The sequence below is a fragment of the Pagrus pagrus genome (genome assembly GCF_965226575.1).
Source record: "Pagrus pagrus genome assembly, chromosome: 19".
In the NCBI taxonomy this organism is placed as follows: Eukaryota; Metazoa; Chordata; class Actinopteri; order Spariformes; family Sparidae; genus Pagrus; species Pagrus pagrus.
The window spans coordinates 14613176-14756261 of NC_140203.1; the positions used below are offsets into that span (position 1 = coordinate 14613176).

Sequence of the window (143086 nt, forward strand, 5' to 3'; positions counted from 1 at the left end):
CGCTATGTTCCACACGGCAGCATGTCTTTGAATCGGCTTCTCATCTCCGTCCATTCAAGGTCATGGGTGTGAATGCGCACGTGCGCCGGCAGCAATAACATACTTCAGTGTGCATCTCCGAAAATGACTCCTCCGGTCGTCTTCCAGTCCAGGTCAGAGGCAGGAAGTGAGCTGGGAGAAAAGGAGGAAGCAGAAGCAGCTCTCTCTGGCTGCAGGTAGTGACCCTCAACCTTGACCTCCAACCTCAGCCTCCATCAGTCTGACAATACACACTCTGACAAAACACAGATGTGCAGACACGGCGGTGTGGCCAACAATTTGCACATATTGAAGGAGCTGCATCTGGCAACATAAAGCCTCTAAATGGCTGATCTTTCAAACATTTGGAAACATATGCTAAAACTTAAATAAAGACATTAAAATACAGAATTATAATTTATGTCTTTATTATTTGACAACAATAATAACAGCATGTTGCATTTGTTCACTCATTACATTTACAGAAGTAGTCAGAAAGGCTGTATGGATCCATGGACTTAGTTCACACGATCCATCCTACCTTTCTTTCTCAAACAATGCTGGAGGTACAACCGATGAAGAGACTGTTAGCACATGAGCCCTGTCCAAAACCAACCCTCCGTCCTCACACAGCACTAAAGAGATTTTAACCTATTAAAAGTACCACTGATGTGTCACAGGTAGTCTGGTTGTTTTTGGACAGAGCGCATGACTTTAGTAGGTGACTGACTTTCTGGAGCTGCCTCACCAGTTCCAGAAAAATAACTTGCTGCCAAGTTTGGAGGGCTCCAGTTTGCCCTCGATGACTGGGTTGGGCTCAGGACGTGGTCTAGAATGGTAGGGGTTGTCAGGGAGGGGCCGCGAGGTCGCCACTTTGGTCACCTATGGAAGAAAAAGGAACATAGCAGGTGTAAGCTGGTGGCTATGCTCAGTCTGATCAGATGTTTTAAATGGCTTGACTTTTCTTAAAAACTGTAAACAACTCAACTTAAACACAACAGATAGATCATGTTAGGGAATTGTACAACAGGTATATTGTGCCAATATCTGACTTGACAGTACAAATATTTTGCTTGAAGAGAGCAGGTTTAAAAACCAATAAAGGACCTAATCAATCAATCATCAATAATTTCTTGGATGAAACCCTGAAGACTATTGCCCCTTTCAGACAGCCTATTCAAGATGGGACTTTTGCGCCTTTATTTTGCCCAGCCGTTCTGTATCAAAGGTAACAACAAGGCAGCAGGATGGGACATGGGTGTGATGCTTTTGAAGACATGTTATGTGAGGGACCTAAAAGTGGGAGATTTAAGAAGCAGGAAGCAGCAGTTAGCAGCTAACTCAAAGAAGAAGAGGAGCAACTAAAAAAGACAAAGCAAACAGGGACGGTAAATAATTATTATTGCCATGATAATGCCATCGTCTAGAAAGTGTTGCCTGGGGCGTATGAAAAACTCTTGCTTGCAGCACACCAACATGATCTCTACAATTACACACAGGGTGTGGCATTGTACTCCCTTTGTTTTGTTCACAAAAACAAAGCTGGCGTAAGGGGTCCTTGTTGTGGTGATATTTTGCGATGATGTAAAACCATACACCAAAAAGATTTATGCACATGGGTTGAACTGCTGACACCTTGTCCGTTTCCTCCATTCTTCTCTACTTCTTGCAGCGCTTCCCTTACATCATGATTTGCATCCTCTCAGCCCTCACTTGCACTTTCATGACTTCTGTGTCAGGTCCGTCTTTCCTTCTCTCCCTCCGTTCCTCACATGCTCTTGTCTTTCTTCAAGACTGGAGTTTACCCACTCTGAATGGGTCACTCTTTCCTCTCAATCACTTTCCAAATTTAGTTTACACGCACCATCTCAAAGCACAACTTTTTATTCATTTTCATTCATTTCAAGTCTTTTCATTTGTTTTATGGCTAAGCAAGCAGAGAAACTGTCAGTGTGTGGACAGTCAACGTGGACTTTTTCATAGTAATCAGAAGTCAGATTTCAGTTTTGTTTCCCTGCTCGTGTTATTCGATTCCATGAACAGCTCTGCCTGGCAAGTGCAAAATGGCTGGAAAGTTGATTACAGCCATTCACAGATTCCCTGGTTTGCATAAATGTCTGCTCAAAGACAGCAGAAAAAAAAATGTTCCAAAATCTATTGTCAAGATCAGTTTTTGCTGGTTTTAATTGCTGCTACTGAATTCGTGCTCGCAGGCGAGTTATACACGCTCCTTAAAAATGGCAATTTTCTGAAAAGAAAAACATAAAATACATGATTTGCCAGTTCAAAACTGTAGCTAAGTGAGGCTACTACGCAGTCGCAATCAGAGCCTCTTGCACAGCCCACAATCAGCAAGAATGGAGCCCATCATCAACCCAGCTGCTCACACTGTGAATGCACAGCCAATCCCTCAAAAGTCTCACCTTAGACAGGTCTCCCAGCTCAGGTCTCTCCCACCCCAGCTTATCAAGGACGCAGCTGTCGAAGTTCTGCTGCTGCTTACGGCAACGGCGCAGTTCTGCCAAGTTCGAATAATCCAGACAGGTCCAGTACTCCGTGAAGGACTCGGCACAGTTTCCCTTGATTTGCCTGCAAGGAAACAGAGATTTGAATCAAAATCAAATATGCAAGAGTGCGAAAGAATAGTCCAGAGAACCGTTGTGATGCATGAACTGCAACTCTTTCCCTTAAAATAGATAAAAGACATATATCTTTAAAGAGATAAAGTGACTAAGGAGAGAGGGAAAAAATGATATTTAAGAGTAATATAATATAGGAGTTTCTAAATAAACACTGTCCAGATTCAAATTCACACTCCAAACCTGTGAAGAACTTCTATAACTTTTCTGCTCCCACTGTTAAAGACTCCTGAAGTTTCCTTTATAAGAACTATCTAAGCTGGTCATCTGAATAAAGTGCTCCTAAAGGTGGCTGGCAGTTGCCAGAAGCACCTAACAATCACACCAGGTCCTGATGCAATTACAACGTTTCTCAAAACTTTCCTCATTATAGTAATTAGAGGTATTGCTCTTTCACAGTAACTCTCAGTTTAACTTTGGGGTTAAAGTGCCGATTGTTTGTTTCAGCTTCAGAATTAGAGGTCATGAGTTTTTCCTTTTTTTAGAACCAGGAACACCAGCTGTTTGAGACAGACACAAACACACAAAAGCACCTTAGTTACTGCATGGACATCAGGGTATAATAACCATAGCTCAGGCCAAAACTTTCAGTAAACACAGACGTAGCAGTTAAGAGTGAAACACGCCAGACCACTTCCTCAAACAGCCCCCCAAGGACACTTTTATAGACACAATAAATCCTGCATTTTAGTTATTTGTGTTTTTAACAACCCTTTTTCCACTTGTCATTGTTTTGTTTTTTTAAAAAAAGGAAAAGGGCAGTGTTCACTACATTATATTTCGGTCACCACTTGTAGTGATTTGTTTCTTTTGATTTAAAACAACCAGAGCTTATTGAGAATTTGAAGAAGCGGTTGACCAAAGTACCCAAAACAATACTCATTTATATTTTTTATTAAATGAAAGTTAATAAAAAGGTAAAGTGAAGAAAAGTGAAACAATTTACTGGAATTAAAAAAACAAAAAAACAACGCGATTAGATATTGAAAATGACCATAAAAATACACACAGCTGTAAGATTATTTAGTACACTGACACAGTGGAAGATAACTTCTGAGATATCTGGCAACCTCCTGGTGAAATTTAAGTTAGTGAAACTCTCCAGTTCATGCACTGCATGAAGCATAAACTCGGCATAAAACGTGCAAAGAGATGTCCTTTGCTGGCTTATCCTAAAATTATAAACGTTTGTTTCTACCCAGAGGCTTACCCACTGTGCAGGATTTTTTTTCTTATGTGATGTATTGCATTCACCTTCATATTACTTGTCTGCAATTAATCTTTCATCTTTTATCGTATTAAGATACACTTTGGAATATTAACGTTGTCATCGAGACTTTCTAAAATGTCTTGTAAGACGATTAAAAAATTAGAAGATACTAAATTCTCACCACTTAGAGTTCAGTGCACTCAGCAGATATGGTGCATGGAAATTCATGGGGGACTAGCTGTATGTTCATGTGCTGTCAGAATTGTCAGAAAAACGTTTTCTGACTGGGAAAATTCATGTAAAAGCCCTCTCTGGTCGGAACAGCAACTTGGAAAGTCGGAGGAAATTTTGTTACACCAGTTGCCAAGTTGATGTTATATGACGCTGAAACATGGTGGATGAAAGGAAACATTGGGTTGATGGTAAGAAACTTGGAGCAGAGTCATAAACTGTATATATATATATATATATATATATATATATATATATATATATATATATATATACACATATATATATCTTCCTTGTCACTCAAATACTGGAAACAGCTGTCAACTTGTTTTAATGCTCTGAATGATGAAATGCAAAACAACTTGTTTTTGGCGTCCATGTTGTTCCCACATTCATGACTCTCATGAACACACCAGAGTCTGGATATACGACTTCCCAACTTGGGAAAAGGGACCATCCAAGGAGCATGTGAATGCAGCATTATGTATTGTAAGCATCTTTCTTTAATTTGGACCAGAATTACCACGTCATCTTGAACCCCACACTTCTTTTTCTCTAAAATCTAGCCGCTCACCTCCACCCCAGATGGTGCACTAGAACTTAATTATCAACAACTTTTTTCCTCCTACCCTTGCATGACTAGTGTTTAATTGCAAATGATTCTACATCCTACTTCAACCAAAAGTGGACAGAATGGAAAGCTTAATAGCAGGACAAGTTACAGAACAGGAACCCAGACATCCCAAATCTGAAACTGTAAGCCCTCAAAGAACAACTGTCCGACTGAAGTAATTGTGACCTCTGAGCACATTTTCTGCCCACATGTCCATCACAGAGGAAGAAATGCAAAAACACTGAGCCGCAAAACTCCTTTGACCAGGGTTTCACATGGACTCTCAAACTCAGCACTCTCCATCTGGCTCCAGAGTTCAGCCACATCTTCAATCACACACTGACCACAAGCACACTGTTAGTTTTAGAGAAAACACTACTGTGGCGGCCTTCATCTCCAAGAATGTATATATTGTGCCTAATAACTAGGTTTTTAGTCTCGATTAACTCTCTTTTGTACTGAATCTCTTGAAAAAACACAATGTGTAAAACCTCTTAGATGATTATTCAGACACTGGGCTCATTCAAGATAAGCCGAGTCTGTGCAGAATTGAAAAAAATGGAGGTTGAACAGTTCACAGATCACCAGTGTAGCATTTTAATAGGCTACCCTGTCATAACTGAAACAATTAGATACTACATACAAACTGATAAATAGGTCTGACAACCTTTTAATAAATCCAAATCAGATTTCAGCCCAATGCTGCTGCCGCCCGCTCTTGTCCGCTCTCCAGGCGAGATGCTGTTCATCTCAAACAAGCCTATTGTGTCTATGTATAACAGGGGTATTTTGCACCAAAGGCATTCAAAACCCCAGGTGAGTTACCTGAAGAAGTTGAGTGCACACTCGTTGACTTTCCTTCCTTCTTCTAGACACTTTCTGGGGTCCTTCTCCTCCCAGCGGCAGAGCATGAACTCTTTGTTGGGTTTGTCGCACTGGGAGCCATAATGGTGGGCAGCAGCCTTCAGCACTGCAGATGACACATTGATCTGGAAAGAAAGAGGGACAGACACATGGAAAACAATAAGGCTGGGTAGAAATTATTATTAATTGACAATTATTTGATACGCTACACCAAAATTTCATTTTAGTAGGCACACATTTATTTGTGTGTGTGTGACACTTGTTGATTTATGACCCTATTAAAAAGGAGCTGAAGCAAGAAGAGGATGTGTGAAAAGATGGGGAGCCTGACTGGGAGCAGCTGGAAAATGCCATTCTAGCTCCAATAACACAAAGTACCTATTTACCTACAAGTTGTACATTGTTTACCAAAGTTAAGTATTTTTAAAAAAAATCCAATGGAAAAAAAGACTTATGAAGCAGCCGAGTGATCTGGGTTATTTTGTGTAAGGCAACCATGTATTCTTCTGTCCAGCATCACTTCAAATTATCTCCAACAAAAGGGGTGTTGACAGGTATGTAGTGGTTTGTGTTGACCTCCAATGGTCCTTTTCTCACAGATATATCTTAGTGATTTCTCTTTCTAATAAAATACAAGTTGTGAGATCCTTAGCATTACAAAAAACAGGTGTAGTTTAAACATAAAATAGCACAACAGTATGAAGTTAGTAGTGGTGGGTGGGGGGGCTTGTGCATTACAGTGTGAATATGATATATTTAAACAAACTACAGAAGAAACCTGAAACCATATAGTTGATTAGATCCTTGACCGCTGATGTTTTATTGTTGGAAAGACACAAGCTGCTGCCAGCTAACACCTGACTTCCAAGGACAAGTTCAATGACCCAAATATCACTGCTGCTGTCATAAACTCCTAATAGATTTGTTTTGGGGGAGTCATTATAACGTTACTGTCTTCACAGGGGCAAATTACAAAGGTAATGCAGACTATGAAGAGTGCGATGCAACGTTAACGAGAGTTACCCTGTAAGTTGTGATTCCTGTAACACTATTTAGCGTAGCCAAGGTGGGTATCATAAAGAAGCATGAATATTCGCGTACAGAAAGTGACTGCTGGTGGATCTATTATCAATTTAGGTTATCAACTTCCACCTCTGTGAAGGCAGGCAACACCGGCGGCAAAAGTTATAAGCCACCGAACATATCTTGAATCATACAGCAGCTAGCATGAGCTAGCTATTAGTTAGCTAGCATGTTCTGTTTTATTTCCTTCAAGCTAAACAATAACGGCTGCTCACCTCATCCACGCTCAGCTCCTGCAACGAGGGCACGTCCAGCGTTGTTGGCATGGCTGTGCGTATGTACAACAGAACCAAAGCAGAAAGTCAAATATCCCAGCTGAAAAACATTCAAGGTCCTAGTCCGACTCCACGACGAGGCCGCGGAGAAGGTCAGTTTGGTTTACTGCGCCTGCTGCTGTCAGCTGGGAGGCGCGTTCTGATGACGTAACTGGGAGCGCGACCAAAACGGGAGCCGCTGCCGCATGCGCACTTCAAAGACGCTGAAAAAAATAGACGATTTTTACTAGAAGTTGGATGAACTTGTGATTTGTTGTGTCAGGTATCATTTTAGATTATTGGAACGATAGGACTGTGACAAAATATATTTTGTTTCTTCAAGCTTAACTGTTCGTTCCCCTCGTTCTGGCTCTCTGTTCCCACGTTGCCATGGTAACAGTACACTGGTTGTTGATCAGTCTTGCTAGTCGATAATCACATCTTTGTATGTTTTTTCCCCTGCATTTTTAAAGGAAAGGCTGCTAGCAAGTCAGTGTATTAATGGATCTCATCGGAAGCAGTTACAAAGGAGAAACTAAAAATGGCAGGTATATTTATGTGAAGAAAGCAGGATATACCAAACCAAACCACTAAAGCCACACTGTTGATTCAAGTTGGCATAACCTGCAAAAGCTGTGTGACTGTCTCTTCTCTCCCTCAGGATGGATGGAAAAGGAGAGCACACCTTCCCCACAGAGACCAAGTATGTGGGAGAGACGAAAGATGGGATGTTTCATGGCAGAGGAGTGCTGCACTTTCCAAATGGAAGTAAATATGAGGCCACCTGGGAGAACGGCATAGCTAAACAGGTAAGGAGTTGCATGTGTGTGTGTGTGACTGCATGCATGTCAGAATATATGCATCCGCATGCATGACTGTGTGTTTCACATTGGTTATAGTTGGTGTTACATCTGGTCCCCTTTAGCAATCACTCACCGCTATTGTCGCAGTTATTGGGTTTCTCTCCTTTTTCCCTGTGTGAAGCCTCAATCTCTCCTGCTCTGATGCAATCTTTCACGGGCTTCTGCCACAACAGCCCTCACTCCAATTATTATCGTCATTTCAGTTGCGGTTCATTGGAAATGATAGCAGCTCGAAACCATGACCAACCTTGGACCAGACTCCCTTGCACCTGCATCCATGCCAGCCCAAGAAAACCTACTCCCTAACCCTAATTCTAACCCTACTGCATTAGAAACAGACCTGAACCAACCAATACAACTCAGAAATTCTTATATCATGTACTCGCACCTCTCCCTCCAAACAATGATTGCAGCTGGGGGATTGAGAATCACAGATGTATGTTTTTTCCTATTTTATGAACCAAATTAATCAAGAATTTACATTTTTAAGGTTTGTGTTCGCAAAAGGTTGCGATGAAACTCTGATATTGCAGTTATATAAATGTTTATAAGGGAATCTTGTGGTTAAAGTGTAAATGTCACCGCAACTGCTTCATTTAAACTTTTTTACAACTACTGTGAATTAAAAGGGACAATAATAAACATAACATTTACAGTAACCTCTAATTATGTTGAATGCAGGTTAACACAACTTTTGTACTAGAGACATTTTGACATCTTAAAGCAGGAAAAGCACAGGTGGAATTAATTAATTGTCATATGTATTACTTAAAGGGGCACTATGTAGTTTTGGAGAGGAAATTCAAACTTAAATTTTAATATTTACAATATTAATGTGGTAATAATAGAAAAAAAATACAACACAACCATTTTTTTCCCCATAACTGGATAAACAAGCTGTTCTCAGAGGAAAATAAGGTCCCCAGAACACTGTGTGAAGCTAGAAAGATGGCAGGGTCCGCCAAATATAAACAAAGTAAAACAGTATGAAATTGTGTTGTCCTTTAATGTCAGTGTGTTTATTCAGTCTTGAAAACGGAGAGAGTTTGTTTATTAAGTTTCTTTTAGGCATAAAACAAATCAATGAAGATCTTTCTCTTCTGATAACAATGTCTTCCCCAAAAATACAAAATGCACCTTTAAACCTGTATTTCTCCTGCAATTATTAGTCTCTATATCAACTGTGAAAAAGGCCTATAGAGGAGACAACACTAAATCTTGCATGTATTATTACACCAGTCAAAATTCACCCTTTTAACTTGGCTCTTATGTTCTCCTCCTTCCTTCTTTTTAACTTTTTTTTTATTTGCATTTGATCTCCGACCAGAATCAATACAATTTTCATGATATTGTTGACATTGATTGAAAATGTTGTTGGGCATCCAACTTCTGAAAAATGACTTAATAATGTATGTTTATTTTTCATTCCCAGTAACCGTTGCATCTTTCCTAAGAAAAAAACATGTGCACCTAAGTTCACCCAAACTACAAAAGACATATTTTTCCACTTTCCCTTAGTGGTATATAGCTGCGCAGACAGTTTTGGTTTTATCTGCTGAGGTTTTGAGATATCCAGACTTTGCCTTAACCCAAAGACAATGGAAGACTATTAAAATTCTTTTGTGGTGCTTAAAGCATCGAAAAGTGACATTTGAAAACCTCAACAGCAACTTATCTTTCCAGCAAGCATGTCTGGGGTACAGAGTGTAGGATAACCCCCAGACCCTGCTTTCAACAGTTTTTACTGGATCTACTTTCTGCCAAAGAAATAGCCCCAAAGGAAACTGTCAACAGTGAGGTCTGTGGATAATCTTGTGTAACATCATTCCTGCTGTTGAGCTTTTCAAATGCATTTTTTTCTCTGCTTTGCAGAGCACAAATGAAACCTCATTGTATGGAGGTAATGTTAGATGCTGCAAAATAGTTTTTGTGTTGTTTTTTATTCAATTTCATAATTAGAATGATTAAAAATGTTTGGGTTTTTTTGTCATTTGGGTGGATTGACTCATTCAAATGCATGTCTAAAGAATGAGGATGGTTTCATCATTGTGCTTTCCCACCAGGGGTCATTTACCTTTGCTGATGGTCTGCAGTACCAGGAGACGGACTGGGACTACTGCCATGGTTACGACAGGCGCTTCTACAGCGAGAGGTGTAATGGACTCAGACCTGCAGGTTGGAATACATCTATCTGCTCATGCATTCATTCGGTCAGATGCGAGTGGTTTTTTGTCCAGCCCATTCCCAGACAGACACAGTCACATCATCATTACCTTGAAAATAAAATGAACTTTGCCTCGAATGAAAACACTGAATGCATGTCACACAAAGCTTGTGTTAGTAGTCTTAAACCAAACTAAGATGTCATTTAATACAGAACAGCTGTTTCCATCACACAGGAGAATCTCAGCTAACTGATCTGCACCCACCACACGTCATTCCTGCTGGATGTTACGACTGTGGAGATGGTTTCTATGACCCTAATACCAGAGTTGTCACTTCCTACACTGGCAGATTCCTGAGGAATGCAGGTGAGTCATAAAATATCCTGTTATTTCCACTGTGACACCACAGGCGACTAGCCTATTGGAGATGTGGCCCCCTTGCTTTTATTCATAATAATAATCCTTTGCCACCAAATAATGGACGCCGTGCAGCCTGGACATAGTTTGTGAACTATGTGAAGTGAACTAAAGTAGGTATTATTTGCTGCAGTCCACATTTTAGAGGGAAAGCGGGGATAACTGACATTTTTACAACATCTTTATCGCAGTCAAAATCTTGTCTCCTTTTTTCACTGCATATTTTACTGTAGTTTGTGCGCATTTTTTTCCACTAATTTGACGCCAAATTGGCTCCATCTGAACGTTGAGTAATATCCAGGCATCTTTGTGCTTGCTGTGCCAAGAAAAATTTGAAAGATTAAAGTCAAGAGCAAACAGAAATTTCCATTTCAAATTAAGTATACAGCGTTTTATGTCCAATGAAGCACCTTGTCAGCATACTTGCCAACCCTCCCAGTTTTCCCGGGAGACTTCCCAGGAGTTTCCTGGGGTCACAATTCTCCTGTATTTCTCCTGATTTGTGACAAATTTTCCCCCTGTTAGTTATCATAATAGCTTGTTTATGGCATGTAGTCTCTTGTTCTGTTGCACCTTGTCCTCCTCGCTGTGTGAGAGATGGACAGAGAATGGAGAAGAGAAAGAAATACTCAAGCAAATTTTACATGTCCTAAAGGAATAATTCCCATTTCTTACATGAAGTTTCAAAAGAAAGGGAAATGCATTTTGTAAAAACTATCGTTAAGATTTTGCTGTTTATCATAGTGGCAGCAACGATGTCAGTCACCATCAGGAGGTTGACAAATATTGGGCAGTGGTGTACAAAGACTCTCTATGGGCAGCAGGAGAAATAAATTATAACTAATAAATATTAGTTTACAGCAAAGATTCAGGCAAGTTCACGCTAATGGGGTGAATAATTCTGCATTCTTTCCTGAGAATTAAAGTGGAACTAAAAGTATTTAGCTTAAAAATGCTGTTGCAGTGTATTTATTAATTTGTTGAAGTCTTTAAAAGTAACCAGAATGTAGGACACAAAGTCTCTTAAACTCAAACTATTATGGGGCAGTAACCCCAGACACTGTCTTTGGTTTTTAAAGTCTCCTTATTTTTAAGGTCTCACAGTTGGCAAGTATGCTCGTCAGTGGTAGATTGCTGTTTTTTAAATATAATTGTATAATAACTTACTTAGTGACACTTTACAATAAGATACACAAAAATGTGAGTAGTTACTGAGGAGCAAGTAAGGAATAAATCAGGAACAACTTGATCGTTAATGAATAGTTACTGAGTAATTCCTGAATAAATGTGATTCGAGTTCATAAATATCTCTGAAACGACATACTGACCACTTTCATCATGAGTTATTTCCAATTAACTATCGACCACCTGCTGATTGGCACAAGCTAGTGATGACTCATTAAATACTAATTATTTAATCATTAGTTACTCTTTTTGTATACCTTCGAGTAAAGTGAAACATAATACTGAGTAGTTACCCACTAGAATCATTAAATACTAATTAACTATCAAGTCGTTCCTGATTTATTCTTTACTCGCTCCTCAGTAACTGCTCTCATTTTTGTGTACCTTATTGTAAACTGTTACCACTTGATTAAGCAGTGTTGCTTGTTTACATGATTGATCAAAATTCCTGCAATCACGTTGTTAATGATTTAACCTATGTTTGCAGTTATTTAAGTTGAGCTAGTCAGGGACAGAAATTCCCAATCAGGCCTATACATCAATAAGGTTCAAGAGATAAAAGCCAAACAATGGGCCAAATTTGTACTGAGGGAGTTAGTGTGGCTGCCTCGTCATACAAGATAGTAGCTCCATGTAAACTCATTACTACTTTTCAACAACTCTTCTGAGACCAGGCCACAGTACAAGCCTCACTGAAAATACTTTATAACAAACCAAAGCTCTTGTCTTGAATTTGTCTCAGGCGGGACCTCTTGTTTCTCCCCATTTGTTGATAACTGCGTCTCTTAAAGCATACACTGTGGCCATATGGGAAGGATTTGATAACAATGAACCTATGGAGTGATGTTAAATGGATTATCCCTGGATTCTCTGATGGAGGATTATTGCTACAAGTCATCTGATAAGCATGCTGCTAAAGGCTGTTGCGGTCATTTCAAAACGTTTTTTTTTTCCCCTTTTGTTATTTGTCAAAAGTGGAAAACTCAAGACACATTTTTCCACTGAACGAGTGCCCAGTTTTGGAACCCCTGACTTGAAGTGAATACGGTCTGTCAGGTGTCCAGATAGGAATTCCCAAATTCTGACATCCTCTGCATCATGTCTCCTGTGATTTGACATCACTAGACAATATTGTGAATTAGGCATCAGGTTATGATCGCAGTTTCTAAATACATAGCCTTTTGGCTTACTAAGGTTAAGTCCAGGTGTAGTTTTTGCCATTTTTATTGGACATGTGCTGTACATGCATGAGGATGTTCTACAGTCTGGAAAGACGTGTAACTTTGCTCACTTTAAAAAAAAAAAAAAGATTTTGCGTGTGGATCCGATTGTCTTTAACCTTACAAATGCAGACAAGTATCAATATATGATTCCTGGCAGGAGTTAAAGTATGACTCACAAGCTTCCTCGGGTAGGAAAAGAAATATTCTTGGGCAGATTATTTGTATTCAGATGAGCTATTTGCAACATAATACAGATTAGTTCCACAAGCATACACATCTCATTTACATATGTGTAGAGACAGAAGGAAACAGAGGAGGAGAGCCACATCCTTGCCAGATGTCAGCAGCATGTGTAACGCAAAATACAAAAGTATGGTTCTGCGATTCTTTCCTGGATGCGGGTTGTTCATCATCATTATAGCTCTGGTATTGATCAATGGAGCGACGAAGCGAGAGAGAGAGAGAGAGAGAGAGGTAGAGAGGAAGAGAAAAAGGAAAGATGTTTCTGGAGATGAAAAAGAAGAGGAACTGAACCCTTTCCAACAATACTCTGGCTCTGTTTTGATTTACAGGAACTATTTAATTAATGTGTGCCCTTCTATGGTAGTGTTTTTATGTGCAAGCGTGTGGAAAGATACATTGTGTATATACATATGCTATATATCACACACGCTACTTATGTGGGCTCCCCGTCTCGTCTTGGTATACAACTCTCGAGAAGAATGCTCCTGTATCCTGTATGGATTTATTTTCCAACCCTGGGAGGTGAAGGCACATTTGTCAGAGTGGGTGTGAAGACAGAATTTATTGCCTCATGGCTTCCGCCCAGGATGGGGACTGCGAGGAAGATGGGACACAGGGAAGGCCCACCCTCCCAGAAGGGACGTTGCTGCAGCGAGGAAAGAGGAAGGAGCAACTGGTGGACGTAGGAGAAGGAAGAACAGAGCCGGGGGAAGACAAAGCCTCATATCTCGGAAAAGATTCAAACGTGATGCGTATGGAACTGGTTTAAAATGCAGATGATTTACCCCCTTGAACTGATTGTCGTTGCTAGGAAATATCAGGCTAAACTTTACTCGACGGCCAAAACTGACCTATTGCAAAGTCCTGCCCCCCTTAGTTACTGTTGCTAACTTGGACAAATAGTCCTTCCTGGCTTAGTGCCAAGTTAGCAAAACAATAGGATCTGTTGCTAATATTCCCCAAGAGGCTTAAGATTATTTTTGGAGTTGAAACAATTTCTTGTCATCAAGGAGCTGCCTGCATGTATGGACATGCAGGCATATGGAGGGATATGTTTGGGAATGCTGAATGATCGAGGCAATGGAGGGTGGTGAGAGTTAGTGTGTCAGTTATTAAGTGGCTTTCTTCATCACAGATGTGTCCAGAAGGTTCAAAAGTAAGCTGGCTGTAGCCTAGATGGTCGTAGCCCAGCTGGTCGAATAAATTGTTGACAGTTAATGTTTCTGCAGTCCGCTGAGGCGTTAAAGTTTGCATGTGTCAACATACCATATTGACATTTCTACAATACGTGACACTTTCACATCAAATGTTTATCACCTGACTGTCGTTCTAGGAGGTGGAGGGGATGGTGGTGGAGCTTAGCTAGAAGACTGCCAAGCCAGTGACCACAGTTCAAGACTGAGCTGAACATTTGTGTGCGTGAACCAAAGCAGGTCTTTTCAGCCAAAACATGACTTATTCAGTATTTTAGGGCAAGAACCCCAAACTTCCCCAAGTCAGTTTGGATGACAGTGCTTGTCAAATAGATGTTATGACCTGCTCAGCACTTTAGAAACCAATGTACTGTACTTTAAAAGACTGAAACTGACCCAGATTAGAAATATGTCCTATCAGCAAGTTCTGCAAAAACACATCACGCACTTCATTTTACTCGCTGGTTTTGGATAAGGACCAGGAAACACTTGGGTTAGAGGAGTCATCACTGGGTGTTGACCAAAATGACTACAATAATACGGAGCAGTCTTGCTTTCATTTACAGACTCTGGGCTGAGGTAACGCTTAATATAAAGATCCTTGGGATGAGCTGTAATAAGGCCCTTAAAAGATGCTTATTCACATTAATAAGTCTATATGAACTAGTGAACCTAATGGGTGAGTGAATTAAACTCAATAAATGTATTTGTAATACTATAAATTATAAGAAACTTACAAAGCTTTAAATATTCTAAAGTGTCTATACACTGTTACATTTTAACAGTGCTTTAAGTGCTTTAAAATATCTGCTATGATTAACACTTATATAGTCTTATTATTGGTATTAATTGACCTTATAAGGGCCTAATTACCTATTGGATAACACTTATTACAAGACCTTGATATAAAGCATTTCCCTGGGTGGACACTGGTTGTTGCATCTCGTCTTCATGTTGAGCAGAAAATTGTTTTGAAAAGTAATTTTCTCTTAAGTCATATGTTAAGTTTCCTTTCTGATTAAATTTAAGAAAAACAATGCTATTCACTTACGAAATCATGCTTTATTTCATTTCTACAAATCCAACTTTAAGTCGTCGCTCATTAGAGTTTACAGCCTTTGAGGGGCAGGGAGTCACATCATCATCCAAACCAGTGTTTCAGCGAAGTGAGAAGATTTTATGCATCATCTATTGGAAAGTAGTCAGAGGAGGATTAAGACAAGTCACTTGGATACAAGATAACGTTCTGCAATACACAAAAGTGTGACTGTGTGCAGTACATGTGATGAGGGATGACAGACTCTGTTTTTGGCTGTTCTCCTTCACGAGCGCCCAACCTCTACTTTACTACCACGGCAGTAAGTCATTAGGTGTGTTACACTGCAGCTTCTCATCTGCTTCAGCTCATCTCTCACTAGGTGGGTAAACCAGGGAACCTGAAAAGAAGCACAAGACAACATTTCAATGTATTTTATGGTAAAACCTCAATGCTGCCAGACATCAGGTGTATTGAATACGGAAAAAACATTGGGAAGTCTTAGAGGTGAGAGGTCTGATATGTTTGTTTGTTTCTTCCTACATGAACACAAATAAACACACAAATAATAAACCCGCCTGTGTTTCACTTCCATACATTCTGGAAAACAGAACACTGATTTGAATTATTACTTGATTGCTTTAAATTTGCATTTTTGTTTGCGACGTGAGATCATTACAACAAACATGTGCTTCCACCTCACTGTGACACAGTTAACCAGCACGGCTTAAACAAAGCCGACAGACTGCAACACAATGAAATGATTACTGTTAAATCTGAAACAAAAATCACACAATCAACAAACAACTCTGGGCGGCTATTTTTATCCGCTTCCCCACAAACTTCCAGAGAAGCAATTGGACTTAATTTGTCACTGCTGATGAAGTTTGTTCCTTAAGTCTGGAGGTATGATGTCAAACATTTTCATTGCTTTTAAATCTGTAATTAAAAAAGGATGAAGGGAGAGATACATGGGCCACATCTGCTCAATCAGATCTCCACCACCGACTGATTGTTCCGTTATTAAAACAAACACACACGCGCACACGCGGTCAGTTGAGTGTATTCTCTCCTGGCAAGAGACAGCAACGCTCTGCAGCAGCAGGAGGCGGCTGCAGCTCCAGCAGGGGCCGTGTGCTGCCATATTGTTTGTGGCACTTTCCTGTTTCTGGAATAACCGCTTCCTTTTGAAACTCGGAGCAGAAAGAGCTCCACACCGAAAACATTCCACTGCCAAGGAAAACACCTCTGGTGACCGAGCCGCGGCCCCTCCCTTTGTCCCCGTCCAGTCGAGGTGTTTCACAGACAGATAAAATCAGCCGGGCGGGCCCCTGGGGAGTGGAACATATCCTCGTGCTGCCTTTCCTGAAACGCTCACTTTTCAGACGTCTTTGAGACAAAAATTCCCCATAAAACAGGATTCGCGTGTTAATCCTGTGAGCTGTGACAGATGGATTAATAATTTCTAAAGATCAGTATCTCGCCTTCAAAGCTAGAAGCCGGAAAAACCGCCGCAGTTTTCTGTGATGTCACCGAGACACAAAACCGAGCCGCTGCTCCGTTAGCAGCGAATTGGAGACAGATGACTTGTGCATGCACATTTGAATGTTTATTTGAGCTTTCACATTTAGGTAAGTCTGATTTCACTGTGGTGCCGCCACTTGGAAACCACAAAATGTGCTTATATTAGCACATATGACCCTGAATGAGTCCACCAAGTCGAGCCCCTCGTCACCGTCAGTGAACGCGCTTCAGTTAGTCTCTTGATGACAATACAGAGAGTCATATCTCCTGTTCCTGTGAGCGCCATCGCTTTATTTCACTGCAATCATCTCTTATGCAAATCACTACGGTAAAAGGAAGCTGCCTTTTACTTTGGCTAATTAAGCGTGTGTGTCTGCCTTTGTGTGTATGTGTGCTTACTTATGTATGTGTGTGTGTGTGTTAATTCACAGCCATTTGGCTGGAAGGAAACACTTTTCCCTCTGAGTGTATTTTAAGGATTAAGATAAACAGACTTTAACAAGCTGCCATTATCGCTTCCACACACTCTCTCTCCTGTGTACCCTGCAAAAAGGTCGTCCATGCGAGCAGGTTGACACAGTCGAGATGTTGTTGACCAAAAAGTCACTAAAGATGGTGACACACAGGGTTTTTCAAACCATTATAGGGCTCAGCACATCACCCAGTCGTGTTATCATGAATATGGAATATCTAACTGTGATGCAATACCTTGAAAAATATCTATATTCAATACCATGTTCATTACCTTGGACAAAAATGTTACATTGAGGGCATTCATTTTTAGATTTTCATTAAGACACTTGGCTTGTGTACTGAGTATTAAAAACAGCAGCATCTTAGTTCATTTGTCCGCCTGCTGTCAGAGATGAGAGTAAAAAAACGCTGACACTACTGGTCTGTCCATTCTGCTAACAATTAGTATTGAAACTGTTTGAAATATTCAGAATCTATGTATCAATATTTCAGTATTTTTGGGAACACTATCACCCAAGCCCACTGGTGTTTTGCCCTTCCAGTGGACAAAACAATGATGAAGGGCCCTCCCATCATGACTTTAGGCGTGCTGGTGCCCCACCTCACACTGGTGCCCTTTTTTATTTATTTTTTCGCCCCCTGCCCCTCAGACATCCTGAGTCCACCACTGCCCAAGCCATTTGGGAACCACCTAAACGTGGAGAGCATCAAAACTAACTAAACGACTTCTCCTGGATGAACAATTGTAGTTCTTTAGCAAAGTTGTGTGTTGTTTATTTATTTTATAGCGTTTCGATTGTTGTTGTACGCAGATGTGATAATAAATAGTACATTTTTTATTGAAAAAGCAAAAAGTCTTTGCACCGCAAACCTACGGGGGGGGGAAATGATACAAACCCACAGATTTAACTAATAACATGAGTTTATTTATTTATTTCTATGAGTCTAACTGCTGCGTCCCAGCCCACAGACAGGGTGAAAAGATTCATTAGCTAGGTCTTTAAGTTAAACGTACTGACTCAAAGAAATTGTCAAATCACAAAAATGTCCCGCTGTCCTCAGATTGCAGGAAATTGCCTTAACACAGCAGCCACCTGTACCAATTACAGGCGCCTTAAATCCTGAGATAAACGCTGCTATACAATCTGAAGAGGGTCGGGATTGCAGCGAATACGAACGCGTCCCAATCTAATTATCATTAAGGCAGGTTGTGGTTTGTGGCTAATTGAGGTCAGTCTAAACGTAAGGACGTATAGGCTTCGGCAATTACCACAAAAAGCGTGCTGGGAGTGTGTGCGTGGCAGCTGCCCGCGTGTCCGACGCGTTCAATTGACCTCCCGATCAGAACAGGTAGGAATAAGAGACACGGAGAGAGAAAGAGAGGAGGAGGAGGAGGAGGAGGAGGGTGTTTTATACTTGAAGTGGCTGTTAGTGTTGACGCCCATCGCTGGCAATTACGCACAATCAAGCCCGCGCGCTGCAGCAGACCTGCTCCCGCGCACAATGGAAGCCCCTCGCGCGCCGTGGAACCTGCGGGTGAGGCCCGCGAGCCGCTCAAGTGCGTGCAGCTGCGGGCGCTCCAGAGAAAGCTCACTTCCCCCGCAATTAGCTCCTCGTTTCAGTTTTGACAATGAAAAACTGGTTTATTATCAGCTCCTCTGGCGGTCGTTTCGGTGGCGTCCATTTTTCTTTCTTTTTCTTTTTTGTTTTTTTGGTGGGGGGGTATTATTTATCGGTGTCTGAAGTGGCTCAGAAGTTATTTTCTCCTAATTGTCAGGCTTATCTCGATTTGACAAATTTACACGGAGACCTGAATGGCACTCCACGGTCGAAGCCCCACTCGCCACAATGACCCGCGGTTTTAATTACGCAGGTTATTAGAGATTTGATTTGAACGCTTCAAGTGAATTCAACAGAACGAACACAGCTCCATGCTGTGCAGCCTTTTTTATATATATATATATATGTATATATTTTTTTTCTCTCAATCAATCAATCAAAGGTCAAACGTTCAGAGAAACAATTTACTTCACACTTTGTTTCCATTACAAAAATTCTCACTGCTTTCAAATGAAATCTTTCCCACAGATGACTCCGAGCACGAGTGGATTGTGCGGACTTGTCGGAAAGCTGCTGGGGATGAAGTTATTGTTGAAAAATCTGAAGGGACCAGCACTATCAAATGATTGATTTTTTAAAAACCCTTATTTTCAGCATTTTATTTACACATATAAGCTGTTAAACTATAGGAATTGTAATTGTTTTACTTTCTCTGTGTAAGACATATCATTAATAAAAAAGAAAACCGTTTTGCTTCATTTTTTTTTATGATTTGTATTCATTCTGTTGCATTTCACTGTATTCATCTCCATTACCCAAACATATTTATTTGAGCTCCATATGATGTCACCAGCATTTCTACCAATCAGAAGCATTTACTCTGTGACTGAATATCACTTTCCAATGTCTAATACAGGTTGTCCATTTAAAAAAAAAAAAAGCTTTTGGTTGTAAACTCATCATACAATAAATTAAACTGAATTTATTCAGAAAAACAATTATCAGCAACAAAAAAAATGATTTTCCTGTTTCCCTGTTTATTTAACATAAATGCACTGTTGGTGTCTCACAGAAGTGGGACAAGAAGGTTTTGGGGCTATATCTCTTCCATGCACATTCAAATCCTCTCAAAACGAGTTTTCCTCACACACAGATATGGATAATATTCTTCATGGAAGTAAATAAGATAATATATATTTAGGCTGCAGTGAAAAGCTAAATAATTAAAGTCACAGTTTACAACTAAATGTGTGAGAATTGTAGGATATGACCTCATGTTTCCAAAACAAAATATTCTCACTCATATCTTTTGCTAATATTATGCAGTGCGGAGGTCGACCAAACTACTGTTTAAAAAAGTCAGTATAATATGTGTCTGCAAGCAAATGATATGTTTGGGTATGGTAGGCCCTCAATCACCGACACATCCTGCATTAAAGTCAATCATAACATCAATAAATAACGAATAAAATATTAGGTAATCCAATGTACAAAGGTAATCCTTCCCAGGATGCATCCTCCCTTCTTCGTGGTAAATACACATTCACAAAAAATGCACAAACACACACACACACACACCAGGAGGTACACAACCACAAAAATAGGAGCACCTACGACCGAAGAACTAAACAGGTACCAAACCACAAAAAACACATAGAAGGTATATTACTTCATATTTATTTTATTTGTATGTTTTTATCCAATTGTGTGTTTTCCTCTGCCACACATGCCATTTGGGGAAATAAAAGTGTATTATTGCTTCGTTAATTTATCCTCAAAAATGATCCGAAACCACCAAAATATCACATTCTATTTTATTGCATTTTAGTACACAAAACATTTATGATGCACAGTCTATCAAATAAACTTTTTTGTTTTTCATTTTCATTTCGTGTTTTTTTAACAAAACAAAAAAATTTCAGAGGTGGGGGGTGGGGGGAGAAAAAAAGTGCTTTACAGGGATTTACCATCTCAATAAATACGAGGACATTGAGGTCTTGTCGGATCCTGTTCTTCACACAATGGCCATGGCACTAAAATACAGATGCATACTCTCTACCCCTGCCAACACACACGCACACACACACACAAAGACACACATGTACATCCCCGGTCTGTTTCATAATGTACCAGTACACCAACACTCCTTTTCCCCCCTTGTGTGAAAGACACACACAGAGGCTGAACAAGCAACCGTAGAAATTATAAATTAGTGACAACACACTTGTTTGGAATTATGAGAATACGTAACTTGTAACATGTCAGATTTTGTAGGAATGTGTTTTCGACTAGACTTCACTCTGTTTCTCTGTCACTTTAAAGGTGCATTATGCAGTTTTGGGGAGACATTTTTAATCAGAAGAGAAATCTGCATTGACTGATTTTTTTTTTATGCTGAAACAAACTAAATAAACAAACTCTTCTTTTTCATGACTGAATGAACTGAATAAACTGACCTTTAAGGACAACACAATGTCATTCTGTTTTACTTTGTTTATATGTGGCGGACCCTGCCATTCTCTAGCTTCAAACAGTGTTCTGGGACCTTATTTTCCTCTGAGAACAGCTTGTTTATTCAGTTATGGACACAACAAATATTTCTGAGTTTGTTTTATTACCTCATTAATATTGTCAATATTAAACATTTGAGTTGAATTTCTTCTCCAAAGCTGCACAGTGCCCCTTTAAAGAAATGCAACAGGATAGTGCAGCTTAAAATCTGCAGCCATAATAACATAATACACAAGCCCAGACATTGTGCTTTACGGTTTTCCTTCATGTTTAACAGTCAAGATGCCTTCAGTGGACGTATTTGAATTTTTTTTTTAAACCAATGAAACATTTTAAATCCTTGTAATTTGTTTTACATGATAAAATTAAAAAACACCCAAATTTTTGTTTTTGTAATAAATGAAAAGCTGGAATTTAAATGAGCTGAAAACAACAGGTTTCTGATAATAATGGAAAAGATAAGGCACACAATGTTTTTCATTCTTTCACAATAAATCTAATTCTACGCCTCATTTCAGTGGAAAATTGACCAGAAATGTAACAGGGAAGTTTCTGTTTTTTGTCACAACAGTCAACAGAGTGAATTTACATGTTGGTTTCCTTCAAGGTTGCTTAGAGAGAAAAGAGGGAGGTGTCTTACCTCTAATGTGGTCTACTGTGTGTGCCTGGCCCATGAGCCACAATGACAGTTCCCCCTTTAATTTTCCCTTCTTTGTTTATCTTCAGTAATCTGACATCACTCAAGAGGCTTCAGTCCTGCTTCCTTGGTCAGTTTCATCCCTTTAAAAACTCCCTCCACCTTCAAGTCAGAGGGCGGATGAGTCGAGTGGAGGATGCTGTACATGTGTAGCAAAACGGGTCCTTCAGGTGGTGTAATTACAGTCATCGAGTTCCTGCGTCACGCTCATTTTTGACAGATTGGCTGCAGGTGGGATATTCCTGTCCTCAGAGAGAAAACAACATAAGGACGAATGTGTCTCAGTTCTTCCTCTTCCTTCCATTTCTTTTTGTGTTTCCGAGTGTGCAGGGCTCCTGTAAGATGTGTCTTTTCTCCAAGCTGACTCCTGCATGACCTCCGGGTCAGGTCTGCAGACGTCAGCGATGGGAGATCAAGGGTTAGGATCCGGAGGTTGGGGGGGTCGTAAGGGTAATACTTGTGGAGCGCTAGCGGCTGAGGGGGAGCTGGGGCAGCGACATGGCCTGGTGAGGGAGACTCTGAGAGGTCAGCACGGAGAAGGGGTGACCTGGAGAGCACACAAAAAGCATACGAAAAGTGAGATAAAGAATAATCCACTTAGGAAAAAATTGACCCCGCAAAAGTAAACCTCAACTCACTGTCGATGTACCCGTGCAGGGCCACCATGCGCGCCCGCTCAGGACTGCCAAAGGGGGAGTAATGCAGCTCATCGGGCAGGGACGAGGGTATCCTGGACTGAGGGTGACCTTGGGGAGCCCCACTGTGCTGGGGCGTGTGCTTTTTGTGTCTTGCTCTGCAGTTTTGAAACCACACCTATGAAGACGCAATGTAACCAGACATCATGTAGTTCATTCTTGAAAAAGAATATGTTGATGTATTTCAGAAACAGACAAAACATATATTTAGAAATATGAGTGTGCACATCCCAGTGTTTTACTATCATGCACAACCTACTGCAACGGTACCATAACATAAGCAGATGAGTAGCAGAACAGACTGGATGTCTGTGTACCGACCTGTATAACTCTCCTGCTGAGGCCTGTCATGTCGGCTAGTTTCTGTAGCGTCTGGGCGTCTGGATTGTTGTCCTGGGCGAACTGAGCCTGCATGATCTGCATATTGAGACAAAACATTAGCATGAAATCACATGTTGCTGGAATCAGTTTATTACAGAGACCATGAAATACCGGATTGAGGGTTCAAATGTGGTGTGATGGCTGTGTTTTTGCAAGCAAAAAGCTGCAGATTGTATTAGAAACACATTTTTTTTGTTTCTTTTTTTCTTTTCTTCTGTTTTTTTTCACCTGTAGCTGTTCTGCAGTGAAGGATGTCCGCGCCCTTTTGGCTGGTTTGGGTTGACTGTCTTGTTCTGTTGGAACTGCTCCCTCTAACGTGATACCATTGCCTGAAACACATGACAGCAGACAAATGTGTTGAATATAACAATTTATAATGAGCAAGACAGTCCCGGGAAATGTATGTGATTTATAGCACAGTTTCATCAAGGGACTTTTTCCTCAACATGACCTACTTATCCACTCATTATGTCGGCATCCATCAGAACCGCAGAAATCAGAAAGGAGCTGGCTAGACGTAATAAAATCATCAATAATGTCAAAATAAATGAGAAAGAAATAGCAAAGTGTAAAAAGATAAATTATGCAGGGATTATTTTTGGAGGTTCAATGTGAAAAGCACAAATTCAAATAACCTCTGTTTTTGGGAGAACGCTTAAGCAAACATCTGGACCGCCACAGAGAACCATTGCCGTACATTTGCCAAAACCACTACTCACCACTCTCAGCCGCCCGTTTGAGGTTCTCCACCATGGTGTCGTAGTGGATCCTGCACAGGACCTTCTCCTCCACCAAGCCAAACTCCTCTCCCGTGGACAACTGCCTCTTACACGAGTAGCACGCAAAACATGCCAAGTGGTATGCGTTTCCCCTCGCACGGCGGACCCAGTCGCTGGCGTATATCTGCCGCCCACAGCGGGCACACTTAGTACCAAACCTACTGTGAGGGAGAGAAAAAGAGAGCAGAGGAGGAGAGGCAGGAGAGAGAAACAGAATGAGGAGTTAGCGAGACGTAGGTGGGGTAACAGAAATTGCATTTTAAATCTTATCTTAAGGCCGTTTCCAGATAGTTCACACATGGAATTAAACATGCACATACGTCCTTTTCTTTGAGAATATTTTGTAAGATCTGAAGATGAAAATAAGTATTTTCAAACTTAAATCTTTGGCAGAACTGAAAGCGTTTAAGGAAGAAACCCTGGAGGAGGATATGGCCTTCAGAAAAGAGTCCCGACTGCGGCTGCAAGCTGAGCCTCGAATGCAAACAAACCAACACCTGCAATTTCCTGGCTGATGCATGAAGGCCCTGACATGTACGCACACCCACACACACAAACGGAGACACGCACGCACGCACACAACAAGGGAACGCACATGTAAACCGGGGGGGTGGTTTTACACACAGCGGAGGATGAAGAAAGACTTGGATGACATCACTCGAGGTCGGTGCGCTGTAACTGATAGCAACAGTGAGGTCAGGCGGCATATAAACCTAAACCACCTGACTTACTGTTCTCAATGGGTGGGTGGTGTCAGTGGGGGCTGAGGGGCACAGAGGCAGACGACGAGAGATAAATGCACAGAAAGTTACGGAAAGAACGAAACGAGAGTCAGCAAGACAATTCCTCACAAGCTTAAAACAAGATAATATCTGATAAAACAATGCTCTCGTCATTTATAAGCTCTAATCCCATTTAATAGGAAAAATTATTCAGAAATATATAGTTTCAGTTTTTAAAAAATGCTGAGTAGTTTCCTAAAAACACTGGGCAGAGTAATTTTTCACAAAGAGTAAACAGTAGATTTGATGGGGGACTATTTTCCGCTGCGGATTAACACACATTTGATGTTTGGCAAGTGTTTTCAGCATCAGAGATTAAATAAACTACTTCATTGTAATGAAAAAATGTGTAACCTAGTACAACAGTTTGGCACATCGGTGTGTTTTAAATTGTAATAAGATATAAATAATAATAAGTAATAATCTAAATCAGGCTTTTACAATCCAAAATTTGAATATCACCACCCTTATCCTATAACTGAGCAGCTGACACCGTGGAGATTCAAAAAACCCTCCGCTTTATACAACTGAAATATTATACAAATTTCCTCTTTTACATCCGAATCAAAAGAGATTAAGCTCCTCGTTTAGGGAGCGCATTATGGGTTTAATGGGCATAAAACGCTTTAGGTTTGAGAAGGTTATGGGTAGGTTAAGAGCCATTGTTAGGGTCAGCAGCTGCCAATTCTGGTGAAGGAGGCAGGATTTGTAAGCCGCCTGTGAGAAAGTACTGGGGGCGAGAAGAATAACAGAACAAGTGTTCAGCCTGGTTTTAGCTCAAATCAGAAAGGCTTCCATATTGATTGTGGTTGATTGTTCTGTAAAACAGGCACTGACACATATTCCTGTTCCAGCAGAGAAAACAGAGATAAAGACTGACGCATACAAGCATCCCCAACATGAGCCAAATTCGAGGAGCAGTCAATAGTTGAAAGGTATGAAGGAGGCAAGAGCTGGTGAGGGCAGGATGAAAAGAGCAGACATGGAGAGAGGAAGTAAGTGGCTGAGGGAAATAGCAAAGTAAAGAGCGTCGATGGCAGAGAGAGGGAGAGAGGGAGCAGGGGGACGGAGAGCACGAGGGCTGCCAAGTGAGTGGGTTTGGCAGCGCATCAGTGCACTCAAATCCACTCTATCTGGGATGAAAGCATACTGTAGCCCTGACATCTCACAAACTCGTACCCCTCCTCATGTATATGAAGCCTGTTGGCCACAAGTTTCAGTTTCCTGCATGTAGTATGGTACAGAAAATGTATACATAATATTGAGGAACTCGTGGCTGTGTCTTATCCCGTCTTAGACCTCATATCTTAACTTGGGAAATCCTAACTAGAACTTGAGGTTCTTCGCTCGGCACTCGTCCTGTCACGCCTGTTTCAGTGTTGAAACTACCTGTATCCTGTATACCCATTAATACACGATGGGGTAAATTGAAAGCTAACATGCGAACATCAATGTTAGCTTCTCCAACAGTCTAACATCAATGTTAACCTACATTGATGTAACTTATTTTAAACATGGTCTGTGCCATCCTAACTTAAGAAATTCCTATCCTAAGATAATAAGGTTCTTCCTAAACAAAGTCAGGAAACATGTTTCTGTAATGGCCTATAGATCCTAAATGTCATCCTAAACTGAGTTGAGAGTTCAGATTTAGGAAGTTTAATGAGGGGTCTTGTCTGTCTCAATCTGCGTGTCTGTCTGTCTGTCTTCCTATTTTTTTTATTAGCACTGCCAAGTAAGTTCGGCTGTATTTCAATAACACAACAATGCCCAAATACAAAACAGAGCATCCACATTTTCCCAGGCCTGGCATGCCTCCTTACAAACAAATTCAGTTCAGCGTTAGAGCTGGGAAAAGTCTGTGTGCTGACCTTGAAATAAAATTAGCTGGCATAGCACTTACAGAGGGTTTAAATTGTCACAGATATGTGCAACCTAACCAAAAAACCTCTTACAACCCAATAGAGCCATTCCAGAGACAAATGGACTCCTAGGCTTACTGCGCTGTATGTACATATCATTTCAGATTGTTATGGAGAATTCCAGCCTGTTTCTACAGTAGAGAGGAAAACATTGTGGAACATTGCGGCTAATCTAGCATGACAGCTTGTCAGTTTCATGCTCCGAGACAGAACCCAGAAAAGCTGCAAATCATCCCTTGTTTTTAACCCTCTCCTCCTCCTCCTCCTCCTCCTTCTCCATCTTCATCTCCCTCTCGGACCCCTCCCTCCTCCTACCCCTTTTTTTCCCCTTGTATCTCATTTTTGTCTTTGTACCAAAAACCTGGTGTTTATTTTGGAGCGACGTCAATCCTCACGGCCCCCTATATCACTCACAAGAGGGAAAATCCTACACCGCAAAACTCCCTTTCCCCCGCAGACCTCTCCTATTTGTTCCCCTTCTTTCATCTAATCTTTACTCTTTTTTAACAGTAATTCACCTGCTGCTGAAAGAGGGGCTTGAGGAGGTACATGTTTTTTGGATTATTTCTGATGTGCTATGAGAGTACTCTAATCTCTATTAGATTTGTCCTGAGAGAATTCTTGCTTGACTGTGCGGTTTTTAAGACGCGAGGTTCGTGTTAAGGCTTTTGAATACAAATCTAATAGAGGATAAATACTTTAAGGACGACTTCTTTTAACAGATTTACCCCATTATAAGGCTTTAACATGTTAACCCAGCACAAAAGACATGAAATATGTATTATCTGTTCCTTAAGACCACTGATAACCAATTTGCTTTACAAACTGAGTAATCTATTTCTTGCTCTGACTGAGCAGTCTTTATTTAAACGTGTAGCACTGTGTGACAGATGTCTTATTATAATTTTAATTAATTCAGTTCTTAATAAAAACTCAAATCACTCTGTACCGCTTACTCGTCTTTGTTGCTATGGAGACTTAATCAGCTAACCAGAGGTGGGTTGATGAATAATTATTATTACAATACAGACTTGCACACATACGTGCTTGCACACATCTCACCCACAAAGTTCCCCACATACATGGACTCTGGTTACACACTGTCAGTATCCCAGGGTGCCCCTGATTAGTGCAGCAACTTCCTGTGTGGCCTGCAGCTCACGGACGAGGATGATGTTTCTACCGAGCGAGGCGAGGGAGGGGCACAAAGAGACGAGGGGGGTCAGGGGAGGAGGGTGATAGAGAAATGGTTTGCGTGTGTCTTGTGTGTGTGAGAGCAAGCCCCTGAGGCCTGACATGGGTTTAAGAGGCACAGCATGGGCTCTGTCCTGCGCCCCCTATGTCGATATACACACACCTCCCCCCATACACACACACACACACACTATATGGAGGGAAACCCAGTCTGATTTCCTGCTATTACGCCCCATTAAAGCAACTGTCAGTCCAAAGCCAGATGAGAGGCTGACACAGATGAGGAAATATCTCCAGAGGTTTGAAACCAGCCCCGAGGATCTGGACTCGCAGTGGTGTTTAGCCTAGTTCAGATCTGGCCTAAACCCAGATTACAGTTTATATTTACAGAGGTAACCATTGTACAGGGCCCAGTCCTGCAGCAAGGCTTCACTGTTTCTGGAAGAATTTCTAAAGAATTTCTCGCTTTCCAGTGTGACTTCCAAGGAAATGTGATCTAAACCTACAAATATAATTATGCAAATGAGATATTTTCTCCAGCGCTTGTAACCATATTGAGTAAAAATACACCTGTGGTTTGCAGAATGTCTTTCCTTCAGTTACCTTCAGTGTGTCCAGACCATCAAATCAAATTCATTATCACTTTGTCTGGTAGTCCTGTCTTTAGAGGCGCTCACAGGAGACAACATACAGTTACTATACTGACATATTCCATTCTGGTAGGAGTGAAACTGAAACTTTCTATAAATTACTAGTTTTATAACTTGTGAAAGTTGTTGTTCTGGTGTATGAAACATACGTGCATAAAAAAACAACAACTGTATCATTCATCAAAAAATATATATAGTTAGGACTAGCAATTAAGTACATGGCTTTCTTACAAATGCAGAAAGCAGTACTGTAACTACACAGCCCTGGAAGTTGAAAAAGTCTTGAATCTTCTTGGATCTATGGAATTAAAGATGTAATTTCGATTGTAGCTTAACTACGCTAAATCACACAAATTCCACTGGAGGCTCAGACTGCAATCACTGCTTTTCTGCTAAGCTCGGTTATAATTATATTTAGGAGGACTTAGCTATTTATCATGTGTTTACTCCTTTTTCTCCATAATATTTAGCCTGAGGTGCTGCCTTATTTGTGTGGTATAAATAATCCCATTATTAAGATGCTGGAGAGTCAAAGTCATTTTTTTTATTACAGGAAACAGGTAGGAAAGTGTGGTTAGGCTAGCTTTATCGAAGGCTAGCTCTGGCTTTGCAGCTAGCTTGAATTAGCCAGCGTTTTCTCGATGCGGTTTGGTTCTGTTCTGTTGTGTAGTCCATACACACTTTATATGTTTTTTTATGTAGAAAATGATACATTTCTATGCCATTATAATTTTTCATATTGTGAAACATTTGTCAAACAGTCTGGTCTTTACTCCGTTTCAACAAAATGTGTCCTTAAGCTTTGTTTGGCTAGGCTAAAGCAGAGACTGAAAAATGTAGCCGAACATTACAGCAATGAAAGTCACATCAGTTTGAATGTGTAGCTGGTAAGTTTGAAGTTTACCTTTATTTTCTTTATTAACAAGAAGTGAAATGGGACCGGTATAGTAAGAAACAAGGCTCTGTCTTATTCTAAATTTGAAAATCTATGTGCATTAGCCTATATAGCACTGCTGCACACTAGTTGGCATAAAACTGCTGTATGATTTGTTTAGCATGTCTTTTATAATCTTTTGGAAATTTATGGTAAAACTTCTAATCCTCACCCTGGTGGGTCAACGACTAGTGTGAACACATTTATCGCTTCCATATTCAGGCATGCTTTTTAATCACGGTTACTTCATTTGATTATAGTGTAGGATTTCTCTAATGAGCGTATAATACGTGACCCTCTGACAGCTACATCTGTACCAGTAATTATCATTTTCTAATGCTCTGACATATTTTGGGAGCAGTATTGAGGGCGAGAGGGGTGAACAGTGAGGGAGCGTTTAAATGGAGACGGGTCAGATAAAATATTATTATGATGTGGCAGAGCAAACACCGAAAATCTCCATTTTTTGAGAAAATAAAAAAATCAGCGAAATGATTGGCAGCTGCTGGACATGCATAAATAAACAGAGAATCACAGTGTATGTTTATGTGTGTGTGGCTGTGTCAGCGTGCAAGTGTGTGTCAGTGTGTGTGCGCTCTTTTGAGTTGTAAAAGGAGGCAATGTGTACAGTGGGTTCTTAATATGTGCATGTAAATGTTTCATATTCATGTTTTCATACACAAGTTTGCGTAAGTGTGCACCTACATATCTGTATCAGTGTGTGTGTGTGTGTGTGTGTGTTTGAGTTTGGATAGGAGTCACATTCAGATCAGAAACATGCTGACCAGGCACTCGGGGCGGTCTAATTGCTGGTCTGGAGGCCTGAGGGTCTGGGGTGGAGGACGACTAATTGCTGGTGATTATAAACCTCAGAGCAGTGACTTGGTGTCCGGTTTCGATCAGACAAACACCAAAGCTCACTCACAGGTCCAAGCACTCTCACACACACACACACACACATGCATGTGTGTCTATACAATGTAAACTACAGCTTCAGGCTACAGCACAGAATTTTGCTATATGGTGTTGATGGTGTGAACTCCATTTAACCTCAGATACCACACACACACACACACGATCAAAAAAAGTGAATAAATAAATCTGAGTAAAAACATCAGCCAACCAAGACTGATTCCTTCTCTGATACATGCAAACATAAATAAATGAACTGAATGAATGCAGCTGATGGTAAATTCAAGATTGAATTACCATAATTTAACATGTCTCTCTCTCTCTCTCTCTCTCTCTCTCTCTCTCACTCACTTTCTCTTTCCAACTACACACTGCATTTTGCACTAATTGTGTGTGTGTGTTTATGCATTACTATTTGTTTACTTTGTTTATTTACTGTATCACTATCTTTGGATCTTGCGTGAAAATAAGATTTCGACCAAGAAGAATAGAGGAGGGATAGATAGATAGATAGATAGATAGATAGATAGATAGATAGATAGATAGAAATAATATTGTTGGACTATTTATTGCACTTGACTCTGAAGACAATTAATTTTATTTATCTATTTTGTATACTTTTATTTTGAAAATTAATTTAAAAATAATGTGATATGTTGATATATAATTATTATTATTACGATTTTAATTTGAAGACAAATAGTTAAATGTTCCACATTTTATGGATGATGATGAGCACTAGGTCATTGAAATAAAACAAGAGTAGGATTTCCACTCTGTTATATGAGTTTTCGTTTCACTTGTTTTCCTGTGGGGACCGACTCAACTCACTAAACACACTCAAACGGGCATTTCCGGCGATTTCCCCTCGTTTCACGTGTCCCTCTGCTGATGATAAAACAGCCCCCGCGCGCTTCGTGGCACGTGGTGCGTTCACTGTCCGTCGATGAATTAAATAGTCTACTCTGTTAACTGCTGTGCGCGTTGAGAGGGGGAGAGCTCACCGCGTATTTAGCGCACAGGAAAGGAAAATGTATCATGTAGTGTCCAAATAAAAACAAGTCCGGGGCCCGTCTGATCTGACATGGTCCACCGGAAATGAATCACCAAAATAATCCAAACGTGCCACTTAAAATCTGATAGGATCTGAGTGGGTGACGCGTGGTGAAAAACATCCTCCCAAAATACACCGCGCGTAACAACCTCTAAACACTACAATACAAGCTTTTCAGCAAAGCGCAGACTTTTCAAAATTCGGCTAGGCCTCCACCAAATACCCTTTTTCTTTCTGTAGCTCGTGTGAATGTTGTGTTTTTGGCTAGCCATAACAATCTCAAGCATCGTTCAGCCGCGCACTGTACTTAACAGGCTTTTATTTTGTTACACACTTTGAGAGTTTTTGAAAAGGTCTTTCAGGAACACATGAGGCAGCCCGCATCCACCTCAAAGGAAGAGTGCGTGTGTGTGCGTATGCGTGCGTGTGTGTGTGTGTAAGAGAGAGAGAGTTGGCAGAGTAGACGTGGTATTTTGAAAACACGGTCATAAACTTACCCTACCTGAAATAATCCATTTTACAGAAGATCTCTTTGTTTTTGATGTAGCAGCTGCTGTGCTGACGTAGTGACGTCCTGCAGACGGAACACTCCAGACAGCGCACGTGCCAGATCAGGTTGTTCACCTGCGAGGAGACAACAGCCGTGTCACACACACACACACACACACACACACACACACACACACACACACACACACACACACACACCTGATAAATCACTACAGCAGGGACTTACAGTGCGATGTTCAATTATGAGCTTATAATGACGTAATTATATTTTGAGGTTTAATTAGGCAACGCAAATTATTTTTATATCATTTCTACATCTAACAGTGATGCTGACTAATAAACGTACAGTCATTTCAGCGTATTAGGCTATAATGTATCATTTTAAAATGTATATATGACGGTCTTTAGTGACTGTAACTGTGACTTCACAGAGATCCCTTTTCTTATTTATTTCTTATTTATTTATTTATTTATTTATAGTCCCTGGACAGAAGACAGATAACACGTCATGTTTTAAATAGACTCACATTCCTAAATTAAATCAGAATATACAGACTTAAATGGATTTTTTACATTTACATATTGAGAAATATCGATCACTAAATCATCCTACCTGGGCTCTATTTAATATATTTCAAATCAATATTTTCGTTTGATTTACCTTTTAGCAAAACGAGAAAAAAACAAACAAACACTGTTGTCAGATGTGAGCAAACGAGTGAGCAATCTGTAATAATAATGACTGATGGAATGATTTAAATCAGTTTAAAGATTTGAAGATAGCGAGGTCAACTCGGCGCTTTTATTTTCAAAATATTTAAATGACAATTAAAATCAGCCGAATTGTTTATGGCGAAAGATCGTGAAGGCTGTCACGTAAAATAAACAGTTATTCAAAAAAGATTCAGTTAGTCTAAACAAAAGCACGCTACACGTGTGTGCTCTGTACATTTATTTAATAGTTGATTTTACTTTATTTTATGATTTTGTTCAAAATGGAGATAAAGACCATTGCTGCTCAGTGAACTGCTTATAAAAACATGCACATGAGTCTAATATATTGTAACGGGCAGGAATAGATGTTGATTTATTTACATGCATTTATTTAAAGCACCGGCCAGTATGAAATATGTAGCCAGACATTTTACACAAGAAAAAGAGGAATAATATATTTTTTTAAGCAATGCAAGCGTAACATTCAAGGACACGAACAAACACTGCGAAAGATTTTAATGAATTATGTAAGAGCATGCATTGTCTGTTTTATTATCATTACGTAATAATGATGATCATTTAAAACTCGCTTAATAAAATAGGCCAATGTTAGCCATAAAAAAGCTCAGGTGTTTGTTTGAAAACATAAAAAAAAAAAGAAATCTGATAATCATCCTAGGCCTGGATTTCGACACAACAAAAAATAAATGTTTGCAGTCTTAATTTAATCTTAAAAATGAAATACTTAGGGCATTTTTTTAATTTCTATTTTGCCTCAAATAAAACAAAATAAAATAAAATAAAATGAAATAGCTGTCACTGTTTTTCTTTCCCGAACAGTGTTTCCCATTCTGCAGACCGGGATGAAAATAGAGTCAGATAATGGACTCATGATCCTCACACTTCCTGAGACACACACACCCATTTACGCGCGAGTTCGGCTGGGAGCACGCGAGCGCACGCGACAACGAGGCTGTAAACCAGTCCAAACTAAAACATCCCTGTTGTGTCTGCGGTCTGACGAGCACCGACTGATGCCTCACTTCTGTCACCTGAAATAATTTTAGGCTGCATTCAGAGACAATAAGCCTTCTGCTTCCAGTGGTTTGTGTATTTTATTTCGTTCATATAAATAAAGAATTATTCTAAAACAAGTTATAAATTAATTACCTGTAGGCTTGTTACATGTACGTGTATTCAATAGCTGCATATAGTTATGGCTGCCACATTTCTTCCCTATTTAGTTTTGTAGTTTTATCTCTGCCTGGGGTTTCTCTTCTTTTTTTTTCCCCTCACAGACTTTAAACGCAGCACGCCTGAAGTTCAGTCCAGGCCTTCAGCTCAGACCGGTCCAAACCAAACCAGGACCAGAGTAAACATGGCACCCTCCTTCTCTTCTCTCTGCTCAGACAAGCTGTTTATTGTATGTCTGTCTTTTTTTTAAAAAAAGAGCAAACAAATAAACAAGACGCCCCCCAGAGAGAATCAGAGGTGCGGTTTCAGTGTTCGGCCTCTCACCTTCAGCAGGTATCTGTCCAGGATCTCCTGCCCGCAGCTGGCGCACGTGTTCTTCCCGGTGGACGGCGCCGAGCTGGTGGTGGAGGTCGGCGAGCACACGGACGGGGTGGACGGGGTGCTGGGGGCCGAGCGAGTGTCCTCCCGCTCCATGTTGGACCGCTGGGATTCTCCGTCCGAGTGAGACTGCAAGAGGGCATCAAGCACAGCTCAGGAACACACAGAACAACCCTCCTCACCACCATCAGCATCCTCACGCTCACACTGTCGCCATTTTCATCATCACGCATGATAAACACACATCTGCATGAATCCTGACTATATCCCCGCATGCATGGGATGCGTTCAGGGCCAAGAGGTGATCCAGGCATGTTCTAAAGCACAAATATGCAGTAAAGCTCTCACCATTGGCGCGTGTTTAGAGTCCACACTGCAGCGCGAGGCTCCCGGTGTGCTCTGGTGCTCGGTACAGATCACCTACAAGACAACGTTCAAGTCTTCATCACTCTGCCTGCCTCATCTTCAGCCGACAAATCCTCGGGAGACATTTGCAGACGAGCTCTCGAAGGCTACTCCTATATAAGGTAGTCCTGACAATAAAACCTCGGTTTAAACTGTTAAAGGGGCCCCCGCAACAAAAGGCACATTTTAATGAAGCTATTTCAATTTGGATTGATTTTTCCCTTCCCCTTAACCCATGCCTCTCAGAATAATAGTATTTTCTCCGCAATCCAGGACACGAGAGTGGAGGGGGGGAGAGGAGGGGGAAAAAAAACTACCTGTAATTACAAAATAGCTTGAATCGCAGTGGATAAGAGGGACCCGGAGTGTCAATTTCAGCTGTCAATCACAGAAAGGCAACGGGTCACGCAAAGAATTGCAAATTTGATTTTTAATGGCTGTAATTAAAATCCAATTCTTCTCGGGCGAATTGGCAGCGCTCGAGAGGGCTCGCGGACCGCAAATCACGCTATTCATAACAGAGAGGCGCGTGCCTCTTCACGGCGGCTGGCGCGTGCAGCTGATCTCAGTACACAAGCGGCGATTCTCGTGACATCACAGGGAGACAAAAACAGCCACTCGCGCACGATGCTGCGGGCTGCGAGTGCACCGCGGCGCGTAGACGGATCGGCCGGGGCGTTCGAGAGAGAGGAGAGACAATTTGGTGAATCGAGAATTATTTCACGTGGATCCATCGTTACATTTTATCAGCTGCGCGTCATCGCGGCGTATAAAGGCGAATTCAGCGCGAGAAGGCCCGAACGGTGCATCTCCAACTTTACGCACAACGTCTAGAAGAAGCTCAGGCGTGTCCAAAGTGTTAGTACCTGTTTCGTGGGAATTCCTTCGGACAGAATCTTATTTCCCTCTGAGAGAGGGGACAAAACTTCATTTTTCCAGTACATGAACCCCTGCAGTCTCACAGTGTCCGCGTACAGTGTCTCCAAACTCGGCGCGTGGACTCAGCAGCGGCGGCGGCAGCAGCAGCAGCAGCAGCAGGCTCGGCGATGGGCGTCAGAGCTTGTATCATCCGTACCGTGCATGGACTCTGGTGTAACCGGAGCACAGATTTAGTTTTTTGTTTTTTGTTGTACCGCGAGCTGATTTCTGTGTCTTTCAAACACTGCTGCTGTGCCGCGACGATCTGACCGCCACTGTGCTCAAACTGCACAAGTTGTGAAGCTTGCAGAGGCGAGGAGGCGCTTGCTGCTCCGCGGAGAGCCTTATTTAGAACAAAAAATATTTCTTCCTAAGCCCGGTTCCCCCCCACCTCTCTCTCTCTCGCTCTCCCTCTCTCTCCCTCTCTCTCTCTCTCTCTCTCTCTCTCTCTCTCCACTTTTGGGGAAGGAGTCTGACTACAGGAAGTGAATCAAATTGAGGGGTTGGCAGCTTTTGCGCCGAGGCTTCATAGGTGCAGTGAGACCGAGTGAGTCGACGAGAGCGCAACAAGCAAGAAGCACTCCGTACGTGTGTGTGTGTGTGTGTGTGTGTGTGTGTGTGTGTGTGTGCGGAGCTGCAGTGAAAGTTTGCGCGGCTCTCCGGCCTCTCCTGTCTTGTACAGTTAAAGAAAGGAGGGGGGAGAAAAGAGTCTGATGTGCGTGAGAAGGGTGGACACACTTTGGAGCAGTCATGACAGAAACTCACTCAAACTCTGGCGGTGCGTGTTTGATATCACAGGCATTTTATATCAGCTGCCAGAGAAATGTAAATTATAGTTATTCATATAATTGCCATTTATTTGCTACCAGAAATACTGAGCTCCAGCTGACGTATAGGCTGAAAACGCAATAATTAACCCACATACTCGGGCTTATAAATAAACCCTTTTTTTATATACACAGGGTCCTTATACATGTGCTGGTTTATTCATCTACATTAAAACAGAAAAATACACGAGGAAATCATCCCAATGCGTTTCTTCAGACTGCACAGTGAATTGGATGATTTAATCTAAAATGTTTCCAATCCCACGCATGTTAGTACCCATCATCCTCGTGACTCCATGTGTCGTCTTTAATAACTACAAATTAAAATGCCCCCACGCATTTAAATGCCTATTATTCTAATTCTTTTTTAGACATATACTTTATAAAAATCGTGTATTTTGCTTTCGATAATTGCAATAATTCTAATTATTTAAAATTAGGCTACGTGTGTTGTCTAAGATTAAACCCTAACACAATAACTGTATGGATAACAAATGCATATTTGAGATTTGCACAGAAGATACACAACAACAACAAAAACACGCAGAGTATTTACAGCTTTTTAAAAATGAAGTTAAGGTCATATTTGAGTTGTTTAAGGTTAAATGACCCAAACAAAACAGTTATGAAAAAAGGTAAAGCAGCCGCTATAGGCCTCTGCTATTTATTTATTTATTAATGCAAACGGTAGAGGAGCTGATGCAGATGAAATTAAATGCTTTAAAAAATAATCACGGAATGATTTAAGGAAAAGGAAGCCGGATAATTACAGGATCTGTGTGAGCGCACACACACCGGCCTGGATCGACGCACCAATCAGACAGAGATCCCACAATTATCTGTAAATGTATAGTTCAGAAATGATCCAATCAGAGTAAACCGGGTCTAGAATAACAGCAACAATAAAACCCTCCGAATCCAAAGAGAAGATATTTAATTTAAATGATTTAATCAATTGGAAATATATATATTTTTTAACGAATAGTGCTTTTATTGAAAACAGATAAATACATTAAAACATTTCAAATGAGTCATTTATTTGATCTGAAGGAAAATCAGCATGAACTCTGCAGTCGGGTGAGCGATTTTACAATAAAGACATTTTTAAAAAAAGAAGAAGAAACAGAAGCTGCGTGATGTCAAGAGGTAGGATTTGATTTCTTCGGTGCGCACGTTCATCTCATCTCGTACAGTTAGTCTGCCGATCTCCAGCTCCACACGTGCGGGTTAAATACTCTGACTAGACTCTTAAAAACATTGGCTCTATAAAGGACCTTTGGTTGGTAAATTCACTTTTCACGCAGACAAATTCAGACGATGATTTCAGCAACATGCTGCCTCGGAAAGGGTTTTGTAAGAACCTCACCTGCAGGAAACGACTCACATCACATCAGAGCTGCTGTGCTCCACTGACCACACACATAAATCAATGACACACTTCACATTTTTTAGAATGGTTTCCACGTTAGGCCCCTTTATGCAAAAAGGTCTACAACATATTAAAATGACTTACAGCACAAAAAAGAAAACTCCAAAACATAATGGCTGCTGTAATAACCAGGATTATCATATTACAGAAAACATTGTGACATTAGGGTAGTAAGCACTGACAATTGTGGTAACCTCCCTGTTTTTTAAAAACTTCTGTGATATTTCAGAGCCGCATTTTTTCTGAAACCAGATAATAATGGAGATAATAACGGTGCTGGATAATGGTGGATTTGCTTCTAGTGAGTAGTCCTTTAAATCTTCCATTAATGAGATACAGATGGTTAACCAAACAACGCCATTGTATCAGCAGAGCCATGTGAACCGAGAGCATGTTTGAGTCGTGTAGTTCGAGAGCGATGTCGACAATCCACAACAACACACTGCACATGTGATATTGAATTGCCTTTAATTGAAAAATCAAAATAAAGAGACTGTGGCAAGGGAAAATACCAAAAACTCTACACAGCACAAAAAAGTCAGTAAAAAGATTTGGACTGCAGTCGTATAAAAATTGAATCCAAGGAGGGGGGGAAAAGGCAAACTGTTAGGAAAAGAGTCAGGAACACCACACAAAAATACTGCAGCTTACAGTACGCGTCGCTGAGTGGCTTGTGGCTTATCATTTTAATACAAACCTGGTACTAATCTGCATTTCTTCCTCTTCCAAGAATTCTTTAAAGGTGCACTATGTAGTTTTGGGGAAGAAACTTTTATCAGAAGAGAAAGATCTTCATTGTCTGATTGTTTTTTTATTCCAAACAAACTCTTCATTTTTCATGGCTGGACAAACTGAATAAACAAACTGACCTTAAAGGACAACACCATTTCATACCGTTTTACTTTGTTTATATGTGGCGGACCCTGCCACCTTTCTAGCTTCAAACAGTGTTCTGGGGACCTTTTTTTCTTAAACAGCTTGTTTATTCAGTTATGGAGAAAATAAAGATTTCTGAGTTTGCATTATTACCTCATTAATATTGCAAATATGAACATTCTGAGTTTGGATTTACTATCCAAATACTACACAGTGCCCCTTTAACAAAGACGCAAAAATTATATTTCACTTAAATAACACAGCCTGAAAGCAAAAAAACATGTCAAAAACAAGAAGAGAATCAGCATTTAGACTCTGTAATAATCTTTCTCTTTCCAAGCATCTGTGCGTCATGTGACTGATTGGGTTCACCTGCATTTAATCTCAAAAAAGTGAGAAAGCAGATTCGGGATCCAACCTGCACAACAGTCAGGTGTGGAGCACACGTTGAGACAAAAATAACTGAACCCAAATGAACTTAAATCCACCTTTTGTCCGTGATTGCTGTGATTGCTCTCAAAGAGTTCTCAAAGTATTATGAACAGCTTTCAAAACATTTATTCCCGGATAGGATGTGTATAGTCTTTATAGTATCTAGAGTAGAGTCTGTTTGTGGGTGGGTGGGGGCTCAGGTGGGGGGGAGGAGGAGGGTGAGGGCTCTCATTGTGGGAGGATAGGTCATCTCCTAAACTTGCGGAAGGGCCTGCTCTGGTTATTGTGGTGTGATTTAGAGTAGGGCTCCCAGCGTTTCCTCTCTGGCGGCTTGTTGTAAACGTAGGCGGACGGGCCCGAGTAGTCATCATCTGGATTCTCCTCCATCATCTGGAGCTTGGCCTCGATGGCGCGGATCTTAGCACTCGTGCTAGAGAGGAGAGGGGAGAGGAGTAAAATGAGAGAAGAGGAGATGTTAGCGGCAGGGCTGAGGGGGAAATACCAGTGTTGGTGAACTGAGTGATGGACAGATCTCGGCTCTGGCTGAGGGGAAAAGAAGAGCAGGCATTAGTGCTCTTAGAAACGAGGAGGAGAAGATGCAGGAGGAAAAAATGGAGCACAAGCGAGAGATAACCATTTGCAGAGGGAAACTTGCGTTTAAACGGTGAAACTGAATTTGAAGGAGTGAGTGACAGAAGTTTGCAGGAAAATTGCAATGCAGGTGGGAAGAAGGGCAACAAAAAGAGGAGGCATCAGGGGAAAAAGGGAGGGAAGTGTGTTTACATATCCTCTCGTGGGCTGTGTGGAGAGTGATTTTAAAGTTAGAGTGTTTCCTCTGAAGACCCCTGGCAGCTGATGACTTGCTCCATGCCCTGGATTGTCACAGTGAGAGCTGATACTGTGAGCACAAGAGGCCTTTTACCGACTTAACAGCTCTCTTTTTGACTGCTGCACTCTTACAGTGTGTATATGTGAATGTAGGCTGCCAAGTGTAGCCACAGCAATGGATCATGTTAGAACTTCAACACTTCCACGCAGGCATTTTTCTTAACCAAAGTCCAGTTGTACTCAGATGAACTCAACTTGAACTGCGGCTCGTGGTGACAGCAACAAGCCCACAAGTTCTCCTACAATACCTCCAGGACCGAGCTGGAGTTAAATGGAGGATTTGTGAAGGTAGCACTTGAAAAGCTCCTAAAGCGACTGTTCTAACTCAGCTGGCTGAGTTAGAACAGTCTTAGAACGTGCATCCACACCAGCATTTTTAGATTTTAGATTACATCTGCTGCTGCCACTCAGTAACCTGGTTTGTTACATAGAACCATTTGGGAAACATACTTGGCAGGTGATTGGACGAACCATCTGTCTATCACTGTCCATTATGGGCAACCTTCAACTCATCAGATCAACAGTAGGAGAGCGCTACCACCAGCAGAGCCCTTTGGTGAATCACACTAATCACTAAAGATGGGGATGACAGCACAGTCTTTTGGAAATTCTTTCCTTGACTGCATTCATATATGAAAGTCATACATATGAAAGGCTTAGTGTGGACACTTCAAAAATGTTGGAATAACAACCAGGGAAGATGTCACTGTGTGTGTTTGGTACCAACCTGAGGTGGTTGGTAGTTACGGCTCCTTCCTCTGCGGCGCCGCTCGATGACGGTTCCAGGCTCGGAGGCATCGTCTTGTCGTTACGGAAACCTTCAAACCTCTGTAGACGAGACACGTGGCCGAAACAACGTGATGCACACAAACAGTGATGGAAACATAAATGGACAGACAGATGGAGAGAGACGAAAGGGGTAAAATAACAGGTAGAAGCAAGAAAAGACCCTCGTACAGGGAAGAGACACACGATAGTCACAGAAAACGAAAGATATAGAGAAGCAGATAATGTCCGTCTTTTTCAGATTACGTTATGTCTAAATATGTGTAAGGATACCAAAGATACCATTTATCGGCACAATCACACTTGCAGTTAGAGAAATTTTAGCGCCAGGTTTGAATAGGACTACAGGACAAGAATAGGGAAATAAGAAGACAGAGAAGAGAAAAAACTCCCATCAACCAGACACTCAGAAACCATCTCTCTCCTAATAAACACTGAGAGCAGTTCTCTGGAGAGCCAACCCCAGCTTCCTCCCACAAACATCAACATTATTAAACTCAAGTATTGATTTTGTTTGTGTCTGGTCAAACAGACAGTAACCAAGCAAGACTATGTGTGCAGCTCATAATCACACCCTAAGGCACGAGGGAGGATAAAGAAGGAGCAGCTGGAGAGCAACAACGTCTGCACTCATTCCTTTCAAAACCACCTTCCAAACATCTCCACCAGCCCCAACACAGAACTCTTGAAACCTGCGAAGAAAAAAAAAAAGACAAAAACGAAACAACAGTCACGTACATGATGGCCACAAGAAACCCCAGCGCTTGGTGCTGCAGCAGCAGCCATTTGCAGGAATAGAGCCTAGAGAAGGATCAGTTGCTGCAAGTGGCACTGGATCAAGATAAGTTACGTAAATGCACGAAAGCACACACATGTTCTTACATACTGTCCCAAGAAATAAATAACATGTATAGCCAAGAATAGGTCTAAAACAATGACCATTCCACCAGCCAGGACCCTTCCCTTCCACCTATTCCTTAAGGCATGTAGCTGGAATGCATATAGATCGACATAGAGCCAAGGAGGCCATAGTGAATCTGTGCACAATCCAAAACTAACATTACGGGATTTGGGATGGAAGGCATTAAAGTTTTAACGTCTCTAGTTGTTTGGTTAAACCGCTACAGAGTTTTAATTATTTAAGTTACTGAAGCATTAAGAGCTTTGTAAAGGATTGAAATAAGTGTTCATGAGTTATAGATCTGAGGATTTGGGCCTGAATAGATAAAGTCACAGGAGTATTTTTTTTGAAAGAGGGTTAGTGACGATGATAGTTTCACGTACGAAGAAAGTCACAAGCATAACACAGAACCTGGCCGAACCGTGTATTGATAAATACAGAATGATACGGTAATTAATTAGGACACAATTGTTTAACTGACTAAAAAGTCAATTTGGACAGCGATGGAGGTTTGTGAAGAGTTTTGGGGAGGGGGGGGGGACCATTCAATAAACGTTCATCAAAGTCATTTCCTCTCTTTCAAAGCGATGTAATAAAGTCAAGATGTAAGCCTGGATGTGAGACAACAACTTCAACATCGACGCTCTCTGACTCATTTATCCCAGCACGTCACTTCTGGGTCGGAAATCAGCAAAGACATGCCCGTTGAAAAAAAAATCATTCTACGGGACCTGAGCTGAACCCATTGGTGGAAAATTGCTTAAATTTCACTTGTGTAATTAAGATTACACTGTTAAAAAATAGTGCTAGTATCAGGTTTACAGCACCAGCTTCAGTGAGATGTGGGTGTATTTAACCGAGCATACTATATGAGCCTGTGCGGACCGGGTATTAACATCCATCCTGGGTGGTACGATCACAATTGGACTGCTCTACGTACAGGTGCACCCAAGATGCATTGAGGACGCATTAAAATCTGATTGCTTGGACCGCCTTCGGAGGTGGTCTGGGAAGCATATGGCCACACACTCATTTTAATTTGGTTCACTGTAATACAAATGATGTGTTTGAGCTGTCTAACCTGCCAAGAGAAGCAGCAGATGTTTGTGAACACATTGAACAAATAACAGCAATAACACCAGACTCCATAACTTTGTGAATCGCTGTCTATGATAAATTCTTAACTATATAGAAAGATCTATGTGCTTATTTGCAGATAGAGTGATGAAGTGAGATCCGATCACTCGAGACGCATGTCAATACCAGGTGTTAACTGACAAACTTAGACGATGGATGTTAATACCAGGTATAGGTTTTTGGTGCCAATCATTTAAAAATCTCGAAGCTTTTCCCTCCCTGCTACTCAGCAGTGTGTCGGACAATGTGAGGATAATTCTGATTGCACGTCACGGGATGAAATTATGCATCTCACAATTTATCTTCTTCAGGCCAGAGAGGTTGGTGGTTGGTTCGCAGTGAGCGGCTTGACAGCATGCTGGTTGGAAGAAACCAATTCCTGCGGTGCAGCTTCGTTTGTACCTGGCTGATGTGGTTACAGCATCATATTAACCACGTGCATGCTTTAAAACTAAGGCTGAATCCAAACTGTAGCAGTGAATTTCACACGCAAACTGACTTGAGCTACTAGTTGGAGGGTACTACACAACTAGAATCAAATGCAGTGTTTCCTGCTACTGGCTTCCTCATTCAATGGCTACAAAAACCCACCTGGCACACAGAGAAACACTCACAGACAGAGTTCTCTATTTGCTGCCGTGTTAAAAATTTAAATCCTTGGGTGCCTACTTCCAGTATGTATTTGCAGAGACAGGAAGATATTAAAATACATTTTTAATATTAAAACACCTGAACCCTTAGACAGAAAATGCAAGATACACCAAACTTTGGCCTTGTATGTTTTTCTTGGAGAATGAAATTGTTGATCAGAGAAAATTCCATTTATAGTACAAATAGCAGAGGCTACAGGCAAGTGTAAGGGACGGGCATCCAAAAGGAGTTATATTATTAACTGATTAATATAATTAATGTCAATGGAATTGAACATTTGGGATATAAACAGCTACACATTTACGTTTATAATGGTATCAATAACAAAAGCTATTTCTGGTTGGAATAGTGGATTGAGCCTAGTTACAATGAATCTATCCTACAACATGTTGTCTTAGAGGCAGCAGCATTGACCCTGACCTCCCTCCACTATGCGTCTGTGTGTATGTGTGTGTGTAGGGCGTGATTCGTCTCTATACAGGATATCCCTTCACCCATTGCCAGTAGGCTGTCTATTGTTAAGAGACAGGCATAGGTTGTGCCGGGATCCCGCTGCTCTCAGCAAACTAAGCACTGCAGTAGTAAAAGGAAAATGAAGATCAACACATGATATAATCTTTTACCACAACACAGACTGAAACTGCCCTTCATCCTAAGAATTATTTATTATTTCTCTAATTTTTTTGGCCTGTTTCTGTCTTAAGCAATAGCGACACTTGACACTGATCTGTTTTTTTTTGTAATACACAGACGTAAATTTAATCTGTCAACCTTTCCAGAAACCACAAAATATTTTTTTGGTCCTATTCTGAAAAAAAAAACTATTTCTACCACCCTGTTTACTACCCAGCCACCTTCTTTCATTTGTTCATCCACCTTCTTGAAAAAGGTTCTTGCTGGGACCAAAAACCTTTTCAAATCCAAGTCTTTCATAATGTTTAAAAAGTAGTTGCATTTCTCCTTCTAACCAGAAATGTGGGCTTTTCTTTTGTGCATGCATCTCTATCCGAGCCTTACAAACTGTTGGCTGGGCAAAGTGCAGAGCTGATTGTAAACAGGCAAGAGGCTGTGTGTCAGAAACTGTGGCAAAAACCCCAACCGAGGCCAAAGAGTGTCTACAGAAAGTTTCTAAAACCTGGCTAATATCGGCATATCCCACATGTTTTATTCAGAAAATGCGACATTCAGAATGAGGCCTAATTCAGAATGTACCAGCAGAATCTGCTGTTCTAGTGTGCATGTAAAATAAGTCAAATATAAAAAAAGGTGCTTTTCATCTATTTTAAGTATTAATAAAAAAATTGAACCGAGTTTGACACTTACCCTCACCTGTGCGTGCGCCCAGCGCACCACCAGCTTCTTGGACAAAGCTAGCTTCCCATTTAAACACTGGATTGCCCTCTCTGCCTCCTGCAGACAGCCACGTACACACACACACACACACACACACACACACAGAAGAACAAAAAGAGCAAAAGATTTTTTACAGTTATGATTAAAAATCAGCTTTGATGATTGATGAACCAAGTCATTAAATAATTAGCCTTCACAATAGAGAGATGTCAGAAACAATAATAGATAATGATGTGCCACTCCAGATAGACCGTAAGTGACGTGTGTGTGTGTGTGTGGTGTATTTGAGAGGCAGTGTGAGATAATGCAGTTTTGTCTAATCAACCAAGTAAGTGGCTTTGATGTTAAATTATATTAATAAAGTACTTTTTCTGTGTGTGTATGTGAGTGTCTAAGTGTGTGTGAGTGTGTAAGATAAACACACACTTCCTCTGTATAATCCTTTTGGGAGGGCTTCATATCCCACTGATAGACACTAGCTGTGAAACTAGATGCTTATCATGATCCCCAGACTCACTCCAAAACAAATACTGCCTGCTGAACCTGTGAGGCGGAGCGGGTCCTTTTTTTTTTTTTTTTAGAAATACAGTCCACTTCAGTAAGACACACAGTCAGGTCCCAACTGCTCCAAGATGTCAAATAAAGTTTCTTAGTCCATTTGAATGTGGGGAACATTGTCAGTCACAATGAAGGGACTTAAAATGTATTTATCTGTAAGAGTGGATGACACAAACATCCTCAACAATACATTTTGCATTATATCGTCATTGACTTTATAGTCTTTGTGCAAATGCAAATGCAGTATCTGTATTGACCTAATATCAATTTTGCTGCAGGTGATTGACACATTGTGGAATTAGAATTGTGTCAATTAAAATGAGAAGTTTTGTGATCTTTGTTAAAAAGACTACATCACAAAATTATTTTGGCACACATACTGTGATGTTTTTTGTGAAAAAAGTGAAGATAAGCAGTACTGAAAAACTAAGCATTTTACACATCTGACTTTGCACCGTCAGTTCATGAAAATACAGGGATGCACGTCGCCAGTCAGTATCGGACGTTAATCGCTCAAAATAATGGCACGAATTGAACATTTCTGCTGATGTAACAGGCTGATAATATGATGCTTGCTTTTTCAAGTGAATGTGTAAATTTTGAAAAGGATTGCTCGTTTGCATCTGCCAGTGGGCCATCACGATAAGAGTAGGTATATTAATATGTTAATTCCAATAGGAGAGATTTTATGTTCTCTGCAATAAGGTGAGGAAAAAAATATGGGCATATATCGGTACTCGCATTATCAGTGAGTTAGAAAATGTTGGCAAATTGAATATGGTCAAAAATCCAATATTGGGCGTCCCTACAAAAACACATTATGTGGAGAAAGAAAATATAATCATATACATTTAAATATAAACATCATCTTGCATTTACCTCTCTGGTGTTGAAGTTGACAAAACAGTAGCCCCGGGGCTGTCCCTCCAAAGGCCCAGACTTATGAAACAGGAAGTCAAACTGTTTCACATTGCCAAACTTCTCCAACAGCTTCACCAGGTGATACCTGCCGATAAAGGGATCATGGGAAAGAGAGCAAAAAGGAGGAGAATAGAGGGTCAGATGAAGAGGAATATAGTATTTGTTATGTAAAGTATTCTCAAATAAGAATGGAGGGAACACATTTTTATTTAGTTAACTCATCAGACCTACTTTTAGCCAACATTTCCATGATGGTCAACAAAATGCACTATAAAAGTATATTGTAGGTCAAATCTATGACACATAGACCTTTCTCTACACTGTATTTGCCATTGTGCAGTCTGTGAATCTGTCATTCTGGGCTAATGAGAACGACAGCTTTCTCTCCGTGACACCTTTTTAGCAGCAGACCAGCTGGTGTGGCAGCCCAGAGACAGTAAATCTCTCATTGAGACAATGCTGAGGATACAGTAGCAGGACAATGAGGGAATAAAAAAGAGGAAGCCTCAAATCCCCCCTGAGCACCGAGCTGCGCACAAACAACATCCACTCACTGTGTGGGGCTGCCTGGGACTGTTGGACTACGAATGAACATAGATATGTGGTCATTGTAGAGCTATGCAGTGCTGTGAGGATTTGTAGGTTTGCGTGTAACTGACCAGCAGCAGCCATGGGAAAATGACTTCTGACAGTGTGGAAAAGAGCAATGAGTTCAGGGTCACCTGTAGACTATAGTCACTGTTGCATTTCTGTAAATGCTCAGGTGCTGATTGAGTGTTTCTAACACATGCTGAGTAGCAGGTGCTTTTCCACTTCATGAACTGTCAGAGCTCTTGATTTATAGGTGCGATATTATTTTTTCATGTGCAAAAAAAGGGATCGTCTTAGTTTTCACTGTTTACAAGAGCTGCAACAATTAGTGGATTAGTTGTCAACTATTAATTAATTGTCAGCTATTTTGATAATCGAGTTTTGAGAAATCTTTTAAAGAAAAAAAGTCTAAATTCTCTGATTCCAGCTTCTTAAATGTGAATGTTTTTTGCTTGCTTTACTTCTATATGACAGTTATCTGAATATCTTTGGGTTGTGGACAAAACAAGACATTTGAGGACGCCATCTTGAGATGATCGACGTTTGTCACCATTTTCTGACATTTTATAAATCAGACAACTAATTGATTAATCAAGAAAATAATCAAATGATTAATCAACAATGAAAACATGACGGTTAGTTGCAGCCCTATTATTGCCTAATGTCACGGTTATTTCAGATTAATTGTTTGGTCTGTAACCTGTCAAAAAAATTGTGAAAAATGACCATCATAATTACCCAAGAGCCAAAAGTTGACATATTCAAATGACTTGTTTGGTCTGATATTCAAACATTCACCTCAGATATTCATTTTGCTGTCATAGAATAGTGTGAGAAGCTGGAACCAGCAAACATTTGGCAGTTTTGCTCAAACAAATGACTGAATTGATAAATACATTTTCAAAATCTGCTTCGACAGAATTTGGTAAACAAGTTGCTCGTGTATTGCATTATGAATGTTCCTTAATTAATTCATATAACTAAAAGACATAATTTGTTTGACACATGTGGCAACAGGCTTTTTTCACAGCACACATTTTGAAATTCATCGTAAGAAAAGCACAGGTGTTTTTAATATCACTACCGATGACTCTGTTCTATTCAAGTGTCCCAGTGAGACGTGACAGTGAGCCAGCAGGCACAATAGTAATGGAAATCGGTAAACATTCATTTTATCATTTAAATCTGTGCTTTTTCTAGTGTGACATGTCAACACGCCCTCTATTAAAGTGTATTAAACCATAAACATCAACAACAAAATCAAAAACAAAAGAAACCAACAAACAGCTTCCTGTGTTTTTGTTTCGGCGACTGTACCTGCATGTGTGACGGTCCAGGCCTCACGGTGACCTCAGGTGTTTTGTACAATTGTTCAAGAGGACTCAATGCTTCATCCTTTTATTGTTTCGAGGTTTTTTATATCTTGAGGTCAGTCATGTGTGTTTGCGTGTGTCACCGCGAAGATGACTGTATGACGTTAATGTGCAAGCGCGCACTTATGAGTAATGAATAGACCTCGACATGGGCTGCGGAGGGTGAAGTGTTGGTTTAAGCTACAGGTTGTACTAATGTCTTCCACCCTTCTATGACTCCCTCGAGGGCTTAAGGCTAGAGAGAATTTCTGTTTTTCCCAGACAACACCCTGCAAGGCTCCCATGTGAAGGTGGCTCCTCTAGCATGTGGCTCCTTTACAAAGAAAGGCCTCCATTAAAAAATCATTACTTGTATTTACTTTTCTGCACTATTATACACAAATAGTTTGCCTTTACACTTCATGCACCTCCGAAACTGACCAGAATATGAGAAAAACAGTCATTTAAGTCAAATGCAAATACTGTAAAAAGCTGTCATACACTAAATATCACATTGCTATACGTTCACATAAATACGGTATATACTATGTTCATGCATATGTGTTTATGTGAGAGAGATTAAATGAATGAGACTCTAAGAACATTTCTGGATGCTAGCGAGCTGAACCACAATGGACCACTACTCCTGGGGGCTGTAAAAACCGCCGGAGGAAGAGGAGGAGAGGGGAGGGAGGAAAGGGAGGGAAAGGTGGGGGTAGAGGGAGAGCAAAGTTCAGAGAGGGGATGTTGATAGCAAGGTGAAAGGTAGAGGAAAGAGGAGAAGCCAAAAGAAGAGAGGAGGTGAGAAGCCAGGTAGGAAAGACACAAGAGCTATAGGAAGGAAAGACGAGGAAGGACGGAAGGAAGGAAGTGGGGGAGACGTGAGTCCACTCCAGAAAAAGATGAGACAAAAGGTTCGGGCCAGAAAAGTGCAGGCGAGAGGGGAAAAACTTTAGAGAGGAGGAGGAGGAGGGGGAAGATTTTGACTTTCTGGCAAGGCAGCTATCTGTAATATCATCATATTTTCTTTTCATATTAATCTGCATTAAAACGGTGATTATACTGTAAATTCTTTAATACAAAAAAACATGACAACTTCCAGGTACGCCACTTAAAATGTAAGAAGAGGGCCAGAGAGACATGAAAGACGGTGATGGATTACCACTAATGAGAAATTCCCTTCCCGAGCAGCCAAAAGCACAAAAAACATGAATATGTGTTGAAAGCTCCAGTTACACCTGCTGTGTGAGCAAGGTAATGGAAAGAAGAAAAATCTGACTGGATATGATGTAGGATGCTCATCTAAGCTCTGAGATCATTTCAGAGTCTGACTAATTCCTGGTCCTTTGACGGGAGGCTTAACATCTTTACTGACCATTTAAAGGGGCTCTAGCGAGAGGATTACAGTTTTCTCATAACAGAGTTTCTGAAATGGGAGAAAAAGATTTTGCAACAGAAGCTAGAAATAAAAGAGACCATTCATTGTTTGAAAATAAAATCACTTCAGAAAACTTGAGATCAGTCATAACCATAACCACACACACACACTGGTGCCAAAATTCATCTTTCTGACACATTACATAAAATGAAACAGCAGCCTTCTTACCTCATCACTTCCTAATTGATCTAATATTTCACCCTGACCAGCCAGAGCAGAACTGGATGACTCAAGCTTTCAGCAGAGGAGCAGTTATCTTCGGTCTAACATATTAATAATGCCACACTATAACCAACTGCCTTATCATGCTCATAATTTACAAATAAAACTCTCATCTGCAGTTAGCGTTGTATAAATTACCCTAACGATAGTTTGTAAAACGCCCTATCAACTTATAAATTCTAGTATAGATTTATTGACTAAGCAACCAACTTATATACGCAATTTGAAGTCTTAAATAAGCTTTAAAAAAAAGCACATTAAAAAACGTTTTAGTAAGTATGAATTTAGTGTCACATACTCATATTTAGCACCTTGCATTTCGGGTCTGCATTCCTCCTCTACACTGGGTTTTGGTTCGGCTTACCAGGACAAACAGAGGGAATACTGCGTTCATACGCTCGCAGGAGCTAATTAATCTTCCCAATCAGCACCAGGGGCCACGGGCCACGGGCATTTCTCTTGTTTTTCCTCCATGCTGTGAAGCAGTGGGCTATTTAAGGAGAAGTAGAGCAGAGCAGGGGAAGGGGAAGGAAATGCCTGTCTAGACGCCCACCAGAGCTGCAGCCCATACACTCTCCAGCAGCCCCCACACAAGGCACACCAACGCACCCCTCACCCCAAAAAACTACCTTCTCTCCATCACAATATATGCAGGGGTCACATTCAGAGTTTTAAGGATTGAAACACTCAACTGCACATACATCCCTACACACATATGCAACAATGGGATGATGCTTGCATGCACATATGAAGTTGTGTAAAGTGAGCAATTATGCACAGAGACACCTCAGTGTGTTGAAGCCTGCACCACTACCAGCTGCCACCAAAACATCAACTGTGTACTTAAACATCTGTACACACACACATACACTCAGACACACACACAGCTCCAGGTTGACACAGAGAGTAAACAGGGCAGGTGAGTGAGGAATGATGGCTGCTCCTTAGCAGAGCAGGTCTCCACGCCTCGCTGCCTCTCTTTCACACACCCAGCCCTGTCTGCTCAGTCTCAGCCTGCGACAAACACACACTACGCACACAGTTAATCAATCATTTATGCACACACAATGCATCGCCTCTATATGAGGCAGAGCCAGGCAAGTTTAGAAGCAATGCCTCAAATCCAACACTTGCTGCTGCTAAAATCAAATACTGATCTTGTTTTTCACTCAGCTGGCTGGAGATTTGTATCTCTGTGGTGAAATCTGTTTTTGTTTTTAATTCCAATAAGTATTAATCTCTAAAAATGTGACAACTAAATTGTAGGGCACAGTAATTATAATGTCTCACAGGTAGTTTCAGCTCTAATCTCATCTGAAACATATAATATATATATATATATATAAAGAAGCAACAAGCTTGCTTTGTTTAACCAACAAGCGCACACTCATTATGATGTCAAAGTCTGTAAAAATATAGACATTTTTGAGGGGAACATCTTTCAGAGATATTGGGGGAAAACCCAGTCGTGGATTTACTTACTCTGTAATTTTGGGATCGATGTTGCCTATCCACAAGCGGTTTCCGTCATGGGCCACACTCTCAGAAATGATGGAGGCATTTTCCACTGTCCCTGCTGCAGACGACATGTGTACTCTGTGGGAGGCAGGAATAGATGAGTTAACGTTTTAACATTCGTGTCAGCGTGTAACCCTGTTGGATTGTTTTGTGCTCAATGGCAGTGCCCTTATGAAAAGTGTGCCTCTCTGAACACTGTGACTAACACGACTGATCAAAAAGCATCTGGAACATTAATAAGATCTGATCCTCCATTTGACCTACTGTGTTTTTAACCACATAATGACATTCAATTCTCAGACCATGTGGGCACTCTTAATCTGTGCTTTATAATGGGTAAGTGCCCTGGATAGGTCAAACAGCAAAGCCTACATAAATATGTAGTCCAAACACCAATTGTCAGAAGTGACAGCAGTGATTCAACAATTTCTAATATGCTGAATTAAATCAATTTAAAAAAGAGTTATAATCATTTCTCAGTTCACTTTGACTGATTCCTTTCTCGCTTTTCAGTATTTACATCAAACAGATTGACATAAATGTTGTGCCATATTATAATTGTTATTATAGATATGATTTATGTGTACATGCATTTATAAAGCAGTGACGAGATGGTGGTCAAAACAGTTTGATAAGCAGTCACAATGTCAATATACATTTCATATATAAAATGTATAAATATTTTGAGCAGAAACAGAAAAATTTGGAGGGTAAGTTACATCTTTCATGGTGTTGGTTAAACACTGGATTCCTGTAAAAGCTCAAAAAATAAAAACTAGGGTTACTCTTAGATAAGGCTGACTTGCTACCAGTTAACGTTAGCTTAGCTAACCGCAGGTTGATCGATTGACTATCCTCTTGTCGTTACTGTTTGCTGGTTAAGATCGATTGCGTAAAGTTAAATTAACCTCGGCCATCCAGTTGGTGAGATGTTCAGCTGAGATTAGCCAAATCTTTCCACTAAACGGTTAATAGTCCGTTTTAGACGAGCAGTGGTTTGCTAGCAGTTAGCTAGCTGAGATAGTAGCATTATCACTTTTACCTCCTCGGTCTGTCAAACTTCCTCTTCGATAGCGACTGACGTCTTCGACTTTATTTGCGACGAATCCCACTTTCGGGACGATTCTGTTACGTCAAAACGTAATACTAATCATCTTCAGCAATTTTTATATTTTCTATCTATAAAACTGACCAGAATGGCTAGCTCGAAGGATAAACAGTCGCCTTGCTACCGCCTGACAACAAAGGCGCAGGGTGATGGTGTAGTATGTTTAACTGGCAGTGAAGTCGAGAGGAGGCACTCGTTTTGTTGTTTGGTCTCTCCCGCATCTCTCTCCTCGCTTCTGCGAGCCAGCTTCTTTTGAAGCTTCAGGCAGGAACCCCGGTCATTCGGGATACGCCGTATACAGTATCGAACACAACAACGGACGTCGCATATGTCCGCGCGTGTTGATGACGAAATATATGTCAAACGTCGCTTCTTTCTAGCTAACATGCTTCTGTGAGGACTGTAAACGTGAAAGTAGGTATTCTATTTGTGCTATTTACAGTTGAAGGCGTGTTTCGCAGGATCGTAGCTGAAATTTTCGGCAGTTTCATGTTTAGAAACTACGTTTTGGCGCTTTATATTAGCTTTTGCCCGTAGTATGTACAGAAGAGGGCGAAGAAGCGCTGTTTGCACGCCCCCATCACAGCGACCTTCACATAGCTTCACTTACATAAAGTGTTAACACCAGTCAGTTACAAATAATATGTCCTATTGTTGAGCTATAGTGTTAGTAGTGGCCTCGACAGCCTTGTCTTTCAGATTCTACCCGAGTTTCAATTACAAACTCCAACCTGAATCAACCTGGTGCCACTTGCAGGGCTGAATGGTACAGAACAATAAACAGTAATTATAACTTAAAAACATTCTGGTGTCGAAATATATCATAAATAATTGTTTAATATGGAATTTCAAATGTCAAGTTGCCCGGCTGATTTTCCTTGCAGCCCCTGCATGATGATAACAAGTCAAGCTAAACTGTTAATTTTATTTTTCAGGGTTGATTTTGATAGAAATCAGACTCATTAAGGATGCATTGGGATCAAGTTAGTAAAGCCTGATGATCACATATGAAGAGACTTATTACTTAAATTGTGTGCTCATAGTGAGTGAGCTAGTGCTAAAAAAAATTAAGTGATTGACAGATTAAATTATTGGCAACCAATATGATTTGGCTGCCAGTACATTTTTTAGTAAAAACAACTATTTGTCAGTTCAAGCTTCTGAAATGTGAGCATTCATAACATTGTTATTTTAATATCTTTGGGCTTTGGATAAAAAATAAAATATGTACATGCCACTTTGGGCAGTAGAAAGTTGAGACCATGATTTTCCACAATTTTCTGGCAGTTTATCGACCAAGCAGTTGATTCATTAAACAAAAAATAATTGAAAGGTTAATTGATACTCAAAATAATCAGTATGTGCAGCCTGAGCAGTTTGTTTATCGTGGCAGAGCTTCATCAGATACTCTGGTGTATTATTTTCTGCTCAAACTGTAAAGTGTGCCGATGAGTGAGAGATCATGCGGGCTCACCAGCTGGCTTCTGCCACTGGAAGAAGTAGAGGTGTGTCTGCAGCTGCCGCTGTGTGTGAAATCTACAGGATATGAGGCTACAGTATCCCACTGAACACCTGTGCCTCGCTTTTTCTGCTCGACTTCCACTCTAAAGAGATCCGTCACCGTCCCACATCTGAGCCTATCTGCTCTGCCACAGTGCACTGTATCATATCAGCTTGTCAGGAAACCTGCCAGCCACAGATGCCTGTCATGGGTTTGTGTTGTAGGTGGTGGTCCACACAGTCTAGCCAAAATATTGTCGTAAGGATATTTTTGGATTTAGGTTAGTATCTGGAGTCAGTGTTGGGTTAACACCATGGAGAGTATTTTATCAAGGACTTTGGTGCTTTGAGTTTACAATCTACAGTTACACAAAAAAGATACATGATGGATTATTTAATTATTATTCTGATTGTTTTTAAACAAAGACTCATTATTTTTTGTTTCTGGCAAAATGAACACATACATTTGAGTAAAATAAAGCTATTTAATATATTTCTGGCCGTCTTGAGATAATATATTTAATACAGCATTTAGAGCATGATATAAAGGGATAAAACTGGTAGAATCTAATTGAAAAAAATGGAAAAATCTTCTTTCACTCACTAGTCAAGAGAATTTCATTACATTTTGCTTGGAACTGGAAATACAAATTCTGTATTATATTACAGAAAAAAAAAAACATTTCAAAACATTTCATTTCCTCTCATTTGTAAAACGGCTGTCTTTAATGCAGCAGTATGATTTGTTTCTCCTCACAGCTTCCAGTTATAAATACACACCACACAATAGAGGATGTCAGTCAGGCTGCAGTACACAGCGAGCTGTTCACAGCCACTGACTGTGAAAGACCAACTTTAGCGTGTGTTTGTGTCTGTGGGCTTCCATATCTCAGAGTTTGTCTGTGCTTGTGTGTTCACCGAGGTTCACTGACACAGTTCACACTTGAGAGCCAGTGTGCGTGGTGGGAGGTGGTTAGACCGTTGAAAAGGAGTGGTTGGTCTCATATTGTTGTATGATTTGAATGGCTCCCCTTCAGGAATGCCCAAACAACTGTGCATGGGCCGAGTGTTAACTGTGTAATTGCATATACTGTAGCCTGTGGAGTTGAGTGCAGGAAGTTCTATAGCAGCAGTGATGTCTACGAGACCCTGTTTTCCTCCTCCGTACTTCTCATTAAAGGCACAGTCTGAGATCCAAGCGCTGAAACCGTTGACCACTTGATCAATTTAATATATAACTTGATTTTATGTATTTTATTTAATAGTTTTAGCAAAAATGCCATGGGTTTCCCAGTTTCACCTTCTCAATTGTGAGGTTTAGTCTTTTACGCTGTCTCCTGTGATGAAAAGAATATTTTTAAGTGCTGCAGAGTCAGTCGAACAAATCAAAACATTTCCTTTGCCTTTCAGAAAGTATGGCAGGCAGTTTTTGCCATTGTCTACCATGTTATAGACCAAATGATTCATGTATGAGTCAAGAAATTATTAGACCTTTTTCACGGTGGACATTTTGACTTGTCATGGCAGGAAAACCAAGGGCTAAGTAGTCATGTCTGTGAGCCGAAAAGCACAATACCAGGAATGAACTCAACAAGTTGGAATGTACTTGTTATTAATGTTATTAATTATAACCCTGAGGGTAGTCCACAGCTCCAGTAAGATCTGTTTGGCTCTATAGTTGTCTTCTTCCTCTTCTTGTTTAGTAACAAACTTTAAACCAATTTTAAAAGGTGCATATCACCACCTATTGTATTTGAGTGTGTAGATACTGTGCTTGTTAAGTCAATAAAAGTAATTTGCCTCAGGTTATTGGCTCTGTTTAATGTCATTATCAGCTGATGACCAATAACATAATTTCCCCAATATCCAGAAATATCTCATGCATGCCTACAGTTAATCAAGGAGTCAAACACCAGAAAATGATTCAACAGCAGTTTTGATGATAGATTAACTAGTTTAGTTGAACAGGGGTTGATGATATGACAGTATGTACCATGAGGCCATATACATTTGTCAGTCGTCACAGATTTGGCCATACCATCATTATTGTGGTGGATATTACTTTGACATCTCTGGGTGTTGGAAAGCTTTGTGGCAATATTGGACTTTTACAGGATTTTAGCATCCTTGTGGTGACATATCTTATCAGGTATACTATTCGCTGAATATCACAAAACTGTACATGCCATACACTGACTTTTCATCTTAATGTCAGTCTCTTGACTTATGTATTTGAATATACCATTATCATGTGGTCAAATAATGTTTCTACAGTCAGTTGCAAGTTTACAAGGAACACCTGCCTGAAACCTCCCTTCATAAAGGTTATTATGTTGAGTTTTTGTTGAAACTGTTTCAGAAAGGTGTTGATTCAACTTGATAATCGTCCTGTAGCCAACAGCTAAAGGTGCTGTTGAACTGTGTTGCATTTTACAGACAGGCATTTCTACTATTTTGTCCACCCCACTTACATCAATGAGGGTAGGCTTAACAACACCTTGTAGTATAATTTAATACAATTCAATGTAACAGACCTCAAAAATGATGATAAAGATGAATCAACACCTCTCTCAAACAGTCTCAAAGGCCTTCATGAAGGCTGGATTTGCTGTAGGACTGTTATATGAGACTGAATTAGTTTAGTCAGGTGAAACTAATAAACTAGGAAATGAGTGTTGGCTGCAGAGAAAAGATGGCGTTAAATGGTTTGGCTCTATTTTATTTCTTGTTTGGAACAAACTACTATAATCTAGTTGTCAAGAGAAAAAAAAACACATGGTCTGGCACTGTAGTGCATTAGAACAAGATGTAGGCCTACCTCCTACTGGCTGACATGAGCTATTACTTCATAATAATAGATATCACCAGAGGAGCCTTCAACCTATCTGTGAGCCAAATCAAGTTATATCAAATGTTGTCCTTCAAAACTCAACAAATACTTCAGCAACATTTTCATTCACTCTCTCCCACTTCCCTCTTCTGTTTTGACAGTTATGGCTTTGAACCTGCTGCGACCGCTGTTGTGTCAGTCCCTGGTGCGACAGGTCAGGTCTCCCCTCGTGGCCACCTCCAGAGTCCGTGCACCGCTTCTGTACCCAAACACCACCTCCCTCCCCGCTGCATGCACCAGGCTCTATGCCACCAAGAAGGCAAAAGGTCAGTGAGGAGACTGGAGTTCACATGAGTTCAGCGTCTGCAGTTCTGTTTGCATCAGTGTGGGTTACTTGATTAGATAATATTTGTCTTAGAGTCTCCACTCTCCCCTCACTGCTTTTCTTCTTTCCCCTCTTTTCGTCTTCCAAGCCAAGGCAAAGGGCCAGTCGGCTAAGGTGAATATTAATTCAGCGCTGGTGGAAGACATCATCAGTCTCGATGAAGTGCAGGCGGACATGAGAGCTGTTCTCGACGCACTCAAAGACGACTTTACACGCAACCTCAGCATCCGAACCTCGCCAGGTATTCAGTTTATCTCCCTCGCATGTTGTCTGTCTTTGTGACTTTGTATCACTCGCTGTCTTTTCTTTTTACACCCTTGTGTATGAAACTGAACAGTTACTATCAGGGCAAAAAAAAACACACGTACATTGGCTGTCAAGTTAAAAATGTCACCTTACAGAAAGCAAAAAGAACGTACTAAAATACACAACTGCTTATCACATACATGATACACATCTGTAGTGTGTGTACGCACTTTTGACATCAGATGTCCTTGTATGATCCTCGTCATTTAATCTTGATATAAACAACTCCAATAGATTATTAGGTGATAGTGTATTTTTGGCTTTACACATGACTAATAACATTTTTTAATCAACTCAATCTATGCTATCATTATTTTATTTATTATTTCTTTCAATATTATTACCACTCCCATTACCATTAATATCACTTTACACCTCCATGGGGATATGTCTCGAGGTTTCTGCCTGTTAAAAGGGAGTTTTCTCTCGTCCACAGTACGGTCTAGACCTGCTCAATTTAAAAGTTCCCCCAAGATAAATTCTGTTATCATTCGGAGCTTACGCAGTGTAAAGGGCATATAATCTCCACTACTATACGATCTACTCATGTACACGTAACGGAGTAAATATAACTCGTTACTACACACCTCTGCAGGTTTGATCTTCAAAGGTAGAGCTGTGATGTCATGGATTTCTGCAGTCCAACCAGGCTGACAAAATGTTTTATCCCTGGACTGAAACTAATGTGAATCCAATTTTTCCAAAGAATGTTCTTCGGTAACATCTCTACAAACATGGCTCACCACTTCCTCTGTCCAGAGTAAATATATTCATCATCATTCTGCATCTGGCTACAACCATGAGATACCTCAAAACATTACTATGTGCATGAATCACCAAGTGCTGATGTCACATGTTGGCTTCCTTATTTGTTGATTTTCTACTGAGTTTTAAAAAAGATTAATTCCAAAAACCACAAGATATACATACATGAATTATGCATTGACTGACTGCATTTTTCAACCACATCATATACTTTACACTCAAGGCCTCTCCTTCTTAACGGCAAACCACAGGCACATTTTAACTTTGGGATAAAAGTCAGTAAGTCTTCCTCTTTGTTTGCATCTACCTGACAAAGTGCCTAAGGGCTGAGAGTGAGCCTGCAGTGTGACCTTACCTTGACCCTGGTTTGACCTCAGTTTCCTGAACTATATCCAGGTCTTGACCCGTTGCCTCTGGGTTCTAACAAATGGGAGCTGGGCTCTAGGGAGTCAGAGGTGGGGTGTATAACGGAGGCTCCTGAGGGAGGAGGCAGCTGCTAGAATCAGACTTCAAACCTATGGTGTCTTTTTTTCTTCTTCAGATGAAAGTGCGCTTTCTCTGACATTTGATCTGCATCATGTGCAGGCTTTTTACTTTCACACACAACATCAACAACCTTGATTTTGATACTGAACACCTCATATTGTTCACTTCAGCTGTTTCCTTCCTCCGCTCATCATTTAGCAATTTCATGGTCTGAGTCATTTTCTATCTTCTGGACCTCCCTTTATCTCTCCATCATTTACTCTTTTCTTTTGTTTTCCCAACAGTTCCCAGCTTTGTATGTTGGCCTCCGCTCACACCATATTTTCAGTTTCTGTCTCACTTGTGAATATAAATGTCTTACTGACCTACAGGGAAACATTTGTTCACAGGTCAAGACGTTTCGAGAGGTCCCCTCTTCCCTTCTTCCAACTCTTCAGTCCTCCTCCTCTTTCTCTTGTCAGTGCCATCTTCTTTCCTTCCGTCTCTCTCTCCTACACTGCTCTCCTCCAGTCCCTCCATCCTCCTCTCTTCTTCTCTTCTGTCCAGCTGCACAGTAATCCAGGGAGGCAGCAGGACTTAGAGCTGACAGGAGAGATGAGATGGTGGAATGAAATGACGTCAGTTGTCTGAATGTGTGTGTGTTTGTTCCATGAACCACTCATCTGGCTCTCATTAAGCTTAAGTGTGTGTGTGTGTGTGTGTGTGTGTGTGTGTGTGTGTGTGTGTGTGTGTGTGTGTGTGTGTGTGTGTGTGTGTGTGTGTGTGTGTGTGTGTGTGTGTGTGTGTGTGTGGATATGACTGTATGTACAGTTTGTGTGCATGTGTTTGTTTCTGTGTCGCAAAACATACAGCAGACCGTCATAGATAGATGCACAGAGAAGGGATCAATGCTGTGACCACCACATTGTGGGTAGTCCCAGATGGGTAATGTGGCTCGAAAACTGTCTCTGTTTCCATGGAAACTTTGTCAAGACAGAGTCGAGTAGCACTACTAACATTAGTACCAGAAAAAAATTCCTTTGAATACCTCAAAATACGTTCAAAGACCACGTCTTCCAACTTGTAGATAAGAGTTTTGGAGAATAGTTTGACATTTTGGGAAAACAAATACATATTTGGTTTCGGTAAGAACATTTATATCGTTCTCATGTGCATCTGTTCAATGTAAGGGTTCAGCCAGGAGCTGATTAGCTTAGCCTAGCATAATGCCTGGAAGCAGCGGGAAACAGCTAGCCTGGCTCTTTCCAAAGGAAAGCAACCTACAGACAGGTCTAAAGATAACCAATCAACATGTCCTATCTTATTTGTTGAATCAATACAAGGAAATGACAAGTTGCCTGACTATCCCTTGGGCGGGCCGTTGTCTCCTTGGAGTCTGCACTAACAAAAAACCCAGTGAAACTGCAAATGAATGTTTTTACATTTACTGGAGACGGTATAGCACATCAAAGCTGCCATAATCAATATTTTTTATAATAAGAATGGAGCAAATTACTTCTTGTATGTGAAAGGGGCCACTTGTCGTGAGGAACCCACAGATAATTATCACCTGACTCTGCAGTTCTCCTCTCGTTTTAGCAACTTTTGGCTAATTGTTTTGGTTTTACAGCCTGCAGCTTTTTTTGTTTGGAATTACTCTCATGCACACCTTGTTCAAACACCTTAAAGCTCTAAAAAAAAAAACAGCCATGTGCTATCTGTCTAGCAACAAACAACAGATGGACAAAGTTAGTGACCATAGTGGAGTATTTAGCAACTAAAGAGCCAGACATTTCCTTTAGGAGATTGCGGAGACCAAAAACAGAGCCATAACTGTTCATCATATCAACTTAAAAGGTGATGATGACACGTGTTGTGTTTCCAGCTTGTTGCACTATCAGTCCTGCTCTGGCGCAGACCAAACAACTGCACAGAGACCACCTAGGTCTTCAGCACATTTCTAGCTAAAGTTGGCTAATTTGTGTTAAAAATATGACGTGGACTAACCATGTGATGATGACACATTTACTGTATGTATTCTAAAGCTAAACTAAACATGTTTATTCACATTTCTGTTGAACAGGTCGACTGTTTCACAGCAGGATGCATCTTTCCCTGTACCTTTTTCTCTCACTGTCTGATGTTGACAACAGAAAAAGTCCAGCTGCAGTATCAGCTTATGCTCCTAACCATCTATTTCCTTGTGAGCTCTTTGTGACCACGAGAGTATAAAGTCTCTAAAACCATCTTCGATTTAGGTGAAAAGCATAAAATGAGTAGTGTACATTTATATAATGTCTCTCATATTATCAGTGTTTGTAATATTTTGAAGTTTGGTCAATGCTTTCTCAGCCATCCTCTGCTCTACCTCCTGTTTCTCAACCCCGCTACCCCTCCACACCCTCCACCTTTGTAGTTAAAACTCCACCCACCACTAATCTGTCTTTCTGGCCTACTCAAGCACAAGCAGATGTGTAGGTGCTCGTTGTCAATGCACAGGTAACAAAGACAGACAGGCAGGAGGCCACAAATATGATCAGCATGTACACAGAGAGGCACTTTGAGATGGACAGCGGGGCGGGCAGGTTGCAGACTAATGGATGTTTGAAGTCAAACAGAGAGACAGAATAATTGGCAGGCAGGTTGACAGTAATTTAGTTGGGCTGCAGTCTTTTAATAAAAGGCATCAGTGTCATCACATCATATGAAACTTTTATTTTGACTAATTATGCTGCATCGAATCCCCTGTTTTTGTGCCTTTTTGAAATCATATGATTAATAGGTAATATAGAGAAAAATTACACCACTGCCTCACCTCCCCTTCACCCCCCCCCCTTTCCACACACACCACCAGCACAGCCCCCAGTGGGTGAGCACAGGGAGCGGGTGATGTAAGGCAGAGGTGGAGAAGAAGGAAACAACCGCGTCTGAGGTTAGCCAGATGGAGGAGAGGGAGAGGGGCGGATGGACAGAGTGAGGGAGTAAAAGGAGAGAGGAAGAGAAGGAGGGAGGGGACAGAATTCAACTCATGTGGGCAAACTTACCTTTGTTTCTTTTTCTAAGTGTTGGCAGTAAGGAGAGACATCATGGAGCAGCCTTAGAGTGGTCACAAATGCATTTATTTATTTTTACTTACTCATGCCATCTGTGCTTTGTGCTGCTGATTAATCTGTCTTTCTATTTATTTGTTAATCTGTGTGTCTGACTGAATGAACGACTCCATGTTTTCCTTTATAACCCTAACCATGGAAACAGAGTCATCAAACCAGAATGATGCATTAAAGCTACTCCGAAAAGTACAGTTTACTCAAAAAAGTTACTCAAGTACATGTAATTACTGTATTACTACCCACCTCTGGATGTAAGATAACTGTAAATTTCAAAACGGTAGATGTCATTGAAATTTAGATAACTTTAAATAATAATTATAAATGTAACTACAAAACTATGTTGTATAAACTTGAATTTCAACCATGTACAACATTTATTGCTGATTTAAGGATTAGCAATATGGCCTTAAAATAATATTGCAATGTTTTAAGGCCATATCATGATACTCAATATGTATCTTGATATTTTGACATCTCTTCAAAAGCACTTAATAAATGTTAGGACTGAGCAACAAAATCAGAAATCACAATATCTTTAAAAACCTCAATATTAATATTGCGACAATATTTCAGGGATGACTGTTGGTATTTTCACAAAATGTTAATACATTGAAATTTTTAATAAGTAATCATCAGTAATGTGGATATAACAACTATTAGAACAAGTAGAGCAGCCTAGAAAGATTAGAAAGATCCAAAAACCACATCACTTTACTAAAATACAGCCTTTAAAACCAGGAAAAGACAACACCTTTGCTATACAACGATATCCAAAATCTTAGAAGATATATAGTCTCATATCACAATAAAGATATGAGGCTATATATCTTCAGGGTGAGCGCAGTGCTCTTGGCAACAGTTAAGTGAGGCCAAAAAAAATCCATGTAGGTAAAAAGAAGTAAGTATATAAACAATCTGATTTATATGTATTTGTTTAGGAGCTCTGGATCACATTGTGGTGACGACTCAAGATGGGAAGTTTCCTCTCAACCAGCTGGGTCAGGTCTCCATGAAATCACCTCAGGTCATTATGGTCAACATGAGCAGCTTCCCAGAGGTAAGATGATCACACACACACACACACACAAAGCCAAACACAAGCACACACATACAGATTCTTCCTAGCACTATCTGTTTGTCTCACGCAGACAAGTAACCAAAAGCTTTATAAAAATAATCCACAGCACAGACAGATAGACGGTCCTCACAGAGGGCGAAGTGAGCCAAAACAGAGCTCTGAGCCCACATCTCTGTTTGAATGAAACCTGACCTGCCTCTCTCTCTCCAGCTCAGATGCTAATTGATTGATCACTCAGGGAGCCCTTTGTTCTGGGGTGAAAGATAGCAACAAGAGCCTACACTCTGTGTGTGCGTGCACTGAGATGTGGTGATGTCTGCGTGTGAGTTGTCACAGAATAGGAAATGACCTCATTATACCCCCAGGTTGAGAAGGAATGGATTATTTTTCTTTTTTTTCCTCCTTTTTCACTCCCTCCTTTCCTTTTTAGATGATACAACACTGTACTTATCAAAGCTCCAGGAAGAAATTTTGTCCATGAGAGCAGTTCTCGTTTTCCGTGTCCAGACGTCCTGGTGGTCCGGAAAATCTGATGAGCTTTTTTTAGCGTTCAACATGACATTATATAATCATATATCAATAGTCGTTATGACTGATGGTTTAGTTCTCTTTGATCTCATTACCCACATTGTGGTCCATCCAGTAGTGTAGAGATACTTCAGAGCCAAATTGCGAGCATGGCTAAAAATATAAATAAGTACATTAGTTTAGACACAGTTAAGAAAGTTGAAAAGGCAATTTAAAAGATAGAAAATACAACTGATATTCTTTAGAAATCTAAATTTGCCTTTTTAACTTGATAACCCGTTCTTGGTAACCCGTTCCAGATTCCAGAGACCTGCATGTCCACAATGTATTTTTTCAAGATCGTATTAGCCATTTTTTTTTAGCATGGATGACATTGAAAAGAAGAATGTTCTTTCAGAGAACCACCTGTTGTCGCACCTATCTTCCACCACCTTTTATTTTCCTCCCGGTCACCTTTTGTGAACCTGAGCGGTTTCACCTCTTTGTTCTCCTTTGTACCAATAACACAAAACAACATGCAAATCTAACTTTGTATCAGCATCTCAAATCTGGAAATCCAGTCCTGAACCTGAATCATGCTGAATGGTCTTTTAGTGAGTCTATTTCCTTCCCAGAAACTCAGACCGCAGACCACACACACTGACAGACACACTCATGCGCGCGCACACACATACCTTCTCGTGCCCTACGTTACCCATGTCCCACACAGAGGTGAGTCCTCAGTACCCAGAGCTAATAGGCTTATAATGATGCCTATCCATTACCAGGCACTCCAGAGGCCTTACCATTGTTTTCCATTCATTCATTAAGAGTAGCCTGGGACGGGCACAGTGGAACTAACAACAACTACCACCATGCTTAGATCACAAGGTAATTTGTGTGTTTAAGGATGAGTGTGCGTATGTGCATGTGAAGCATCCCACCACTTTGTTCATAAGTGTTTTCTTCAGGACTCTCGCCCACATTCCGCTCGCCTCTTTGCTTTGATCCGGTGCCGTCGAGCGTTTGATGTGAAACTCCGGTGTAATTTCTCTTCCTCTCCCAACATATTAACCAGAACCTTCCTGGCCTTTCCAGAGAAATTCTGCTCATTTTTTTCCCCCTCGTAACCACCGGAGTGGTCGTCAGAGAGAGGAAACGCTGATGAATTTGATGCTGAGAACAATCAAACATAGGTATGGGCTGAATCTATCACCCTACTCTCAAAGAGAGCAACCAGAGGCCCCGTGCGCCGGATGGCTTCAACAAAGGAAAAGAAACTTCATGAATTAATTTAATGCGCACAAATAAATCCCTTTAATCTCTCTGCCATTTCTTTCCCCCAGCGGAAAAGGCCAGAAGGAGCTGTTGAGAAAGGGGAGTAGGGTAGAAAGGAGTAAAAAAGAAAAAAAGGGAAATGTTATGTGCTTTTTTTTCTCCTTGCATTGCACATTTGCACACTTTGTAAAGCTCAGCTAAGGGAATTGTCATGCGGTTGCAGAATTGGTTCAAGGAGTGTGACTTTGTTTTCAGTAACTCAAAGGATTTGGCTTCCTCCCGCTTTATCTGTATGCACTATTTAACTGAAGCTCTCTGGTTCTAATGTAGTATGTGCTGCACTGATGGGTTGATGGATGTCTCACGTTAACATGCAAGCTTCTCCTTTTGCCTGCCCGCCAAACAAATACAACTCCAAAGAAGCCACTATATTAATTAACTGACATTATCAGATACTGTGCGAATGTAGACCAACACTCCTCAGAACCTCTCAACAGCATCTTTGTCATTTACAAGCACAGCTGCCTCTCCAGCCAGTGTCCACATTGACACTGGATCACTTGTTTCCTCACAAAAGACGTAATTCTCTTCTTTTCATTTCCCTCTGATTATCTTCGTCCTTTGAAAAAGATGACAGATGGTGTTTGGGAAATATTAGTTGCTTTTTTCAGCTTTCTCAATAAGCCATTTTAGACAACAGCCAAGGAGAAGGGAATTTTCTGCAGATGTTTTCATTTCGAGTCAATTTTGACAAATTTGCAGGAGGATTTTCTTGTTCCAAATCCTTGACTGTTCTCCCTATCTGTTTCTGTTGATGTAGTTTCTAAATGCAGATCAGAAACACAAGTTTTTACTTTTGATCTTAATGTGTCTAATTTATCAGATCTTGATTCAGTTGTACCATGTACAGTGTTATGCATGATGATTCCAGATTTGAATTGGAATCAATAAAATCACTGTATTTGCAGAAAGGGACACGGCAAGAGACATTTGACGTGTCATGGAAGGAAAAGCACAGGTCCTTATATAATGCTGAATGCGTTTATTTATCCAAAGAGAACTGGAGCAAGTGGATGTTTTATTACCTAAAAAGTAATAATAATGTGAGCAAGTGTTCACTCAGCAACATGCCGTTGTTTCAGTGCTCAACCCTGGACAGAAATAAAAAGAATAGACTCAGATGGGCTCAGTTGTTCTGAAAAATTGCCCCTCAACCGTGTCAAAATGTCACAAAAATAGCGCCTGCCAAAAGACCATGACATATTAATGTCTTTCAACATGTGTGACCTAAATGCTTCTAACCTCCAAATGTGTTGGACTTCTGCCCTCGACCAACTTGGTTAAAGCCAGCAGAGTTTAGACCTCCCCTTCTCCCCACATAGCTCCATTGAGCTGGTTAAATGACAGATCTGACCACAATACAAGAAAGGTGAACAACTCTGTGTTAAAGTGCATTAAATCATACACGTACATTTGTTCTGTCATTGAACCCAGCAACATCAGATAGTTAGAATTTCCCATCTTCAGAAACAAACAAAAAAACGCTGCTTTTATATTTGAAAATATATTAAAGCAGCTACAAGGAACTTTAATATTTGTCGATTCTGGGCAATCCCTGTGATCAAAAGTGGTACGAGCACCACCGTCTCCTGTAATAAAGCTCTTGTTCTGGCTAGCGTATGCAATTGTTTAGAAAGCGAGGGAAAGAAAGAAAAATACAGCTGTTTGCAGGATGCAGGGCGATGACGCAACCTATCTATTTTGTGGCTAAATAAGATTAGTGACTATAATGTGATGTAATGTAATGTGAAGTAAACTTTGTTTTCGTGCCATACCACCAAAACTACAGAGAAACTTCTTTCCTCAGGCTCCGAGACTACTGAATCCATCCTCAACACTCCACCATAAAAAGTAGTTTTAATTTTAATGACTTATCCGACCCTGATGAGTCAGACTCTGACCTGGTGACAGGCGTTAAGAATAACTATAATAACTATACAGAAACAGCCAATCTTCTCACTAATGCTCTTGTTTGCTTATGCAGGTCTTAAAGAGACATCAGTATCAAAAGGAGACTGTTTATATCCCGTTAGAAGTTCCTTGTTGTACGTCTAAATGAAAAATTAGATAAAAAAATGAACACATACCAACTCAAAAGTGTGTGCGTGCGTGCGTGCGTGCGTGTGTGTCCATGTATCATCCACAAGCACAAGCAGACTCTCCTGCGAGGTCACCGCGGGTCAACGCCCTGCCCTGCAACCTCTCAGTCCTGTCCCATAGGGCCGAGCGCTGACAGTGGCCCGAGGCACTTCCACACTGCATGGGCTTCCCCAGACACACACACCACAACCAAAGACACACATACACACAGTACATACACACCACAACACCTTAATGATTGCCAGCTGGAGCTGGGCCACTACCTGCAGTTGTAGCGCTGCTTTTCCATTTACACACTGAAGAAAGCACACTTTCATAGATCTATGTGTGTGTGTGTGTGTGTGTGTGTGTGTGTGTGTGTGTGTGTGTGTGTGTGTGTGTGTGTGTGTGTGTGTGTGTGTGTGTGTGTGTTTGTGCGCCCCCAGGCTACAGCGGCTGCTGCCCGTGCCCTGAGCGAGAGTAGCATGAACCTTAACCCAGAGGTGGACGGGACGATCATCAAGGTGCCCGTTCCCAAGTGAGTCGCTTTCTGACACACATACACACACACACACACATACACACACACCTCAAGGGCAGAAACACTTTCCTGCATTTAGCGTTTTCCTTCTTTTGATTTTTCCCTCACACTCTTACTTTCAGTTGTTTCTCCGTTTTACTACATTTTCCATGTTTTTTAACTCTAATAAGCCCTGAAATGGTTGAGTGATCTGATTAATCATCGACAAAATCTTTATCAATAGATTTTAGAACATTTTATCTATTTAAACAAAATAAGTCAGTTCAAACATCTTATTTATGCTCTCTTAACCAATTAAATCAATTAAATAATCAATACATTGTGTAAATGATCATTGCTAAAACTTACAGTAAGATTCATTCATGGTTTTGAGTTTCCCCCTGACAATAAATCCCCTCGCTTGAGTTGTAACTGACAGATTTATTGACTTTTGTATGTAGATGTATAGAGACCCCCGGTGTGTTGATGTGAGGGCCAGGTCACTCTCTCTCTCTGTTCTGAGTAGACCTCACTCGCTCCCTCTCTCTCCCTCTTTCTCTCTGCCAAGTCAAACAGTCTCATACAAAACTATCCGTCACTCACTCACCAAAGCACTCCGTCTGTATATACAGTATGTTTTTTTACATATACACACATGTGCATGTAAGTATACACGCACGAATGCCGGCTTGTATTTATGTGCGTGTGAGAGTGTGTGTGTGTGTGTGTGTGTGTGTGTGTGTGTGTGTGTGTGTGTGTGTGTGTGGAGCAGCAGGTGTTAGTCTGGCAGAGGAGGGAGACAAGAGTCAGACTGCTTTCCCCCTGCAATCAGTCTCGGCACGCTCCGAGCCTCCATTTGCATTTCCAAAGAGAAGGCGCTCCTTGATTGGCCCTGGAATCAGTAATTAGGCCGTATTGTTTGCGGTAAATAGACGCTGCACTTGGATTGTTTGCAAATAGTCCCAGAGGCAAAAAACAACGAAAAAAAAGCCAATTAGGGACAAAGAGGGAGAGTGAAATGGGAAGTAGGATTTTCTGAGTGATTAACAAATGCAAAGTGAATGCAAAGTTGTCGGGATGACGGATGTTTCAGCTCTGGTCTGAGACCTCGGGAAGTGATTGCCGTTAGAAGTCAGAACTAAAATGATTAGACTTGATGCCGACAAGCACTTAAGACTCTCATTTGCACAAGTGAGGACATTGTTTTGCCTCTGCACAGTTATATTTTTTCTGTTTTCCATACAGGACCATCAAAGAGTCAGGGTAACCCTTTCTCGTCAGGTCTCTGTGTGCAGTCTGAAGTCAAGGTGAATGTTTAGCCCAGTTTATATTATTTTCCAACATGTCTGGTTTTAAGTACCAGAGGTGAGAAGTAATGAAGTACAAACACTGTACATACACCTCGAATGGGGAGAAAAGACGTGTTAGTGTCTCGTATCTGCAGAGACCCGGCAGCCCTCTTTGTTTACTTTCTTATTTTCACAATTTTAAGTTCAATAGTCTTTGAATTTTATTAATGTAACGTGAGGTTCAGTTAGCTTTACACAGAAACGTCCTTCAGAGGGATAATTTTTACTTTTATACTTTGAATACATTTCAGAGCCTATACTTTCTTACTTTTACTTGAGTAAGGAATATGTGGTCTTTTGCCACCTCTGTCAAATGCTGCAACGGCTCCTCTCAAAAAAAAGGAAATGTGGTTTCTGAGGCTGCAACTAATTAATATTTTCATTATCGTTTAATGTGCCAATTATTTTCACGATTAATCCGCAATAGTTTAGTCTATAAATTGTCAAAAAATTTGAAGAAAGTCATCAAATAATCGTGGCAGCTCTAATGGTTTCCCCAAGAGTAAGCTTTTTTAAAAAACAGTTTCTTGTTGTACATACCCCACAGACATAACATCGTCCCCAATCATATCCAGTGTTTCCCACAGAATGGCTGTGTACCTGTTAATAGATCGTGGACGGCCTAGTTCTCACGGATTGAGATTAAACAATAAAAGTAGCCTTTAAAATGCTTAAATGAATCCCCCAATATACTTTGGCGGCTGTTAATAGACCTGGGTGGCCGCCCAAGTAAAATGTATGTGTGGGATATCTTCATAAAGGGCATGGATGAGTTTGTGTGTGTGGACCCTCGCCTGGTATAATCCATCTACCTGTCTCTCAGGAAGTTATACCTTCTCTGTTTTCTTCTCTGTTTTCTGCTTTCTTCGCTCTAACTCTTTGGTCTTCTGCTTTCCTGCAGAGTGACACGAGAATACCGAGAGAACCTCACCAAGGTGGCCAAACAGTTAAGCAACAAGGCAAAAGACTCGCTGAGGAGAGTGCGATCCAACGCTGTCACGCAGATCAAAAAGGCGAAGGAAGGACACTCGGAGGACACCATAAGACTTGTAGAAAAACAGGTAGGAGACGGGGAGAAGGAAAGAAACAGCAGTGCTAACACACAGAGACAGAGGTGTTCATTGAGCTTCGTGAAGCTAAAGGGAAATTATTGCTAAAGCATGACTCATTTCCTAATAATTAATTGCCAGTGCTTTTTACCGCTATTTGTAAGTGCCAACTTGGCACCAATGTGAGAAATTAATCATTAGACCGGTTCTGTCACATTGTAGCCATATAATGTCATCCTTTACTGGAAGGTGAATTCAAAATAGTTTAATACTTTTCCATCTTTTCTCCCTGCCTTCACAGATTCAGCAATTGTCAGACAAAATCTCAGTGGACATTGACAAACAGCTTGCAGCCAAGACCAAGGAGCTTTTAGGATGACTGTGACCATTAAAAGGAACACTCACCTGCAGATGGACGCACAAAACAGAAGCGACGTGTCATTGTTATCGTGTTAGTAATAAACAGTGACTCAATCATGTTGAGGAGGTAGTGTCAAAGAAAAGAAAAGTTTTTTGATTCCTGCCCACATCACTGGCAGAGATCTCCTCCTCGCTGCTGGGTGATATCTGTCTTTAACCGTCAGCGCATAAACATAAACTGGCACGGAAGCAACAACAACAACGACAGACTGCCAGTCACCTCCCTCCTCCCTTATTACTCTTCCTGTCTTCAAACAAACACCAAGCGAAGGACGAATAGACTTTTAATGGGATTTGCGAGCCTCCTCCTAATCAAACCCCTTGCCACAAGGGCCGTCTGTTTATATAAAACAAGCGCACCCGTCTGAATGTAAACTGGCTGCGGGTTCGTCTTGGTGGCGAGAGCAAGCGAGAAAGGGAGAGAGAGTTTGTTCCAGAGACGCAGGATATCATTAGCGTGTTGCCAAACATTTGTTTCGCATTGATTCGAAGTCTGTTAAAAAATGCACTTGAGAACAAAAAAACTTTAATTTCTGCCCACGTCTAGGATTGATAATACGGCTGCTCTCAACAATAAAGTCAGGAAAGTAACATTATTGATGGACTCCATTAAAGAAACACTGCTTTGTACAATGTGCGTCATCTTTTCTCGCTCTTGTTTTCTTTTCTTTTTCTCAACGTTTGGTTTTGAAGTCGCACCCCTCCTCCATTAGTCAGAGTGATAATGGACTTTTCCTGTGTACAGATCTCCAGACCCTGGCTGCTGGCACCACAGTTGTCCATTAGGAAAAGAGGCTTTTTTAAATGTTGTGTGTGCTTGGGCCTCTTTGTCTTTAGAAAGCTGCACTCTTAAAGGGACAGTTCACCTCAAAATCAAAAATACATATTGCTCCTCTTACCTGCGGTGCTATTTATCCATCTAGATTGATTTGGTGTGAGTTGGTTGTAAGTTTTGGAGATATCGGCCGTAGAGATGTCTGCCTGCTCTCAGGTATAATGGAACTAGATAGAACTCAGCTTTTTTGGAAAACTCAACAGCAATGGGCAAATGTTGTGAGCAGTTTCAGGTCGGAACTACTTTCTTTCTACAGGAACTACACCCTCCAACCGTATCACCACACAGAAGAAAGTGTGCTTCCACTCATGGACTAGAGGCTCGTGACAGTGTGGAATACAAACATAAATGGTATCGTCCTCTGCTGAGCTGTAACTTTACCTAGCTTGGTTAGCTCAGTTAGCTAGCTATGGGATAATGATGAATGCTAAAATGTAATGCAACAGTAGCACTGGTAGAGAAATCAGCTAACTGACTGAGTAGTGCCAAATATACAGCAATATCTAGCAAAAGTTTACCTATATTAGCCAACATAAGCTACTGGTCATGACCAGACCAAGTTATCTAAACTTTAATGGCGTCATTCCTTCTTTCTCGCTTTGAGCACCACAAGCCGAATGCCATTTAGTTTCGTTACATTCGAGAAAAGGCAGCTATCTCTCGGGTATCTCTGCAACTCACACCAAAATAATCTAGATAAATAAACTGTCCCTTTAAAACCACACCAGTTCACCCCCAAAATCAATGCGTTCGAAGTGGAAATAATGACAAGAAATGTTCGAATGGGAAACGCACCAAGCAACGCACACATGGCTCTGCTTTCATCTATCTGCTGTTTACACCAGCTGGAGGCTTTCCGTTCTATAATGTGGTCGGTGTCTTCATCCTCACCATGATTTGTTTTGCTTCCTCTGCTACTGGTCGCAGGCTGCCCACATGGCAGACAGGTTTAATTTTAAAAGTTTGCCCACACACTTGGTCTTACAGTCACACAGTCATTTGATGATTGCAGCGGTGCGACATCGCAAACTTCTGATTAAATAGTATAAAAGAAAAAAAGTATCGAGGAATAGTGACGATGCAGCTTCCACAGTGGTTTTTGCCATCTTTAGTTTTAGGTGGTAGCAGCGTTAAGTTGCACGCTGCAGATTGCAGCTTTATTACATTCGCCTCTGTCTCCCTGAATGGCTTCACTGTAATGGCCTAAACAGACCAGAGTCATTGGATAAACAAGAGTTTAGCAGAGGAGTGGCTGGCTCGAGACAGAGGAGGGGTGGGGTGGAAATGGCAGGTTTTTGTGGTGATTCTGGGTCCATATGTCAGCAATTTGAGGGCATTGTGTACCTTGGCCTAAAACAGAGGCTTCATGATCGATGGAGGGGTGAAAATCTCCCAAGTCCCTGGCGCAGAACACAGGCGAGCACGAGGAAATTGCTTTCAGCTGATAGCTTCATTTTGGTTGACATTTATCAAGTGAATTACCCCTGTTCCTTTCAAATGTTTACTACTACTAGCACCGCCTTTTGACGTACGTTCGTGTGCGCGCATGCATACGTGTGTGTGTGACTGCATGTGTGTGCAAGAGAGGGAGTAATAGAGGTTTATCTTTGTGGAAGTTCTGCTGTGTCCTTTGGCGATTCCTCACAAAAATATACAAGACTAAATTAGTTCAGTAAACGTTTGATTTGATAGTCTGGCCTTTTGTTCACTGCCGGTGCATTTAAGGAAAGATAACCAGCTACACATTTTAAACTTACAGCTTCAAGTCATAGCAAGCTCTTTATAAAGCTGTGTTTTTGATTGTAAAGAAAAGCAGTGATACCTGATTCTTGCATGACAGAGGTGCAAATGGAAAAGCAAGATTTTTGAGGTACTTGTACTTCACTTGAGTTTTTCCATTTTCTGGTATTTTATACTTCAACTCCACCACAATTCAAAGGCAAATATTATACTTTTTACTCCACTACATTTATTTGACAACTGGAGTTACCAGTTACTTTGCAGATTTACTTTGATAATATAACATATAATCAACAAATAAATTGTGATGTAATATTATAGACTGATATAAAACTTTATTGATTCCAGAGGGGGAATTCACCAGCAACCCAGCAGATAAACTATAGAAAGTAGTTAAACCAAACTAAACTCAACGTCAGAGTGACACATTAATGCATCAACAATTACATATAAACTATGATATTCTGGATAATGAGTACTTTTACTTTTAGTATATTTTGACGCTGATACTTTTGTACTTTTACTTCAGTAAAAATTTGCATTGGTTTTACTTGCCGCAGAGTACGACTACACTGTGGTATTGCTTTTTTTTTGTATCTGGCCACTGATAGGACACATTTTGACGTTCCCAGGACCTTGGCACAACATCCATTTTGAAACTATTTTAGAACCGTGACTGGACGTCTTGATTGGACATTCAAACAAAGGTCGTTCAGCATCTCAATGTTTTCTGAGTAATGTTTGCTAATTAGCTGCAGAGGTGACATTAATAGCGACTGCTAAAATGTGTAACGGGGTAGCATGAGGGAGAGAAATCTGCACACTGACTCAAGAGTGCAAATGAGTTCTTATGAATTCAAGTTTTCATTTGTTATTTCTTCTCTGAAAAGTTATGCTCTCTTTGAAAAATCAAAATGGGATTTTTTTGAAACTGTTGCAGAGCGCTTACTGAATCCAATTTCACCCCTTTACTGTATTCAGAAGGCACAAATATCAGATACAGCCACGCAAGAGTACAATTTAAAATGTGAGTATTGCTCTCTATCTCAGTCTCTCCATCCTCCATCTTACTTCATTCTTCCCCGTATCTCTCTTAGCACTCTTCTGCCTCTCAATATCTCCACTTTTCATGCAGATTTCTCTCTTGCATTATTCATATCTTTTGAGAGAAGCTCAGCACCATGGTCTAATACTACAGTAGTTTGCCACAAAAGACCAGCATTATATTGTATAGCCACTGTCTGCGTGTGAAAGAGGATAAAGGATGTATATGTGATTCCCCTCTGCTTCCTGTCTTCCTGTGATTACACTCTGAGCATCGAGCCGCGGTGCTCCTGCAGCAGCTGAACCGCTGAGGAGGCCGCAGAGCCGGGGCGACGACAGAGCCGACCACTTCAGAGGAGACGGAATTGGATCGATCCCACAACAAACACACACACATACACACACTCACACAGACACCTCTCATCTCTCTCTCTCTCTCTCTCTCTCATCTCTCTCTCTTCTCATCACCTCTGGAGTGTGGAGAGCGTCAGAGTGTGAGAAGCCACCCTGAAGATCTCATCAAGGATCCAATCAGCGCGTGAATACCAAATGTGCACTCCTCTTGCGATGTGATGATGGAGGTAAAGGCATCGAGAGAGCCCGTCTGGAGCGAAAAAAATCTCTGCATATGCAAATTGAACAAAAGATTTAAATGGATTTGATGTTCTTAAGAGTATCTCTGACCCTCGCAGGAGAAGAATATGTGCAGATTAGCCCATTAATATTTATAGATGTAATTGGTTGAGCTGTGCGGCATGTGGCCGTGCCTGGTATAATGCAGGCCACGTTTACGCCTAATCCAGGTGGGTGCTCTTACTGCCTCTAACAGGGAAATGGGCGGCCATTTTAGGAGGAAGCTGGATATCCTAATAATCAGGTAAACTAATACCGGGCGGTGAGAGTGTTTCCTTCCGGAGCTCTTGGCCCGTCAGTCATTCACAGAATTGCTCCTGTCTGGTCTGCGAGCCATTTTAACTCATTGGAACGTGCGCTCTTTCCCCCCCACGTGTATTTAGAAAGGACCACACGGGCCCCTTTGGATAGCCTCTGCTACACCCACGAGGAGGCTCCCCAACCATCGTAGGGACCGACCAGACGCTCCGACTCACACACACACACACACACACAATCTGAACAAAGCGTTCCTCAGTCTAAAGTGGTTAAACTGTCATTTCAAATCGTCTGGACATCGTGATTACCGGCATGGGAGGAATTATATATTTAGCTTTATGTCCGTCGCCATTTCCTCCCCCCGCCCTGATCTGAAGTGACTAGCCAGTAGTGCCCTCGATATTACTATCTCTGAGGAGTTGAAACCTTCCCCCAGGAGACAAGTGTAATCAAGGGCTGCCAGCAGGAGAGAGGGAGAGGGAGGGAGGATGAGAGGTGTGGGGTGGGTGGTGGTGGTGGAGACCTGTAGTGATGGGATGGTGGAGGGAATGACAATGGAACCAATTTACAGATACATCTCTACGTCTAAATCCTTAAAGACATCGGAAGAAATAGCAGAAAATAGGTACAAATCTGTCAACTGGCAGGAACTGCTATTTATTGAAATATTAAACATTTTTACAAAGTATGTTAGTATGTCAGGATATTATTTTCAGGAAAGAAAATCCTCTTCTTCCTCATTTTGTGTGTTTAAATGACAAACACCTCTTTGAGCTAATACTACAGGAAAATATTTTGTCAGGTTGAGGGTGCACTTTGTAGGTTTGTAGAAGAAATTTTAATCAGAAAAGAAAAATACTCTCTGATTGATTTTCATGACCGGCTGTTTTACTTTGTTTACATTTGCAGGACCTTTCTAAGTTGCCACCTATCTAGCTTCAAACAGTGTTCTGGGGACCTTATTACACTGTAAGGACAGCTTGTTTATTCACTTATGGAAACAAATAACTATCTCTGAGTTTGTATTACTACCTTATTAATATTGTAAATATTAAATTTCTGAGTTTGAATTTCTTTTCCATAACTACATAGGGCCCCTCTTTAAAGAAAAATAACGTAAAAATATGTCAACAATTTCTTGTTGTGTTTATATTTCCCTCAAACATTGACTTGATGTGTTTCAATCACATATATTCTACATGAAGTATATAATTCAATGCATAGTGTTTCTATCAAGTAGAGTTGATGTGAATAATTAAATAACTAAGTCGACTGAAATTAGGTTAATGCAATTTTTACATATGGATTACTTTTATGTAACATATGTAATTGAATTACATGGAAATCCTCGATGCATTTAAGTAATTGAGCTACATAAAGTCAGTGTTTTAGGGAAATTATTTTTTGAGTGTAGTTTCAAACAGCGTTCTGGGGACTGTATTTCAATCTGGGGACAGTTTGTTTTTTATTTCAGTTATGGAAAAATATTCATCAAATACATTTTATATTATCATCATTTTTTTTTTTTTAACTACATAGAGCACCTTTAATGCAGCAGGTACAATGTGATTAGGATCAAATAAGTACAATTAAGCTTTACCAAGTTACTTTCCCGTTTTATTTTGTTTAAAATGTCTTCTTACAGTAAATCTAATTCTTCAAATCGGCTATTGCAGAAGATTAATTTCAACCTGTTTCCAATACAAATCTAAGTGAGTTTAATGAAACAAGACAGGTTTTTTGGCAGATAGCTGCACTAGAATTAGACTAGAAAGAAAGAAAATTGACACTTGATTCCTTAAAATTACATCTGATTAATTTACACTGGAATATCTCCTCAGACTGGCAGAATTTTTCACTAAAAAGAAATTATGGAGATATTTGTAGTGTAATAACTGCTTCAAGAAAGTTCAACTCCCATTTGCTAAAGTTCAGTAAGAGAAAGACATACACTGAGTGCACAAATGATGAGGAATGGAAGCTGCTGAATGTAAAGAAAAGCATTAATGTGCTATATGTAGGCATACCGTTCTTTTAAATTGGTTTATTGCGTCATTGTTTAGAAAAATGTAAATATTTTTCCTAAATTCTTTCCACAATAAGCTCCTAAAAACAATTGTCCCTCAGTAAATCCCCAGCCCCCCCCCCCACCCAAAGCCTCCAGGATCTCATCCATCCTGAAGACTCATTCATCCTCAATAACGTCACCGCCTGCTCGTAAATAAAAGTGACCGTTAGGAAAGCAGATGAACGCAGCCAACGGATTGGACAGGAAGCCAGTTAATCTGCAATCCAATCCGGCCCCGAGTCGAGTGAAACCCGGCTCAGCTTGGCTGACCGAGGCCCAGGAGGAAGGAAGTGAAGGACTCAGGAAACAGTGTTCAGAGCTTTCACCAGTCATATCCATCACAGTGCACGGTGATGGAAGCATGTGTGTGCATATGTGTGTGTGTGTGTGTGTGAGAGAGAGTGTGTGTCCCTGTTTCACCAGTCATATCCATCACAGGGCTCTGTCTCCAGGCCTGGGCAGGAGAGCTGGAGAGTCATTAGAGGGGCTGGGCTGCAGCGCTGCACTTTAACTAAACATCTTTTCCATAAAATAAATGCTTCCAGGTTAGAGCGGGTCCCGGAGAACCCAGGTCGCCTCGCTTTTGCTGCCACTCATCTGATCCCAATTACCAGACAGACTGGGTCAAAGCCAAGGGAGACTATATGGATACAGACTGCAGTCGTGTGTTAGACTCAGGAGACAGCCCAAGTGTGGCATCCTTTTGGCTTAAATCAACACATCGCCACCCCACCATGCCACCATCTCCCCTCCCTGTATCTGTGCAGTACCCACACTCACATTCTCTTAAGAATAAATCATCTGTAATTTAATACACGTGTCTACAACCAGCATTGTTATGGCACTTACTTATTCTTTGCTAATGCTCTTAAGTGGTTTAGTGTGAGTATTTGTGGGTTTGGTGAGAATGGCTTGAGGACATTATAGCAGCACATAAACTTATCTGCAACAGGAATCTAACCACAAACCCACCTTGATATCTAACTGCCAAGTTGGACCATAGAAATGTGACACTGACCCATTTCACAGCTTTTGCACATTAAAGAACAAACATATGCAGGTACTATTCCCCCAAAATAGGCTATGTCTTATTGCCCTCCTCTACATCCTGTCACGTCATGTAATTTTCAGCTGGTCCTTTAAAGTGATGTCATGTTATTATATAAAGTCTCCATCAATAGCTCAGCTGTTCAGATGGAGAGGTTGTCATATCGTGTCCAATGTCATGTCATGGCCCGTAATTTCATGAAATACAAAACACACCACATCATCTTATATTTTGCCCTTTCATGTCGGTTTGTAACATCTGTAATCATCCCCTACTTCTTCTACTCCCTCTATTGACTGTCTATTAGAGCTGCACCAATAAGTCAATTACTCGATCGAAGGAAAATTAGTTGGCAACTGTTTTGATTAGTTTCAGCTACTTTTCAAGCAAAATGTCACACATTTGCTGCACATTTTGCACCAAGAAGAAGTGAATGGATTAAACCAAGCGAGGGTCCACACACATAAACTAATTTGTGCCCTTTTCATGTCTCTGTACGAAGATATGATTTGGGATGATATTAGCTTAGCTTGGCTCATATCTATCTGGTGTAAGATAAAGATGTGTTCATTAAAAGGTTGTTAAGCTCACACTCTTGTAGAAACCATTGGAGCTGCAATGATTAATTGATTTATCGATTGAAAGAAATGAAATCATTAGCTATTTTAATAACCACTAAATCGTTTGAGCCATTTTTCAGGCAAAAATGTCAAATATTTCTTGGTTACAGCTTCTTAAATGTCAGGATTTTCTGCTTTTCTTTGTCATTTATAATAATAAATGAAGAGTTGTTGGGTTAAGTGTTGGTTGGACAAAAAAAGCAATTTGCAGAGATCACTTTTGGGGAATTTTCACAATGTTTTGACATCTTTAGTCTAAACCATTTATCGATTCATTGTGAAAATAATGGGCAGAATACTTGATGATGAAGATAGCAGCCCTAGTGCCTACACTGTTTAATTACATTTTTGACTAAAGCACAGTTAAAAATACTGGAACATATTTTTATAGTTGTAACAGCTCGTTTATTTTACTTACTTTATAAAGTAACTAGTAACTAAAGTTATCAAATAAATGTAAGTCGAGGTGTAAAGTAGCAGAAAATGGCCATTCCCAAATAAGTACAAGTACCTCAAAACTGTTCTTAAGTACAGTACTTTGAAAATGTACTTAGTTACATTCCATCACTGAAATCTGAAAATAGTTACGTTGTTTAGAAACATACTCAATGGAACAAATTTAGTGAGAATAAGTAACACAATACTAGAATATTACAAATGCAGGAGCTCTCGGTCCATCCAGCACATTGATTACATTCACTGCAGTTGTGTTCCACGTCTGAGAGAAACCTGATCTCTGAAGAGAGGAAGAGTCGATCACCGTGATATATATGCGCTTGTGCATTTGTGTGTTTTTGTGTGGACACAGTGTGCATTTACATCCATACATTATTGCGTAATTGTTTCCTGATGCTCTCCTCTTCCCCAGAATATTAATTACCAAATGATGAAACCGCCTCTTTGGTCTGAGGAGGTTGAGGCTGAAGGAGGAAATGGGGGCCGCGCATGTAGCAGACCATCCTTTTTGATGGGGTTAACTCTCATTTTGAGTGCGCGTGTGTGTGTGTGTGTGTGTGTGTGTGTGTGTGTGTGTGTGTGGTTTGTGGTGCTGTTGGGAGGCAGGACTGGGATGGGGGATAGCATTGGCTATGTAGAGGAGTTGAGTTTCAGGGGGAGGCATTTCTCTGGGATTGAATGCATGATGTGAATATCTTGGACAGCTGGACAGAGAAGTTGCAGTTTTGGCACCATTTAAAACTGTTTCCTCATCCCCAATGGACTCTGTCTTCAAGCAGAACGATAAAAGCATGACCAGAAATGTTCCTGTGTGGTGCTGTGGTGTGAGATTTTTCAGTCTCAGCGAGGCCCTTTTCAGTTGACCGAAATCTGTGATATTCAGTGCCTGCAGCTTGATCAATTACCAAAACCATAGATCTGACCATTTTGGAGATGAAATATAAAATAAGAGGCAAAAAATAGACACCATAGACTACTAAAGTAAGAAAACAAAAGACAGACAATTAACATAAAAAAAGATGCAAAAGAGCGAAACTTCCCCTTTATCAAATGAAACCAGCCAGCAAAAATAGATTTTTTTGTATGTTTTGTGTTTTGAGCCTTTATTTCTCAGATTATGCCCAGAAGTACACATCATTTCATGGATCTATAATAAGCAGACACCAGAGACCTTTTATAGCTCTCACACTGAGCCTGCATGGAAAGGAGGAGAGCACCATCTAGTGACACTATGATGCAGGCAGAGAGAGAAACTACCATTTTCTTCTCTTGTTGTAAAGGTGAAAAAAAACATGTATTCCTCACCTGTTAGATGCAAGAATGCAGTTTCATAAATAATGTGCCTAATTTGTACCTTTAGGTGAACAACAACAGCTCATCACTGGGGCAGTACCCTCAAAGGTACACCCTTTGTACCCCTTAACAAGGGTACACATTAGTGCCGTTGTACCTTATGGGGGCTACTAAATACCCCTGGGGGACAATAATAAATCTAAATGCCTCAGGACTAAAATAAACCCTTGGAAATCGTGCAAATTTGGCCTATTAGACGGCAGCTCGGGGCTGCCAGACAGTCAGTATTGTGAGATTCCAAGTTCAACAGCCAATCATTGCTGGTTTTACATGTAACAACACTGTTAGCTGATATTGTACCTTCACATTTAGCAAAAAAGGAACATTTATGCACTTTTTACAGCTTGAGAACATATGTGTACCTTTTTGGCAGAAATTAACTCCTACTGTACCCCTATTTCTGACAGTGTGTAACATGCCTGTCCCTTTTCTATTGAACGTGTAACTGATAAAACATGTGTAAGGCAACACTTCACCCTGAACCAGTTTCTCATTGACAAAGCTGACGTAGATTGAACCTCTTTTCATGGTGGGAAAAAAGTACAATAACATCCCGTCAGTACTCTTCAATCCCTTCCCCTTCCCTTGCATCATAAACCACTTCTCTTCTGTCCGTCCGTCTGTATATTCCAAAAAGTCACCTTTTCCTCAATATTGCAACACATTTGGTATTTCCCATGATTCAGATTACTTACAGTAATCCTTAGATATACAGTATGTACAGTAACAGTTGTTACTGAAGCAGTTTTGGGGAATCTACCAATTACTTCACATGGGAAAAAGGTGAACCACGGCAGAGCTACTCTCAGGGAGAAATGACTGAGAAAAAGTAGTTCAAACTACTTTATATATACAAAAAACTTAAAACACAAAAAAGTCACATAGCTAACTAAGAATACCAGAGAGAGTCATTGGTTACTGGGCGAGTTGCTGAAGGGGTAGGAAACAAAATTCAACCAGGCAATATTACACTTATATGGATGGATGACTTATGACTTATGAATGGATTACAGCTGTTCTGCAAATATTAGATGAATGTGGTTTTTCCTACATTTGGTTGGATCAGAGATGAAACTTACGGTCGAGCGGTGGTTAAAAGATCGTTTTTTGCAGAAGTGGCACTACGAACCCCACAGTGTGTCATCAATGATCTATATTGTGAATTTAAGGGGAAGTTTTAGTAGAAATCCAATTTGTAATCTTCTAGTTTCTAAGAACAGAATCCATAAAATAACAGGAAGTTATGAAGATCTGGAGAGGAACACAAGATTTAGTACTTTCTTAATTGACAATTGCCTGGGGGTGAGTATCATTCTGTTTGAGTGCAAAAACACAAGCATTGTTGATAACGGAGAGAAATATTTGTCAAAATACTTCTGTCTTGATCCGTGCTGGGGATCTGTTCTGGTTGTTTGCCATTCTACTATTGTTTTTGCTTTATGTTTGTACTCCATACCACAATGTATGGTCATGAGCAAAAATCTGAAATCTAGAAGGAATGTCAGCTTTCGTTTGTGTAAAATGTCCACCTGCCTTCCACAAACCTGAGTGGGGGGAATGCACCAAGCAGGATCACTCATGACTTTTAAAACAGCATGCAACAACTTCTCTGAACACTGTAATGTCTTTTGAAATGTTTAAATGATGACTCCTGACAGTTTCCTGTTCCTCTTCCAGTAATGCTGACTCATAAAGTCTTCCTGGTTGGCTCCTGAGTTTCCACTGATTCACTTGAACAAACAGACGGACGTTCATCACAGATGGGATTACAGATAAAAGGCTGTGCTCACTAACTTGCTGAGCAAAGCAGAAAACCTCAAAAGTGGTGTGTGCAATACGTGTGCTTGAGGAGGAAGTTGTTCACAAATAGTTGCAAGGTGAAATAATTCCCTTTTGAAAACAAAGCAACATAGCATGATCATGGATGTTTTCAGTTTGTGTGTGTGTGTGTGTGTGTGTGTGTGTGTGTGTGTGTGTGTGTTATCATGGCAAGATGCACTCCAGGTTACAGCGTTAAGATGTACATGTACGCTCATTGTGTCTACATGTACTTTAAGATCCAAGCTTCAAGATCAATTTAATAATCATCATAATAAATGGGTACCAGCGATGTTCCAGGTGGTTTTGACTACCTGCTGCAGAGCCTTCCTATCCTGGGCCGTGCACAAATCATGCCAGTTTGTGATGTTTCCAGTCAGGATGCTTTCTATTGCTCCTCTGTAAGCTAACTCAGCATGGGAGTTTAGCCTTTTTAAGTTTCTTTTAGAAATAAAGCCGTTTCTGGGCATCTTCAGGGTGGTATCAGGGTTATTGTGATGTTGATAACTTGGAACATAAAACTGTTCGGCTGCTCCACCTCAGCTCCACTGATGTAGACAGGGTTTGTGTCTTCGCCTACTTTTTCTAAAAGTGAACAACCCTTGGTTTTGTTGATGTTGAGCAGCAGGTTGAGTTGAACTCATCCTGAGTCGCTAAGTCTCTAACTTTGTCTGTCTGCTGCTTGTTGCCAGCTAGCAAACAGTGTGTTTATTTTTTTTTTTAGTAAAAACAGCTGCTTGCTATGGTTAAGACACAAAGTTGATGAGAGCTGTGAGACCGAACCAAAACAGTAAAGAAACAAGGGGCTAAAAAAGACACTAAAATGCTCCGTAAAGCTGAGAGGAATGGTAGAAATAGGGGATCTTTCTCTTTGGATTCATCACTAAAAGTGTGTGCACAATAAGATTTCTGTTGCCTGCACCTGTTTCTGTTGTAACATAAAAATAACATAGTGTGAAGATAAGAACCACAGTCTGCAGCGACAGGGTTTTTCTGCTAACCAACTGTTTCCTGAATGCATTCAGCCCTCTCATGACCCTGCAAGTCCACTGGGCATCTTATCAGCCGCAATATACAGCATGTCGACCACATTACATATCTGGAGGCCATCATTCTGCCTCAAGGTTAGACTTCTTTATTCAAAAGATAAATCAACCCTCATACAGAAAAAGGCTTTGAGGGAGTGATAGAAAGGAAACAGCAACATGGTGATTGCACACATGACCAGCAGCTGCGGTGCCAAAACACAGTCAAGCATTTCATGAAGCTTCAGCTCTGCACGCAACTGCAGGTTGCTGTTGTTGTAGATGACCAGTGCAAAAGAAGAAGTGTGGACGAAAAATCAGTCAAACATGCATGAAACAAACAGGATTTCGTGCCGACCGAATGAAAATATGAATTACTCATTCATTTGGGGGTGAGATGCCAGCAATAAAAGAGAATGCAGAAATACAGAAATAAGAAAAAAAAAATGTATTAATCAATGTTACGGGAATCTATGAGGGCTGTTGACAGGAACAGTGACAGAGTCACTTCTCGTTTTACGAACAGAAACTGTTGCTGCTTTGCTTGCAGTCCAGCAAGAAACCCTAATAATGACCTGTCTTGCTTCTTGCAGCCTGACACAGAACAGAAACAGAAACAACTGGAATCATTAATCAAGTGTTTGAACTGTCAGCTCAATTGAAAGCAGAGAGTTTGGTGCGGAGCTGAAACCACCTCTAGGAGTTTCATTAATAGTGTGAATAATATAACGGTGGATTGCCGATTGTACCGCAGTTTCTCATCCAGTACTGCAGAGAATGGGGTGAATGATGTACTGTCATTAAAAAGGGGGTTGGTAAGATATTTTAGAAGCATTTTTTGATGTATTTGTTGAAAATCTCTTAAAATTGCTTGTAGTCTAGCAAGCGTCCCTAATAATGATCTTTCTTTTTCTCACCGCCTGACACAGAACCGAAACAGAAACAACTGGAATCATTAATCAAGCGGTTGAATAGCAGCTCTATTGAAAGCAGAGAGTTTGGTGCGGAGCTGAAACCACTTCTAGGAGTTTCATGAATTGTGTGAATAAAGTTAAGGTGGATTACCGATTGTACAACGGAATTTCTCACCCTGGACTCGAGAGAACGGTGTCATTAAAGTCATTAAAGAGAGGGTTGGTGAGATATTTTAGAAGCATTTTCAGAGAATCTCTTAACATCCCCACAAGAATCAATAAATTAAATCCTAAGACAAACGACTAAGATCTGGTGTCTGTGGCTGTCTGAGACATGAGGCACAACGGCACACAGCCACTGAGCAAAAGAACATGATGTTGCAATTTTTCTTCCTTGCTTCCAATTTTGTGGCCAGTTGCAGTATTGTAGTGAAAAATTCCACTATGGCCCAAAAAACATTTTTTCCCATATACTGCCGTGATAAAGAGACGTCTGCACTCGTTGAGAGGACACCTGAAACTGCAAAAAGGTCAATCACGACTCTTGGTATTGTGTGTATTTTTGATCCATGATGGTTTTATATTCATACAACTTTCCTTGAGCCGAGAAAATCAATTTAAAAACCACTGACATCATCTCAAGGTTAAATTTATGGGCTGAGTGGGAACTCCCAGGTGGGGCCGGCGGGAGAAACTCTACCACGCATATTATTCAATAGGCCGCATAATCAGGAAGTGAACCCAGTAGATAAAAAAAGGGTTTGGCATATTCACCAGGAAAGCAGTTTCATTTGGACTGAACTGGTGCCATCTTTGGGTTAACTATCTATTTCTATTTAAAGTCTATGCACAAACAGAACATAACCTGAATCAAATCACAGCACAAAGCACACACACACACACACACAATCATGAGCAGTAAATGCCAGGCCACGTAGTCTTTTCAGACTGAGGTATGTTTGTGATGGCTGTTTTGCTTGATCGTTTACATGATTGTGGCATTAACAGAGCTGTTTATTTAGGTATTTGTTATGCTAAAAAAGCCAAGAGAGCTTGTGGAACGTGGCATACTAGCCGCTAACACATCTCCCAGCTGGCCAGCGAGAGCCACGAGGCAGTTGGTGACGGTGTAGTCGGGTCGTACACTTTGGAGGGGGGCAGGAAGGGATTTGCTTTCTCAATCCAGCTTGCTCTTGTTTGTTTCTCTAATCTTACCAACCATAGCTTTTAACAAAAAACTTGTGAAAAAGGATTATATTTATAATTTTTTAATCAAAATGACAACAGGGCTGCCAAGAATACAAAAGTAGCATATATATATATATAGCAGTATATAACATTGAATCCAACCATTTTGGCAGCATTATAGGGCTTCTACAAAATCTGGCCACACAGCCAGTGTAAAAAATGACCAACATCATACAAATGTTCATAAAAAATGTCCTTTTTTTAAATCCTTTTCGATCATGAGCTTTTTCTCTCTCAGTATTTAACAGTCTGTGTTTTGAGTGTCAGCACCTTTTCTGTCCCAACTGTGTCCCTGAACGTGGGGCAGTCCCCTGGGCAGGCCGTGACCAAGACCCTGCATCCTCCTTTTTGACTTAGAAACCTTTTTAGGGACTCATCGAAATGTTGGTTCCCTTCTCTGTACCCGTCCAGCAGCAGCAGGACATCTCCAGATTTGGTTAACACAGTCCTCAGCTCATCCTCTGTTGATATCTTTTCCGTGAGCGAGAGCTGAGTTGTTGTTTCCTGAAAGAAGTCACGCTTCACTTTGCTGCAGTCAACATAGAGGAGAAGTTGGATGGTGTTGAGATCGAGGACATGAGGGGCATGTTTGGGTCCTTCAGTCCAGGAAGAGACCAGGATGTGGGCTACAGATGTTTTCCCGCTTCCTGGGGGTCCCTCGAGAAAAAGTGTCTCTCCAGCTCCCGGGAGTAAAGCTTGGAGATTCACAGGCTGGCCCTCACTGACAAAAACAAAACAAGAAGAACTGTGAGTGTAAAATCCACAGCCTCAGCCTTCAGCTGTCTGCTGGAAATGCCCCTTTCACATCAGCATTTACAACAAGGAAGTTTCACACACTCAGTTAATTTCAGTGGAATCGCTGATATCTGTGGAATTGCTCACATTGGTGAAGTAAGTATGCCCATTTTTTTTTTTACGAGTTCAAATGTTTTGAACTCTGACACACAAATTTGCAGTGTTGGCCAATATCTTTTTTGGGGGGGGGGGTAAAACAAAAAGTTTAATATCCTCAATTTTAGATCTTAAAAGCAGAGTCATCCTTATGATCTATTCAGAAATTTGTGTTGTGACTCACCTGTTTTGCAGCCTTTGAGGCAACTCCTCTGTATCGAAAGCTTCCATTAGACGTCTCGCATCCACGCTGAAGGAGGAGTCGGAGTAATGAGCTTTCACAAACGCCCCCAGATTTTCCTCTGTGCAGCCTGCAGACAACAAGTCAGGCCTGATTATGATCATATAACAATCATTTAATGAAGAAAAATCAGATAATGTGAGAAAAAACCCCTTCGATGTTTCGTTGCCGGGAAGGTAGCCGAGGTTTGTGCAGACTGATATTTTTACAGTAATTACAGGGCATTTTTTAATTCATGTCTTTCAGCAGTAGTTACTGAAGTCTTACTAAATGTGTCTTTTCTGAGAAGCTCATTAAAAAAACCCATGAACTTGTGGGTGTCTTAAAGTTGGGAAGTTTTGCACCGAAACATCTTTCACCATCACCATTTTTCAATAGAGCACAAAGAAAAAAAACCCACAGAAACTACTAGGTTAATATTCAGTGTCACTGCAATTAAATATGTATGATCATTTTTAACACTTAAAAGATTATCAAACGCTTTGTCGATTTACAGAAAAATAACTGCGACTATTTCAGTAATTGATCAATAACCGAAGTAATTAAAAAGAAACATTTACTCATTAGTTGCAGCCTTCATCATTTTATACATGAAATCATGTAAACAATAGCTTTTAGAGGCATAAGAGTGACTTACCTTCATTAGAAATAGTTAATGCTTCCTCATTTTCTTTATCTTCATGTAGACCTAATGAAGAGGAACAGCAATGTAAGAAAACTACCAGAGAATAATAACATTTACAGAAGTACTAATTATAGTTTGTGCCCTAGTCATTGATAAGCAATTATCAGTGTTTGCAACAAGAATTGCAGGGGTGTATATGCATTCTCACACATCCTGTAGCAAGTTGAAATCAAGTTAATCGAACACACATGTAAAATTGTGCTTTGTAATGTACAACAGTAACCTGTAAGATGCCATTTAAGATTTAGCACTACATCGGTTGCATGAAGCACAGCCTCTTGGGGGCATTAGCAGGCCTTTTTGACTTTTTTAAGTTGAGGCACACTTGCGAATGATTCATCACACAAATTTTATTGTCCGTCAGAGTCAATAGCTAACCATTGCTCGGTGATATGTTGAAGGAGTAGATGCAAATGAGCACGATATTCACAGCACAACAACCAATCAACTTACGATACCGATAATACAATGATTCATTGCGGGGGAGGAGGCAATTCTGACCAGAGTTTCAGGATACCCCATATATGTGTAACCTCAACCTTCTTCCTGGAGATTGACAGAAACTGTGGGTGTCTTTCATTCACTGACTGTGAATATGTTACAAATGCATAATCAGCAATCTGCACAGCATCATTTGTCCCCTTAGTTTCCTATCTCCTTTAGATATTTAGGTCACTACTTCCTGTGAAATACTTTTGCTGCTGCTGTTACATGATGCTTTGGCTTTAAATTAGTTTGATTTTTAGCCTGTGACTTTGGTTGCTATGATTACCACACTGTAATACATATTTCTTAATGGGTGTAACATTAACTACATGCAGGTGTTTTGAGTGTGCGTAGTGAATTGGCTCGTTGTGTTTAGACTCACAGACGGTAGCAGAAACAGAACCACCACGACCATCGACCAAAAGGTTCCTGGTACTGGGAGTGCTGGTGCCTATGGAAAAGACATTGCTATTAATTTAGTTTGTTGGTACAGTGTGTACAGTGTATGAATTTAATTATGATTTTAAATAGAACTTTGTTTTAAAAGCATCAACGTGGCTTTTTTGTATTTTTAACCCATGTGTTATACTGTTTATGGGGTGATGTTATACAATGTTCTAGCTCTAAATTAGTTTCATTTTTAACTTTTTATGTATTTTATCATATTTTTCTTAATTACATATTATATTTTCTCCCGTAAATCTTTTACTTATCATCTTTTTCATGTGTTCTAGTCAGAACATTCATTGCTTTATCTTTTGTTTTTGAAAAGTGCTGTATAAACAAAGGTTACAAAAGTTACTTGTATAACTTCAGGTGATGGATGTTGTGTAGAGTTTTTGATCCTGTTCAGCTGTCACAAAGACTTTCTGGTGTGTGAGAACTTTTTTAAAAATTGCACTACAGTAGCTTAGAAAATTTCCATCCATAGGTTTTCCGGACCCATAACTGAAGTAAGACTTATCACGTTCACACAGTCATATATAACAAAGCAGACTCAAACATGTTACAGTACAAGCCTGCTATTGAAATGATGGAGGTGTTTGTTCCCAGCGTTTCATACAAACAACAAAAATGTGCTATACTGAAAAACCACCCATGCATTCACAACCAAAACCTCAAATTCCCCTGTCACACATACCAAGAGCGAGCTGGGTGTTTCCAAATCTAGCGGTTTAGACACATGTCTTGTCCAAAACGCTAAGTCATGCTCACATGAAAACATGTCGATCACATGCTGCCAAAATTCCCACAAGGGCAAATGGCAAACATTACGGTGCCAAATCAAATATCTAAATGTAGCACCGTTTCATTGACTTCCTCATTTACTCCCACGTCTCCTACATGTCAACGACCTTTACGGTTGAAATGACACATAGTTGTTTACTGACAGGGCCACGAGTTATTCTGCCTATTTGACAAAAACAAGTTCCATTCAGTCCAGAGTCATCGTTTGATCATCATCCTTGTGACAGTGTAAATGCTTACAATGAGAAAACAATGAAATGAACATGCAAACAACAGGATTATTCACTTCCATATCCTGCAGATATTCCTTCGGTCCACACCCTAAAAAGGAAATCCAGCCCTACCTGCCAACAGTCTCCCTATTTTTAACCCTTTCTCCCACCGTGCTCCCGACTGGTAATTTCACTTGTTAATCTCCAGATTTCATACAAATCAAATGGCTGTTTCTCAGCTTCTGTGTAGAATATCTGTCACCTAGCTGGCAAACCAACGCAGCAACAAAGGTGAGTGAAGGCAAACCGCCGTGACTGAAAATCTCCCTAGTTTTCCACCGCCTACTGTTGGCAGGTATGCCAGCCCTGCAGTGACCACGCCTACCTATTTTCAGTTGGTACCTTCAGGCTGCAGATTGAATGCCAAAACACCTGACTTATACTTTTAATGTATCTGCCATTGTGTATCGCTGTGTAATGCGCATTATGGATTCATACACAAGTGCAAGAACGATCCATTTTTCACTTTGTCACATTAATATTTCACCATAGCTGTATGTAGAATTATTGTGCATTTTTATACCTGGTTTACGCCATTTGAAGCAGATTTTATTGGGAGTTCTCTGACTAAGATATTTTGCCTCCAACTTACACCTGCATTCTATGTGTTGCCATGTTTTCTGTCAGTTACAGTGCATATCTTGAAGTTGACTAGCTTTAATGTACCATATACATAAAGAATTGAGTGATTGGTTACCTTTTCGTCGTCTAAACATGAGCACTGCAACGATGATGACAATCAGTATCACTCCTATGCTGAATGCAACGATGAAACCATCATGTTTTACAGGTGGAACAGGCATTTCATCTGTGAATAGAGTGAAGAAGGATTACTGTTAAAGGTCCAGTGTGTAGGATTTAGTTGCATCTTGCAGTAAGGTTCCAGACTGCAACCAAAAACTTGAAAGAGCCAGTGTTTGGTTTGTCCATTCTAGGCTACTGTAGAAACATGGCAGTGCAGACTGTGGAACACCTCTGTGGAAGAGGACCGCTCCCCCTGTAGATATGAAAGGCTCATTCTAAGGTAAACACAAGTATTTGTATATGTCGATAAACACTAATGAAAACATGAATATTATATACCATTTCCTGTAAAATCCTACTCATGAGACCTTTAAAGGTCTAATTTCTAAGATAGTTGGTGAGTCTCATTCCCAACTTGTCAAATACTGACACTGGTCGGTATTTGATGAGCAAAACGTGCCAAATGACAGGGCCAGGACAAGTGTTGCACCAATTATAACCATGCTCAACCACTGTTTGACCACTATGGAAATAACCAAATATACCAAAGACAAACTGTTTCGAACTTCCTCTTACTGGTCAAGAGCCAAAAAAAATGCACATATCAAAATGGTTCATGCTTCTTCTATTTTTTTTTATGGCTGACTGTGCAAACAGCAGTCTTTAACTTTTCTTCTTTCTGTTGATGTATTTTACATACTGCTTAAAGTTATTTAGCATTAACATAAGCTGAATTTATCAGACTTCAGGTGTTAAGCTTTAACACCCATTACTAGCATAATACGGTGCACATATGTGAGCAGAAACATGAGCAGAGGACACACACACACACACACACACACACAAACAAGCCACATATTTCCACATATGACAAAATCTTTTGTAATAGCACTCCTACACAATGCTGCATATTTCAAAGCTGGAACACAAACACCTCCCACAGCTCGTAACTCTGGAAAAACTGTGAGCCAGAGCTGAAAAGCTCATTGCTGTTATAGCTCCTCTTTCTTGGTAGCCACATTTAATGTGGTTTGACCTTTAAAAATGAAGATAGGGAGACAGTGTTAAGTACGTACTGCAAGTGATGACTATGTTTCCTGTTGTTTTTTCTGACACTAGTCTGCTTCAGTTTTCCTTCATTCACACAAATCATGGGACGATTAAAGTGGGTGCGTGCTTCTCATTTGAATCTTTTTGTAAGTTTTAGTTGGCAGGAGAGAGCTGAACAGAAATGAGGTGGGAGAGATCCCAGATGACATGCAATAAAAATTCCACTGGCCGGACTTGACCTAGTATGTTGCATGCACACAGTCAGCATTTCAAACCCCTGCCTGCCTTCATCCTCCCTACATCTAAGTATTTTTAGCTCAGTCTCAGAAGAAAGTAAGTAAATATATATACCTGGAATATGAAATGTTGCAGAGTGGCCGTCTTCAAAGGTACACGTGTAGTTGTTTCTGTCTGACGATCGGATGCGTATCTCACTGGTGACTTTAAAAAGCTGGTCTGGTGTGGTTACAGCAGTGGTGATGGCATCGATTCCTTGCCGGTGTGCGTCCCGCCAACTAACAGACAACTCTGGGTATCCCTCAGATTGGCAAGTTAGCAGCACCTCATTCCCCTCTGCAGCCTTCTGAATGTGCTTAGTCACTGTTTTATAAGGTGCTAGAGGAGAATTGGATAGAATAAATATATAATAATCATCATGGATTTGATTTTGATCAAACATCTCAATAAGAGGAAGAACGTGAGGAGAACCACCAGCTTTCTATACAAAACTGAGTAATAGTGGGCTTAGTTTCACTTTTACAATGAGTGATACCCAGAAATGGCCACATCCTGAGGCTATTAAGTAAGACTATTACCAGAACAAAGCCCCTGATGTCATCAAAGAAAAACCTTTAAAAAATTACATTGTTACACTGACACAGACTAGGTGCTTACCTGATACAGACAAAGTTATCTTTTTGTAATCAGCTCCTTCTCCTGTCTTCACCAAACACTGGTAGGTCCCAGAGTCATTGATCCTGAGTCTGGAGATCTGTCAAGTGACAAAAGTACAGTCCTTAGAGGTCTTCATGACCATATTACATGTTGAACCAAAATCCTTAACTCTGCTGCATACTCTCTATTTGAATTCTCATCAGTCTCTCTCATAAGAGTACTGTTTATGTTGGTAAAGTAAGTGTGTCCAAAAGGACACTAAAAGACAGCACCCACCCAAGCCACAGTCTGTTCACCCTGCTGCCGTCTGGCAAAAGATACAAGTAAGAAGTATCCATTGCTGTACCACCAGACAACAGAGCAGCTTCTTTCTTCACTTTGTGAGACTCTTAATTCATCCCCTGCACTCAGCTGTTAAAAATAGTTTGTTCTGCTTTGTTTTTTCTCTTAGTTTTCTCTCAGTTTCATTTCATTTTGTTGAAAAACAAAACAAACTTTAACCTGTTAACTTTTAATGTGCTGTTGTTTGTATTTAACACATGCTTTGGCAACATGATTGTCTCTTTTAATTGCCAATAAACCCCCTTGGAGTGAAGTAATTTGTACTTAAACTCCTCACAGAGGTAAGATCCTAACACATCAATTGATCCATTGTTCTATTTTAAGCAAACACTGCTGTTTTCTGTCCCGCCTTGGCAGTTGTACCTTAGTATCTGATACAGCACTGTGAATACAGATAATAATGGGAAATGGGCAAACATATGTGGCAACACACCGTCCTATGCCCAGCTGGGAAATTTAACTCTCACATGAGTAAGGGTACAAGTTAACCGCATCAGTTAGGGAAAAATTTTGCAGGAAATTCTATGTAAATCTGAACATCTCACTGCCGGTGTTTACCTGCAACTTGGCCCAGCCATCTTCCAGCTCCTTGGTGAGAAGCTTAACTCGGCCCTGGTAGTCCGGATACTGGGATGCGGACTGCTCCACCCCGTTATCAATCCTGTACACTTCCCGAGCTGGGCCGGAGGTGATCGACTGCCAGGTTACCTTCAGGTTGTCATGAGGGTTCAACAGTTTAGGCTGAAACCTGCAGCCCATCACAACATCTCTCCCAAACTCTGATTCGTACAGGGGTTGCTCAGCCTCAACAGTGAACAAGACTGCAGGGAAATAATACAAAATGATATAAAGATTAATGCCGACTGCCTATATTATATAATATTAATCAAATTATGCTTGCTAGATGATTTTACTTGTGTGTCAAATGGATATATAACGGTTCCAGTTAGATGTAGCACTGTTTGTCCTGTTTGTTCACTGCTTTACACGTGTAGTGTATAATCTATATTATAGCCCAATTAATCACAGGTCACATAATATTACATGCATATTCCTATTATGTTTGTTACTGATACAACCCACACAGACATATTGTATTGCATGCACGCACACTCTTATTAAATGGCCTTGAATGGCCTCAGATATTGAGCATGGTCTGGTGACTGACAATCAGTCTGTCCTCGAGTTAAGAGTCATTGGAATCAGGAAGTGCTTGTTTATGCAAAAGTAAGGATGGGTCAAAGGCAATAATAGCAAAAAATATTTAAAAAACTGCTAATGGGGAGTTATTCAAAGATGAAGGCCCCCCTTGCTCTTCTAGACCCTACGTCAGAGAGCGGGAAACTCGTGTTATTGGTCAGCTGAGAAATGAGTTGAACTGACAGGTGTCTAAAAGTGGGAGAAAAGACCCCAGTTGTGGCGAAACACTTAGGAAGGAAGGATAAGCCAAAAATCTAAGTGTATAAATGAAACTGCATTTTGTTGTTTCCTGGTTCCATACTCTGCAGACTGCGGTACTCAGTCTTTGTTAAATAAAGAATTAAAGACAATAGGACTTCTCTCTGTATTTCTGTTTTATTATTACTAAAAGGTATTCCACGACACACGTTTCACAACTCACCTGAAAGAGACGGCTGAATCATGATTTGCAAAACCAAAACAAATGCCCAGTCCATTGAGACCTAAGGAAGAAAGTAAAGGGAGTTTTATAGATGTTGTAATCAGTTGGCCTTGTTACTGGCAACGTGAGTCATTTTACTGAATAAGGCCATATGTGAATCCCAGAGCCACAAAATGTTTGATCTAGTTTACTTCTTAATTCGTATGAAAATTTATATGACCATGAATTAAAAACCACACAACAGAAGGGACAATATTGTTTTACCTCAAGTACAGGGCAAGTTACTTCCCTGTTGCTTTATTCATGATAACAAAGAATAGCAAAAAATAGCACAAGCTCACTGTGTAGCTGTGGCAACACACACCCACACAATGCATACAAACAGCTGTTTGTTTGTTTTTGCTGTTCTGCATTGGGCTTCTGCAGAAAAGGTTTATCTAAGGTGCCGTACATGAACATGATTGTACATTTGTAGCATTCCTGTTCAAACAAATCTATGCCCTCAGGTCCAACGTGTTTGCTTGATGCACTTTATCATACAAATCTCAAAGCAGTTAGTTTAAAAATATTTACAGAGTGTGATAAGCAGGTCAGTCATTATCTGTGCAGATTTCCTGTGAAACTGAAATAACCACCCCGGTTCTGCAGAACATTTATGAGCTGTCAGTGACGACTGGGCTCTGACTGTTTGGCTCAGAGAGGCCATAATTTAAATATATTAGAATCAGACAGTTTTCTGGTAAAGGCATTCGGTCATTATTAACATAAAAGAAAATGTCTGTTGTGAATATTTATACTGTAATTAGGATAACTGTGTTGTTGAAGTGTCATTAGGTGGATTAAAACACTTGGCAAATAGGATATAAATAGCAATAATAATAATAATAATAATAATAATAATAATAATAATAATAACAATGAAAAAACATAAATATAAATTACACTAATAATAAAATAGTAATAAATCATAAAACCAAATAAAAATCACATGTACATAGATGTCATCTCAAAAATATATTACCTCATATAATATAAATACACTTCTATCACAAGCACTATATGCACAGTAGAGAATAATAATAACAATAATAATCATACATTTTATGAGGTTTTAAAGTTTTGCTTTATCAGTCAATAATGTGCTCTTACCTGTATGTATAGTGAAGGCTGGTTGTTTCAATGTTCATGAGGAGTTTCCTCCTTCCTCTGCGCTGGAAAAATGGTCAGCGCTCTGCCACGCTGCTGTTTATCAGCAGGAAAGCCCTGAACACGCCCCTCATGTGGCTTCACATGTTTTTTTTACATGAGGACTGAACGGCGTACTTTAATAACAAGAACTAACTAACATTAGTCCTAATCAAGCTAAGCTAACTTGGACATTAACTCTCGAGATTGAACATTTTACGTCGCGGTGTTGAGCTTTTAGTCAACAATTTCAAGGTGAATGAGTCGCAAACACAGATTTTCGTCCCCATTTGGTGAATATAATTACACATACTTTAAGTAAAACGTCGTTATGTACAAACCTCGACGAGGGTTAAGCTAACGTTAGTGTACAAGTGAGCTAGCTTAACGTGTGCTTTGATTAGCAGGAACAAGATAAACAGACACAGATCGATTACTGTTACATTAACTACTGTTCTGGCGGACACGGAAGTGCGGTAGCTTGTGTTACCATTACTGTAAGGAAAGACCTCTTGGACAAGTTTATTGTTTGAAAGCCATACAAGAGCTGATAACACAGTCTGTGTTATGGGTTCCCATCAGGAGTTTGTTTGTCTGATGCACGTTTAGTAATCAATGACTAACAGCATCAATAATAATAAAGATTATAACGGATAGTAGAACTGTTTAGGTCATAAATCATATCCACAATAAGATATAGGCTATGAAGTTGAAGGTCTGCAGTCAGACTTTTACTCAGGTAAAATTACAAATGTATAATTATAAAAATGTACTTAAAAGTTCCTTTACAATGTTAATGAGGTAAAAATAAATAGTCAGAAATATTTATTTTTTTCCATGACTGAATAAACAAGCTGTTCTCAGAGGAAAATAAGGTCCCCAGGACACTGTTTGAGGCTCAAAAGGTGGCAGGGTCCACCACATGTAAACAAAGTAAAACAGTGTGATATTGTGTTGTCCTTTCAGGTCAGTTTGTTTATTCAGTTAATCTGGTCATTAAAACAAAGAGTGTTTTTTTGTGTATGTATGAGAATCTGTGAAGATTTTTCTCTTCTGATTAAAATCTCTCCCCCAAAACTACATAGTGCACCTTTAAAAATGTATTCCAATAAAGTTACTAATACCTGTTAAAATATGCAGTCAGTAGCATAGTCCAAGTATCACAATATTAAAGTAATGTAACTTGATTACTTTTAGTTACTTTGGACTATCTCAATACCAAACATAAACGAATAAAGACTGGAGAGAAGAAATGTCAATAGGATGACTCTTATTTAATCTTAATAACGGGTGTGTCTTTTGTAAGAATACACACTTGTGCATTTGGTTTCACTCAAGAGTGATGTAGAGTGAGACTCTGAAGAGGTGGTTACAGACTAGTATATCATTCTTTATTTTAAAATTGTAATCCTTTTTTACTGAAAGTAAATCTAATCTAATTACATCTTTCTTATTGTTACTTTACTGGAATACAGTAAATAAAATAGCATACGCATAATATTTTATAAACTAATCATATGTTTTGTATGTACGAACTTAATTTCCAAGGTAACTAGTAATTATGATTGCTAATAATAAAGTTTAGTGGAGTAAAAATACGATATTTACCTCTGAAATGTAGTGGAATACAAGTATAAAGTAGTACAAAATAGGAGATAGCCAAGTAAAGTACAATTACCTCAAAACTGGACACAAAACTTCCGTAAATTTACTTCGTCTGACGGACAGGCGTGGAAAAAATACAAAGGGCAGCCCTCAGAAGGCATTTCCCCACACGTACTCCACTGGAAGGGCACCTTTTTTTTCACCATGGGGGCATCATAGACGGAACAAACCCTACTACTACAGTACAGTAAGTACGCTGGAATTTTCAGTCAGTGTTAATTTGTTTAAGTGCTTCCAAGAAAGTACCAACCCAAACAGCAACAACAGAGATTCATGTTAACACAAGTCAGCACACGTCATTTGGGAAACCTGGAAGTTTGAATGGGAGATATTCTGACGCAAAACAATTTCCATCACCAAGCTGCCAGGTGGAATTCCCATATACAACAGGCAGATATGCATCCAATACTCAGCTCAAATCTACAGAGACTCTTTGTGTGGACTTTCCTTCAGTTCACTTACATGTTGTACATGTTAGGATACAACTTGTACAATATGAATCAGTTAGTGATCCATGTCTGATCCATATCACTGTTGTTGTCACCAGGGTTGTCTACGTTATCTTTTGGAAACCCCTTGAAAAATCTCAAATTATAATGGACTTTTCGGCCCACCTTACTCAAAAGTTAAGCAGATAAAAATCCTGCCATTGCAGGAAACCTCTGTGACACGTATCTTGTGTAAACACATTTTTTCTGTTAACACTTGCACTGGTTTTTGACATACAGTACGAAAACATTTAGATTGTGGTGTGTGACCACAGGGGTGTAACCAGGATGTAAAAATACTGAGAGCAGAGACACGGTGTGAGAAGGTTCAGGTGGGTTTTTGTTGTTGATGTTTTTACCTGTAGTGTGTTAGAATGTACATGCTGTGATTATGGCTCACAGAAAAAATGCATTACTTTCCTAAATGAACATTCATGTTTAAAATGGATAAAGAAAATTCTCATTTTTGTGTGAATTCATTCTTTAACAAGCATTTGTTGCATGACTTGTTTATGTTATGGACCTAAGAAGGTGGAAGCTAAGGTGTTATCTGTCCATGAAGGTGAAGTTGGCCAGGAATCCCCCCACACTGTTGCATTGATGCGTTAATGCATCGATGAAAAGAGATAGCTTGGATTGATACGGTTCACTGCAGCACGCAAGATTTTCGTTTTGAATGATCAAGTCAGAACTTAACAAAAAGAAGCTTGGGAAGCTATCTGATAACTCTCCCACAAAGTTGATGTTGTATTAAGAGTATGCAAAGTCCATCAATCCATCCATTATCTAGCGTATACCAACATGTCCTGTGCGGGTGCTGGAGCCTGTTCCAGGTCACATTTATGTAGAGTTCAGCAGGTTTTATCATTTCCTGTCATTACTTTACTTATAGAAAGTGAAATGAAAAGTAACTTATATGTCAGTTTGGCCTGCAGCATTACAACTCATTTGAAAGATCTTAGGTTAATGTGGAAAAAACTGAATACTCTCACTCACAATACACTCTTGTTACTCAAAGTGAAGGTTTTATACTAATATTTGAGATAATTTTTAAATCATGCATACATAGGCTTTGGTTCAGTTATTTTTCAGTCCAATTCAAAAACTTTTTATAACTCCATATTTCAGAAGCAGCCATGAATCACCATTTTACAGAAAATAAATCCCACTGAAGATTATGACATGAAATCAACACTTAAATCTGTGTGCTGTTTTCTTTTTCTTGTGGTCAAAACTTCACACAATCCAGGGTTTGGTTGTAATCCAGACTTTTAAATCTGAATAATTCAAATTCAATCATTACCAACTCCATCTAATTTTTAGACCTATACATTTGACTCTAAATGCAAACAATATTTGACTGTGCTACAGTATTATTAATATTGACTTGGACCTGTACGTTGCCCACAAACACCAACAGATGGAGCCATTTCTCAATTTACTGTAACCAGCCTGAGACGAGCCACAGTCTTTTCAACTCAAGTGCTGTGTTACCTGCTTATTTCTCGACCCCACGTTTCCACTTACTCCGAGCAGAATAAATTAGTGATCTCGTTTGAATAATGAATGTTTTTTTGTTTTTTGTTTTTACCATTATTTTACTTTGTAATGTGTCTAGGATTCTTGTTTTATCTTATTTTGAAAGTTTGGCCGGAAGTACAGTATTTACGTATTCCCATTGATGACAACTCCACAGGACAACAGAGGATTTTGGAGGAAGTTAGCTGTCTTTGAGGCGGTGCACACACGTTTGTTTTGACAAAGACATGCCCTTGAACCCTCGTTAGTCCTGCTCTTGTGACCTCTATCAGTACATTATTTAGCTTACCGTCCTCAAAGCACATTAGGTATGTAAAGCTTTCATTCCTAGCTAGCCAAGCTAACCACTCACTGAAGGTTAAAACCGAAGCTTGCCAGGTGAAGCATTGGCAGCTGTTTCATGAAGGGACATTAGCACATATCGTTAGCCTAATTAATTATCAGGAAAGCCAAAAGCACAGCTAATACTGCTATCGGCTAGCAATAGCTGAATGTGAGTGTGAGGCGGTGTTAGCATGAATTTATGAGACTAACAGAAACATATGAGGCAGCTAACTGACAGCTGCAACGTGAGGCTACAGCACAGCAAAACACTGACAGTGCCAATACATGTTGAAGTGTCTTTACTGAGGTGTTAGGTACCTCTATATACTGTGAATTTGAGCATATAAGCATGTTAACGTTTGACTGCAGCGTGATTTTGAATCACTGTAACTTTATTTCAACAGTAACAACGCCACCATGGGGTTCCTACTGTCTAAATCCATGGATGCAAACTTTAAAAAGCAGCAAGAATTCATGCTCCACAATGGACGGCTGCAGGTGAGTAAAGTTGTACCTATTCACACATAATTATAAACAACACGGAGAGAAGAAGCTAGTATTTGCCGTGCAGCATATCTTACCTCATGCACCTGCAACCCTGTGGTAGCTGCTTGTGTCAGGTGGAATATGGAATTGAATATTGTAGCAAATATGCATAAAGGCATTTTCTTGATCTACTGTGACTTGGATCGTACACAGTGTGTGTTGTTTTGAATAAAAGTGTCTGCCAGCTAACTAAACCCAAATGTGGTACTGGCAAGTAAGAACGTGTTGTACCAGTCAAAGCTAGATTATGCACTGGGCAAAGCAGGCAAACGCCCCCCAAGGCCCCAAAAAGTACCAGGCTGACTGTCTGGCAATATAATTAATTGTAATTTTGTTCAGGAATATATGAATTTACACAACACTACTAAAGCACAACATCAACTGACACAATGAAGATCATCAGCTTTATTACCTGATTTAGCTTCCTAAAGATGATCTCAGTGTCAAAATCTAGTTTTAAGATTTAAGATTATATTATATATATGTTAAAGGTGCATTGTGTAAAGATTGGCAAGGGGGCAGCATATCATCAGAGTAACCGCCAGCTGCTGCTCTACTTTTTGCGACAGCTATCATTGCCTGTAACTACTAGCTGCCATGAGCAGGTTAGCCTAGTTAGCCATGCAACTCCTAGTCCTGTTAGCTGACTGGGTCAGAGCAAGGGGGCAGTGTTGGTGTTTACCCAGCAGGCAGTGAACACGGTCGGATCAAAACCGAACACAGCCTCCATGTTGCTAGCTGGTAAGCACCCTACTGTACCTTCAGCAGACATCTCTGCCACCTAAGAGATCTTTGACATAACATCTAAACTGTTATTTCTTCACATTACTGTATGTTGATAAAATAAGACAATTCTGGCCTTATATTACACATTGTAACTTTAATATTATATCAGAGTTTTGGCAGTTTGGTCCGAGAGACAGACTCTGGCCATGATATCAATCTGTCCTATCTATAGGTCTAGTCAGCCTGGCGTCCCTTTTGTCTTTCTTGGATCACACAGTATTAAAACCAGGGATACAAACTTCAGTTTGAACCATTTTCATTAAGTGACCACAGGTTGTATTGCACACACATTGTTTTTTCATCTAAACAAAGGATTGTGTCTTGTTTTGTTTTTTTTCTTTGCCTTTTCGGTCCAATTTGTTGTGATTTATTCATGCCCGTAAGCTGCTGAGCAGCAGGTGGGATGTGTGACTGTCATAATACCAATAGCATTATCCAACTTCCGCCCAAAAGGTTTGTTGTGTTTTCTGCTCTGTAATTTTCTCCTGTTCTCCCAGCTGTAAATGTGGGAGATGATGACTAACATTACTCTGTGATAGCAAAGGTTTGGCAATTGAGTTTCAGAGCGCCCTCATTTGGGTCGTGACAATGACTCACAGGTAAATGTTAGGTATTAGCTGTAGTGGATCTAAATTGTTTCATTGACTGGTAGTTTTCATATTTATAATTCACACTCAAAATCACTTTTGAATACAAATCAGTATGACTTTTTCTCATTTTGCCATTATCTGTCTGGCTGCCTAGATTAATTGGAAGTATGAGTGACAATGGCTTATATTTTATCTTATATTCAGAATTTGGATTCATTTAACCTTTCAGATCTTGGCTGAAAAAAAAACAGCATTGCTAATGGTCAAATGTTATGTTGGTGCCTGAAACAGAAAATAATTATGCTGCTCTTATGTCTTCAACAATGTAATTGTATTTTTACATCCGCAAATTTAATGAGTGAGATTGACCCTAGCAATTTCAGTATATCTGTGACACAGCGGATGTTTCTTCCCCCTGCATTAGGATGTCAAAGATGATTGCTTGCTAATGTTTTCTAGTGACATCACTTAGTTAATTGATGCTTTTCAAGGAGTCAAAGTCATTGGGCATTGTGTGTGAACTACTGGGTCCAATTTAAACATTACTTGAAAATGTATTTGATGAGGGTGTGTTTATATGACACATGTCCTGAGGATAAATGGCAGCTTTGAAATGAAACAAATGACGTTTGCTCTTCTATATTTAAAAATAGGTCTTGGCTGTTAATAGTCAGTGTGCTTTCCAACCACAGCCCCTGAACTTAAGGGGGTTTGTGTGTTAAGTAGGTGAGCAAAAAAGTTCCCACAAAGTTTTTGATTTGATATATTTCACTGGGAACCTCGCTTTTTAGATATGAAGAAACACTAATGATGAATAAAAATGTCTGCTTGTTTAGCCCTTTTCAAAATTGGCAAGACAACTTTTCAGGAAAAAGATTCCCGCACACTGTCCACTTCACTTGCAATTGAGTTTATTGACAACAACAGCAGCCATTGCTGCAAATAAATCTGTGGTTTTAAGTTAGGTTGGCAGGACAGCTTAAAGCTCTGTGTTGAATGATAGACACTTAGGAAAGTCAACATTGAGGCTTCTGCCAGGCCTTGTAGGGAATTCATTGTAAAATTAGCTCTGATAGGTGCAGGGAGCCAGTATGTAGTGGCTTAAACAGATGTGCCATGATCTGATCTCAGTTAAACCCCTATCATGGTTAAAGCAAAGCATGTTAAAGGCACAATAAACTTTTTAGTAGCCAGGAATGAAGGGGCTTAAAAGTATGGATTGCCAGATTGATCAGGACATATAAAATCCCACGTCTGGCTATTAAATCAGGAAACAAAGACAGAATTAAACATTGTTTTTTCCAGAGGTCATGATGGTAGAAGTGACCTTCGCCCGGTGAGAGCTGGATTTGGCCCCAGTAGCCCCGCAACCCCCCGAAAGGGGGGATAAAAGCGGCAACACCCCGCGACCCCAATAGGGAAAATAGCGGAAAGAAAATGAGATGAGATGAGAGAGGATGGTAGAAGCTAAGGAATGAATGAGCCATCTTTGTTCCTTCTCATTTCTGTTAGAGTTGCACATACAGTACTGATTGGGCATTCACAATAAAATTGCAGCGGTTAAAGACATAGCTAATATCCTGAAATACATCATTATCATGATTTGAGATTATATATTGTATTAGATTTTGGTTATATATGGTTATATCGTGATACGACATAAGAGTTTTCTAAACTTACCAGACTGTTCTGCTTGTTTTAATACTAGCCTTTACCCACTTTGTCATTATATCCCCAACATTTACTTCTGTATAACTTGTTTAACTTTTGTGCTTTGTTGTTGTTTGACAACTGTTAAATTAAACAATTCGTAAAGATGAAAGTAAAAATTTGACTTTGGGCAAGTAGATTTCTGAAGCACTAAAAAGACATTGATGTTGAATCCTGAATGACAATACATGTTAAATATTAGTTATATTGTTAAACTTTCAGTTGTGTCAGAAAGGGACTGAGAATGGTACCCTGAGGAACGCCCCACAACTAATCAGGCATGAATTAATTACTGGCGGTCTGAAATTGTATAGTGTTTTGTTTTATAAAACAAACAATAACTGTTAATATCATATCGAGAGATGATCAGTGCTTTGTTGCTTCATCGTATATTTTTTCACACATTGACAAGATAAAAAAATGGTTGACATAATCTGTGTGTGAGTGTGTTGTGGGTTTCTCTCTCTCTTTTTTCTGTTATGTCTGTTTCTTTCCCTTTCCCGTCAGTATATAGGCCGTGTTGATTCGTGTATCATTTTTCCAAGTATTGTCCCGCCCTGCGTTTTCTTGCAGCCTTTAGAAAATGTCAGTGAATTTCCAGCTGATTAAATTCAGCTCTGCTCTCACTTTGTAACCTTCACAGTGGACTCATCATGGCTCATTTCTTTCTTTCACTTTTTCTTCACCTCCTTTTCCAGTCACAGTCATTGTGTCATCTTCTGCTGCTTGTCCAAGCTGGCCTCCGAATCTTTTTGTCACCCCTTGTAATGTTTCCATGAGAAAAACATATAGGTAAATGTAAAACTATGTTGGTTTGTCATTATGGGAAGTAACATCAACATGGATAGGTTTCAAAACTCACAGTCATCACCTGGAAATCGAGCATGGAAACATGAATATATGGTATCTGAACCAAAACTCAGAGATAATCTGTGCTAGTACTTGAATTTATCAAATTATACCCAATTTGCAGTCATATTGACAGAATACCCAAATTGTCTGGCAATGCAAACCTTTCTTTACACATCGCAGATCTCTGATTGTGACCAGACATTGATTGATTTGAATGTTAAAAGCGTTTGTGTTCACATCTGTGAGCTTTGATTTAGTGGCTGTGTGTGTGTTTGTGGTTTTGATGAGTTTGTTCCTGTTTGCGACTGTAACTGTGCTGAAGTAGCAGATGGAGCAAAAGCCGAGTACTGGCTGTTTGATGCTTTGATACAAGGGGAGCGTTAGGTGGGGTGCAACAGAAAGGGCGTTGAGTTTCCGGATGGTTGAGAGCTTCTGCTGGCAGAGTTTATGATTGCTGTTTATGATTGAAGTGTTCATCAAAGCTGAGTTAAATGTCCACGAGGATTCCCACATATTTGAAACTCATTTCCATGTCAGCTGCGTCAGTGTTGATGATGCTGAGGTTGTGCAGGGTGGAGGTCAAATACTGCAGTTTTTCTCAGCACAGTGTTATCAATGATGTTATGTTGTCAACTGACCTACATCTCTCTTATCTGTTTATAGATTTGTTATTGATCCAAAAATAACATTTGAGAGCTAATTTTAGACTTGTTGCCACCCACCATAAAACAATAAAAAAAGAAACTGAAATAAGAAGGAAAAAGATGCAGTAATTTAGTGTGTCCACGATAGTCATGTGGTAGAAATCTGATATTCTGACAGCCTTATTTCAGACTAGGAAAGTCAGTTGAAAATTCTGCAGAGTTGTACCAAGTGGCAAGCTATGAATAATCAGGTTTCGGCATTTTATTTACCACATTATAATGATTATACACAGATTTGGCCTCCAATTAGACAAGTTTTGTCTCTTTTAAACTACTGTATGTCTCCACTGGGATACTCTACTTTCTTAAAAAGACATTTACAAGCAGGTGACTCAAGGGATAAAATAATTTGCCCTGACAAGAAGTAGGTAGTTTTTAGATTTCCAGTAAAATCAAACATGCAGTATCTCTGGCCTACTTCCTATTTTACCTCCCAGATGAGAGAAGGGATGACTTCATGAGAGGTGACGTCTCTTTAATCATGTCACAAGAACCCATTTATGACTGAAGACCATAACAGTTCTGTGAATGAGTGGGTAATTTCCCTTCGCTGTCCTTGGAAAGGCTCCGAGTTGAAACATAATTAAATTCATGACTCATTAACAACACCTGCTGCATTTGGGTTCCATTTCACCTTTGTCTGATTTTAATGAGGCATCCTTAAGTTCCCTTTTGTCCACTAATTTAGCTCAGCGAACCCCACAATTAGGAGGACAAACACTGTTGATTACAGACGCCGTTCCTGTGATTTCCATTTCTTTGACACATTGCTCCACCCAGAGTTCGTATTGAGAATGAAACGATCACCCCTGAGGCTTTAAAAAGTTTTGTGACTTCCTCCTTCCTGGAGAGAGTAGCAGTTGTAGTCAGCTTGGTTACAGTAAGGGTTTCCAAAAGGTAGTTAAGTTTCATGACACATAAAAGAAGTAAATTTACGCAGGAACTCCTCAAATGTACACAGAATTTCATACCTGTGTCCCGAGGTTATGATTTGGTGATGACTATTGATGGATTTTCTTTCATGTTATCGCCTTAAATGTGTTTAATGGGATTTTTCAAAGTTGTAAGGCAACATTTTTTCTATTCAATACAAAAACAAAGTAGGGATAAAACTAGTCTGTATTTTTGTCATTTATTAATTATATTTATTATTTTATTTTTGGTCTATAACAGTGTTCATCAATTTTGGTTCTATGTTTTAGATGTTTCCCTCCCCAACACACCAGAATTAAATGAATGGGTCGTTATCAGGCTTCAGAAGAGCCTGATGACCAGCTAAAATCCCAAGAGCATGTGATGACATTGTGTGTTTTTTCCAGTAAATATTCAAATAAAGACAAGAGACAAAGAATATCGATAAGATTGCTCTTATTTGATCTTAGTAACAAGTGTGTATTCTTTAAGAATATATATATTTTTTATTTTTAGTACACACACTTGCGTTTTTGGAGCTTAAATTGAATTACCACTTAAATCTGCACGTGGGTGCTTCACCCTACACCCTGGTTCAATCCATCTCCACCCCCTCAGTAGAAGAGCAGACCCACAGGGATTTGTGACGCTTGTCTAACGCAATATTCAGTTCAGTTTCTACCCAATATCAATGTTCATTAAAACACCTATGCAGTGGTGGTGTGTGACTAACATAAGTCTATAATGTTAACAAATGTTATTGAATCAGTTAATAATTAACAGCATGCTTAAAACCATATTATATTACACCTAAGGTTGATTACACTTCATTAACGCAAGTGCCTATACTGCACTTCTACCAGCCAGTGACGTCTGAGCCCGGTGATTACAGCTGAACCCCTCCTGAGCTCATTAATCTTTACACCTTTCCTTCTCCCCTTTTACTGATGTCTATTAGTAGCCAAGTATGTCAGTCATCAAATCACCCCACTTAATCTTCTTCACGTGGTCACAACAAGAGTCCAAGTGACGTATTGATTATTTAATTAAGTATTTGATTAATGTTATTTCAATGTTTATCAGAGTTACTCACTGATACGTAGAAATTTGGAATGCAAAATGGTTTATCGCACAATTACAGAGTGAGACATTGGAAATACTTTCATTTACTATTCATTGGAGTTGTCTTCATTGTTAACCGACATCGTTGATAAAAATCTATCTGACGTTACTCAGGTAAAAATGTATGTTTTAAAATTTTATCCACGTTATGTTTAAAGGAAGCGACAGGCAACTGAATGAAATTACCTTGAAAGAAATGATCGCTGGCCCTGGATTTTAACATTGTTGGAAAAATGTAGGATAATTTAAGATCACAACTCATCAAAATATATAACAATGGTGGTGTCGTTTTTAGACATGTTTGGAAATCTAAGAACAAGGCATAATGCACTGACAAATGTGACAAAGACATGAGTGATTATAGAGAAACAAAAAAGTCATTATATACAATATTTTAAACCATTCCTAATCTTGTTTTTTATTATAGAAATATGAATTATAAATGCTCAAGTCCATTATCACTCCAGTAATATAATGTCAACAAACAGCTGTTGACTGGAGACGATTTCTCATGCCTACTGTCAGGCCCTTATTTATCCTGTTTGGCCAGTTAAACACATTAAGTTCTGGGAATTGGTCAATATGAAGCCCACTCCCTAATAAAACATGTTAAATGAGTTATGACTTGTTCACTGAAACAGTCACATCCTCCTCTGTTCTGTCTTCATGGCCAAACAGTCCCCTTTAATTTATTCAATCAAGCAAATAAAACATGTTTCAATCTGCCTTTTATTTATTTTTTTTCTGCATTAAATTGTGCTTACTCATAGATACCAGCCACCTAAATACACCTGATTTTTTTCATCAAGAAAAGTGTAGGTGTTGTTAAGTGTATTAGAGTCCAAGATATTTTATGTTTAAAATTTGGTACAAGTCAGTCGTTGTATTTGAATGAAAGTCCAGACCTCAAATAATAGATATTGTAGAGTCTCTATTGGTCTCTGTTTAAAAGGCTCCACCTCTTCAATTTCATTCACATGTTCAACCGTTAACGCAGATATACAGAGCTGTTACTGAATGTTGACATGTTGTAATTTATGTCATCCACTCCACGTCATTAACTCACTTGAATGGCACTGTGGTCAGTTTTTATCCAATCTTTGCATCATAAGTGAGTTGGTGTCACTTTCCTGTAAAGCTCATCTTTGACACGTTCCCTTTTAGAGAATAAAGGCTTTTTAAATGTGAATGTCACTCAGCCATGTCAGTAGCGATTGTTATGCAGGAAGCACGTATTTCTGTGTATAAAGATGTGAGTGAGTGTCAAACAGGAAACAGCAGACAAAAGATTGATGTGACTGAGGTTCACCAGCACCTGGCTGTCTCCTGTTCCTTTGACCCTTTCTCTATCCCTCTGACTGTCTGGCTGTCTCACTGCTTTTACATCCATATGAGCTACATTTTATTTCTCTTGTTGTCACTTTGATTGCATAACACTGAGCAGATTTAACCCTCTGGATATTTCCCTTGTCTAGTATTGCTTTGACTTCTTCTGCATTACACACGTTCGGCATGTCCTTCAAAATTTTTATATGACAAATTGAATCATTTTCAGGATGAAAACTTGACCGATATTCTGTTTTTGTTTTGTTTTGTTTTGTTTTGTTTTTACTTCAAATACATAACAAAAGCAAACATGTTGTCCATTAATTTGGCTCTTAGCAAACTGTGACCATGATATGTACTGACTGGGATATTTTACACTTTAAAACTAAACTTGTAAGTGCTCTCTGGTGATCATTCAATCAATCATTCAACATCACAACTTTTAGAAACATTCTTGTTTTTCTATTTAGGATAACAGAGCAAAATGTAAGACTGCTCATTGAAAACATTAAAAAATTAACTAAAGTTATCAACAGAATGTGAAGAAATAACAGTTTGACTTTGTGATGTCTATGTTGCGTGTTGCAGAGATATCTACTGAAGTTAGCTTGCTAACCAGCTATCCCCGGCCAATTTTTTTATTTAAGTATTTCATGTTGGCACTCGTCAGTGTTCATATTTGGCTTTAAAGGTCTATAATGTGTGTATAATGTGTGTGTGTGTGTGTGTGTGTGTGTGTGTGTGTGTGTGTGTGTGTGTGTGTGTGTGTGTGTGTGTGTGTGTAGATGGAGCGTCAGATCCTGATGCAGAACCAGATGAGAGAGAGACAGATGGCCATGCAGATCGCCTGGTCCAGAGAGTTTCTCAAATACTTCGGCACCTTCTTTACACTGGCCTCTGTGGGACTCACAGTCGGGTGAGTTTTGTGTGCAAATTCTCAAAGAATTGGCTCAGAGGTCTTTTGTTCAACATACTGTAAGGTTCAGCCAAAGATGATTAACACACACACACACATACACACACACACACACACACACAGCAATAATGTGCAGTGAGGGAACAAACTGTATCAGCCTGTAAAGTGTGATCCTCACTGAACTGAATCTTCACAGCTACAGTATTAGTCCAGTGGCCTTTACTGGTGCAGCTCCATGTATGATGCTTTGTAAGTGTCCACACACATCATCTTTAACTGTGTAGCCCTAATCACAAGCCAGCAACAGGTGGCGCTACAGCAAAATAACACATTTAAAATGGCTGGAACTCAGTGGTCATGAGCCTGACTCACTTGAATTTATTAATCTGTATTCCCAGAACCGAAGGACACAACCTACTCAACCTAATGGTCTGCTGTATAACTGTGTGTAATTAAATGAAAAACACACATTGACATATCTGTAATTTAATATAAATGTGTGGCCTAAATGGAAATATGAGCTCTCTGAGTGCTGTAAATTATCTTTAATCACATATTGACAGTGGGAAATACTGAACTCTCCTTCTCTTTGTTTCTATACTTTTCTCCAGTGCCATGAAAAGAAAGAAACCATCCCTAATGGCTCCTATCTTACCACTCAGCATCATATTGGCCTACCAGATGGACAGCGCCTATGGGACACTTATTTACCGTATGAGAGGTAAGACAGAAAAAGTAGCTTCATTTTGTTTCCTTTACTTTAACGTTTTGCATAAAGTGTATATATTGTTTTTGAAGTGAAACCACACTTTTGAATCATAATTCCAGGCAGTAGACGTGGATGCAAACGATGCTTAAAGAGACCTCTTACATTTTAGCCAAATTTTCATCAACATTTATGAAGGAATTATCAGAAGTTATAGAAAGAAAAATGCCGGCTATAATACAAACAAATCAAGCATCGTTTTGTTTCACTTTGTACTTTCAGGAGAGGCCGAGAGCATCATGGAGTCTGAACATGACCGTCTGGACCTGCCTCACGGGACTCCATCTTTTGAAAGCATAGAGAAGGCTCGGCGCGCTAGAAGCAGCCTCAGCTCCTTGTTGGAGAAATGATGAGTTGGTTGTTTGAGACAAAATCATAATCGTCCAGTCCATGCATTCACCCGCTCTGCTTTTGCTTTAAACTGCCTTCTGACATTATCAAGTCTATCGTTTGCACTAATTATCATATGTCGTGGACATCGAGTCAAATAGTCTCAATATTGAAGAATATATGAATAATGTTGTTTTTGCTGTAATTGTTATTAAAAAGTCCATCAGAAGCCAAACGCTTCTACACTGAACCATTGACTGATGCAGAATACAAATCAAAATACTTAAACCTAACTTACCTTTGCCAAACAAGTTCACACAATACTGATTAAGCTACTACCACCACACAAATTTCTCTGTATTTTGCAGTATAGTCGCCTTTTTATATCTTCAGTACCCGCAGCGATAGCATCAATTACAGCAAACAGCAGAAAAGTGGAGCCTATGTCGCCATAATCACATTGACAGTATTTGTGTAATTACTCTCAGTGCCAGAGGAGGGAGACAGAAGCTCTGCACTGCAGGTTTAAGTCAGTTATATGCTGTCAATACTGTAATGTAACATAAATTTTGCATCAGTTACCATCAGCCATTGCAACATAATTTACTGAGACTATAGTTGTATCCTTGTATACTGCATACTAAATCTATATGGTACATAATTGTCATAGTATACTGTTTTACAGTACGCTTAAATTGTTAATTTGTAGTTTTTGGTAAAAATACCACTTCTGAATGCAACTTTGGAAAGCTACTGCAAATTCAACTTTACAAAAAAAAAAAAATCAAAGTGTATTTTTTAAATAACATTTTTTCTGTTTCCAATTTTGTTGGAGCGGTTTCACCACCACTATCACTATAGGTTGAATCTACAACACTCAAAACTTATTTCATTTGCATGCTGTCTAGTTTGAGTACTTTTTTAAAATGTTTTCCAGTCTGAACAAACAATACACTAAAATAGTAACCATGATAAATAATAATTTGTTTATCAAAACAAAGAACAAAGTATTTCACAGAGCGAGAGAGAGAAAAAAAATGATTGTGATGATGATAAACAAGTAGTATTGAATTAGGACAGGGCGTTTGTCTCAACAAGTTGTGTTATGGTTGTGAATCATGTTCTCAGTTAAAGCTGCAGGAAATGATTTCTGACCTCTAGGGGTCAGAAAAACTCCTTAACACACTCACAGTAACATAGGCCGTACAAAGTCTGAGCTTATCGAGGTCACATGGCTAATGTGTTACCAAACAGTTGCCTTCTTGCACATCAGGCAGACACAAAACAACATGAACATTTGATATGTGTATATTTACTCACCATCTGACATGAACAAATACAATATTCCGCTGTTTTTTAGCACCGTTTGATTCGCAATAAGCACATTGTATATTTCACATTTCCTGCCAGGCAGGTAACCGGCTGTCAAAACTAGTTTGGTCATACGGACCGGCTAATCAAAGCTAAAGAGTGATGAATATGTTACTAAATAGAGTTTGAATTTCAAAGATTTTAAACATGGCAGGCATTTGCTCTGACAGCAAAAGGTTGTTCTCCCCCAATCTGTGTCAAAAATGTTTTTTGATAAACGGAACTGAAAGAGAATAGTTCATTTTCCACGGTCTGATTTCAGCGTTAAGGATCTTAATACCAAAGTTACAATTAGCATTGATGCACCCATGACTTTTATTTTTATTGTCAGAGGATGTAAAATATTACAAGGTGCTGATTTTTATGCAAAATGTATTTACCATCATTTTAACTCATGTTTGACATTAAGGAAACTATATTTATACATCCAATAAAAAAGAAATATGGCAAAGACTTCCTCTTCTCCAATCTTTTGTGACAAAGCACCAAAGCCAATAACAAACAAACACCAAACCACTCGCTTCTTTCCTAAACCACTTAAATTTCTTCCGAGCGAAGTGTAAAAGACGTCATACATGCCTGCGTGTAATTTGTCTCGAAATCATCACGTCCAACTGTTGAATGAGTAACATGTACACCCACACTTGACATAAGAACGTTCCCCTAATATTATTACAATAAAGACATAACTCCAAGTACGTCATTGTCATCAATCTAAGTGACGTGCGTGTGAGAGGGAGAAGGAGGGAGTGGGAGGGTTGGGGTTGAACACATAAGTTAGGACTAGGACTACAGAGAGGAGGAGAAGAGGAAATCAAAGTCTGCTCTGCGACACAAGACAGACAAATCGAAGCAGATTTTACAACTTGAGCAGCACCAGAACTCTCCCAGCAGATAACCAGGAAACCAGGATTTGAAGCGGTGATCAGACCTGAGGTGGAGCTCAGTTGACCCCTCTGTGCAGTGCGAAAAAACAGCTGTCAGGTTCAGGACAAGTGGAGAAAAATGCTCTGGAGAGTGACCCTCGCTGTGGCTGTGGTGTGCGTCGGGGGCATATGCAGCCGTGTGCAGGCTGACCTGATGAGCAAACTGATCCTACCAAGGGACTACGGTGTGAAACTGTGCGGGAGAGAGTTCATCAGGGCGGTCATTTTCACCTGCGGCGGCTCGCGGTGGAGACGATCCACAGAGGGGGACTTGGGTGAGTTCTTGCACTTCGAGTAATTGCTCAATTTGTCAAGCAAAAATCTATTTATCGACTTATTGTATTTGTGTGTTGAAACATATCTTTAAATATGTTTTGATGTAACCAAGGTGTTGCGTAAGAAATTGATTTCTCAGTAAGACTAAAGATGACTGAAGAGAAGGAGGCAGGAGCTGTAACTGATTGCGTTCTTCATTAATACTTCTCATGTTAAATGGTGATTTGTTACAAATGAAAAGGTTTCAATCAGGGGACGATTCCCCTCACATTTCAGCACCATGGTCAGCTCATGTTCAGTGGTAATTGGGCATGCTATGAAAACCTTTTAGTGAGTAATTCCCCCAGTTCCTGTGTTGTTAATCTTCCAAAAAGCACCTTTATTAACACTTTCAGTAGGAGTTAGGGTGCATTTTTATATTCAACTCCTCCTGTCTTCAGGTGCTTTCCAGTGGAGTTCCCTCAGTGATGTAACAGTGGAGGACAACAACCACCATTCCTGGCAACCCAGCGCGGAGCTCCCAGACCCTTCTCCTCTCCGTCTTGCCTCCTCTTACTCCCTGGCAGACCTCCTTGCTCTTATCAGGCAGGAGCAGTCGCTGAGCGACCCAACCCTGCAGGAGATGTCTCAGTCGTCCTCGGTTTTGGGCGAGCGAGCTGACTGGCCCGTACCGAGAAAAGAGAAGAGGAACTTTTCTCTGGGTGTGGCGGGGAAGTGCTGCAACCAGGGCTGTACCAAAAATGATATCGGACAATTGTGCTGAGGCAGGGGAGGAGGAGGAGGAGGGATGGGTGAGGGCGGAGGGGTCGTGATGTGAAGATGGTGTGATTAATGGACAGTGGTGGAAAGATGTAGGAGGAGGTCACATCTGCTGTTTAATAGGCTTTAGTTAGCTTTTCCCAGTCGTTGCCTCATTACCGGAGAATATAAAAAAACATCATTATATTTTCTTTATTCTGCTCACTTGTTTGATATTTTGTTTAAAATAAGCTCATGTACTGTATGTCGCCCTTTCAGCATCACTGAGAATAAATTTTAAATACTGTGTTAATATGAAACATTGAGTGGTATCATAAATTCATTCACACGACACCTGTTCATATCTGTGGAGCAATAAGCAGCAGCCATGTTCTCGCCTGCAGACCGTCTGCCCAAACTAGGTTCATTCGTACCAGCACCAGCCAATATCGCACATTAATGTCATTTAGGCTGCTGTGAACTTATTGCTGGCCTCTGTTCACAACATTACACCCTGAGGACACCACTGTAAAACCAAGGTTTTTTTTTTATTTTTTATTAACCCTTTCATTCAGCTAAAACAGACATTTAACCTCCTGCACAAAACCCTACGATACCATTTTTTGTGGACCTGCAATCTTGAGTCGATGAATCAAAGAGAATTTGTTGCAAACTGTTTTGATAGCTGAATCAATTGTTTGTTTTAGTCATTTGTCAAGCAAAAGTGTCAAACATTAGCTGCTTAAACGTGAAGATTTGCTGCTTCTCTTTGTCATTTATGATAGAAAATAACAATTCTTGTGTTTTTAGACTGTTGGTTGGACAAAAGAAGCACTCTGGGAAATTTTGAGGAGCATTTTTCACAATTTCTGACATTTTATAGAATAAACAATCGTAAAAATAATTGGCAGAATCAATAAAAAAAAAATTGTTAGTTACAGTATTAGTGTTACGTGCAAAACTGTTCAAAGCTGTTTGACGTGAAACCACAATTAGATTTTTTTTAAAAACTACAATTGTCCAAATTAAAACACTTTGTTTTAATAAAAGTATATACACACAGAACAGATCACATATCCATCTTTAAATATTTACATCTGTTTACACATTCATGTATAAAAGGTAGCTGCATGGTAACATCTGAGGACAAGACCAGACTTAATGTAATTTGCACCAAACAAAAAAATAAAATGAACAGAAAGAAACACCACCAGTTTAATCTGGTTTAATATCCTCTTTGTTTTTTCTCAAAATCTTTGGATAAGAAGTGATACATATTTTATAAAATAATCATATTTGCTCTCTCACACCAATTCACATGAATCCCAATAATAGTTGCATGAGTAAAAACAATCCATTAGGGGGCAACATTTTCCATCATACTGTATGCACGATATGCAACTCTGAAGAAACTGACACTCTGATTCACAGCAGACTTGCCGTTAGATTCCAAACAAAATATTGAGACGGACCAGATCATCAGTATAATTACGGCCCAGGCAATAAGGCGTGGGAGCATACAAACACAGACACACTATGTTTGTAAGTAAGACAACTTTGCTCTGAGAGGACATCACTCCTTTGATATTCGACATGATATAGTTTGAAAAAAAGATGTTCTTCCTCATATTTCCCTCTCTTCATGGAGAGCTTTATCTCATCAGCCTCACTTAAATCACAGACAATGACCGATCCTGCTTCCTTCACTCTGAAACATCTGGTACATAAAGTTTGAAACATTCAAATTACAACTCCCGATTCAGCCACTGATATATTTGTGGCTGACAATACACACATACATCTTAAAATGAAGACATTAACGAAGGTCAAATGAGTTTTAAATAAAACCAAGAGCATTTCCCTTTCTTTACTTTTCCTCCAACTTTTCACAATAGCTACAACAGGCAGATCGCTGTATAAAATAAAAAGAACTATATTTACAAAATATATATAGTTTAGTAATTACAAAGGCAGAATCATAACTTTCAGAGCTAGTTTCCTTACAAAACAAGAATGATACTGAATGAGCCCATGGTATGATACAAGTAGATGCCCATTAATGAGTAGTTATTGCTGTCTCTTCAATGTATTTCCTTATTTTTTCCACATTCAATTAAATGATGTAAACAGATAGAAGGGGATTTGTGTTCATACTGACCCTGTATTGTGTGGAAAGACTGTGAAGTCACAGCAAACGAACACCGCTCAAAACTGGGTGCTTCCCCTGCTGCTTCGTCAAGTCGACTGTTACTGCAGATATCTGACTCAAAACCACCTGTAGAGGTTTTCAGAGCGGGTCCCTTTGTGACAGAAGCACACCTGCTGCTTTAAGTCTACAGAGTGCCCTTTCTCAGTCTTAAGAGTATCAAGCAAATGAAAAAGTTCGGCCACACGTGCCTGCTGCATTGAGGTTCACGTGTGCAGTCAGATGGCTAACTCTGTAAGAATCCCATGGCGTTTTTCACAGGCTGCTGCTCATTTTAGCACAATAAAAAGCACAAAATCAATTGTCTGTGCATTAAAGATCCCCTTCATACATGTATTAAGGCATGAAAAACATCTCTAATGTGTGTCTGACATTATTTCAGCAGACAAACAACAATCTTTAAAATTGATCTTACCCCCTGAAAATTCTAAAATAATCATTCACCTCACAAGTTTAAAAGCTGGACACAAGATGTCTCCTACTTCACTGTCAAGTCCATTCTCAGTGTTTGTGCACTGGAGGCTACAAGTTTCCACATCACGCTCATGTATCCTGAATATTATTGGACCAGGATTGACCAAACTATTTGTGTAGTCACAAATCATGCTTGCAAGCCGGCATCTTCAAAATAAGAGTTTCAATGAGCACACAGAAAACTGACACTTTCAAAAATGAATGTGAAAACAGCCGTCTGGTGTCGAACAGTGAAGCTCAAACATTCAACTGCAGGCACAAGAAGAAAAACACAGTTTTGACCTTCCGGAGGACTTTAAACACCACATGCTGCATTCCAGTCAGAGTCTCATTTCCTTCTTGAAATCTCCAAGCCTCCAAGCATGATGGCAAAAGTTACCAAAATACTTTGCTGACAGTAAAAAAAAAAAGATGTCTCTTTGGCAAGTGTGCACAGGAAAGAACCAACAGCAGTCCAGCCTCACTGCACATATAAACAGGATAGAGAATGGAAATGTGCAAGTGCAGAGTTGTCTGGAACGCAGCATGATATTGACTTCAAGGCTTAAACATTCAACACATTAATTAAAGTAGAGAAAATCTCATCTCTGTTGTCAAATTTTTAAAAACACAACACAATAACACAAATAATGTATCCCGTTATGAAATGATCTTAAAGGATTCAGAAATAATCTTTTTTTTTTTTTGGTGTCTGAGCCACATGTAGTGTGCTAGCTGATTAGATTCTTAGACATTCTTAGACTTCCTGTGGCCATAAAAGAAGAGTCAAACCTTTCTTAATCATACTGAGCACCAGTAGAGGAAAAAAAGAAACGAGCATGCTTCAGACTTGCGTCACTGCAACAAACACAGACGTCACAAAGACATTCACTGTTCTGTTCAGATCTGCGAGGGCTGACTGCCGGGAGTCAACACCTACAAGTCAAAGGTTCAGGGATCGATGCTGCTCATCTGTCCATGCTGCCACGTACAGTCTCCACACTGTGGATTAATGTCTTGAAAGTGGGGCGGAGTCGAGGTTCACTGCTCCAGCACTCTGTCATGATTCTGTGAATCTGAGGGAAGCGGAGGGGACAATTACTGCATCCTACTTTAACAACAAAGCTTTTTTTATTTATTTTTTTTGACACGAGTTCTCTATCCAATCTTATTAGATAAGCCATTCAGTGATACGACATGGTGGCCGTTTATGTTCAGGGCTAAGAATAATATTTTCTTTATTCCCACAGTTTGCTCTTGATAAGTCTTTAACCTCCCTTTTCATTCCTGCTACTAAAGCCTGAATGTGAACTTTTGAGATAAAACCTTGGTTTGTCGAACAATGTAGTTGCAGTTTGTGTGGAGTTACTGACCTCCTTTGGACAATTTTCAGGAGCCGGCAGCCTGTATCCCTGTTTCAGCAGGTCTATGAGATGGTAGACAATCATCTGGCCCTGCTTTTCATTTCCCATCTTGTCCATAAACACCTAGAACAGAAAATAAGAAGTTTTTGTTTGGCTCCTGAAACAGCGTGGTGAAAGCTTTTAAAACGAATGAGAAGTGTTTCCTGTTTCTGAGTGCTCAATCAACTGATTTCTTTAACAACACTACAAACTAACAACACATACACTGATCCCTAATTAGGTTAGTCAGGCAATTGACAATTAGGAGCAATTTTAAAATTAAATTAAAGCAACTAAGGGTTGAATAGGAAAATTGTGAAGTGACAGAAAAGTCAAATTGTCAACAGTAAGTAAGAAGAAAGAAGAAGTGTGTACCGCTGGTGGGCTGCAGTTCTTGTCGCTGTAAGTGAAGAGTTCGTAGAGGACGACACCGAAACTCCAAACATCTGATGCCACAGAGAACTTGCTCTCTGTCAGCGACTCTGGAGCATACCTGAAAAATACCAAAACACACTTATAAACATATATATACTGTATATATAAATGTACACACACAGAAAACATTCAACGGTCAACCTGCAAACATATGAAAATACTAAACTGCTAATAAACACATGCGGTGTGTGTTCCTCACCAAAAGATGGGGCTTTCCCCGGGCTCTCTCACAGTGTAGTACTCTTTGTCCTGCGGCAGCACCTTGGTCAGGCCGAAGTCGCCGATTTTCACCCTAGTATCGCTCTCCACCAGAATGTTTCGAGTAGCCAGGTCTCTGTGGATGTAACGCTTGATTGCAAGGTAGTCCATACCCTAAAATATGAATATAATCACATAGAGAGAAAGAGAGAGAGAAATTGTTTATATACAGTATATATACAATATTATATACACACTCATATACGCAAATAATATGGAAACATGTTAGAAGAAAACTTAGCTATTCCTCAACCTTCTGGAAGAGAAAATAAATCAATACATAATGTTATATTAATTAATATTAATTATATATTAATCAATAGTTTAATTTGATGGGTAATTATTAACAGAGAAGAAAGAAAACTACACAAATTCATCTGTTTTCCACCACAATCTGCTCCTAATCATTACCTTATTTATTCAATACACAAACATGATACCAAACATCAACAACAGCCATCTGTTTTCTCTAACACATGCTTATTTTTACCATTTTAAATATTTTTCCCATTATTTCTCTTTGGACATTTATCCATGTGCATCCACCCTACTAAGCTCTAACAGTCCTGAAATGATGACCCTTTGTGATTTCCGGCATCTCTCCCTCCCTATTGTAACAAAAAAAAAAGTCAAATCTGACCCAGCTGTCCACTTTAAAAATGATTTCAGTCGTGTTAGGGGAGGATGGGAAAGACAAAGTTCCCAGGCTGGATTTGAACCTTTAACTCCTAATTTTTTTTTTTAAATGCTAGTTACACTCGACTGCAGCTCCAGGAAGAATTGTCAAAGTCTGCGCCGCCTTCTGCTCTACATTACCTTACAAATCTGTGATGCATAGTGCAGCAGTTTCGTGGAATCAAAGTGCTCCTTGTGTTTGATGAGATAATCTCTCAAGCTGCCGTAGGGGAGGTACTCCATTATCAGCCGGAGGTTCCTTCGTCCTGCAGAAACAAAGAAGTTAAGCGCGATACTTAAGGGAGAAAATATGAGGAGCGGAGGCCTCTCAGAAAATCTAGATTAATTCCTTTCATGGGCACGGTCATTGACGCCCAAGGCAGCAAATGTGGGAACTGTAAAGACGCTATTATGTATAACAAAATCTGCCTGGGTGGCAACATCAAATCAGGGAACAGTTGTAGGCTGAACAAGCTCTGAAGCCCTCCTAGATCTCACTTAAGAATCAAAATGAATCAGGAAAATAATTCCCAATCTAAATTTGCAACAACGGAAACATAAAGGAAAACATTGTTTAATATCTTTTGTACTATACAGTATGTGGTCTACTGTTAGTTTGGAGCCTGAGGTGTTTCATTACTGCTTCACATATTAATAGTAAATGTCAGTAGGTCAGGTATTACACATATAGATATCTAACTATGTGCTCCTACCTGCACTATAGCACACTCCTTTGTACTTGACGATGTTTTCATGCTGGAGGGATTTCAGGATCTCGATTTCCCGCTCAAAGTCTCTGAGGTGCTCGGCCGTGCTGTGCTGCAGTTTCTTCACAGCCACCACTTCCCCTGTGCTGTCCTGCAGCGGGTCGTACCTGCACATCTCCACGCTGCCAAAGTTTCCCTGCAGTGCGGCATCAGAGGGAGATTTGACCACAGGTTAAAAACGTTTATTTATTTATATTACTGTCACAAAATATCAGTGCGTTCCTGTTCACTAATATAGAGTCAGCTTATAGTCTTAGTTCAAAGGAGAACCATTATTCATGGCAGAAAACTACTAACATAAAAGGAAGGAAGAGGAAAAAAAGATTTCTTTAGAAACTGTCTCCCTTCATATGAAACAGTGCTTGCCAGGAAAGTATCACAAGTAGGGTGAGAACTAAAGGGGAGTCAGAGAGAGCTTGGCTCCTCTTAATAAGACGTGACTTGATACGCATTACACATACACTAAAATTAGATAATTATTGATGCAAGGTTCATGAGGATTCATCACTAATAAAGACACTGTCATACACGCAATGCTTGCCATCACCATCAAAGCGTGGAAGCGCCATATCATATCCTTTTGTCGATAAAATAAGAAAAGAAATTCTGAAGAATGCTCATTACAATTTCTCAGAGCGTAATGTTATGTCTTCAAACTGCGACTTTTGTCCGAAAAAACAGTCCAACACCCACACTCTTCATTTACTCTCATAAATGACAAAGAAAAGCAGCGAATCCTTACATTTAAGAAGCTGGAAGCAGTAAATGTTTGACATTTTTGCATGAAAAATGACTGAAAAGAATCGTCGATTACTAAAATAGTCGGTGATTAATTTTCATTTGACCAACTAATCGATTGATCACCTAATTGTTTCAGCTCTAGTGTTAAAAACAGCTGAGAAGAAAGTTATTATAACATGTACACATGAAGACATTATCTAAATACTAAATATAGCGTGTGTGTGTCTCACTTTGCCCAGCTGCTTGAGAAAGATGAGGTGCCTCTCCTCAAACTGAGCGGGCTCCTGGCTCTCGGCGGCCCACGGGAAACCGGTGCCTCTCGTCCTGTTGGGCACCATGTCGCTCTCCACCAGCAGCTCATAGTCTGCAACACGCAACAACATACAAAATCTTGATAAAACACTGCATAATGAGCATGTGCACATTTTGTGTTTTCATTTTCCTAACTACCTGGTGTGAAGAGGCTGTTGAGATCTCTGATAATTGCTCTGAAGGAGGGTCGGTGTGACGGTTCGTAGTCCATACAGCTGTTGATCAGGTTGGCCAGCTCTGTCCATTTAGGAGCCGGCAGCTGGTGCCTGTCCTCGTAGAACAAGTTCTTCTGCAGAGGAAAAGAGAACAAGTCAAAAACTGCATGCTTTCAAACTCAAACTCAGGTCTGTACAGTTAATGTGAAGCTACAGCCAGGAGCTGGTTAGCTTAGCTTAGCGTAATGATTGGAAACATCTTGCGAGTCTGTGAGGCCAGGCAACCAGTGGTAACTCTGTTTTTAACCTTTCATCAACATTTCCCAATATGTCAAACTATTCCTGTGATACAGATCACTCTCAGTAAGTCAATCCTCCCAATGCATCCATTTGATTTTGTGACCTTGGAGCAGTCCAGGGTGCTGAGCGGTTTGTCTCCACCACTGCAGATCTCCCAAAGAGTGGTCCCAAAGCCCCACTTGTCTGTGGCTAAACTCAGGTTTTGGGGGTTTTCAATGCACTCGGGGGGCACCCATGGGATACGATCCACCAGAACTGGTAAAGCACAGAGAGAGGGAGACAAATGAATAGACTAGACAGCAAGGAGATCACACCAAATCAAAACTATTGCATCACACAGCTGTGAGGCAAGACATGCAGCCATTTATCTCACCTTCTTTGGGCAGCACAGTGATGCTGATACCCGGGTCGCTGAGTTTGATGAAGGGCAAGCTGCCCGTCGTCCGATCCTCTTCTCTGATAAGAAGAACATTCTTGGCACAAACGTTTCCATGAATGAGGTTCTTGTCCTCCTGTGTGCAGATATGACAGGTAAATAAATTACCTCTGTGTGAGCAAATCACTCAAATGTGTTCCAGGGAGAAAGTTTTATTAGCTTTTTCTCTACGAGGCAGATTGCATCATGTCTTACCAGGTAGTGCATAGCCCAGGAAAGCTGCTTGGCCACTTCTAGCTTCCAGGTGATGTTCACACCGCTTTTATTCTTTTTCAGGTAGATGTCAAGTGAGCCGAATTTACCGTATTCCTGCACCATCATGTCTGACAGGGAGATCAATTTATTAGTCAGTACTATCTCTTTAAACAAACTTCCATTCAAGCAGTTTGTGTTTTACTGTAGCTGTATGTATGGCTGTTGTAGTAGTAGTAGTAGTTGTTGTTGTTGTTGTTGTTGTTGTTGTTGTTGTTGTTGTTGTGCAGGCTATCGTACTAAGTAATGGTTGTATAGGCTGCAGTAGTAATGTGTTGCAAAAAGTACCCAATAGTCCAACTTGAGTATAAGTAAAGATATGTTAAAATTTTACTTTGGCATAAGTGAAAGTCACCCATATGAATAGTACTTGGGTAGAAGTCTTACGAGTATCTGATATTTAATGTACTCAAGTACAGTATATTTACATGTTTCTTTACCCTATTTACATGGGTCTTCTGTTTTCTTCTTTATGCCTTCCATGTAGTTGTTCTGAATAAGTATTGCTCTGAATGACCCTGTGTTACAATGTGCATTTCACAAAATAAAACACTTTGAGTTTGATTTCTATAAAGAATAGAACATCTTGACAGGTAATGACAATACTTGCATATTTTTTCCTATAAGTCTTTCCTTCACTATAATTTTGCTTTTTCTTTGCTGCTTGCTTTTCTCCTGCACTCAGAAATGTGACTTGCTAAGCTTTCCTGCTCTGAAGTGTGTGGGCAGTTTCAGGTAGAGTGAACCGTTTGTGACTTGATCCTAAAGGACTTGTCCAGTCAGAGTGAAGGGTCAAGACACAGCACAGGCAGGTCAGCAGGTCAGAAACCTTATTTCCTCTGTTTGATTGCCTCAGTCAACTGTTGTCAACACAACTGCAGTGCAAAAGCTCAGAACAACAGTCTCCGCGCCTTTCTTTGTATAATATGTAAAACACATTGTTTTTCTTTTGATATCAACATGCCTTTCATCTATAATTTCAACCATCTTTCTTATGTGACACAGGTGGTGACCATAACCATGGTGATTCATTACTTTTTGACCATTTTTTTTACCCGTAGCACGTGTGTGTGTCTGTGTGTGTGTGCGTGTGCATGTGTTGTAGACTTACTCTCATTGCCACAAACACACACACCATAGTTTAGGAGTAGGTGCTTGTGGGAGAGCTGGCTCATCATACTGGCTGCTTCGAAGAATGACTGAGGGAGAAAACGACAGAAGAGATCCTTTTAACTAGTCTCCTGCCGACCGAAACAACAAACCAATGTGTTTTTTTCAACATTCAGTCAACAAGCTGACCTCTGAATAGTTGCGGTGAGCCTTGTCCAGGATCTTAATAACCACATCCATCTGGTGTACCTCTCCGTAGTCTCCCAGCTCTTTCCTCACACCGCAAAAGATCTTGGTGAACGTTCCTTGGCCCAGACTCTCGTTCTAAAACACGAGAGATTTATTGCAACTGTAAAAAGCCTACTTTGTAAAGGAGTACATTCACTCCACTCCCTTGCATCAAAGAGACAATTCCCTAAGTCTTTTCTGAAAACGTGTTATTCATTATTTAGTGCAGGCTAACATGTTTTTTTGTCTAAAATAAAAGCAATGGGACAAATAAAAACCCCACATGGACACAAACAAGGGACTAACACGAGTCTTTAAAGCCCCACTCCAGTGTATTTTTAGTATTTTTATGTCCTTTCCTGGCAATGTTGATGAGCCACACTGTTTGCCAAGTACTTTTATGCTCAAAGTCACAAAATTGAAGCTGTTGCTAATATGGAATAATGACAGCAGGGGTTATAAAAGCAGCGTGGCTCCTTTAAGAAACAGGGCAGTGCGCAGTGTGTGAGTGGTCAAGAAGGAGAGATAGCAATGTTGACTGTGTTCAGAGGAGACTGGTGTTAGTGACCAGAGCAGACGGGAAAGTTTAGCAGAGAAGTTGTCTAGTGGCAGTAAATGTACAGTACAGGTTACAGTTTGACCATGAATAAACTCTGCAGCTCCTCAAATCACAAGAAGAACTTCTGTTTGAGTGACACTGTCCCTGCTAATATTCATGCTATTGCTAATCCATGCTTGTGATGTTGATCTTGCCAGAACAGCAGTGTGGTTGTGATGGTAATAACCACTAGTGGCTAGTAGTAGTGACTAGTAACCACACACCCCATTCTCTGTTTGAGAAAGAACGTAAACCGGGAAGGAAGAAAACACTGACTGGAGGGGGGCTTTAAAAGTGGCTGCCAACCAGGCATCAGCTTCTGGTTGAAAATGTGACATAAGGGCGCCCCAGTAGCTCAGCTGGTAGAGCACGTGACCCATGTATAGAGGCTACGTCCTCGCTGGCCCAGGGTTCGAATACAACCTGCAGCCCTTTGCTGCATGTCATCCCCCCTCTCTTTCATCCCATTTCCTGTCATCCCTCAAGCTGTCCTGTCAATAAAGCCATGAGAAGGCCAAAAAAATAAGATACATGTCAGACAGAGGGGGAATACAGTGCTGGAGCATTGGACAGTACGACAATAATGTGTGTACTGAACATTGAAGCATGTAAACCTATTCTAGTAGTAACCCAAAATAAAACTACGAACCTGAAAATGAGCATCATATGTCTCCTTTAAGTGTTATTAACTAGCTGCTGTAACAGCAGCATTGTCCATAGAGCTATATCGATTAATTGATTATTTGTCAACTATTAAATGAAACGCCAAATATTATGATAATCCATACTGTTTGAGTAATTTTCAAGAACAAGTTCCAGCTTCTTAAATGTGATATTTTCTGGTTTCTTGACTCCTCTATGACAGTAAACTTGATATCTTTGTGTTGTGGACAATACAAGGCATTTAAGTAAGTGATTGTTGAGTCTCATTCGCAGGTCGTCAAATGTTTTGGGTTGTTATTGTTATTATCTTTCTTCAGAATCGTTTACCCAACCTTTAAGATCCAACAAAATACATTTAAAGGTCAGGATGTCCAAAGCTCTTTAATAAGCTGAACACAAGTTAAAAACAGGAAGATTAATAAACACTTGTTTAACCTGCTGAGCGATTAGTGAGAAGACAATATTGCAATAGAGAAAACCCCCACAGCTCTCTGATTAGAGGAACGGCTTCTGTGGTTTTCCTGTGACAGACCTGCTATGCAAAACTCTTTGTGAGAACATGGCTCAGTCACACATTGTCGCACGCAACAACACACATGTCCACAGAGACAACTATTGACAGTAGGTGGATCAATTGCGGAAGTCATTTTGTTAGCTGTGTTGACCTCACTGACCCCACAGGAGTCATCAGTATAGTGTTGCTTTATGGTTGTTTCACAATTACAAAGACAGTGGTCTCCCATGTAAATACAGTTCAAACCTTTCTCTTCAGGGCAAGAAATCACATACAAGGACCTCTTTGATACTGTTGTCATTCACAAGAATCAATGCCTCTAATCCTAAATGCTAAGAAGAAAGACTGAAGAAATGGCCTAGTTATGGATGTTTGTATGCCTTTTGTCAGGTGAGATGAGAAGCAGGAAGTCAAAAGAGGGTTATCTTACTATGACGAGGTCCTCTTTTCGGATCTTGTGGAAGACCATTTGGCTGATGTCGTGCTTGTGGAGAGAGGGAGACAGTGAAACTTCTGTCCCTTGATTATTTCTACACACCAGCAGGTTGGATTTATCTGAAAAAGGGGGGAAGGTGAAGAAGGATTAGGACCTATCAAACCAGAGTTGCTTTTTTTTTTCGATTTGTGACCCTGTTAAAAAGGCAATTGTAAAGAAATTGGTTTGCTTAATCATGAATATCAGCATGAATAAAAACCTTTGTGTCTTTTTTTTGTCTGGCCCTTAAGAGACAGGTAACTTTGCTCCATAACGAGAGCTTTGCCAGTCTGAAACCTGGGGAATTAATTGCTGAATAATTAGTTGCCATTAGCAACTCTATCCAATCCCCACAGAGATATAATTGTCGATTTGTGCAGTGAAAATCGTACTTTCTGCCCATTTAAAGGATAATACTGAGTACCGCTACGGTACATTACACACATAGAATACAGTGAAGTGAAATACTTTTGTTAAAAATCAATACATTTCTATCAGCGACATTACTCACTACTCACTAATCCCACACATCTTTAAACAAAGTGTCTATAAAAAGCATCATAATGTTCTATTTTATAAATATTAGGCCTTAAAAGTCAGTCAATAGTCTTAAATTTGAATCTGTGAGGTCTTAATTTTATCTAATTTCTCTAATCTTTTCATTTCTTGTTGCCAAAATGAGTCAAGCTCTTTTGCCTGAATGTAACATTTCTGACATTCCTTTAAACCTACCACTGAACCATGTACTGTCTTTTTTACTTCTTACTTACAATAATCTGTTGGCAACATGTATGCTAACCTAACTCTTTCTTATAACCATAATCCTACATAAAACCCTCTTCAAGAGACCAAATATACAAATAACCTTCATACTGATCTGCAATGCTTAAATAAGAAAAAGATGATCCATCCAAAAGTCTAAAATTTGGTTAAAAACAAATCTTAAAACTTAAAAAGCATTAAATCATTAAAAGCATTCAAGTGTCTGATAACTGTAGACACCCTGTTAAAGCTGGCTTTACCTCAGCTGACATGGTGCCTCGTTGTTTCTGTTTATGGGTGAGCATGTGTTATGGAATGGGAAAAGCAGTTTTCCATTAGGCAATGAAAGCAAGATGCAGCTGTACAGCTGTAGTGTGTCAAAGATTAAAAGGTCCCATGTGCTGACCAATAATAACTGGATGGTCTATGCTGTGACTAAAACCAGGCTGTCAGTAAATATTCAGACGGTCAATGGCCACTTGACCCAAGGGTCTGTACTGTAGTTTTTGGCTTTAATACAACAGGAGTTTTTAAAAAAAAAAGGCATCTGCTATAAATATTGGGGAAAGAAGATGAATTCATGAAAACAAAATAACAAGATAAGATAAGTTTAAAAGACCCTTGTGAGGGGCTCTAAACCAGGGGTAATTTGATTGCCTTGATATGGGATGTTGAACTGGGAGCATTCGTTCACCTTTAAACTTTCTTATATTGCTTATTAATTGCTTTCAAAAGGCCAGTGTCGTTCATATTTTGAGGTCAACAAATGATTTCTGAGCAACCAAAAAATGAATCTGCAGCTTGCATAATCTCTGCATTTTTTTTACAATTTGCACAGGGTATTGTTTCAAATGAACTTCAATAATCAATTCTGTTATTCTTTCATTAGTGCGTTTACAATTTGCCTATATATGCAGCCTTATGGAAAACTGTTCTATTTTTTCATTATGAAAGGAGTAACAATTAACAAAAGTGTACATCCAAAATAGGTCCAATGTGAGTGCAATGTCTGCATTTTGCTGTACATGTGTTATTTTACCTGTCTTAATATGCATGTGGCTGTACATATTCTTCTTGGTCCACGTTTGAATGTGATCGCTTACCTTTCAGGGTGGGTGGGCAGCACCTAGTCAGCTGGAATGTGTATCCATCAGTGCGGAGCGCCTCCTTCTGGTAGCAGTGCAGAAGTTCCCTGAGTGAGCCAAAGCTCCTCTTAGCACCACTCAGAATGTATTGTCCTGCCTCTGTCTTCACAATCTGACAGTGTTTATAGTCCACCATAGTTTCATACTGAAAACCAAAATACAAAAGATTAAAGTTAAGTTGTGCTGAATATGCTTATATTATGGTAAGACTACAAATTAATAAAATGTGTTTGAGAGTTCTTCACACTGATGATGCTTACCCCCACCACAAAGGACATGAAGTATTTGTCGTAGTCCCTGGGGCTGCAGCGCAGAATGTACAGGCCTTGGTGGTTACCATAGCGACGCAGTTTACCAATCGTAAACTCCATCCTGTGATCAAAGAGACACAATGCGTCTGTGTGTGTGTGTGTGTGTGTGTGTGTTTGTGAATGGTTCTGTGGTTGTGGGAGTACATGTGTCACGTGTTATATCTGTGCACATGAGTGATACTCACGATACAGGGCCGTGGCAGTAGCTCTGCAGGGACTCCAGAAGTCTTGGTGGAGCCACCTCTTTACACAGGTAATGATGGGCGTCTGCAACCAGTCTGTAATAGCCATCAACTAACGAGACGAATGACAGAGCCTCTGAAAGCAAATGAAACTCCAGCTCCTTTGTGGTCAGAGAGAAAGAAACAGAGTATGGATAATTAGCAGCGAAGTAAGAAATGTATAGTATAAATTAGAATAATATGATACCGTCAGCTACATTGTGCACCAGAATATGGATAGACAGAGTACCTATTAGTCTTTGTGGGAAAATTTGCATTACAGCAGCTTAGCGCAAAAAAAGACAAAAGAGGAGATGTAGACATTCAGTGCCTAATATCAATTTATAAAACAAGCATTAAAGCCATATATTTAAGCATTTGTTATGTATCAACTGACTACACTTCAGACTTAATTTAAAAATAGGAAATATATAATATTGTATATTTATTGTAACTAAATTGATGATCAAAGCTGTCTTTCAAACACATGAAGAACAGATGTTTCTATTTCTTAAATCCAGCTGCTGTAAAAGGCTATTTGAGCACTTACAAAAGAGATTAAGTCATTTTAGCACATTCCTAACACCAGCCAAGCTGATTAGAGCTGCGGTTGTGTATCGTCAATTTGGTGTACAGACAGCAGTTGATTAGACTACCGTAGATTAATGTAAAGTAAATAAAGTGCGTACTATACCAGGATCTGGTTGTCCTGTTTTGTGAGTGTAACTATGCGACTCTCCATAGAGCCTTCCTTATTGGCCTGTTTGATGCTGATGTCAATCACCTCTGGGAAGTCACAGTATGTCTGGAGCTCCTGGAGACAAAAAAAGAGGACAAAACAGTCTTTTACATTTGTATTAGATGAAGAAGCATGCACACACATGCATTCCTGTCGTTACTGGCAATTTTAACCAACTCCTGCAGCTCCATCTATTGGTAAACTGGTGTACAAATGCATTACCGCAGCAGCATGAACCCATCTCCCGCTCCTCACCTCCTCTGCTCCATCCTCCTCTTTCCCTTTTGACCACTGGATGCCCTTGTTGCCCATGACAACGATGGTAACCTCTCGTGCAGAGAGGTCGGTGACTTGGAAGCGCTCAGAGTAGAGGGAGGGAAGCAGCGTTTCCAGGCTCATCAGGTATTTGAGCTTGAGGTTACACACAGTGGCCTTGCACTCGCTGAACTGCTGGATGAATTTCTTGAAGCGATAGCGGATCCTCTTCCGAGTCAAGACATTATATTCCTGGATGCGGCTTCGCACACACCTTGGCAGGAAGGCCTTGTAGCTGAAAACGGGGAAAGTTTGGTTAGATTAAGATGGAGTTGACAATAACAAAAAGAAGAGGAAATGAATGATAATTAACAGGAAGGACAGAGCTGTGCATGATGTGTCCACCCCAGGAGAATCAGTCAACAGTCATCACAAAATGTGATGAAAATGTAAAACAAAACCTTTCATTAACATTAACACTGTAAGTGTGGACACAGTGCATGAGTATTTTAAAGATCACACAGAGATAATTAATTCAGCTGCATGAACACACATAATGAAACTATCTTGATGCTCACTGTGTCCTGAGGAGCCTGTCACACTGCTCTGATTATTCATGAGCTGTAGTGCATGCACAGCCACACAACAAAGAGCTATTTCACATTATTCAAATGAGTGTGCAGCATATGTACGAGACTAAAATCGTTTTAAGAAAAATTGTTTATAAGAACATTGTTTTATGAGACACAGATGCCTTGTGGAGGCAACAAACTTACCAAAATTCATTGTGTGTGTCCGCAAGGTCTAATAAACTTGAACTCTGCAAGCTTAAACATGTGTTAAGCTGATTTTGAAACATGCATTGTCTATGTCAACTTGCAGGACTCTTCACCCGCATAGATAAACAAAATGGAGGCCAACTCATAAACAAGCTTTTCAGTACAGTTACTTGAGATTAAAAAAAAACTCATGGTACAGGTCTCCAGGGTCCTATCAGCAGATCAGATTTAAAAGAAATGTGTTATTGGGTGCACCTTAATTAAGTGAGGGTGCACCAAATTGAAAAGTTAGGCGCACTAGTGCAACCACTGTAAAAAATTAGTCTGGAGCCCTGTGGTACCTTTAAATGTATTCTGTTAAATCTTGTCTTGTCACCTTGTGAGTGCGAGTGCTTTCTACCTGTTATCGTTGCAGATGCTCACAGGTGACTGACCGCTCTCTTTGGCGAGCCTCATCATGTCTAGCACCGCCATGCCCAGGCACTCCTCTTGGGCCTCGTGGTTCACTGGAATTTGAACCCAACCATTCAGAAAGTCACTACGCCACTGAAGGAGGAGAAAATACACAAGAAAAAAAAAGTCAAATTGAAGAGGTATAAAGACTTAGAGAAGGGTCTGGAAGGGGGAGGAGGAGGGTAAACACATGCCAAGATGCCAGAAGTGGTTTGATTCACAGGTCTGAACATGGCTCTAAATGCACAGTATGTGAATAAATTATTGTTGTCAACCAACAGAAACAAGTCTGGATGAGTTTTGGGGATTTAGTTGCAACCGTTTTTGGTTGTCAGACTGAGGTGATCCAAGCCTTCAAACTTAATAACACCTCTGATCTTAGATCTATCAACCAGATTTACACTAATCAGACTATTGTAATGTATGTGTATTTAAAGCAGAAACTCGTTTTACTCAACATTACTTCAACAAACTCATCACTGGTTAAGTTGTTGGGATGAAGTCTAGCTCCACAACGCAGGCATCTGTATGTAATAAACATTCTGACGATGTGATGTTGGAGATAACAACAAAGCTGAACAAAGCTGCATGGATCAGATTCACATAAACTTGTGATAAAGCAAACACAAAGCAGAGACTATTTACAGCACATGTACGCGTGTACAGACACACACAAAGACACAGTGAAAAGAACCCAGACGTACCCTTGTTCCCCATTTTTCACACTTTTTGAAGACTCATACTACCGCACATCCTGGTTTCTCAACTTACACAAAGGGACGGCCGACAAGTCAGACAGACTGGCGGGAAGAACAAGCATATCCCCACACCCCAAAAAAATACTAACCTGAAAAAATTGGTACGCCATGACACCATCATCCATCACAGGGCTCTCCATCCCCTTGGACGTACCATAGCGATGGGCGTACAATGAACTGCCGCTGTTATGCCAGCCGGGAAAATAGTATCTGGACAGAAAAGGAGACCAGAGACAATCCAATAAGAGAAGGAATTCAAGCATTTAACAACAGATTAAGGAAAAGAAATATAATATCTACCTGATTCTGAACTGCAGGCTCTCACTGGCTGGCTGGTGCAGTTTAAAGATGTGATTAGGAGGGAACCATATCCGGTCACTTTCCCTCATCAGGCCAAACAAGCTGCAGTACACTGGAGCGATCCCTGAAGAGAAAGAAAACATGTCATGTTCACTATAGGTGGCTAAAACCAGCTGTGTGTTATGGATGAATGGAGCCAACTGGCATATTTTTGAGAACAATATTTTAGAGCTTTAACAGCACACATCCTAACCCTAAAGAACAACAACTGGACAATATTAAAACACAAAGTCATGCATGTACTGTATGTTTATGCACACAGAACTTATGTTGTGGCAGCATTATACACTGATAGCTACTGTGCTTTGAAAATAACACATACTGTAGCAACCAACTAACTTCTCTCAGTAGTGTGTTTCAGTGGAGTCAGTTGTATTGGCACAATGAAAATAACAAGCAAGTCCCGGCTGCTTACAGTCGTAAGACAACATGAAAACTGAAATTCCCATTAAGGGAGAGGTTCACCCAAAAATGAAGATTCAGTCACTATCTACTCACCTCAATGCCGACAGGTGAAGTTTTGTAGTCCACAAACATTTCTTGAGCTTCACAGCAAAACAGAGTTGCAGAATTCTCCTAAACAACTGAAGTAGATGGGGACTTGTTTTGAAACAAACTAAAAAAATGAAATGAAATGGCTCCTTACAGCTCATCCGGCGTAATTGAAGTCTCCGGAAGCCCAAATTGATTTGAAAACATGTTATTTAAACCCTTTTAAGGCTGAACTTTTCACTGTAGCAGCTAAGCTAAGCTAAAAGCATTAGCACATACCGTCTGAAGTGGGTGCAGAGCTCGAACGCATCGAGGGTGTAGAATCTTGAGCTTCCAGAGACTTGGATTAAGCCAGATGAGATGCATGGAACTGTTGTTTGTTGTTGTTGTTTTACGTTTTTAAAACAAGTCCCCATATACTTCAGTAGTTTAGGAGAATGCTGCAATGCTGTTTTGCTCTGAAGCTCCACAAATGTTTTGTGTACTACGAAAGGGTGCGTAGACATTTCCATTAATGGGTGAACCTATCCATTAACTGCTTTTATGAGTTTGCCTGTTTGCCAGGAGTTTTGTTGAAAATGTCCAAGACAGATGATAATGAAAGACTGATGTTGCACAGAGGCTAACAATCTTTTACTACTTCTCCTGAGAAGTATGTCCTACTCTGGGAACATTTAATTCGGGATTGCTTGAGGTCAGCACCAACAATAGTTAGTTGTTTTATAAACTGTGCCAAGTGGGTTACTAGCAGATTGAAATGTCACGATACAACAGGAAGCACTCACAAGCGTGAAGCAATTGTATGAGGATGCTTAAGAGGAAGTACGCTCAACCACAACAGGGGAAGTGAAGTCAGTGTACTAAGCAGGTTGATCTTTAATCATGTCCTACCTTGTATATTACTATTATTACTATATCAAATAATTCAATAAGCAATGCACTGCAGAGTAAATTAGTATACTTGTCCACCTTAGCAGCTATGATCCAGTGCACTACATTATTTTACAACTGCTGGAAAGGTGAACATGTCTGACTTCATCCTGGTGGTGATGTCACATCGCAGCATATCCCCTTGCATGAGATATTCTCGTGTTGATGGTTCTTCTGCCCTTGCGTGGCTTACTAATGCAGTATCCTAATACGAGTAAATATAGAGTAAAAATGACTATCACCAGATGGATAGAGCACATAAAAGTCCCTCACATTAATGTTTTTTAACGTAAGTACCATTAAACCATGAAAGCTAGACATGTAGTCTGAAAAAAAGACAAACAGGCAAACAAAGGAGCAAGGGGATATATAAAAAGTGGAAGATAAAGAGGAGAGAGAGAGTTTGTCTCTTATCAACCCAAAAGGGGATGGAGCAAGAGAGTGTGGTGGAGACAGATAGAGCTGACGTGGAGACGAAAACAGCCACAACAGTCCACAACTTCCTGATTTTAGTTTGCTAGAAAGAGAAGGCAAACATTGTGCTCGTTTCCACAAAATAAACAATGGATCAGCTGCATTTGTGTTAACACCTCCAGGAGATTCTTGTAAAGAAATAAAATAAATAACTTAGAAAAAATAATAACATGAAGAATAGAGAATCTGCACACACAACTATACAACTGTGTATGACTGCTGAAGGCACTGGCAGTATTTTTTTGTGCATGCACCTGATACAGTATGATTAATTTCTTCAAACATATTTACATAATATCAGAATGGAACAGTGGCACTTCAACCTCATTCACCAGGCCACAAATAACAGTGCACTATGGCGGCGAGCACAACTGCTGCTGCACTCCCATTTGTCATAAGATTTGCCTTCAGGAACTACCAACAAGGCGCAAACAAAAGAATCGCCAAATGCAACGTTTGTATAATGAATATATAGGATGCTGATCCCACCAAATCAAACTTTATCAGGCACCTGAAAACACATCCGATTAGGTCAGTCACTTGGTAACGTGAAAGTTACCTCAGCGCCTGCTACACACGTTTAATACAGTGTGCTACTACTTACATGTAAACCTAGAACTGATGGCAAGCAAAAAATCAAGCATGGTTTTGATGGGTTTCATTCCAAAACACAAACATTTCTTTCAGGAATAAAAGTCAGCCAATGTTTACTGTTAAACAACACGGACAATTGTATCCACAAACATGTTCTGTTCTGTAAGAAAAGGACTTAAGATAGCCAATAACTCGAATGACATTTCATCATGAGTTTTATATTCATCCAAGGAATATTTTTTGTCACACAAAGAAGGGCGCCAATTCTCACAAATGGTAGACATCTCCTTTTGAACAAAACTGTTCATGTTTTAATATCACCAGTTTGTGGACTTGGAGTATATTTCAGATAATTTGGCAGCAATTGTGTTTTGCATTTATCTACTGTAGATGTGTATTTATGTTGCAAAGCAAAATACAGTTGTTTGTTTTAGAGGAAAGCTAGTTTTTTCTTATTGCATTGCAATAGCCTGTTTAAAGTGATCATATACCAAACAACTTATCAGTGCTGAAAATACTCTTTGCTATAAGATAAATGAGTGATGATAATACAGTACATGCTTTGAATTCCTTAGATATAACTATGCAGTGTTCTAAGCGGACCGGATGGCATGCAGAAGATGAAAAAAAACAAAAAAAACAGTTAATCGTCAAAAAAAAATGAATTCTTTAACAGTGTCAATGCTCGCTGGCATACATTTTTCAAGTTTCTTCCAACATTTTTCTTCAACATTCTTCCAAAAGAGGGATTTACATAGTCAAGCTTTTCCCATGTGTGCTTTGGGATGGGAAGCACGCTTTTGGTATGTCTGTGTTTGTTTGACTGATATTTCAGCACACCAGTTGGTGACCAGCCAACTGCTGCTGCTAATCAAGCTTTTTGGCTAAAGATTCGGTCATGTTAAACTTATGTCCAGGGAGTATTTGCCGTTTCCTATTGATTTCTGTTGAAGCCTGTATGAAGGACAAACTGAAGCATGCATTTCCTGTTTTGGAATCTCCATCCGGTTCTGGCAGACCTGCAGGTCTGAGTTTATCTCTTTTTTAAGCCCCTCCACCAGACAAAAAATGTGTTTTTCTTTTTGTTCCCACAATTAAATGATTGAGTTGCACTGTGCAGAATAATGTATGTGCAGAGTTAAAAAAATAAATGAAAAGCTGTTTTCATATTTATTGCTGAACATCTGATTCTAAGAGGCAAAACTAGTTTGGAAGCCATTCCTGGACCAGTATTCAGCATAAGTGTGATGTGAAAACATGAAACTTCCAGTGTACATACACTGAGAATGGACTTAAAGTGAGGTAGGAGACATCTTGTGTCCCGCAGTTCAACTTGTGAAATTAAAAATATTTGCATTTTCATATATTCTGGAATATATGACCGACCGATGTACCTGGTTGACCAATAGAGACAGTGCTACACTGTCTTTGGAAATGAGGAAGTTTTTGTTCGACCTTTTCATGCATTCTCAAATTAACAGACTACAAACTACAGTATATTACAGTCTCTAATGTGATCATTTTTACCCACATCAGAAATGTAACATCTGTCCTTTTTCCTTTTAAGCCAGGTTCCCCTCTCTAACCCTAACCCCTCCTGACAAAGATGGCAGTATGCATTAAACTAAATTACAAGGTTTCCACTTTGTCTCTTTATTGTGCAGTCTACAATCTCGACAGACAAATGCATTGGTGCAAGTAGCAACATTTCTATTGTAAGCAGTTACAGTACATGTATAAGACTTAATGCTTTTCTGCCTTTTCGTCTGCATATATTAATGTTTCAACTCGAAATTTTGGCATTTACAGCACAAACAAAAGCAGAACTTCACAAAGTTGCAGAATCAACCAGAAATGTAATGAAATGTGTGTGGGCAGACAATAGAACTGAAATCTTCCTGTGACTCACCACACGCTTTCGCTGCACTAATGCACAGTTCCTCTGCCACGTACTCCCCAGGTGGAAACGTGAGCGTACTTTCTGGACCGTTGGGCCCATCCCCTCCTCCATCCTTCCCCTGGTAGTAAAGGTGGACAGTGAGGCAGGTGGCTTTTACGTCCTGCTTTGGGTCGAGTTCGGTGGGTGGGTCGGGGTCGGGTAGGAGGCCATTGTGATGTGCTGTCGGACTGGAGGTGGGTGGCTCCATGTCTGTCAGCAGAATACAGGCCATGTGCTGTTTGAAACAAACATCCACCTGTCAGGAGACAAGGAATAAGAAACTATGTACCATTTTTGGGGCTTAAGTAGTAATCAACAGCAAATATTCAAAGCTTTGGTAGGGGGAAGAGGAGGTGCTGACTGAGCACATCTTGTGACGGACTTAGCCAGACATGTCTCTGTTCTCAGTTTCTTTTAATTAGTTTAATTGAAGCCTTAATCTTTAAGGATTCTGCTATCCAACAGTATTGTTGTTTCTAGTGTCATTTGTTGTTGAATAAAAAGACATTTTCCAAAAGGTTTGATGTGTTTTATGCATGTTTGTAATCCTGTGCGGTTTGGTAAAACAAGGTATAATGACAGTACAAGGGTGGGAATTTCTCAATTATATAATCAATAACAAACATCATGAAACAACATGTAAGGCACTGCAGATGAATACATGATGTTTTTGTAATGTTTGTTTATTGAAAAGATGCAGCTTTTACCTTGTAGACTATTGTAGTCTTATTATTGGAAGGACTTTTTGAATAAAGGGGGATTTAAATGATGAAAAAGTAGCCAAATGCAGTAGTATAGATCATTGAGGATGCTATACACTGAGATGCATTGTGATGCATCGAGAATCGTTTTGCATTTGAATTGTTGACAACTGAATCGAAGCGAATTGAAGTGTGAGGCCAGTGAAGTTTCACACTTCTAAATAACAGCTATATCCAGTTCAACTTTATTGATAGCCTGCATTCAGCAAAAACAAAAAAATACAAATATTGGAACCCCAAAATTGAAAACAAGATACCAACCCATTTTTGACTGACCTGACAAATTACTAATTAGCTTCTGAGATTTAAATGTGTTTACACATTAACAAGACAGTTATGTTCACACTACAAGCACTACAAATGCTAACATCAGCACGCTAAAAATGCAAAAGCTAACATGCTGATGTTGAGTACATATAATTTTATGTTCAACATCCTAGTTGATTGTGTGAGCATTCTACATTCGCTAATTAGCACTAAATACAAAGTACGATGGAAGATGTTGGGAATGTCAATGTATAGACCAAAGTATGAGATAAATAAAAATTTTGAACCAATGATGGTCCAAGGGCAGCATGGAGGCGCAGTGGTTAGCACTGTCGCCTAACAGCAAAAAGGTTCTGGGCTTGAACCTGCCAGCCAGCTGCAGCCTTTATGAAGTTAGCATGTTCTCCCTGTGTCCTTTGTGGTACCATGGCTGTAAACTCAACATTTTTTCAGAAAGGCGCTGATAGTGTCACTGCAGCTTTTTTTCAGGCAATCAATCATATATTCGATCGGTCAGGACTAGTCACCCGTTGCACTGGTAATCCAGAAAAATGGAGGAGAAGCTTGTTCTGGCTGTGTCGGCCTATCCTGAATTTTATCTGGAGGAAACTCTCATAAAAGACAGAAAAGTCCATTTGTGGGAGCAGATTGTCCATTGAGTGAATGTTGCTAGTGAGTGTTGACCCTATGCGTTGTAAGCTTGTTTAGTCATCCCTCGTTACCATAGCGTTACTATAGCAACTACCAATCTCAGCGCACAAACACTCGAGCATGGGCCCGCATAGAGCAAAATATTCCTCTACCCCTTTTTTAATCACACTAATCTATTTTTGCCTTTTCTCTTTTTTCTACTACTTGATCTTTTTTTCTGCAGCAACAGTCCATTTTCCAAAAAAGGAGCCAAATGTCATTGATTATCCAAATAGGGTAATGCCATTGTTGTTTACAATCTTGGGGATCTAATCTTGTCGTGATGCACTGCATAGTGAAGGAATATACTGAAACAGATATTCTTCTGGTTTGTGGTACTGCACTGTTTTTGATTTTTGGTTCTCTTAAGAGGCATTACTGTGGTAAAAGCAGTAAGACATGTCACTTTCCCACCTTCAAACAAGCTCTGAGTGTAATGATTGAAAAGATTAGATATTGAAAAAGTTTTTAATGCATTATGTCTTTTATTTTTTAGGTGGATATTGACTGATCCTAAATAATCAAGAAAGTCCTAACTTCCTTGCATTCTTTCCTTTACATCATTGTCCTGTACAGTGGTGACAGTTCATAAAGTATATGATAAAGCTACACCAATGACCTAAAGTATCAGGCCCAAACAGTGTAAAGCTCAAAGCATCTCACACTTGAGCTCTCTTTTGGTTAAGCACAACCAAACAAGGGTGGTATTGTCAACTGATAAGAGGCAAAAACCATATAGAGGAAGTGATACAGTGCAAAACAAACATGACGTAAACAAACTGCACAATCACTGGGAGATATAGAACATAAAGCATATACTGTACACAATACTAAACCAAATAACTAAAATCATTGCAGTACATATTTAAGTCCTTTAGGCTTACTGTATATACATGTACACGTAGTTAAAGGGATATGCTGTATAATGTAACTGGGGTGAAGGATCATTCCAACTGTGCCATAAGAGGCTCAGGAATAAACAGATAATCACAATAGGGAATCATATTGTAAGTGCAATTTGTTTGAGTATGTATTTCAACTATTGACCTCCAGTACATTAAGTATCCAAAGTTATTTTCTTTCCACAGTTGCAGAAGCCCAATGTTTAGAGAAAGTGTTGATTAGCATTATGTAGCGCAATAGTGTAACAAAAGCCAGGACAAACAAAACAAGTACTAGATCAACAGGCTTTCAACACTGGGCTTGTGTGAGTGTTGGTATATATCAAAGAAGATCAAAGCTGACAGTATTTATACGTTTTTCAAACAGAGGAGAGACTGCCAATTTTCATGGTTTTTGAGCAAATCGTGTTCAGCTACAACAGCCCAACCTGCTAAATGCAGAGGTAATAATGTTCTGTAATGGTCTTATTTCCTCTTTCTAATCCAGCGACACAGTATCCTCATAAACACAGATAAACTACAAACAATGCAGGACAAAAGTATGAGTTTATTTGGATACTGGACTGGATTGCCAGTCAGCCTTCATCTTCCCGGGAAATGTTGTTCCTGTTGGCAGACAAAATTGCATTGTGTAAGGTTTATAGGGAACCAATCTAAACACAGATGATGTCATTAATTTATAGCCATTACATTGTGCAATCAATATTCACTTCATATGAAACCTGAGGGGAAAAAACTCATCTATTCCCAGTTTCAGCTGCAGTGGGGCTGACGGACACTGATGGTATCTTCAGCATAGTGCTTAGTTGGAAAAGAAATTTCGTATCTACAGAGTAAATAGCACTGGGCCGACTAACAATCATTGAGGTATACCGTTGGGGGGGGGGGGGGGGGTTGACATGCAGCAAAGGGCCCCAGGCCAGACTCGAACAAAGCCTCTGTACATGGGACGCCCACTCTACCAACTGAGCTACTGGGCACCCCGACTGGTTGGTATCTTTATCTGAAAATAAGACTGGAATACTTTGGTTACAACCCCGATTCCCAAAAGAAAGCTAAAACACATAACAGAATGTGATCATTTGCTAATCCATATTGTCACATAAACCTGGAAAAAATCGGAAAGTTTGAGGATTCAGAAAGTAAATGAAAAAGTCAGAAGTCAAGTTGTTATTCTCGGTAAAGTGGGGCTTACTCTGTGTCAAATCATGGCTAGACTCAAGGTTTCTGAGGGGGCAGTATATGTAAATCTAAAAAGCCTTTTAGAAACTCGATCACTTGCATGCAAAGACCCACCATCAAAAGATCAATACATCAACATTAGTTCCCTGAGAGACAGAAAAAGTACTTCATCAAGTCAGAAGAAGACTGTCTTGCATGGGTCTTAGAGAATACATTCTCAGGAGGGGAAACAAGGCCAAAGACTTGAGGTGGGCTAAGGAATACCAGAATTTTACAATAGATGACTGGAGAAAAAGTCCTATTTATTGAAGAAAACATACGCTTAGTCAGAATTTGATGTCAGTAACACATGGGAAAGTTGTGAAATGCTCAAAAAACACCTGTTTCAAACTTTTTATAGGTAAAAAGGTTAATCGGTAAGAAGTGATAGTATCATGACTGAGTATGAAAGAAGCATCCTCAAAAGGCTCCGTTGTTCATTAGCAGGGATAGGGCAAGGTTCCCCTCTTTGTGAAACATGAATGTACAAGAGACATTATTACATGTGCTTGGGAACAGTTCGTAAAACCTTTGTCGGCTAATACAGATGGTTAACAAATGACAGCACTCTGTTTTTATGTACAATTTATGTTACACAGTGTCTCAATTTTTTGTTATACATTGCCAGTTGTTGCCATGTTCTCATAGTTTGCTGCTGACAGCAGTTGTACACTGACTGACCCTGAGCAAGTCAAACAAAAGTAGAACAAGGGCTTTGCATCAAATAGGATTCTGTCTGTCTGTAGTCACCCACTTCCACTACATACAGTACTGCTCTAACGTAATGATGGCTAGCCATTTTACTTGAGGATAAATATAAATTCATAAAATATTCTAGCTTGAAAAATGTGCATTTGTGTGTTGCAATGAAATGTCTGCTGCATTTCATGATGAATTACAAATATTTACTGCAATACCAACTTTGGCAGGCAAATTGTATGCAAATTTTAACTGTAGCAGCTCAGTTTGCCAGGGTGCCTAATTATATGTAGAACACAGCACAGAAGCTGGTGCAAAGTAAAAGTAGCCTACCTGGTGCCCTCAGTTGTACAAGTTGTAAACAGAAGCACTTAGGCTTACCTCAGGCACACTTGCACCGAGCCAAGGTTAGTTAGTTAGGGCATATCAGAGTAAAAATCACAAACAGCTAAACAGTGGGGGGTTTTTTTAACAAAAGTTTCTTATAGCTGCTTTAAAACACAAAAAAGTGTCAGTTTAAATTAATACAAATCAAAAGAAAAAAAGCAATAAAACAGATAACATCACCTTTAAGCAAATCTACCCTAAGTGGGTTTTAAGAAGTGATAAATATAGAGGTAAGAGAAAGGTGGAAGAGGAACTACAGCTTGAGGAATTCAGGAGGAGATGTGACAACCAAATATTTGTCTAACTAAAGTTCATATCCACAGTTAAATTGCAAGTTTTAAACTAAGAGGACTGGCTTCCAGTAACATCTTAGACTGCTAAATACTTTGAAGTTAAAAGTTAGACATGCTTGTTCCTTCGTTGGACATTTAAGGTCTAATTACCGATACATTACATAGTCTGTGTATATTATTTATTGTCTAAGTGACTTCAGTGAGACTTGCTGACTAATTAAACTCTTTATGTAGCACTTTACACACAACAGAGTTCATCTTAAATGCTTTACAGCAGACAAAAGAAAACAAAAACAAAAAAAGAAAACAAATGCAAGAGGAGAGGAATCTGAGTTTATGGACAAATAAAGCTTAAACACGAGGATGACTCAGGCTGGTACCTGTGTGGAGCTGTGATTTGTGATTTGGCAATAGATCAAAAATAACTTGACTTGAAGCTCTTTAAATATTGAAGACAGGAATGTTGAGGGGAAGAGATGACTCAAGTAAGGAAGCAATGATGACTCAAACACATCCTCATTATTTATTAACATAATCAAACCTGTATATTGTTGTTCCCCAACATGTGTTTCCACATCACATCATATATATTTATTTTGTGGACTACAGTCTTCCCCCGACTTTCCATCTACATGGGGGTGAGTAGGCAATGACTGAATTTTAACTTTTTGTTGAACTGATCCTGTAAAATCCTTGAAATCATCCTGTACTGAGGTGATTATTTTTCTGTTTTGACCATAAAAGGTTTAAGATAACATTTTTATTTAATCATATCGGGTAGGTACAAAATAAGCAAATAATAATGCAAAGTAGTGTGGTTTACAAGCTTTCGACAGGTGAGGCAGAACACAATAGATTCTACACAGTTGCAAACCTTTGATATACTGTTTTTGATTTACTGTTTAAGCACACAGGAAAACACTCCCCTCAAACTTTTTTGTAAGTGTGTTTACACACCCAAAACGTTTATCAAGTAGCAGACAGGCAAAGAGTAAGAGCAGTTCCTCGCTGTGTCTTATCTGGGCCTTGGTGCTAGTTGAGGTCAGAGCTATCAGCTAGGACACATTTTGCCCTTAATGGGTGTTCTGCGCCAATGCTGGCTCCTGACATCATCTCTTTATTCTGGCTCTGGACATTTTGCACTTAACCACCGATAATGTTAACAGAAGCCCCTAAACCGCCTTAGAAAAACAGGAATCTGAAATTATTGGCTGTATTGTTGGCCTACGAAAGCAGCTTGGGACTACATTATCTTTTTTAAAGATCTACTAGCTGATCGAAGCCAAGGCAACAACTTTCCCAACTAGAAATCAGAGCTCATCAACAGACTATACCTTGCAGATGGGTCTTTCATTCCTTTATTTATTCCTCTCAATTTTCAATCATGTCAATAAAATGCTGCATTTAAACAGTGACATATTCTTCATATGCATTTTCCACAGGATAAATTTGGGCATCTCACATTATGAGAAGAAATATGAGTATGAGTATAAGTACAAATATCTGCTGTGCTAAAGGCCTGTCAAAACCAGAATTTCGGCAAAATAATATCATATATCAGCATTCTACTAAAAAGCTTGTAGTTCAGGCTAAATGGCTGTGACTCACAGACTCCACACTGTACTCATTGTCTAGTTTTTCTGAGTACCAGCTGCTGAAAGTCTTGGGATTTATGACAACAGACAGAGCACTATCTATCACTTTTATGATTTAGCTTTAGATTACTTCAAGACACTAAGTATCAAAATAGCAATGGAGGCACTTCAAACTAGGAAAAAAAATGTTTCTTTGCCAATTTCCAATGAAACCTCAGGAAAGAACTTGAGATATTGCAGCTGCGCTCCCCTATAAAAACCTGAGAAGCATGGACAAACTATATCCTAATTACAACAACATACCCACTAAGCTACCTGTAGATTGAGCCTGACCAATACTGAATTTCTGGGGCCAATGCCGATACCAATATTAGGGAGTAAATATATTCTGATAAGAATATATTGGCCCATATTCTTAGTATTTAGATTAACACATGTTTTTCATTGATCCCTCAAATGTGTTCATCAAGATACATACGTGATTGAAGCAGGACATTTCACGGTTAAACAATAAACATTATTGCGCACTGAAACAATAACAACAACAAAACAAGTTTGTTTGCCATGGAAAGCATCACTTTTCTATGAGGCTTCAGAAAACTACATTTGAGAGAAGTGGATAAAGTATAATTCCCAGAAAATGCCCCTCATTTGTTTACATTTTCTTTCAACTTATCTATTATTATTAGTCATTATTTTTACTAACCCTTTCTTATAGCTAAAATGTAAAAACACCCCATGTTATGTGTTTGTATTACAAACAATTACAATTACAACGTGACAAGCAGTAAAAAGGGATCCCTCTGTAGTGGTATGTACTGTATGTACGTAAAGATGGCTGTCTAGGCTGTTGCTACAGACTGCCGCAGGAATAAGTCCTAAAACTCAGAAATCAGCTGTCATTTTTGCACTTCCAGTTCCCTCGTCTCAAAGTCAATGGGTTTTTGAATGGGGATTTGGTATGGGGTTAACACAATCTTAAGAAATGTTCACGTTTTGTTCTTTGACATAAAAAAACTCAGTAAACACCCGACGTTTTAATTAAAAAGCATTTATGAGACTACAAAGGGTGTCTGGGACATTAAATGTCATTAAACACCAGACTCATCTACTTACTAGTCCATCTTTGCAGGCGGACATTAGTTACAAACTGTTCAAAACCTTAACTTTACATCTTGTAGATTGATCAGTTTACAGTGAAGTGTGTATAGTATAATGTTGGAAGCTTAGTGGTAGTGACAATTAAGTCACGTGACTGCGATGTAGATCGCTAGTAGCTGTGCCAATACTTTCTCCCCTGGAGGACCAAAACTGGAACTTAACAGCAGGGTCCAAGCCAAACGCAAACACCTATAGCA

At 39.9% G+C, this 143086-nt stretch overlaps 9 protein-coding genes across 17 annotated transcripts in view; 4 read left to right on the top strand and 5 right to left on the bottom strand.

Annotated features, from left to right (window-relative positions):
• Positions 1 to 429: 429 nt before the first annotated feature.
• Positions 430 to 7062, bottom strand: ndufa8 (NADH:ubiquinone oxidoreductase subunit A8). The gene is made up of 4 exons (XM_084382960.1): positions 6874 to 7062; positions 5537 to 5700; positions 2442 to 2607; positions 430 to 900 (listed from the first exon to the last, which is right to left on the bottom strand). Exons 1-4 carry the CDS (start codon positions 6922 to 6924, stop codon positions 763 to 765), a joined length of 519 nt encoding a protein of 172 aa, XP_084239086.1. The 5' UTR covers positions 6925 to 7062; the 3' UTR covers positions 430 to 762.
• Positions 7063 to 7104: 42 nt separating this feature from the next.
• Positions 7105 to 19553, top strand: morn5 (MORN repeat containing 5). Of its 2 annotated transcripts, XM_084382958.1 has the most exons (6): positions 7105 to 7195; positions 7386 to 7460; positions 7574 to 7721; positions 9839 to 9950; positions 10175 to 10306; positions 19324 to 19553. In XM_084382958.1, the coding sequence occupies exons 2-6, from the start codon at positions 7414 to 7416 to the stop codon at positions 19419 to 19421; spliced, it is 537 nt and encodes a 178-aa protein (XP_084239084.1). In that variant the 5' UTR covers positions 7105 to 7195; positions 7386 to 7413; the 3' UTR covers positions 19422 to 19553. The 2 variants fall into 2 exon arrangements, with proteins under 2 accessions (XP_084239084.1, XP_084239085.1); XM_084382959.1 differs by lacking the exon at positions 7105 to 7195 and having other exon boundaries at positions 7225 to 7456.
• lhx6a (LIM homeobox 6a) lies at positions 15020 to 35748 on the bottom strand. Its single transcript, XM_084382961.1, has 10 exons — positions 35374 to 35748; positions 34451 to 34522; positions 34049 to 34231; positions 31809 to 31930; positions 23799 to 24019; positions 23308 to 23408; positions 23020 to 23115; positions 22642 to 22816; positions 21947 to 22550; positions 15020 to 15637 (listed from the first exon to the last, which is right to left on the bottom strand). Exons 1-9 carry the CDS (start codon positions 35449 to 35451, stop codon positions 22471 to 22473), a joined length of 1128 nt encoding a protein of 375 aa, XP_084239087.1. The 5' UTR covers positions 35452 to 35748; the 3' UTR covers positions 15020 to 15637; positions 21947 to 22470.
• Positions 24276 to 70749, top strand: mrrf (mitochondrial ribosome recycling factor). Of its 3 annotated transcripts, none has more exons than XM_084382954.1 (8): positions 24276 to 24392; positions 25495 to 25575; positions 56905 to 57069; positions 57217 to 57369; positions 62713 to 62831; positions 67223 to 67314; positions 69547 to 69706; positions 69996 to 70749. In XM_084382954.1, exons 3-8 carry the CDS (start codon positions 56907 to 56909, stop codon positions 70071 to 70073), a joined length of 765 nt encoding a protein of 254 aa, XP_084239080.1. In that variant the 5' UTR covers positions 24276 to 24392; positions 25495 to 25575; positions 56905 to 56906; the 3' UTR covers positions 70074 to 70749. The 3 variants fall into 3 exon arrangements, with proteins under 3 accessions (XP_084239080.1, XP_084239079.1, XP_084239078.1); XM_084382953.1 differs by having other exon boundaries at positions 25498 to 25575; XM_084382952.1 differs by lacking the exons at positions 24276 to 24392; positions 25495 to 25575 and adding an exon at positions 52719 to 52827.
• Positions 38133 to 52590, bottom strand: rbm18 (RNA binding motif protein 18). 2 transcript variants are annotated; one of them, XM_084382955.1, is made up of 6 exons: positions 52348 to 52590; positions 51270 to 51383; positions 46143 to 46269; positions 44676 to 44762; positions 40605 to 40705; positions 38133 to 39419 (listed from the first exon to the last, which is right to left on the bottom strand). In XM_084382955.1, exons 2-6 carry the CDS (start codon positions 51374 to 51376, stop codon positions 39236 to 39238), a joined length of 606 nt encoding a protein of 201 aa, XP_084239081.1. In that variant the 5' UTR covers positions 51377 to 51383; positions 52348 to 52590; the 3' UTR covers positions 38133 to 39235. The 2 variants fall into 2 exon arrangements, with proteins under 2 accessions (XP_084239081.1, XP_084239082.1); XM_084382956.1 differs by having other exon boundaries at positions 44682 to 44762; positions 52348 to 52580.
• A 14444-nt stretch (positions 70750 to 85193) lies between the features above and the next one.
• LOC311274704 (CD276 antigen-like) lies at positions 85194 to 94886 on the bottom strand. Its single transcript, XM_084382613.1, has 10 exons — positions 94798 to 94886; positions 93649 to 93709; positions 92586 to 92848; positions 91686 to 91782; positions 91143 to 91406; positions 89695 to 89805; positions 87860 to 87928; positions 86944 to 86994; positions 86250 to 86376; positions 85194 to 85895 (listed from the first exon to the last, which is right to left on the bottom strand). The coding sequence occupies exons 2-10, from the start codon at positions 93701 to 93703 to the stop codon at positions 85409 to 85411; spliced, it is 1524 nt and encodes a 507-aa protein (XP_084238739.1). The 5' UTR covers positions 93704 to 93709; positions 94798 to 94886; the 3' UTR covers positions 85194 to 85408.
• A 1717-nt stretch (positions 94887 to 96603) lies between these two features.
• Positions 96604 to 111234, top strand: plgrkt (plasminogen receptor, C-terminal lysine transmembrane protein). Of its 3 annotated transcripts, none has more exons than XM_084382616.1 (5): positions 96604 to 96685; positions 99254 to 99347; positions 108183 to 108313; positions 108925 to 109034; positions 109302 to 111234. In XM_084382616.1, the coding sequence occupies exons 2-5, from the start codon at positions 99267 to 99269 to the stop codon at positions 109427 to 109429; spliced, it is 450 nt and encodes a 149-aa protein (XP_084238742.1). In that variant the 5' UTR covers positions 96604 to 96685; positions 99254 to 99266; the 3' UTR covers positions 109430 to 111234. The 3 variants fall into 3 exon arrangements, with proteins under 3 accessions (XP_084238742.1, XP_084238741.1, XP_084238743.1); XM_084382615.1 differs by lacking the exon at positions 96604 to 96685 and adding an exon at positions 98666 to 98833; XM_084382617.1 differs by lacking the exon at positions 96604 to 96685 and adding an exon at positions 99070 to 99163.
• A 104-nt stretch (positions 111235 to 111338) lies between these two features.
• Positions 111339 to 113005, top strand: rln1 (relaxin 1). Its single transcript, XM_084382614.1, has 2 exons — positions 111339 to 111981; positions 112423 to 113005. The coding sequence occupies exons 1-2, from the start codon at positions 111786 to 111788 to the stop codon at positions 112743 to 112745; spliced, it is 519 nt and encodes a 172-aa protein (XP_084238740.1). The 5' UTR covers positions 111339 to 111785; the 3' UTR covers positions 112746 to 113005.
• A 731-nt stretch (positions 113006 to 113736) lies between these two features.
• The window catches only part of jak2a (Janus kinase 2a), a 35210-nt gene continuing 5860 nt past the window's right edge, over positions 113737 to 143086 (bottom strand). For 2 of the 3 annotated variants that reach the window (XM_084382318.1, XM_084382319.1), the window contains exons 2-24: positions 134884 to 135169; positions 130425 to 130548; positions 130214 to 130334; positions 129314 to 129459; positions 128135 to 128429; positions 127835 to 127954; positions 127105 to 127262; positions 126869 to 126980; positions 126567 to 126753; positions 124657 to 124781; positions 122413 to 122547; positions 122225 to 122312; positions 121057 to 121184; positions 120799 to 120937; positions 120529 to 120680; positions 120109 to 120259; positions 119889 to 120022; positions 118864 to 119053; positions 118292 to 118416; positions 117417 to 117589; positions 117158 to 117275; positions 116753 to 116866; positions 113737 to 116455 (exon numbers count right to left, since the gene is read on the bottom strand). In XM_084382318.1, coding sequence (XP_084238444.1) covers positions 116348 to 116455; positions 116753 to 116866; positions 117158 to 117275; positions 117417 to 117589; positions 118292 to 118416; positions 118864 to 119053; positions 119889 to 120022; positions 120109 to 120259; positions 120529 to 120680; positions 120799 to 120937; positions 121057 to 121184; positions 122225 to 122312; positions 122413 to 122547; positions 124657 to 124781; positions 126567 to 126753; positions 126869 to 126980; positions 127105 to 127262; positions 127835 to 127954; positions 128135 to 128429; positions 129314 to 129459; positions 130214 to 130334; positions 130425 to 130548; positions 134884 to 135169 — 3429 coding nt within the window. In that variant the 3' untranslated portion in view covers positions 113737 to 116347. The remainder of the gene's footprint in view (positions 116456 to 116752; positions 116867 to 117157; positions 117276 to 117416; positions 117590 to 118291; positions 118417 to 118863; positions 119054 to 119888; positions 120023 to 120108; positions 120260 to 120528; positions 120681 to 120798; positions 120938 to 121056; positions 121185 to 122224; positions 122313 to 122412; positions 122548 to 124656; positions 124782 to 126566; positions 126754 to 126868; positions 126981 to 127104; positions 127263 to 127834; positions 127955 to 128134; positions 128430 to 129313; positions 129460 to 130213; positions 130335 to 130424; positions 130549 to 134883; positions 135170 to 143086) is intronic. The other variant, XM_084382320.1, reaches the window with a different exon arrangement.

Bases quoted from the DNA above. Each gene is read 5' to 3' on its own strand.
- ndufa8 (XM_084382960.1), bottom strand. From the start codon at position 6,924: ATGCCAACAACGCTGGACGTGCCCTCGTTGCAGGAGCTGAGCGTGGAT. The intron at 5,701-6,873 runs GTGAGCAGCCGT...CTTTCTTTCCAG, and splicing joins AGGAGCTGAGCGTGGATGAG to ATCAATGTGTCATCTGCAGT. The intron at 901-2,441 runs GTGAGACTTTTG...TTTCTTCCATAG, and splicing joins AGCTGGGAGACCTGTCTAAG to GTGACCAAAGTGGCGACCTC.
- morn5 (XM_084382958.1), top strand. From the start codon at position 7,414: ATGGATCTCATCGGAAGCAGTTACAAAGGAGAAACTAAAAATGGCAG. The intron at 7,722-9,838 runs GTAAGGAGTTGC...CTTTCCCACCAG, and splicing joins AGAACGGCATAGCTAAACAG to GGGTCATTTACCTTTGCTGA. The intron at 10,307-19,323 runs GTGAGTCATAAA...TCTTTCCCACAG, and splicing joins CAGATTCCTGAGGAATGCAG to ATGACTCCGAGCACGAGTGG.
- lhx6a (XM_084382961.1), bottom strand. From the start codon at position 35,451: ATGTACTGGAAAAATGAAGTTTTGTCCCCTCTCTCAGAGGGAAATAAG. The intron at 24,020-31,808 runs GTAGGGTAAGTT...TCTCCCTCACAG, and splicing joins TGTAAAATGGATTATTTCAG to TAGGTTTGGTACTAAGTGTG. The intron at 23,116-23,307 runs GTGAAAAAAAAC...CTCAATATGCAG, and splicing joins TCACTGCAGAACAGCTACAG to ATCATGCAGGCTCAGTTCGC.
- rbm18 (XM_084382955.1), bottom strand. From the start codon at position 51,376: ATGTCGTCTGCAGCAGGGACAGTGGAAAATGCCTCCATCATTTCTGAG. The intron at 46,270-51,269 runs GTAAGTAAATCC...CTTTATCGGCAG, and splicing joins ATCGATCCCAAAATTACAGA to GTATCACCTGGTGAAGCTGT. The intron at 44,763-46,142 runs GTAAATGCAAGA...GGCTGTCTGCAG, and splicing joins TCAACTTCAACACCAGAGAG to GAGGCAGAGAGGGCAATCCA.
- mrrf (XM_084382954.1), top strand. From the start codon at position 56,907: ATGGCTTTGAACCTGCTGCGACCGCTGTTGTGTCAGTCCCTGGTGCGA. The intron at 57,070-57,216 runs GTCAGTGAGGAG...TCGTCTTCCAAG, and splicing joins TGCCACCAAGAAGGCAAAAG to CCAAGGCAAAGGGCCAGTCG. The intron at 57,370-62,712 runs GTATTCAGTTTA...GTATTTGTTTAG, and splicing joins CAGCATCCGAACCTCGCCAG to GAGCTCTGGATCACATTGTG.
- LOC311274704 (XM_084382613.1), bottom strand. From the start codon at position 93,703: ATGGACTGGGCATTTGTTTTGGTTTTGCAAATCATGATTCAGCCGTCT. The intron at 92,849-93,648 runs GTGAGTTGTGAA...ATTTCCCTGCAG, and splicing joins GATTCAGCCGTCTCTTTCAG to TCTTGTTCACTGTTGAGGCT. The intron at 87,929-89,694 runs GTAACCAATCAC...TCTTTTCCATAG, and splicing joins CATGTTTAGACGACGAAAAG to GCACCAGCACTCCCAGTACC.
- plgrkt (XM_084382616.1), top strand. From the start codon at position 99,267: ATGGGGTTCCTACTGTCTAAATCCATGGATGCAAACTTTAAAAAGCAG. The intron at 99,348-108,182 runs GTGAGTAAAGTT...GTGTGTGTGTAG, and splicing joins TCCACAATGGACGGCTGCAG to ATGGAGCGTCAGATCCTGAT. The intron at 108,314-108,924 runs GTGAGTTTTGTG...ACTTTTCTCCAG, and splicing joins TCTGTGGGACTCACAGTCGG to TGCCATGAAAAGAAAGAAAC.
- rln1 (XM_084382614.1), top strand. From the start codon at position 111,786: ATGCTCTGGAGAGTGACCCTCGCTGTGGCTGTGGTGTGCGTCGGGGGC. The intron at 111,982-112,422 runs GTGAGTTCTTGC...TCCTGTCTTCAG, and splicing joins ATCCACAGAGGGGGACTTGG to GTGCTTTCCAGTGGAGTTCC.